Below are 104,453 nucleotides of genomic sequence, written 5' to 3'. Positions count from 1 at the left end.
GAGCCACTGCACCTGGCCTACATTTTGATATCTTTAAGTCAATGGTCTGTAGGCCTTGTCTGTCTTCAAAATGATCCAATTTATGGAAACTCCTTTCCCTGGGGGAAACTGGAATAAATTTAGACTTGGAGACTGCCACAAAAATTACAGGTTTGTGACAGATCATATTTGCTGTGTAGACGTGGTTATATTTTAACTTTTTTGAAAAATTTAAAATTCCACTTCCATTCTGCCACCTGATTTTTTTTTTTTTTTGAGTTGGAGTCTTGCTCTGTTGCCAGGCTGGAGTGTAGTGGTGCGATCTCCGCTAACTGCAACCTCCACTTCCCAGGTTCAAGCAATTCTCCTGCCTCAGCCTCCCAAATAGCAGGGACTACAGGTATGAGCCACCACGCCCAGCTAATTTTTTTGTGTTTTTAGTAGAAATGGAGCTTCATATTGTTGGCCAGCATGATCTCCATCTCTTCACCTCGTGATCTGCCTGCTTTGGCCTCCCAAAGTGCTGGGATTACATGCGTGAGCCACCGCCCAGCCCTAATAATTTGTTTGTTAAGAGATGGGGTCTCATTATGTTGCCCAGGCTGGTCTCAAACCCTTGGGCCTCCTAAAGTATTGGGATTATAGGAGTGAGGCACTGTACCAGGCCCCTAATAATAATGTTATCTGCAAACATTAGCAATGCACTTGGTGTGATGAAGAACAGCGATTTCTCATTTTGCATCTTTCTCATTTAATCACACCATCACTCCATCGTCTCTCAGTTGCCCAGGCTGTAGTGCTGTGGTTTGATCATGGCTCACTGCAGCTTTGAACTCCTAGACTCAAGCAGTCCTCCTGCCTTAGCCTCCTGAATAGCTAGGACTTATAGGCACACACCACCATACCTGGCTAATTAAAAAAAAAAAATTTAAAGATGAGGGTCTTTGCTGTGTTGCCCAGGCTGCTCTCAAATTCCTGGCCTCAAGCTGTCCTCCAGCCTCAGTATATAGACTTGTTTGAGCAAATCATTTATCACATAGATTAGATGTCACACTGCATTTGAGCCAGAGTCAGGCTGCAGTTTTCCTAAAGTAACAAAATGACAGACCTTTGTTAAAATGAAACAAACCATCAGTGTAGTCACTCCTTTGACAGGTAATGAGATGGGTACTTTCAATTCTGCCTTGGGCACAGTGGAGGAAGAGAGCAGGCACTGCCCCAAATACATTGAAAGCTCAGCCTTACTGGCCTTTGACTCTGCCCTGAGGAGATATGACAGGAAATTTTGAAGCAAAAGAAAATCCCAATCATAACAGAGGTTTACAAAGAGGCCCAAGGGAGTGGCCTTTGTACCGGTAGCGCTGTTTTCTGAAAATAAAAAACTGAATAACACATGAGCTTCACATGAAGGGGGTCTAAGAAAGAACAGGAAGGCAGGCATTTCCCCTGAGCCAGCAGAGCAGCAATTGCCCACTTCCTCAGAGTGATCAGTGGTGACAGCTGGGAGAGAGGTGAGAGCTGGGTAAGCCAGGTGACTTCTATGTCCTTGACTTCCTGTGAATGTTGAAAGGCACTGTGTCATTTGCCTACTGAGAGTCCACTTTGGGAGGCCAAAGAGTGGAAGACACTACTGGCTTTAAAGCTCCATTTCTCTGGAGATCCCCAAACTGTGCCTTTGACCATCTCTTAAATCTTGAAGAAAAAGAGCTGGAGATGCTGTGATTTCAAGGAGAAATCTGCAAAATGAGAGATAGCTGTGCTGTATCACACCAAGTGCATCTGCAATTTTAATGTACAACAACTCAGCTGAAAAGATCCTCTGAATAAGCAAATAACATAGTTCTTCCTCAACTGAAGAAGGAATAAGTTAATGTTTTCCATTTTCTCAATTGTTTTTCTCCCAGAAAGTTTTCTTAAACTATTAGTCTTCCGCAGTTAGCAAACACTAACAGGCAGGCAGATAAATAAACAACAAATAAGTATCCGTGGAAAGCACAAACACCACCAATGCCAAAACAGCTTTCCTTTTTCAGGAGCATGTGTGACTGTGATTTTTGATTGCATAAGTTCCAGGAAAAATGGTTATTAGTGTGCATGATGGGATTAAATCTGGCAATCACTCTTGGTAATATATACAGAGAGAACCATAACTTTCAAGTAAGTGCTCTGATATCCAACCAAAGTGAAGAGCCTCTAAGTCCCAGAGGACAACGGTTGAGGGACTTTGCAAACTAAGGCCAGGGGAGATGGAACAGGGATGAACTGAGGAGAAGAAAAACAAAGTGGGCTTAGGATGGAGAACTTGGGCAGCATGCCAGTGGCTGAGCATCCTCTGCTGGGGGATGCTGTGAGTTGGCTGCCCTGGTGGGAAGAATGTCCACATCTAGCTTCAGAAAACGTCCAGAGACACAGGATCCCCCCTTGCCTCTCCAGGGCATCTTCTCCTATCAACAAAAGGAAGTAGGAAGAAAGAAATAGCAAGAAGAGGCCTTCAAAGAAAGTATTTTGAAAGTTTTATCTATGGCAGCCCTGCAATCTTCCCTCTTTCCAGTGGACAGAGAAGAGCTCAAATGTCCACACCTTCATATTAGAGGTGAATTGTTCATACATCAAATTCTTATAATATCCTAACGCAAAGGAAGAACAAGGTGAGCGGGCTCCTGAAGAAGTATTAACAACAGAATATTAAAGCTGAAAGGGGCCTTGAAAAGTTGTACTTCATGGTAATCATGTACCATATAATCTTTCGGATACAGGTATAAATAAAATAGGTTCCCCATAATGGCACAGTTCACATACTGAACTGTGCAATAGGATTACAGCACCATCTTGTGGCCAAAATCTATACAGCGCTGAACACAAAAAGCTCCACTTCGTCCCATTCTTACTTGGAATTTAGTATTAGTTTCTAGTTTACTTTCTTGTAACCACATACATTTTGAGAGTAATATTCCTCATTCTTACATATGCACATAATAAAAAGAATATGAATTTAAAAGAACAGGGGTGGCCGGGCGCGGTGGCTCATGCCTGTATCCCAGCACTTGGAGAGGCTGAGGAGGGTGGATCCCCAGGTCAGGAGATTGAGACCATCCTAAAACGGTGAAACCCTGTCTCTACTAACCAAATCAAAAAATTAGCTGGGTGTGGTGGCGCGTGCCTGTAGTCTCAGCTACTTGGGAGGCTGAGGCAGGAGAATCACTTGAACCCGGGAGGCAGAGGTTGCAGTGAGCTGCGATTGCACCACTGCCCTCCATGCTGTGTGACAGAGTGAGACTCCATCTCAAAAAATAAATAAATAAAATAAAGAATAGGGGTTATGCAGTCTGTGAACACTAATGTTACATTTTTAGCGAGGGGGCTTTTTTGGTACAATAATACTTTGGAAACAGGGAACTAGAGTGGGAAAAGGTGGAAAAGTCAGAATTTCAAAGGAAATGGCTAATGTCTTTGGAGGAAACCTGAATTAAAATGTCAGTGCTTCCTTACAATCTTATGACTGTCTTCTCAACATGAATGAGGCGTTAGTCAAAAAGCTAGTCCTTCAAATGGTCACTGAATGCTCTTGGTCACATGCACCGTTTGATGACACCCTTGCATCCACATGTTCCTTTTGCCCACATATCATACTTAGGCAGTCAGGCTCATAGGACAGATAGTTATTCAGAGACTGGTTCCACATTTCAAGCCATTTGATATGCAATTGAAAATGTATGCCGATTTTTCTACATTAAATTTTCTACATTTCTGCCCTAGTTTAGTGGGTGCTTTTAAAAAGTACAACTTAATAATTTAAGTTCTAAGAAGGCTTTAGTTAAAAAATATGTTGAAATTACATTCTATATAAGGCATATGGATCTCTACTTGCAAAGTAGTTTTATGAACTGGAGCTAGACTTGTCCCCCATGTAAATTTCAAAGCATTCAAGGTTTAGAAGCTTGAAAACCTAAAAGTTAGGATAGTTCCCCTCCAAACTTGTAGGTTAAGGTCCTGTAAACTCCCCTGAGCAGGAGAAATTTGGGAATGCACAATCAGCACTATTTAGCAGGGGGGAAACGATTACTATGTTTGCAAATGAATTCTCTAGACTTGTATAATGGTGCCCTTAAAAAAAAAAAAAATCAGAATCATACTACAGCTAGATTCTGCCATCTCACAGAAACTGGGTAAGTGGTCAAAAGACCTGTCTTTTGCTTTCCAGAAAAGTTCATTATATTATCTCTTTTCTCCTACAGTGTCAGTAAGACGTTTATCAAATCATGTTTACTTGTGGATAACACACATAAATGGCATTTTACCACTGGGTTTGGTCCTCTATCCTTCTGTTCCATTACTAGGAGTTGAAGTTAACTGTGAAAATAAGGTAAAATATAGTTGATACTTGAACAATGCAGGAATTAAGGATGTTGATCTCTCATGCAGTAGTAAATCTGTATAAAACTTTTGATGTCCCCAAAACTTAACTACTGATAGCCTATGGCTGACTGGAAGCCTTACTGACAATATATTAATAAACAACTGATTAACACATAGTTTATATATTATATATAGTATACACATTATTCTTACAACAAAGTAAGCTAAAAAAAATTAAGAAAATCAAATGGAGATAAAATATATTTACTATTAAGTGAGCGTGGATGATCAAAAAGGTCTTCATCCTTGTCTTCACGCCGAGAAGGCTGAAGAGCAGGAGGAAGAGGGGAAATTGACAAAGACAGAAGAAAATCTGCATATACATAGTGATCTGCACAGTTCAAACCCACGTGGTTCGAGGGTCAACTTTAACTTACTTTTAACCTACCAATTCAGTCAACTAGTTATTTTTCAAATTTTCCCCTGCAAAAATAGTCCCTGCTTTACCTTTGGGAGCTATAAACCTTCTAATATGACTCAAGATCCACTTTCTTAGCCAGTCTCAGAAAAGGCATTTCAAAGTTCCTTCATCTTTCTTTATAAAAAAATTTCAGGGCCAGGCATGGTGGCTCACAACTTTAATCACAGCACTTTCGGAGGCCGAGGCGGGTGGATCACCTGAGGTCAGGAGTTTGAGACCAGCCTGGCCAACATGGCGAACCCAGTCTCTACCAAAAATACAAAAATTAGCTGGGCATGGTGGTGCATGCCTGTAATCCCAGCTTTTAGCAGGGCTGAGGCAGCAGGATCGCTTGAACCTGGGATGCGGAGGTTACAGTGAGCTGAAGTCCTGCCACTACACTCCAGCCTGGGCAACAGAGGGAGACTCCATCTCCAAAAATAAATTTCAGGCTGGGGCGCGGTAGCTCACACCTGTAATCCCAACAATTTGGGAGGCTGAGGCAGGTGGATCATGAGGTCAGGAGATTGAGACCATCCTGGTCAACATGGCAAAACCCCATCTCTACTAAAATACAAAAAATTAGCTGGGTGTGGTGGCACATGCCTGTAGTCACAACTACTCAGGAGGCTGAGGCAGGGAAATCCCTTGAACCCAGGAGGAGGTTGCAGTGAGCCGAGATTGCACCACTGCACTCCAGCCTGGCAACAGAGTGAGACGTCTCAAAGAAAAAAAAATCATGGCAAAAGTACTGATGGTTTTAGCGTTTTATCTCTTTTCTATTCTCAACTCATAGGTCCTGCTATTCTTGTTAACCCTTGGGAGTGACTACTGGCAGACTGAAATTAAAAAAGTTGTAAAAAATTATAAATGAAAAGGAATTTGCAGTTGGGGGATTACTGATCTGACCACAAAGGATCAGAAAATCAAAACCTCTCTACTGAATTAAATGTGTTCAGATACTTAGAGCAGTGCTTGGTAAATAACTAGCTATTATTATGATTGGAGAATCCTAAACTGAATTGATACATACTTCATTTTTCCTTCACCATTAACATTTTAAGCTGTTTTTGAGTTTCAACTTCTTAGTAAGGGCAATTTCTTAAAAGCATAAAATTTGCCTTTTCTTCCTATTTATATTAGAAATTGAACAAGAAACATACTAGAAGTATACAGAATTTTAAACTTAGAATTTAGGGATCACGTAAATAGCTGCCTATTTATAATCTGTACTATGCATTCCCCAAAGAGTTTTAACATTACTATTTTAGTTAAAATTGTATTACAGAAGCAAAGTTCCTCAGCCTCCCACAATTACTGGGTATATCAAATTAAAATGCAATGTAATGTTTGGAGAAAAAAAAAAACTTTTTTATTGGTTTTACAGGACAAAATTCATGTAAGACACACATTTGAATTATGACACCTCAAAGCTAGAGGTAAATAAAATATAATAATAATACAAATTCTATACAATTAAATCAAGAACTTTAGGAAAACTTCTTACAAAAATGTCAAAAATATTTCATCTGGCCAGCCACAGTGGCTCACACCTGTAATCCCAGCACTTTGGGAGGCCGAGGTGGGTGGATCACTTGAGGTCAGGAGTTCAAGACCAGCCTGACCAACATGGTGAAACCCTCTCTCTATCAAAAATACAAAAATCAGCCGGGTACGGTGGCACATGCCTGTAATCCCAGCTGCAAGGAAGGCTGAGGCAAGAGAATCGCTTGAACTCAGGAGGTGGAGGTTGCAGTGAGGTGAGATCATGCCACTGTACTCCAGCCTGGGCCACAGAGCAAGACTCAGTCTCCACACACAAAAAAAATCTGATCAAACCAAGCTTTTAAAAAAACAAAACCAAAAGCACTGTGACTTGGTTAACATTTATTTAATTTTAGAAACACAGTAAAAACCAAAACACCTATTTCTTTACAATTTTGAAAATATCTAGCTTGAAACACCTTTGACATTTATCTGACTTTTGCTCTCACATTTCAGGCTCCACATCATGGCTGGCTAGCTGGCAGTGGTCTTTTGTGCTCTCAACGTTTCTCTTGGTTTGGAATAGTTCCAAGGCCGCCTGTTCTCTGCAAATCCATAAAGTTTCCTAAGGGCCACCCGAGCAGCCTCTTCTTCTGCAACCAACACTGTTTCCCCAGGTCCTTCTGCAATCAACTTTTTATCACTAGAAAGAGAACAAACAGTTGTCTTAAATCACCTGGAACATGATAAGACAGTACACAAAGCAATTATAAAGCAATTATGCTTTCTACATCTTATTTCAATAACACCCATTAGAAGTAACACAATAGCTTTGATAGATCACCTTTTGGATTTTAACGAGCTTTGTTGCAAGTTCATTACATATGGTAATTAGACAAAGATACATTTTCATTTCCTTAGAAATACATACAACTCTATTTTTAAAGTCCAAAAAAGCAAGTAGTATCTACATTTTCAATTGTTGATGAAAATTGGAAGAATATGGAAACAAATATCTCCTTCCAAAAACCTGAAACTACTAAAAATATTATCAGGAATTATGACTGTTCATATTTTTAATGTGTGATATAACTTGGGAAAATATTCCGCTGAAAAAATTATGACTTTTGAATTTGCCATCTAAACTTGAACACAAATGAGAAACCAGTTCTATATTTCAAATTAGGAACTTTAGGTCAGGTGTGATGGCTCACACCTGTAACACCAACACTTTGGGAGACCAAAGCAGGATTGCTTGAGCCCAGGAGTTCAAGACCAGACTGGGCAGCATAGTAAGACCTCTTCAAAAAATTAAAAAAAAAAAGATAAATAAATAAATTAAAATTTAAAAAAAAGAACATTAGATCTACAAAAACACTACTACCCAATAGTAATCACTGTAGTAATATGGCAAATTACTTCTTACATTTTTTTTTAGATAAAAGATCATTCTCCAAAATGTCCTGATCTCATTAAAAATTCCTTTAAAATGTCACCTATAACAGCTGTACTATAGTCATCATGTGCATATATCATTTCTCTCTTGTGGAATACCACATTTATTTCTAATTTATTTATTTATTTTTTTAGTTCGACAACTCTTTACTGACCACCATGTCCCAGCAACTGTTCAAGGTATGAAAACAACAAATGTCTTTGTTCACAAAATTTGCCTGCAAATTTACGGCAAACAACCAAAAATTGAAATACCATAATCAAAGAACATAAAAAATGTTAAGATGCTTGGCATTTTGTCAAAATTATTCACAGAAATACTGAGTACATTGTCTTTCTACCAGCAGTGAATAAACCGGTGACAAAAGATATGTTTAAAAGGTCTGCCGATCAGATAAGTAACAAGGAGTAAACTGAAAAGGAAACTTTTTACAGCACTATCAATTTTCCCCATGTGGTAACTTCTATTTCTTTTATACTTTTAGTCTTTTGTGATACAAGGATTAGAAAAATCTTTACTAAATTTTAATCTAGCTTTTTAAAAAATATTCAATATTTACACTTAACACTTTAATCTTAACATCTGAAATTAATTTGGGGCAGGTCAACTTTTTACTAACAAAACTAAAAAGCTCTCAACATGGGGTGATTTATACATTTTGATGGACACCTAAGCCCTTCCTTTTCCAGTTCTAGGCTCGGTTGAAGCTACTGACAAGAATGGATTAAGGTTAAATGCAACATGAAGTCAACATTTGTACTTTTTTTTTTTTTGAGATGGAGTCTCACTCTATCGTTCAGGCTGGAGTACAGAGAAGCAATCTCAGCTCACTGCAATCTCCGCCTCCTGGGTTCAAGTAATTCTCCTGCCTCAGCCTCCCAATTACAGGTGCACACTACCACACCCAGCAAATTTTTTGTATTTTTACTAGAGACGGGGTTTCACCATGCTGGCCAGGCTGGTCTTGAACTCCTGACCTTGTGATCCACCCACCTCAGCCTCCCAAAGTGCTGGCATTACAGGCGTGAGCCACTGTGCCTGGCCTCATTTGTAATTTTACACAGAAAAATTTAAGATAACATACTGAAAGTCTATGGTAAATAGTTGGCAGACAAAAGCTACAATTAGCAAAACTCAGATTCCTCCTAAGAATAACTAGCAGGAAAGGGAGCAGTAAATAGCCACAGGGAAGAGATTTTTAAAAAAATCTTTTAATGCAATTCAAATGAAGGAATTTTAAGAGGTTATGTTAACATTCGTTATGGAATGTGAAGAGTCTGTTTTTAAGGCTTTGTGAGGAGTCTGTTTTTAGGATTTCCTCAAAGTTATAAAGATTAAAATTTCACTAACCAGTATAAGCCAACAAAATACAAAGGCAAAGCTGTGGTGCCACCAGACTGCCTAGTCAGTCTTGATTCAGGAAGAGATATATTCCTTTTCTTCAGTTCTTCTACCAATAGCCCCATGGGATTTATTATCTTCCACATCTCAAAGAGCTCTTTTCCAGTCATTTGAGTAATTAAGAAGTCCTGCATATAAAAATATAATTTATACATTTTAATTAGTATAAAGAACACTAGGACCACAATTCAAAATACATTTTTTACACTTTTTAAATTAGAAAAGTAACAAAGTACATTGTTAACAGAAATTTAAAACAATGGGAAATGAAAGACAAAAATGTGCGATTCTCTTTCATTCCCATAGTTTTTACATAAATTTTATTACAAAAATCATAATTGGCTTAAAAAAAATTGAAAGCCCGAGAAACCTATTTCAAGCAGTATGATCCACCAAAATGCCACAGCAGGAAGACTCCTTTTTTCTTGTTTGAGACAGGGCTTCACTCTGTTGCCTAGGCTAGACTGCAGAAGCCTGATCTCACGTGCACTGAAGCCTCAACCTCCTGGGCTCAAGCAATCACCATACCCGGCTAGTTTTTAAACTTTCTATAGAGATGAGGTCTCCGTAAGTTGCTGGGGCTGGTCTCGACTCCTGGCATCAAAGGATCCTCCTGCCTTGGCTTCTCAAAGCACTGGAATTACAGGGATTAGTCACCGCGCCCTGCCCTATCTTGTAAATTAGAATTATATTCCTACAGGTAAGAAAAAAATACTTAAAGAATCGAGTTAACAAATAAAAAGTAATAACTTTTGATAGAAACTCATGTAAAATGGCACTCAAATAAAAATACCTCCTCCATTAATAATGTTTTTAAAAACTCAGCCAGGCACAGTAGCTCACACCTGTAATCTTGGCACTTTGGCAGGCCAAGGCAGGCAGATCACTTGAGGCCAGGAGACTAGCCTGGCCAACATGGTGAAACTCTCTCACTACTAAAATTACAAAAATTAGCTGGGCATGATGGTGCATGCCTGTAAACCCAGCTATAAGGGAGACTGAGGCAGGAGAATCACTTGAACCAGGGAGGTGGAGGCTGCAGTGAGCCAAGATCGTGCCACCACTGCACTCCAGCCTGGGCAATATAGCAAGACTCTGTCTCAAAAAACAATAATAAAAAATAATTTTTAAAAAATCATTTAATAATTTCACATAAACTATCTTTTAAAACCACGACATACTATTAATTATTTAGATGACTAAGATAACTGAGAAATTATGAACATTCAAAGCAGAATTGATTTTGCCAGTAAAAAACATAATGTTGTATAGAAATTATGGAAGCAAATGTTAATTTTCACAGCAATTTACATATTCCAATTAACTTGTATCAACAAACATTAGCAATATGATAACAAGATGGATGGAGGCAGGAGAAAAGAAATTTAAAAAGATCCTTTAGTTCATGAAATGAAGTCGATTCATTACAACACTCCTCCATGCACATTAAGTGGATGAACACTTTCAGCTTCATTAATAAAAAATATTAGGCCAGACATGGTGGCTGATACCTATAATCCCAGTACTTTGGGAGGCTGAGGTGGGAGGATCACTTGAGCTCAGGAGTTCAAGACCAGCCTGAACAACATAATGAAACCCCATCTCTAAAAAAAAAAAAAAAAAAAATTAGTGGACATGGTGGTGCATGCCTGTGGTCCCAGCTACGAGGGAGGCTGACATGGGAGGATGGCTTGAGCCCAGGAAGTCGAGGCTGCAGTGAGCTGTGATTGCATCACTGCACTCCAGCCTGGACACACTAAACAGAGTGAGATGCTATCTCAAATAAAAAATGTATAAATCCACTCTCATAGGGGATTTTGAAACTTTTAAAGTACAGAGGTAGATATGCCTTATGGGCTATGTATGTATACAAACATATATAAAAATCACTGACCTGCTATCTGTCAAATGGAATAACCACTTGTAAGGTAAGAAAACACAATTCTTTCCCATCACCTAAGGTATCAGTAGGAATATAGAAAGAAAGCTCGATTTTTCTTAAGTGATTACCTTCTATTACTTCCTTCTCTTTTTTGCTATTTGCTCCCGGTCTTATTAATTTATTATTAAAACTTTCTAGTAGGGTGTAAGTAGAATACTCCAATCTCATCTCCCCAGAATAGGGAAACAGTATGAAGAAATGGTGTTTCTAAAATGCACATTTGATCATTAAAAACCTCTCACCTCCAGCTGTCTCGACACAAGAGTATCAAATACTTACTCATGGCTAAGAGTGCTATTCTAGTTTCCAGATGCAGACATCACCTGAAGAGCTAGATAAAATACAGATTCCTAGGCCCTACTCTCAGAGATTATGTACTCTGAGGGGGCACCTGAGAATCTGCATTTCTATCAAGTTCTCCAGTGATGCTGATACTGACACCCAAACCACTTTCTGAGTAACACTGTCAGCTCTTCTGCACACTGGCTCTTAAAGGTCCAGAATCATCTCTGATCACTTCTCCAAATGTAGTATGATCCAGCCACAAAAAATTAACTATAGTTCCCAAGAAGAAGCTCATTCTTGACACTGTCTTCCCAAAACATCCTTTTTAGGGGCAAAAATAGCTTCTATAAAGCCTTTCCTAGCCTTACTAAAGTTGGTTGTTGTGTCCTCTGAGTTCACTATGCACCTTAATACCTCTCCGAAAGCACTTCCACAATCCACTCCATCTGACTAAGGAGCTGTGAGCAGGATCAAATCCTATTTAGACTGTGGCTCCAGAGATCAGCAGAGTGCCTGGCCCATAGAAAGGCACTCAACATTAAGTGGAAGAACAAATGAAATAGGGCAATCCAAACCTGTCAATTCTGCTATGGGAGACATCAAAGCTTGACTTAGAAATAGCTATTTGAATTATAAATATCTATGTTTCATAAGATCTTTACTTGGAACTGTTAAGAGACATTAAAATATGGGCTGGGCGCAGTGGCTCACGCCTGTAATCCCAGCACTTTGGGAGGCCGAGGTGGGTGGATCACGAGGTCAAGAGATCGAGACCATCCTGGTCAACATGGTGAAACCCTGTCTCTACTAAAAATACAAAAAATTAGCTGGGCATGGTGGCGCGTACCTGTAATCCCAGCTACTCAGGAGGCTGAGGCAGGAGAATTGCCTGAACCCAGGAGGCGGAGGTGCAGTGAGCCAAGATCGCGCCATTGCACTCCAGCCTGGGTAACAAGAGTGAAACTCCGTCTCAAAAAAAAAAAAAAGAAAAAGAAAGAGACATTAAAATATGGTAAATATTTCCAACATAGTTTCATGTTGGAAATATTGTAGAATTTCAAAACGGTGACCAAAATTGCTTAGTTTTAAAACTTCACAAAGGTTATAATAAAGGGACCAGAAACCAAAGAGAACTTTGTCAGAATTTCTATAGAAAAAAAAATATCTTAACTGAGGGGAGGGAAGGAGAAAGGTCTTACCTGAGTCTGAAGTGTCAGTAAACACAGATATTCTCTAACAAAATTATCAAACTTGGTATCAAAACTAAACAAACAAGATTCCAACAGCATGTGATGCTGGTTTAAAGACTGAATGTCAGTGTGATAGATGCTTGAATCAAGACTGTTTTTATGACTTAAAGTGATTGTGTAGGGCCAGGTGCAGTGGCTCATGCCTGTAATCCAAGGACTTTGGGAGGCTGAGGCAGGCAGATCACATGAGGTCAGGAGTTTGAGACCAGCCTGACCAACATGGAGAAACACCATCTCTAATAAAAATGCAAAATTAGCCAGGCATGATGGTGCATTCCTGTAATCCCAGCTACTCGGGTGGCTGAGGCAGGAGAATCACTTGAACACAGGAGGTGGAGACTGTGGTGAGCCGAGACTGCACCATGGCACTCCAGCCTGGGCAACAAGAGGGAAACACCATCTCAAAAAAAAAAAAGGTGGTTGTGTGGAATCTCTATTATCAAAAAGTGAACAAAAACCTCATGTTTTCATCCAACAGCAGAGGATAAAACTTCTCCCAGTTAATAAATTATAAAAGGACAGTGGGAGTCAAGCTGTACCAATTACATAAGAATCTGAATTAGCTAAGCTACTAGCTAACAAAGAATTATACATGAGAGGGACTCGAAATCCAAGATTTCAACACTTGGAAGAGCAGAACAGCAGCTGGTACTGAAGCACAGGCCTCGGCATAGCGTCCTTTGACTTCATGCATTCACCAAACATCTACTGAGTATCTCTCATGCAGGCAGCATCCTTGGCCCTAAGGATGTAAACCTAAAGACAACATGGCTTGCAGTCCTTCAGAAATCACAACTCAATTTAATACTCACTTCTGATGATTTCTACAATTTAAGAGACACCTGGAATAATTAAGGCCCTTCCATAAAAAAGCTGTAGGTCTTAGTTTTTCTTGGGAGAAATACTCACTTCCAAGGTGATATATCAAAGAAACAAATTACAAAAGAAAATTTTCCCTTCTGTCTAACTCAAGCATGTCCAATTAATAATTACGTACCCTGATGAAAAGTGCAGTCCTCTCAGGTCCACTGCTCTGTAGCAGGGCTCCAACAACCGCAAAGAAGGTCTGCTGTAATACAGTCGGGGGCACTGGGAATTCCTCACTCAGTGTTAACTGCTCCACAGCCAAGTTTCTAGCCACGTGACACACAACTTCCTCACCAGTGAGAAAGTCAACAAGACTTCTGATGCCTTCTGTGGGCAAGTCTGGGAACTCGTCTTCAAGAAATTGTGTGAGGCAAGTCTTTGAAAAAGATGTCCCTTGTTCAGATAGTTCTTGATTACTTTTAAGATTCAGAAGAACAGCTTCTTTCTCTATCCCAAGCTGTTGGCGTTTGGCCTCCTCACTTCTAATGTAGCAGCTATTAACAAATGCAGTTTTGAGAAGATCTAAGGAAAAGTTTTCATGTAACCGATGTCCAAAAGCTTGTATTTCTGCATGGTAATCCCAGTTGGGCTTCTCTGAACTGAAAATGTAAAGACAGTAAGAGACGGTAAAGAGAAAACCTGTTACTGTGATATACAAATTTTTCACTGTGTTGTAATGTTATTAATTATACAAAGGAAATGAAAAAAGGTTATACTTCTTTTTAATGCCAGGCTGATATTCTAAATGTTAATACTGAAGTCAGATAAATACTTGCAGTTCTTTGCTATATTCTACATAAACGGTTGGATTAATTTTCCCTTTGATCAAACTGTCACATGAAATTGGTTCTTCAATATAAAAGAATAAGCCATCAGCCTAACTTTTAGGTTCCTTATTTCTACTCTAACCACGAAACTATGTTTTGTACGTAAGTACAACACATAAATGATAATTTCAGATTCAAGCAATAAACACTAGGTAGTAAGTTATATTTACAGTCATCCCTCAATATCTGCGGGGGATTGTTTCCAAGGACTCTCCTGGATACCGAAATTCATGGATGCTCAACTCTCATATAAATGGTGTAGTAGAGGCAAACTTCACTTCCTTGCACTTCGGTCTATTGTGCTTCGCAGATTTGTTGTATATTCTTTTTACAAATTGAAGGTTTGTAGCAATTCTGCATGTGCTCACTTTGTGTCTCTGTGTCAGCATTTTTTAGCAATAAAGTATTTTAAATTAAGGTACATATATTGCTTTTAGACAATACTACTGTACACCTTAAATAAACTACAGAATAGTATAAACATAAGTATGCACTGGGACACTTAAAAAGTCATGTGACTCATTTTATTACCATGGTCTAGAACCAGCCCTGCAATACGTCTGAGGTACACCTGTATTTGCATATAACCTATGCACATCCCCTGTATACTTAAGTCATCTCTGGATTACTTATACATAACACAATGTAAGTGCTACATAAATAGCTGTTATCCTGTATTGGTTAGGGAATAGCGACAAGAAAAAAAAGTCCGCACAACTTCAATACAGAGAAATCATTCTCCCTTACTCCCAATATTTTTGATCTGCCATTGGGTGAATCCTTGGATGTGGAACACACAGATATGAAGGGCCACCTATATTCTTTATTTTATTGGTTTATGTTTTGGAAATATTCACTTAAATTAGCAATTAATCTATCAATATTACAAGTAGGTTAAAGGTTCATCATCATTTCCAAGAATGAACTAAAAAGTCTTAAAAAAAAAAAAAAAGAAAAGAAAACCCCTTTAAGAAACAAAGGGAAGCAAAGTATAAAAAGCTGGGTTGAAAGTCATAAGATCGATCCAATAGATCCATAAAGTTTCTTCCAACTTTGAGAGTCTAAAATACTTAACATTATAATAAATAGAGGAATGTGAATTAAGAGATTTTATTTTTGCCATTATCTCTGTTAGAAGACCATTCCTGCTGGTAGGGGTACAAAGTGGATTAACATTTTTTGAAGGACAATGTTAAAGTACTAATAGCTTTCAAAATTTCATACTATATATGCGTCCCCAAAGGTGAAATAAAGATACACACTGTTACATAGGTTATGATGGCGATAATATGGAGCTCATAGGCCCAAAAACAGAGCCATAAAAAAGAGGTACATATCTTTGTAATGCCATGACAACATGACGAAGACACATTATTAAAGAGAAAAAGCAAGATGCAAGAATTTAAATTATGTAAAGTCTGATCTGATTTGGAGCTATAAAAACCTCTCTCTCTGTGCCAAACCTGCTACCAGAACAAGGCTAATTAGGGCTATGAGAGCCCTCACTTCACTGCACTGTACTCCTGGGTCCCTCTCTTTGAGGGGAAAGCATTTCCCCGTCTCCAGCACCACTCTGGTCTCGCCTATTCTAGAAATAAGGGACAGGTGCCTGACCTTCTAGAAATAAGGGACAGGGAGAGGCGAGAAGCGAGGGAAAGAGAACCTGGAGTCTGTGCCAGGAGTCTGTGCCAGGGCTTTTGGGATTAAGTTCTTCGTTCACTAAGGAAGGGATTGGGAACACAAAGGATGGGGGTAGGAAAGTTTGGGGCAACTGGTTGGAGGGAAAGAAGTTCAACTATGCTCTAGATGTTAAACCCCACATGTATCACTTTTTTTCTTAAATAAAGAAGCCTGGGACATAGTAGGAAAAAAAAGACTAGGGCAAAAATCTAAAGCTAACTGTTTCTCCTTTTACTCTAGACAGACTTCAGGTTGTAGATTCTTTTCTTTTCTCCTTAATTTACCCCGTTGTGGACTGCTTTCTTCCCTCTTGTCAGAATTCGCAGGCATTACAGATGGGGGCTTCAACACCCAAGTCCACATAAGGAAGAACCACCAGCCAGCCCCATTTCTCCCAATTTTCAGTAGATAAAATCCTAACTGGGAATTTCAAAACGTAGGGAGCAGCCCGGGGCTCTACCGCCCGCGACACAAATCCATTTTCTTTGCCTCAGGCCACGCGCCCAGCTCACGGGTGTCTCTATCGCAAACTTCCTAAGGCTCAACCCAGGGGCGCATCAGCCGCAGGCACGACACCGCGGAAAGGAAACCCAGTGTGTGTCACCCTAACCCCTTTCCAAGGCGGCTCCTACCGGCGCACGGGCGGCGGCGGGCACCGCAGCAGGCGCCGCCGCTCTAACTCCTTCTGGAAACGGAAGGCGGCGCGGAATCCCTTCTTCACTCCCCGAACCGGAGGGATCAGCTTGGGGGCGGCTGGAGACAGGAGGGAGCGAGGCCCCTGCTGAAGCAGTCTTATCAGCCCTGACGCCATTGCAGGGAAGAAAGTGATGGAAGACGAAACGAAAGTAGGCGGGGCAGTGTAGCCGTAACACACTTCCCCCGGAACTGGGTACGCGGTGAGAGGGCAGAGAAGAACAGCTCCCAGGGCGGGGCAACTGAGAGAGGGCGGGGCGACTGAGAGAGGGCGGAGCGACAGAGAGAGGGCGGGGCGTAGACAGCCCCCAGCTGGGGGGCGACTGAGGAGGGGGGCGGAGACAGCTCCCGGGGCTGAGTGACGGGGGCCGCGTTGACACTGCGCGTGCGCTCGTTCTCGCGTCCTTCGAGTTACTTTCCAAAGATCGGGGCATGAGGGCGTTGGGGTCTCAAAGTTTCTGGGAGAAGTTGCGTCATCCTGTCAGTTATTCTCTTGTTCCTTCTTCTCTCGTTACAGCAAAGCAAACAATCTGTTTCACTTTCAGCTTAAGGAAACATTTAAATCTTCAAAAAAGAAAAATTCTTAATTTCTATTTAGGGTTCCAGACCATCAGTCCGGCCACGATTGAGCAAGTATTTACCGAGCTTCTATTTTTGACCCAGCATGTCTCCAAAAGCCTTAGTTTTGGAAACCCTAGGCTCAGAAATGTTGGCTTATCCAAAATTAAAATGTGCCTTTAAAAACAATTTAATAGTACATATTTTTGAACATCCGGAAAATGACTGGAAAAAAGAAATGTAAAAACGGTAACAGTGGAATTACAGTTTCTTTCTTCTTTATCTTAACACTCTTTAACAATGCAGTTCTGCTTTCCTATCAAACTGTTTATACAGTTTTTTTGTTTTGTTTTGTTTTGTTTTGTTTTTTTGAGACAGAGTTTCGCCCTTGTTACCCAGACTGGAGTGCAATGGCACGATCTCGGCTCACCGCAACCTCCACCTCCTGGGTTCAGGCAATTCTCCTGCCTAATACAGTACAATTTTTAAAAGAACATATTAAGTCACAAAGGGAGGCTTGTCTGAATTCCCAGTTTTGAGTTGCCTGCTGAACATCTAGACTTTCAAGGGGGCAATGCTTTCTGTGATCTCTCTGTTTTTTAAAGGCGTGTTCCCAGCAGTCATTCAGGTTGAACTCCTATGTCTTTGATTGTTCTTGTTTCCACAAACCTCCTATTCTGTCCAGTTACCGAGTGCTTTTTCAATGTATTTCCATTGCAGGTACCTGATGGCTCTCGTCACCTCTTTCCGTGGTTATTGGAATTGGCCTAGTAACTTCCTCACTTCCTCAGACACAGCTCACCTACATTCATCTCCCTGAAGCACAGACCACAAAGCATGTTATGACCTCGCTTGAGAATCTTCAATACCAGGATCATACAATTCAGTTTGGGTTTCTTAGCTTGACCATTTCAAAAGGGAGAATCTAACGGGTTCATCCCAGCTTATAAAAGGGTTCCCTTTGGGAAGGAAGAGAGCAAAAGAGGAGCTGGGCACAGACCGAAAAACAAGCTGATGGATTTCTGGTTGAAGTAAATTCTTCAAGTAGGGGTGAAAGGAGGTTACGATTGACCTTCATGTTACAATGCATGCAAAGTACTGAAAATTCATGGAACATCAATCCAGTAACTGGAATAGGAGAAAACACAGGGAACTGTCGTTTCTGTAGAATTTAATTTATTAGGAAAAATAATCTAAAGCCAGTTGTAGCACAATCTTGTTAAGTTAAAATGAGGTGTGTCTGTGTTGAGAGTTTCTCAGTAATACAATGAGAGCATCATTTGCAGATTTTTTAAAAAATGTGGGTCCTGATGAGATTTCTTCTAATAATGCCCTTCACAGAACTCAGGAATTAACCAGTTTTTAAAAATTTACTTATACATGTTAAAATTTATTCAATAAACACATAATAGGAGAAGTACTTGGTTCCAGGATCCAGGCTCAGAAAACTTTAAGGAAGAAAAAAGCCAGTGTGTTTTCTGGCCCTCAAAAACCTGATTTTCCTTTCAGCTGATGTTAGCTCTAATTTGATCAATGCTCACAGACACCGACAACTTTCCAGTTTTCAGTGGGTTAAGGTCAGGTGGAAGGGTGGGAAAAAGTCGCATGTAGGAAGACAAGAAGGTGAGGCGATTGACAGTTGATTTTAACCCGTGGGGAACACTTTAATGTTTTGTGTTTTGATGCCAGGGATATTGTTGATATATTCCTTCAATTATGGTGAGAACAGCTGGAATATAGGACACAGAAAGATGGAGAACAAAGTCAGTGAGCTCTACTATAGGACCTTCCTGGACAGTCAAGCAATTCTGAAACATCTGAGATTACTCACCACTACTTCATAGATTAGCTAAGAAATAGCTACCTAATAGTGACCTTTAATCCAACTCATAAGGAAAATTACATACAGAAATAATTACCATAGAATAAAAATTACTATAGTTAAAACTGTTCAAATTACAAAATTGGAGTTACTGATACATAGTGATATAGAATCACTCTTCACCAAAGTTATATCTGTTCAACTTAGCTTTGGAAAATTTGACTTGATGGAAAATTTAACTTGATAGATCTAAAAGCCACAACAGGAAACTAACGATAGTAAAACTAACTAGCAAAAAGCCTTAGTAAGCATGAGCAACAAATAACATCTTAGGAAATCAATGTGGAAAAAATGTTCATGAAAATACATTAAGTAAGCAATACAAACATGAAAATACAATTAGAAACAGGATACTTGTGCTGTATAGAAAAGTGGTCAAGAAATTTAATTGGTTTCATGGAGCTTATTCCAGAAAACATTTTCTCAAAAAAAAAAAAAAAGCACAAATGTTAGTATAACTCTGTTATAAACACTTTAATTCATAATTATGGAAGTAAAAACATTTTTGGTGTGTTACAGCTAGCAAGATGGCTCTCAACAATTCCCACCTCCTGTTATTTACACCCTTGTATATTCCCCTCTCACGTTGTGCCAGGATTAGTCTGTGTAACCAATAGACTATGGATTTTTTTTTAATCAATTCTGGAGTTAGGTGATAAAATACATCATAGCTTCCATTTTGGTCAAATACCTTGTATTTCTTGGATTAGTCTTCTATCAGGAAGTCAGCTGCTATGTTATGATGATGCCTAAGAAACCATGTGGAAAGGCTCATGTGGTGAGCAGCTGAGGCCTCCTGCCAACAGCCATGTGAATGAATGAGTGGTCTTAGAAATGGATCCTCCACTTCCAGTCAGACTTTCAGATGACTGCCTACTGGCCAGTAGTCAGACTTTCAGATGACTGCCTACTGGCCAATAGTCAGACTTTCAGATGACTGCCTACTGGCCAATGCCTTGACTGCATCTTAATGAGAAATCCTCAGCCAGAGTCACCCAGCTAAGCTGCTCCCAAACTCCTGACCCTCAGGAAATATGTGAGAGAATAAACGTTTGTTGCTTTATGCCACTAAGTTTTGAAGTAATTTGTTACATAGCAACCAATAATTAATACATTTAGGGTCACATCAACTGGATGAAAATGGCAAAATAAAAAATGCTCTATATTCATGAGACTTAAGGGATGGCCTCAGAGAGCGGGGTCTAGATGGAAGCGTGGATTTTGCTAGATGCAGAAGAGATGGAAAGAAGGAACAACAGTCCATAGCATGCACAAAGTCATCAGGAATGATGATGACTTGGTAAATTCCCCTTCAGAAAGTGAAAGCTGCCTGACCCTTTAACCCCTGTAGGAACAGGTCCCCTTTCCTGTCATTAGAGATATTTTTCAGAAACAAGTTCAGGAAATACCAGGGAAGATGCTGAGCAGTGTTTCCATTTTACCCCTGTTCCCTGATGTTTCTGCTAAACTGAGCCAAGCTTGGATCTGAGAGAGAGGGATGCCTGTTGCAGGGAAAGGAGTATTTTAAAGGCTTATAAAAATAAGTAAAAACTGGTGATGAGAGGGAAAGTAGAGACATCAGACCACTATGACTATAATATTGAAACTTCACACTTTTGTTTGGCTTTTTGAATAAATAAAGCGTTGTAAAAGTGGTTTGAGATTTCTGCAATGTGATTACTATGCTGGCCTGCAGTGTAAACCTTGGGTAAAATCCTGAGAATGACTTAAAAGAACTCCTGGCAAAACTACTGAAGGAGATTACCAAATCTTCTTTCCTCTCTGGGATGATACAGTGTCTCCAGATCTTTTGGCAAGGCCCAAGGAGAGGAAGCATGTCCAAAAACAATAAATCACTGTAGACTTCATTTTCAGTCTATTCCACAGATTTAATGTGTATTTAACAGATAAACACTAATTAGGTATACATTGTAGCAATTGCTGAAAGACACTGATAATTTTTTTCATCATTTCCTCTTGATTAGAGTTAACCAGATTATAGCCATTAAAAATTATAAATTTAAGAATCTGGGCCCGGCAAGGTGGCTCATGCCTGTAATCCCAGCACTTTGGCAGGGTGAGATGGGTGGGTCACGAGGTCAGGAGTTCGAGGCCAGCCTGACCAACATGGTGAAACCTGGTCTTTACTAAAAATACAAAAACTATCTGGGCATGGTGGCATGTGCCTGTAGTCCCAGCTACTAGGGAGGCTGAGATATGAGAATCGCTTGAATCAGGAGATGGAGGTCGCAGTGAGATTGGGCCACTGCATTCCAGCCTGGGTGACAGAGCAAGACTCTGCCTGGGGGTGGGTGGGGGGGAGAATCTGGATAATCTGGAGACTGCATATGAATAAATTATTCTTTATGAGACTATCATTTATATCATGATATTGTTTATATCTATTTTATAAAATAGTGAAATATTGCATTATAATTTACATATGTAATGTCATATTCTCTGTGGAGTTCTGTAATACAGTCTTCATGATAGCATTAAAAGAAAAACTTTAGACAAATTAAATTTAAGAGTTTAATTGAGCAAACAACGATGAATCAGGCAATCCCCAGAACCAGAACACGTTCAGAAAGACTCCAGGACTACCACATGGTCAGATAACATTTATGGATCGTAAAAGGAAAAAGTATGTACAGAAAATGCAAATGAGGAACAGAAACTGCTGCTGTCTGCTTATTTGAATAGGGCAGCCTGTGGTTGGCTAAGACTCAGCTACTTTTACAAGAGCTGGTGACAAGTCTTTTAGACATCAAGTTAGGTTACTGTTCACTATATACTGAGAAACCTTCAGGCCAGAATTAAAATATGTTCAGTGGCTTTAGTCCAAACTTAATTTAACGGTACTATAAGTTAAGTATCAATATCGCTATAATTGTATCAGTCAGGGTCTTATCAAGAGAACAAAGGCATACCAGATGGTTCCAAGCAGGAAATTTAATACAAGGAACTAGTTACAAAGGTGTCAGAAGAACTGAAAAGCTTAAGAGATTAGCAGCAGCAAGACTAACCAGACAAAGGGAACAAATGGTATAGAGCACAGGAGTTAGGTGAGCCTAATGGGACCGAGAACCCCAGCAGAGACTGCCCGTTGAGGGCTGGGACAAAAGAGGGAAGCTATATATAGCCAGTGGGCACTGAAGCCAGAGAGAAAGCATGCTCCTAAGCAGAAAGAGTGGAGGAGAAATACCCTGCTTTCTTCTTTCCTCCTCCTACCGTCCAGTGTCCCACCACTACTTCCATCATACAAACTTTTCAGGAAGCAAGTCGGTTATGGAGTCTGGGATATGTAGTTTGCAGAAGTCAGCCCCCTGCAATATAGACCAAGCAAGGCACAGATAGAGTGGATCTGATAGCAACAGGCAAATGGCTAGCCTGTGATTACACTTAAAGTGTCCGAAATGTGTAGAGTAGAAAGTCAAGGCCACATTAGAATGCTGACCCATTAAGCTAACATACCTTAGTTCATCCTCATGTTAAAGGTAGGAACTTCTTATTACAAGAAATAGCATTGACATTTATTATTATCATCCTTATTCTTCTAACAGTACAACTATAAAATACTCCCTCAAGGAAGTCTAGCATGACACAGGTATTTAGAGTCAGAGGAGGTGATGGCAGGACAGACATTTAGAGATCAAGGTCCAAGGCAAGGGAACAGGCACGGTGGCTCAAGTCTAATCCCAGCACTTTGGGAGGTCGAGGCAGGTGGATCACTTGAGGTCAGGAGTTCAATACCAGCCTTGCCTACATGGTGAAACCCCATCTCTACTACAAATACAAAGCTTAGCTGGGTGTGGTGATATGCAACTGTAATCCCAGCTATTCTGGAGGCCGAGGCAGGAGAGTCATTGAAACCAGGTAGGCAGAGGTTGCAGTGCGTCCACAACATGCCGGGCCACAGAGTGAGACTCCGTCTCAAAAAAAAAAAAAAAAAAATCCAAGGTAAGAAACATGAGTTAATAATAAACACCACACATTATCTCTGCTTCCTACAACACCACTAAAAGGTAACATCATTGTTCTCACTTTAGAAATGCACACTTGGTAAAGACACTAGCTTGCCAAAGATATCATTGGTAGTTAACCGCAAATCTCTGACTATGAAGACCATGTTCTTCCTAGTGTTAGGGTAAAGGGACTTGTCCAAGATCACATAGCTGGCAGTGGATGGTAGAACTTTATTAATTGATTCCACCTTCTAGCTCAGCAGGGCAACTCAGAAATCAATTATTTCTATGTCTGGGAGCTAAGCTATGAGGTCGCAAAGGCCTAAGAATGATACAGTGGACTCTAGGGACATAAAGAGAAAGGTGGGAGGGGGATGAGGGATAAAAGACCACACACTGGGCCAGGTGCGATGGCTCACGCCTGTAATCCCAGCACTTTGGGAAGCTGAGGCAGGTGGATCATGAAGTCAGGAGTTCAAGACCAGCCTGGCCAAGATGTTGAAAGCCCATCTCTAATAAAAATACAAAAATTAGCCAGGCACGGTGGCAGGCACCTGTAAGCCTAGCTACTTGGGAGGCTGAGACAGGAGAATCGCTTGAACCTGGGGGTTGGAGGTTTCCATGAGGCATGATCGTGCCATTGCACACTCCAGCCTGGGTGACAGAGTGAGACTCTGTCTCAAAAAAGAAAAAAAATGACCACATTCCGGGTACAGTATACACTGCTCAGGGTGCACCAACATCTCAGAAATCACCACTAAAGATCTTATCCATGTAGCCAAACACCAGCTGCTCCCCAAAAACCATTGACATGAAAAAAATTTTCTCTGTGTACCTAGAGTCTATTAATTCCAAGAGGCTGTGCTAATGCTCTTCTGTGACCACTTGCACCCACTCCAGTCAGGTTTTGTCCCTACCAGTCACGGAAACTTCCGGTCATTTCATTTGGCTGATCTGCAGCATTTTCACTTCCTCCGCTTCAGAACACCTTCTTCCTTTGTCTTCAGGACAACACACACAATATCCATTTTCCTCCTACCTCATGGAGTCCGGGAAAAGGGAGCAGGGGAGTGGGGGCTCCTCTCCAGTCTTTTTTCTAGCTCCTCCTTCTCTTTTAAACCTCTTAATGTTTCCAAGACTTCTGTCCTTATACCTCTTGGTTATTTATACACATACTCCGTCTTGGATGCAATGTATCTTATGGCTGTAAATACTATACACGTATTTCACAAAAGTTCTGCTATAAAGGTAAACCAGGCCAGGTGCAGTGGCTTTCAGCTATACCAGCACTTTGGGAGGCCGAGACAGATGAATCACTTGAGTTCAGGAGTTCAGCACCAGCCTGGGCAACGTGACAAACCAGCGTCTCTACTAAAAATACAAAAATTAGTCAGACATGGTGGTGCATGCCCTATTCCCAGCTACTCTGGTGGCTGAGGCAGGAGAATCGCTTGAACCTGGGAGGCAGAGGCTGCAGTGAGCTGAGATTCTGCCACCGCCCTCCAACCTGGGTGACAGAATGAGACTCTGTCTCAAAAAAAAAAGAGGTCTGGGCACAGCAGCTCACACCTGTAATCCTCACAGTTTGTGATGCTGAGGATGATGGATCACTTGAGACCAGGAGTTTGAGACCAGCCTGGCCAACATGGGAAAACCCCATCTCTACTAAAAATACAAAAATTAGGGGGTCATGGAGGCACATGCCTGTAGTTCCAGCTTCTCAGGAGGCTGAGGAACAAGAATCACTTGAACCCAGGAGGCGGAGGTTGCAGTAAGCTGAGATCCCAGCAGTATACTCCAGCCTGGGTGATGGAGCAAGACTCTGCCCCCCCAAAAAAGATAAACCAAGGCACAAGAACATTTTAAAGGGCTTATTTGTGCAAACAGCAATTCATGAATTGGCAGCTCTAAACCAGAAGTGTTTCCAGGGCTCTGTTGGAGAAGCATAAGGAACAAGCTTGGAAGAATGAATGCCAAAATAATACAAAGAAAATAATTGATTACAGTTATAAAGTGACCTCATTTGGTGTATCCTGTGGGAATATCCCTAGCTATATGGGTCTGTTGACTGCTTCTGATTTGTTGAGCTTAAGTTTTGTTTTCTTTAATGTAGGCATGTACAAGGAATAGCTCAAGTTAAGTTTCACTCGTGTTTACAATTCAAGCAAGGTTAAGATCACTTAGGAGGCCTGATTGGCTTTTCAGGGATTCTTCAGCAGTGGTTTCCATTTTAATTTACTTTAACAGGCAAAGCCCTGATGAAAGTTTTGAACAATTATTTGTAGAGGGCTTTTCTCTCAATTTCGTCTATCCTGCTGCCTTAAGATCAAGCATAAACTTGGCTCCTCTACTCTGCTACCAACCAGTGAGCATCTGCTGACCCTGCAGAGGGTGGCCCAGCAATTCCATCCCTGTGCATTTAACTCCCAAAGTAATGGCTGCAGTCCAGACCTCTCTACTATTCGGTAGAGTACAGCAAACTCCTGTATTCAGGCTGGGCGCAGTGGCGCATACCTTTTAATCCCAGCACTTTGGGAGGTTGAGGCAAGCAGATTACCTGAGATTAGGAGTTCGAGCCCAGCCTGGCCAACATGGCAAGACCCCGTCTGTACTAAAAATACAAAAATTAACCAGGCATGGTGGCACACGCCTGTAATCCCGGATACTAGGGAGGCTGAGACAGGAGAATTGCTGCAGTGAGCCAAGATTGAACCACTGCTCTCCATCCTGGGCAACAGGGCAAGAATCTGTCTCAGAAAAACAAAACAAAACAAAAACAAACAAAAACCTGTATTCAGCTGCCTACTCAGCCCCTTCATGTGGAGACCTGATACTTGTCTCAAGCTTCCTATATCCAAAACTGAATTCTCCTTCTTCTCTTCCAAACCTGCTCCCCTTACATCTTCCACAGATCAATAAATGGCAGCTCCACTGGAAAGCTGCTTAGCCATGGATATTGAATATGGAATATGAAAGAGTTAAGAATGACACAAATCTTGGTGTCATTCTTAACTCTTTCATATTCCATATTCCACAGATCTCACTGACACCACCTTCTGGTTATGTCTAGAACATGATGTCCTCAACACCAGCACCCTTAGAATGCCACATCATTCCTCCAATATTGTTAATTTCTCGGTTAACTTCTTGACTGACACCTTGCTTCTACTCTTGCCTTTTAAAATTGAAGACAGAGTAGGCCGGATATGGTGGCTCATGCCTGTAATCCTAGCAATTTGGGAGCTGAAGTGAATGGATCACCTGAAGTTGGGAGTTCGAAACCAGCTTGGCCAACATGGTGAAACCCTGTCTCTACTAAAAGCACAAAAATTAGCTAAGTGTGGTGGCATCCGCCTGTAGTCCCAGCTACTTGGGAGGCTGAAGCACTAGAATCACTTGAACCCAGGAGATGGAAGTTTCAGTGAGCAAGGATCATGCCACTACACTCCAGCTAGGTGACAGAGACTTCGTCTCAAAAAATAAACGAAGATAAAATGAAAAAAAAAAAAAACTGAAGGCAGGTTAAACCAGCTTTCTGTTCAAAACTCTCCAATGGCTTTCTGTCTCATTTAAAGTAAAAACCAAAGCCCTTATCAATGGTGTCTCGGCTCACCATGGTCTGTCTGGTGACCTGTCTATATTGTCTTTCTCTGTGCACTCCCTCACTCACTCTGCTCCAGCCTCATGGGCTACCTGGCTCTCTCTACAAAACCCCTGCCATGTGCTCACCTTAAGGACTTAACACATACTGTTTTCTTTTCCAGAACAGTACTTGGCCCACATTTCCACATGGCTTACTTTCTCCTCTCCTTGTTGGCTCAAAATGTAACTTTGATTAGGCGGATTTGAGGTCCGGAGTTTGAGACCAGCCTGGCCAACATGGTGAAACCCAGTCTCTAGTAAAAATATGAAATTAGCCTGGTATGGTGGCAGGTGCTTGTAATCCCAGCTACTCAGGAGGCTGAGATAGGAGAATCCTTTAACCTGGCAGGCAGAGGTTGCAGTGGGCTGAGATTGCACAACTGCATTCCAGCTTGAGTGACAGAGTAAGTCCATTTCAAAAAAAGGAAAAAGAAAGTTCTAGTACATCACTGTACATGGAAGTAAACATGTGATTCACATCTGCAATTTAAAATTTTATTAGGCACCTTAAAAAAATAAGAACAGGTCCTATTAATTTTAATAGTATCTAACTTGATATATCAAAATAGTATCATTTCAACATGCAATCACTGTAAAAATTATTGATGAACTCTATTACATCCTTTTTGTTTTGTACTCAGTCTCTAAAATCCAGTAGTATTTTACACTCATAATACATCTCAATTTGGACAAGCCACATTTCAAGTGCTCTATAGTCATGTGGATAGCACGGTTCTAATGCAATTCTGCAATTCAGGTGTCAGAATAATACAGTGGGGGCAGAGGTTTGGAGGGGGAGTCTTTGCAGTCATTGACTTCCTCAGTTCCAGTGTTGGCTCTTGAACTTACTAGTTGTCAATGACATCTAGCGAAAACCCACCAGGAACAAGTCGGCTTGATTGCTTCTGGAGAGAGAAGACACACCGTTGGGAATGGGGAGATGTCTGGGTAAAGGAATGTTAGGATGGTTTTATTATAGGATTTGTGTTTGTGTTAGGTGACCTGGGAGGGCTTAAGGAAGAGAGGCTCTCTTCTGGACTGGATGTTGTCAGGAAATGGGTATAATTCTAAGGTTTTATATATTAATAAATCTTATCAAATGGAGAAAGACTAGATAGAGGTTAAGACTATAATTAACAAAGAAGAGTCATTCATATTAGCCAGGATAGGGGGATGTTTGGTAATTTTTGTGGTGTGTACAATACTCGTATTTTGGTGGTGTTTAGACATGATTATGCAGTGGCCTTGTCTGATGTTCTGATGCTTATTTTCCACAGGAAGGAAACACCTCCTAGCAACACCAAAGCTCAGCTGATATTACCAGGCAGCTCCTGGAGATGAAGAGCTGCTTCTCTCCTTCTCATAGCTATACAGTCTTAAGGTAGTGATCAAACTTCTCTGATTGTTTTCTCATTTCTAAAATGGGAATACAAAAGCATCTATTTCTTCATCTCTTAAGATTATCAGTATTAAATGAGATGCAAAGACAATGAGTTAATGCCTGGTATATCTTCACCACTCAGTGAGTGCCATCTATTGTAGTTCAAAGATTCTAAGATGTACTGTATTTTTTTCACATTTTAATATTTCTGAAAGTAGGGTGTGTCTTTCAAACAATGGCTTCTTCGAATAGATAAAAGGTAGTATTGTTATTTCTGAAATCTCTGGTTTGGGGGACAATTCCTTGTCCCCTCCAGTTGCTTAATCCATTTCTGGGTGAATTATTTTACTTTTTAACCTTCCTTACTTTCACTATTTCTCCGCAGGCGCCCTCTGGGGTCCTCTCCCAGCCAGAGACTTTTAGTATGCGCGGCATTCCCAGGCAATACGGGCAGTGCGGCGGCAGCACTCGAGGGCTTACGGCGGCGCGGCCCCCGAGCGGCCCAGCAGCTGAGTGGAAACCCGCGCGTCCCCGCCCGCCGGGCTGTCAGCTGATGGGCCGCCAGCCGAGGAGGCAGCCGCCGTCGCTGCGCGAACATGGCGGCCGAGATCCACGCCAGGCCGCAGAGCAGCCGCCCGGTGCTACTGAGCAAGATCGAGGGGCACCAGGACGCCGTCACGGCCGCGCTGCTCATTCCCAAGGAGGACGGCGTGATCACTGCCAGCGAGGACAGGTAGGCCTAGGCTCAGCCGGGGCGGCCCGAACTCCGCGTCGACGGGGTGTGGGAGCGGTGGGGTCCGGGGGCCCGGCCCTTCCTGCGTGAGGGCCCACCCCTGGCAGCGCGGCCCCGCACTCACGCCGCGCCCCTTTGATCTGCTGGGTTCTAGGTTCCCTCCCGCCGGTCCTCCAGTTGCACCTTTCCAGCCTGGGGCCCCGGTGCCGCCGCGCCCCTCCAGCCGGCTCCCCTGTCCCACTGCGCGCCTCCAGCCCGGGAACTCTCACTGCGCCACTCAAGCCTGGGACTCCTGTTCCAACGCGTCTTTGCAGCCCAGGACCCCTGTTCCAGTGAGCCCTACCGCTCTCCTCCCAGCCCACCGCGCTCCTCGATCCCGGGACCCTTGTCTCACTGCGCCGCTCCAGCCCGGGACCCCTGCCCCACCGCGCCTCTCCAGCCCAGGACCCCTGTTCCAGTGCGCCCTACCGCGCCCCTCTCAGCCCACCGCACCTCTCCAGGCCAGGATCCCTGTCCCACCACGCCTGTCCGGCTCAGTACCCCTGTACCACTGCGCCTCTCCAGCCCAAGACCCCTGTCGCACCGCGCCTGTCCAGCTCGGGACCCCTGACCCGCCGCGCCTCTCCAGCCCAGGACCCCTGTCCCACCGCGCCTCTCCAGCCCAGGACCCCTGTTCCAGTGCGCCCTACCGCGCCCCTCCCAGCCCACTGCGCCTCTCCAGCGCAAGACCCCTGTCCCACCGCGCCCCTCCAGCCTGCGACTTCTGCCCCACCGCGCCCCTCAAGCCTGGGACCCCTGTCCCACCGCGTCCCCTAGACCGGTACCTCTGTCCCACCGCGCTCCTCCAACCCGGGAGCTCTGTTCCACCGCGCCCCTCCAGCCTCGGACCCCGTCCCACAGCGCCCCTCCAGCCTGGGAACGCTGTCCCATCGCGTCCCTCCAACCCGGGACCCCTGTCCCATCGCGCCTTTCCAGCTCAGGACCCCTGTCCCATCGTGCCCCTCCAGCCCAGGACCTCTGTCCCACCGCGCCTCTCCAGCCCGGGACTCCTGTTGCACAGCGCCACTCCAGCCCAGATCCCCTGTCCCACTGCGTCTCTCTAGCCCAGGAACTACGTCTCACAGCGCCGCTGCAGCCTGGGACTCCAGTTCCAGTGCGCACCAACGCGCCCCTCCTAGCCCATTGCGCCCCTCCAACCGGGGAATCCCGACCCGTGGTGTCGCACTAGCCTGGGAACTTCGTCTCAGTCTCTGTCTCTTGCGGGGTTTGGCCTGGTGCCCAGAAGGTGTTTCCGGGCCCTCCCAGGTCAGTTCCAAATCGTCTCCTCTGGAAGCCTGGAGGACCCGCGGCTGGTCACCGAAGGCCCTGGTGCCCGGGTTTGCCTCTTGGCAAGGAACCTCCTGCGGCTTTCGCTCTCTTCTCCTGTACTCTGGGGTTTCACACCACGCCAGGCCTATAGACCAATTATTTTTGCCCCGGCTGCTAGAAGCACCTGAATTCTTACTTAACTAAATAGGTTTTCGTGAAAGTGACTCATTTTAAAAAATATTTAGGTACATTTATTTATTTATTTATTTTTGAGACGGAGTTTCGCTCTTGTTATCCAGGCTGGAGTGCAATGGCACGATCTCGGGTCACCGCAACCTCCACCTCCTGGATTCAGGCAATTCTCCTACCTCAGCCTCCTGAGTAGCTGGGATTACAGGCACGCGCCACCATGCCCAGCTAATTTTTTTGTGTTTTTAGTAGAGACTGGGTTTCACCATGTTGACCAGGATGATCTCGATCTCTTGACCTTGTGATCCACCCGCCTCGGCCTCCCAAAGTGCTGGGATTACAGGCGTGAGCCACTGCGCCCGGCCCTGCATTTATTTTAAAAGGAAATTTTATTTATATTATTAGGAAAACTAACATTACTCATCAGACAGAATAAACTAATAATTAAAACGTGTTCATTGGTGTGCACACAGAGTCCTCTCTTGTACTGTGACATCTTGCATTGGATACTCACCACATTTTGGGACACACTGATTTGGTCCTGTTTTCTTATTTCTCCTTAGAGGAAGCCAAGGCCTGTGGAGGCGTAGCTTGTTACTAAATCACCAGATAGTGGTGAAGCCAGAACTGCAACCCAGGACTCCCACCAGCTCTCTGGTCTTCTGGGGCTGAGTGATTGGCTTGGAGCAATATTTACGATTTGACTTAAAACTTCAGCGTCTTTAAAGTCCTAAAGGTTTACAATGTCGGTAGCTTTCCGGTGGGAATTTGAAGGAAATGACTGATGTTTATTGAATGAAGCTGTGCTTCTTTGATGCAATGAGCCATCTTAAATAGAGTCCACAAGTCCAGAGGCTTTCTGGAGGACGGAAGGTACTGCTGTTCTCTTAAAGCTAAAGGCATAGTCTCTAGCCTTTTGTAATTATACTGTTAAGTGACATTGACACCTGTCTTGAATGGGAAGAGAAAGCCTGAAGCCCCCAGCGCCTCTTGATCCTTTGGATATTGTTTTTGAGTAAGCTTGTGCCTTTTTCCTCAATTAAATAATGAGCTGTTTGTGAGCAGGCAGTGGCCTCTCACTGCTGGTTCACGGGTAGCTGACTTCAAACAAGGAGGGGAGTGATTGGTAGGACCTGGGTGTGGGCGTGTAAAGCAGGAAGGAGTGAGAGAGGTCTGGTGCTTGAGACATGGGGAGAAGATGGGGACCTGAAAAAGGCAAGGACAGAATAATGACTCTTGCATGATGTGAACGTAGATGCAGACAACACTTTTTAAAAGGTAGCAGACTTGACTAGGCGTGGTGGCTCACACCTGTAATCCCAGCACTTTGGGAGGCCAAGGCAGGCGTATCATCTGAGGTTGGGAGTTTGAGACCAGCCTGACAAACATGGAGGCTGCGGTGAGCAGAGGTAGCGCCACTACAGTCCAACCTGGGCAACAGCAGTGAAACTCCATTTCAAGAAAAAAACAGTTAGCAGCCTTTATGCAGTCAAATATTTTATTCATGACTCATGCATGTCGGGTTAATTGCTGAATATTTGAGATTGCTGGTCAGGAGCAGTGCTGATAAATGTTTTTGGAAAGTGATTACTAAGCTGCTCTGGGACTGAAATGTTCTGGGGGAGTTTGCATCTGCTCACATTTTTACTCGCTCATCACTGTTTTTGCAGCTCGCAGGTAGATGACTGGACCAGCAGGGGGTTGACGTTTGAGGTTTCTTATATGTTCAGGCCCTTGTAACTTCCTTGAAGGGAGAACAACCTTTTTAGTAAGGGCTGCACTTCACGAGATTTAATGAAAGCACATGGATGTGGGTTTTTTGTTGGTGTTGGCTATGGTGGTTTGTTTTCACGTGGTCATAAATATATGTCATGCTCTTCACCCATTTACTCATTCATTTACAAATAGCTTTTTTGGCTGGGCACAGTGGCTCATGCCTGTAATCCCAGCACTTTGGGAGGCTGAGATGGGTGGATCACCTGAGGTTGGGAGTACCAGACCAGCCTGACCAACATGGAGAAACCCTGTCTCAACTAAAAACACAAAATTAGCTGGGCATGGGTGCATGCCTATAATCCCAGCTACTTGAACCCAGGAGGCGGAGGTTGCAGTGAGCTGAGATCACACCATTGCACTCCAGACCTGGCGACAAGAGCAAAACTCCATCTCAAAAAAAAAAAAAAAAAAGAAAGAAAGAAAAGAAGAAATAGCTTTTTTATTGAGTGCCAGGCCCTGAGGATACAACAAGGGTCAAAAGCCACAGTACCTTGACCAGGCAAAGTGTCTCATGCCTGTAATCCCAGCACATGTGTGGGTTCCATGCTAGACCTATAGGGGAGAAAGACAGCTAACAGCTAAGTTGCTCTTTTCCAAGGGCTGAACAGTCTAGTGAAGAGATGGCCCCTTAGTAGTCAGCATCTAGTGCTGAGAAGCCACAGGAAGAAGTGTGTATGTGTGTGTGTAAATTGGACCTGAACACTCATTTGGTGCTAAAATTTGGCATGAACGAATGAGACTATTTGTAATCTTTATTTACTGCATGCAGTGTGAATATTCATCTGTTTTACTATAGAATTAGCAGTGCATTCAATTGCAAGTGCTGTGCCAGATCTTATTGAATGTATGGTGTATGCATCCTATTGTAATGGCCGTTTGGCCGGTCAGAAAACTGAGGTACAGATGTTGAAGTAACTGCCCAGAATCATATAGTTATGAAGTGATAGGACTGAGATTTGAACCCAGATCTAACTCCGAGGCCCTAGTTCTTTCTGCCATGCACCTGGTTTTTCTATATGTATGGAGAAACTGAATCCAGGCAGTATCAATCAATAGTTGAGTATACCGGCAACAAGTGTAAAATGCTAGGATTTTACCTTTTGCCATGATTCTATTAACCTACTAGTTTCAGAGTTGTTTTTTTTTTTTAAGTTGGCTTGTACCTTCTCTATACAGCTTTTGCTTTAATATATAGAAAACTGGCTTTTTTTTTTTGGAGATGGAGTTCTGCTCTGTCGCCCACCCTGGAGCGCATTGGCGTGATCTTGGCTCACTGCAACCTCTGCCTCCCAGGTTCAAGCGATTCTCCTGCCTCAGCTGGGATTATAGGCACCGGCCACCACACCTGGCTAATTTTTGTTTTTTTAGTAGAGACAGGGTTTCATTGTCTTGGCCAGGCTGGTCTTGAACTTCTACGTTGTGATCTACCCAACTTGGCCTCCCAAAGTGCTGGGGTTATAGGCATGAGCCAGTAGCTTTTTACATTTAAAGTAGGGCCCAGCTGAAGTGAATTCATTTTAGAAATGCTAAAAGCAGTGAGAACTAACAGAGCATTTTAAGAGGAAACATGAAAGGAATGAAGGTCTTCCTGAAGTTAATGTCCACTTTTGTAAAGTCTAGGCCAGTGGTTCTGGACCAGGCGTGGTTTTGCCCCTCGGGACATTTAGCAATATCTGGAGACATTTTTGGTTGTCATGAAGTGGGGGAGGTGATATGGTTTGGCTGTGTCCCCATCCAAATCTGATTTTGAATTGTATCTCCCATAATTCCCATGTGTTGTGGGAGGGACCCAGTGGGAGATAATTGAATCATGGGGGCAGTTTCCACCATACTGTTCTTGTGGTGGTAAGTCTCAGGAATCTGATGGTTTTATAAGGGGAAACCCCTTTCACTTGGTTCCCATTTTGCTGTTGTCTGCTGCCATGTAATACGTGCCTTGTGCCTTCTGCCATGATTGTGAGGCCTCCCTAGTCACATGGAACTGTGAGTCCATTAAACCTCTTTTTGTTTATAATTACCCAGTTTCTAGTATGTCTTTATCAGCCATGTGAAAACGGACTAATACAAAAGGGTAATATTGGCATCCAGGTAGAGGCTAGAGATGCATCTCAGTATCCTGATATGCCCCACACCGAAGGATTATTGGGCCCCGAATGTCAATAGTGCTGATGTTGAGAAACCCAGGTTCATGTACTTATCTGGCCTCTCTAGAACACTTGTTCTTTAACTTGAGTGTGCATCAGAATCACCTGGAGGTCCTGTTGAAACCTAGGTTGCTGGACCCCACACCCAGAGTTTCTGATTTGGAAAGTCAGGTGAGGCCTGAGAGTTGGCATTTCTGCCAACTTCCCAGGTGATGCTGATGCTGCTAGTTCAGGGACCACACTTAGAACCACAGCTCTACGAGAAAGAAGTGTTATTTGTCACTGTGCCTGCCTATGTACAATCACCAAGAAAGAACACTGAACACAAAAATTAGCCGGGCATGGTAGCGCACACCTATAATCCCAGCTACTCGGGAGACTGAGACAGGAGGATAACTTGAGCCCGGTAGGGGGAGGTTGAGGTGAGCTGAGATTGCGTCACTGCACTCCAACCTGGGTGACAGAGCAAAACCCTGTCTCAAAAAAAAAAAAATAAAAATAAAAGAATACTGCTTACATTTTATCCTCTTTCTTGTCAGCTTCTGGGATATATTTGGCTGGGGTCATTCTCATGTACCCACCTGGTTCACTGTAATCAAACTGCATATGGCAAAGCTAGATACAGGCAGCCCTTTAAAGAGTATTAAGCCAATGTGGAATATCAAAGTTTGATTCCATGACACCTGGGAGTCACAGGTAATTACTAGTTTGGGTGGTCAGCTCAGAGTTTTGCTTAGAAACCTTTATGGATTAACGTGTCATGAATGGTTAGTAGAAAATGGTACTACTCCTACTTGTATGAAGTTATTTGTATTTTGCTGAAGTAATAATTACCTTAAGCTCTTTAAATTACATTCTTTTGCTAAAACTAAATTACTATTTTTAATTTTAAATTTCTTAACTTTGGAACTGAGAATTTTTGTAAAGAATTATTATTATTATTATTATTAGGAGATGGGGTCTTACTCTTCTGCCCAGGCTGGATTTGAACTGGGCTCAAGTGATCCTCCTGCCTCAGAGTCCTGAGTAGCAGGGATTACATGTCTATGCCACCATACCCAGCTAACATTCTTTTTGTTGTTATTGGTTTTTGTTTGTTTTGAGACAGGGTCTCACTCTGTTACCAAGGCTGGAGTGAAATGGCATGATGCCTGGCTCACTGTAGCCTTAATCTTTTGGTCACAGCTGATCCTTCCATCTCAGCCTCCCCAGTAGCTGGGACTATAGGCATTTGCCACCATGTCCAGCTAGTTTTTGTAATTTTATTTTTTGAGACAAAGTCTCGCTCTATTACCAGGCTGGAGTGCAATGGCGTGATCTTGGCTCACGGCAACCTCTGCCTCCCGGATTCAAGTGATTCTCCTACCACAGCCTCGCGGGTAGCTGAAATTACAGGCATGTGCCACCATGCCCAGCTAATTTTTTTTTTTTTTTTTTGATACGAAGTCTCGCTCTATTGCCAAGCTGTAGTGCAGTGGCATGATCTGGGCTCACTGCAACCTCCGCCTCCTGGATTCAAGTGATTGTCCTGCCTCAGTCTCCTGAGTAGCTGGAATTATAGGCACACACTACCATACTCAGCTAATGTTTGTATCTTTAGTATTGAGTGGGCTTCACCATGTTGGCCAGGATGGTCTCAATCTCCTGACCTTGTGATCCGCCCGCCTCGGCCTCCCAAAGTGCTGGGATTACAGGCGTGAGTCACCACACCTGGCCTAATTTTTGTATTTTTAGTAGAGACAGAGTTTTACCATGTCGTCCAGGTTTGTCTCAAACTCCTGGACTCAAGCAATGTGCCCACCTCAACCTCCCAAAGTGTTGGGATTATAGGCATGAGCCACTATGCCCAGCATTGGCTAAAGACTAGGACCTTCTTTCTATCCAGAAATTGTATTAAAAAACACAATAACAAGATAACTTCAGTAGTAAGTTTAAGAATTTGAACTGCAGTGGTGACTTTTCTGGTAGGGGAAACAGAAAATAAGACTCTGCTTTCAGAACAGAACTAAAATGGTGAGACAGTAGGGAACACTATGTTTGCTTTTTGGACTTTTTTGCTGTGGACTGAGCCAAAAATGTAGACAGTCAGTTGACTGAATGATAGGATTTTTTTTTTTCAAGACAGAATCTTGCTCTGTCACCCAGGCTGGAGTGCAGTGGCAGGATTTTGGCTCACTGCAACCTCCGCCTCCTGAGTTCAAGGGATTCTCCTGCCTCAGCCTCCCAAGTAGCTGGGATTACAGGCACCCTCCACCACGCCCTTCTAACTTTTTGTAGTTTTAATAGAGATGGGGGTTTCACCATTTTGGCCAGGCTGGTCTCGAACTCCTGACCTTGTGATCCACCTGCTTCAGCCTCCCAAAGTGCTAGGACTATAGGCATGAGCCACCGTGCCTGGTTGAATGATATAATTTTTAAAAGGTAAAAGCTTTATAAAGTATTACAAATAAGTTAAGGCTATAGGCCTACTGTCTTCATTTTTGAGAAATAGAATTTGTGGATGAACATGCTTATACTGTTGCTTCAGGGGTGGCCAAGATTGGTTTCTGCAGGAAACTCAGTTTTGTTTGTCCCAAGTCAAAGATGAATCTCATGTGATTTAAAATACACTTAGGGTGGGAAAGAGTAAAGAATACAGAAAGCCAACTCTTAGATGTTTTTTTTTAGCATTTTCCTTTTTTTAAAATTATACAAAATATTTAATATATTTGTTTCCACTTAGATATTTCTAAGTTTATTAAGATGGTTTGGGGGAAAATTTGTATATTTATTAATTGTTCACATAGAAACAATCTTAAATAAACAACTTGATTTTTAAGTGTTATGCCTGGGAGGAAGCTTGGCACAGCTGGAATTCATTAGTTAATATGGAAAACCAGGATGTTAACTGCTGTATTTTCATTGTCATGCAGTGCCTAAAAGTAGACTTTAATTTGTGTTCTAGAATAAACTGAAGACCTGAGAAGGCAGGAAGCCTGGGTGGCCACACATTTACTCCTGAGTTGTTAGAGTGAGCCTTCATTGTTACCATCATTTTCTTTTTATAACATAGTTAAGAACAGAGGCTTGGGAGCCAGAATGCCTCTGTTTGAATCCCAGCCCTGTGATCTTAGACAAGTTATTCAACCTCACTATATCACAGTTTTCTGCTTTACAGAGTTTTGTGAGGATTAGGTGAATTAAACCACGTGGAAGAGTGCCTGACAGAGAAATCGTTATACAAGTGTTAGCTGTTATTGTTTTCATTCCCATTTATTTTCCATTTAATTACTTTAATCTTATCAAAGACTAAACTGGCACGGAGAAAGCACTATACAAGTGTTTGCTACTATTATTTTCATTCCCATTTATTTTGCATTTTATGACTTTAATCTTATGAAAGGCTAAATATGTTTCTCCTTTGTATGTATGTGTATGTGTATGTACATGCGTGTGTAAAGATGAAAACAATTTTCCTGCTTGAATAGGACAGTACCATTAGAGGAGTTATTTACAATCTCCAATTCTTAGAACTGTCTTTGGGTCATGGCTTTTCTTTATTTCCATATTTGGTTACTTGCACGTCATGTCAGTGATTAGTTTCCCATAGACATCTTTCCCTGCTGTATTTGTGAACCTCAAGATCGGGTTCATTGATTCACTAGAAAGACTGACACATTATAGTCATATGCATGGCTGTGATTTATCATAGCCAAAAGACGCAAAACAAAATCAGCACATGGGGGGAAATCCAGAGGAAACCACACACAAGGCCTCCAAGGGTCAAGACATGCTTGATTCAGATTGAATTAAGACAGCATGTGTCAAATATTGTTTATCAGGGAAGTTCATTAGAGACTTTATTCAGTGTTAGAGGCTGGTCGTATAGGCGCTCTTGGCCTAACATGTACCAAAATTCCAGACTCCCGGAAGGAAGGTAGGTGGTCAACATAAACCACATGTCTTATATGGCATGAAGCACAGTGAGCCATTCGTAGGAGTTAGGGAGTAGTCAGGCCCCCTCCGGATAAACCGGGTCCCAGACACCTGCCAAGGGCCAACCTTGCAAGCAAGCCTTTCTAAGGACAGCAGCATCAGGCCTGCTGTGGGCACTCTTTTCTGCCCACCTGCACATAAGTACCCTAGTGTTTGTCCTCATCATCTTTTAAACCTCATCTTTCAAAGCCTATTAACTGGCTCCCCTGAGTTCCAGTATACTGTACTTGGATCCTTCCCACCAATCTTGCATCTGCAGCCAGGCTTTTGTTGTGTCTTTTTCCTGCTCATGACCTTTCATTAGCTCCTTACTTAATCATGGCTGTAAAAGGACTTTGGGGGCCAGGTGGAGTGGATCATGCCTGTAATCACAGAACTTTGGGAGGCTGAGGCAGGCAGATTGCTTGAAGCCAGGAGTTCTAAATGAGTCTGGCCAACATCGTGAAACCCCATCTCTACTAAAAAATACAAAAATAAGCCGGCATGGTGTCCTGTAACCCCAGCTTCTTGGGAGGCTGGGGCTAAAAATTGCTTGAAACTAAGAGGCAGGAGTTGCAGTGCACCTAGATCGTGCTACTGCCCTCCAGCCTGGGCAATAAAGCAAGACTCTGTCTCAAAAAAAAAAAAAAAAAAAAAAGGACTTTGGGAACCCTGTAGCTAGTCCCTGCTAAGCTTTATTTCCACCGTTTATCTCTCATTTATTATGGTTCTTTTGTGTCCAGTTAAGTGAATGTGTGTTCTGCCCCACTCACATCCGGTACATTTCCCACCTGCGTGCCTTTTCCTCCCTCACCAGGAACCTCTCTTGCCCTTTCTCCTGTATTCGCATCCTCCTTTGCCTCCTAGGTCCACTTCAAGTTCCACTTCCTATCCATTTCAAGTTTTACCTCCTCCATGGAATAATTCTTCCTAGCATCATTCTCTGTCCATTCTGAGCTTCTTGCAACACTCCTAGTATCTTACTGACTATGCCTAGTTAATTGCAATCCCTAAGAATGACCAGAAAAATCAGATTTTTCTCAGAATTACTGTTTGCCCAGAATTTAAAAGAAATCAGGATGTTGGGCTTAATTTGCAACATATAATATACTTTTTTTTCCGAGATGGAGTTTCATTCTTGTTGCCTAGGTTGGAGTGCAATGGTGCAATCTTGGCTCACTGCAACCTCTGCCTCTCAGGTTCAAGTGATTCTCCTGCCTCAGCCTCCCGCACCCAGCTAATTTTGTATTTTTAGTGGAGATGGGGGTTTCACCATGTTGTTCAGGCTGGTCTCGAACTCCCAACCTCAGGTGATCTGCCCGCCTCAGCCTCCCAATAAGTTACTCTTTTTAAATGATTAATTGAATGCTCTCTTTATATCAGTTTAAAATTTAAAGATGGTTAAATTGCCTTAGTTCAGCTGTTTTTGAAGTGATTATGGTGTTTCTTTGAGAAAGTTTTAAAAAGATACTCAATTTTAGAGACGTTGATGTTTCAGGCCAGGTAGAACTTGGCCTTGTGATTTTATAGAAATAATTATGTGCTAGTTGAGTTTGCTTATCAAAGTGTGGGCATAATTTTCGCATAATTTTCAAGGTAATCATACTGATAATAATCCTAGAAAATATGTATTGAACCCAAATATATATCCTTATGGAATTACAGGTTTAAAAATGTTTCCAGTGCATTTTCTGGTACAAGAAGAAAAAAAAACAGAAAAAAATATTAGACCAGGTGCAGTGGCTCATGCCTGTAATCGCAGCACTTTGGGAGGCCGAGGTGGTCAGATCACTTGAGGCCAAGAGTTCAGGACCAGCCTGGCCAACATGGCAAAAGCCTGTCTCTACTAAAAATACAAAAATTAGCTGGGTGTGGTAGCGCATGCCTGTAGTCCCAGCTATTGGGGAAGCCGAGGCAGGAGAATTGCTTGAATCTGTGAGGCAGAGGCTGCAGTGAGCTGAGATCATGCCACTGCCTCCAGCCTGGGCAACAGATTGAGACTCTGTCTCAAAAAAACAAAAGAAAAAAAAATGTTAATGACTCCTGCAGGATGCCTCCTTGTTTGTGAGTCAGTGCTTTTCACAGGAAAAGTGATACCTGAATCTATCTTTGTTCCTACTGTATCGTGGCTTAAATAGATGAGGCTTTTGAGACTTAGTGATTCCCTTAAGTGTATTTTAACCTTGCTTTTAATTAGCTCTTTGATCCTTCTACCTATTCTGACCATCAGGCATGTCTTTCAGCAGATCAAAGACTAATCTCCCTGGAATAAACACTTTATTCTTAATCAAACTGTGGTTGGAACTCCAGTTTTCATAGATCTCCATAGAAAGGTAAAGCATACCGAATTTTTATCCTTGGTAGACAGGATAACAAACATTATTACATGATATTTAAGAGTAATAACTTTACTTTGTACTTCCAGTGACTGCTTCCATTTTTAAGGATTCAAATTAGCACTTGTGCAAAATGGGAATCCTATATTTCAATTAAGAGTTGAAATGGAGTTATTTGTGCTATCTACTTTGAAATCCTTGGCATTCAGTAAATCCCAAATGCTTTTTATTTTAAATTTTAACCTCAGATTCCTAAGTATTCTTAAAGGTGTACTATTTATTTGGAGCAGAAAGCCTTGTATTAGCTCGTGCTACATAGCAAACCATCTCAAAGCTCAGTGGCTTAAAACAGCAGGTATTTGTCTATCTTATTTTTTTCTTACTTTTTCAAAAAATGCTCTTTTCTTTTTTTACTTTAAAATTTTTTTATTGCTAACTATCACAGAACAGCGGGTATTTGTCATTGCTCACGAGCCCACACGTCACCTAGGCAGTGCTGCTGGCCTCAGCCGTGCCCACTCATGCTTGTGGCCAGCTGTGGGCCAGCTCTGCTGAGCTCAGCTAGACTTTTCTCATGCCTGGGAGCAAGCTCGCTACAGGCAGGCTGAGGGGCTTCAGCTGGGACAGTTGGGCTCTCTCCCTTGTCATTTGTTTTCTGGTAGGCTGGCCCCTGTGGTTCATGTGATGTGGCAGTCTTCCAAGACAGGGAGTGAGAACAAACCAGGCCTCTGGACCTAGTACTAGCGCCCCATTCAGCCACATTCTTTTGGACATAGCCTCACCAGCCAACCCATATTCAAGGCTCAGAGAAATAGGCCAGGTGCGGTAGTTCATGCCTGTAAGCCTGGGAGGCCAAGGAGGATGGACCACATGAAGTCAGGAGTTCAAGACCAGTCTGGTCAACATGGTGAAACGACGTCTCTACTAAAAATACACAAAATTAGCCTCATGTGGTGGTGCATGCCTCTAATCCCAGCTCCTCAGGAGGGTAAGGTAAGAGAATTGCTTGAACCCAGGAGGCAGAGATTGCTGTGAGCTGAGATCAAGCCACTGCACTCCAACCTGGGTGACAGAGCCAGACTCTGTCTCAAAAGAAAAAAATAAGGATCAGAGAATATATTCCATCTCTTGATGGAAAGAGCTGCAAAATGGCTGATTGTAAGGACCATGGATATAGGGAGGAGTAAAGAATTGAGCACACTGCTTTTTAAATATTTTCACCACGGGCACTTTCATACTATATCACATGCTGTAGCTAGATTTGGCTAAATCTACACCTAGAGGTTGTGAGAGACTTTGTTAGAATCACCCCTCCTATTTAGCACGAAGTCAGTATTTCTTTGAACCAAGTGAGCTTTGAAATTAAACCTAATTTATTGTTTACTTTTGTAATGTTTTGAAAGACAAATTTTCACCATCTTCTGATAAGAGAGAATGAAAGTTGGCCAGGCAGAGAACTGAAGTCAGGCTGATGCAGTGCTGCTGTTGGTTTGTGTGCTTTTCAGTTTGTACCTCTTCTTGCTTCTGCTTTTTAAAGCGTTAAGTGAAGACAGAAGCGTCTGTCATCCCTGCCATCAGGATGTGGCACCTCATTCTCAACAGACCACAAGCTTTTCATAAATTTTTTTTTTTTGAGAAGGTGGTAGAGGGAAGTGTATGGAGGTGGGAAATCACAGAGTTGCTTTTCATGAATCTTGATGTGTGTCTAGAATGCCAGAAGTAGCCTTGTGTGTGCCACAGCAGTTCAGCATCGTGAGCTTACAAAAATTAAGCAGGAGGCCAGGCGAGGTGGCTCATGCTTGTAATCCCAGCACTTTGGGAGGTCAAGGTGGGCGGATCACCTGAGGTCAGGAGTTTGAGACCAGCCTCACCAACATGGTGAAACCCCTTATCTACTAAAAATACAAAAATTCGCTGGATGTGATGGCGGGTGCCTCTAATCCCAGCTACTAGGGGGGACTGATGCAGGAGAATTGTATGAACTTGGGAGGCGGAGGTTGCAGTGAGCAGAGATCGCACCATTGCACACTAACCTGAGCATAAAGAGTGAAATTCTGTCTCAAAAAAAAAAAAAAAAGTTAAGCAGGGACACATGCTAATGAAGAGGCACAGTTTATTGCCTTGTAACTTTTAGGCCTAAGAGCTTGATGCCTTTTGGGAGAATCTTCTCCTTTATCCTTCTGCATCTGACATCTTTGCCAGCTCTGCTGGCCCTGCCTTCTGTTCATTGGTCCTTTGTGAACCATGCTGTCAAGGGCCCCAGCTACCTAGGCACCTCAAGTCTGGTGTCCAGATCCTTTTCTCCTTGTTGGTGCTGGGGCACTCTCACCCCTCTGCACTAATGTCTGAACTAACATCTGCCCCCAGCGAGTCAATCCCTTAATATCCTCATTAGTGGCTTCAGAATCTCAAGCCTGACCCAAGGCGCACGTTCATGTCGAAGGCCAGCATAGGCCAGGGTGAGCGTCTTCAGTGATGGACAGCTGAAGCCTCTGGTGTCTGCCTTATTAAAAAAAAGGAAAGTCATTCCCCTGTATTTGAAATTGCTTCTGATTCTAATGGCTTCTGTTTTTACTTTTGGTGGGGACAGCAATTTAAATGACACACTCTTAGGGAGTGGAACATTTTTACATGTAGAATTTTAGGTAGCCACTCTTGAAAATCAGACTAAATAAGTCCCTAAGTGCCTCAAGGCTCATTGCAAAGTGCTTAATTGTGGCTCACTGGGAGGTCAGCAGGTACCCTTCTTTTCTGCTGATACTCAGCCTCCACATCTTTTCTCTGAGGTTCTCACAAAGATCCCAAGACATTGTCTGCCTTGCAGGTAGTTTCTCTTCTCCTCCCCTTTGCCTGCCCCATATCGGCCTCCCTACCTGCCCTGCCCAGCCTGACATAGTGTGGATGCATAATTTAGTCATATAATTTGATACAAGCATACCTTGTTTTATTGTGCTTCTCAGATACTGCATTTTGTACAAATTGAAGGTTCATGGCAACCGTGCATCAGGCAAGTCTATCTGTGCTTTTTTTCCAATACATTGTGCTCACTTCATGTCTCTGTGTCACATTTTGGTAATTCTTACGATATTCCAAACTTTATTATTTATCTGTTATGATGTTCTGTTTTCAGTGATCTTTGATATTACTATTGTAATTGTTTTGGGGATCCACATACTGCGCCCATATAAGATGGTGAACAAAAATGATAGTATGTGTGATCTGACTACTCTGTCAACTGGCTGTTTCTCTCTCTCTCTCTCTCTCTCTCTCTCTCTCTCTCTCTCTCTCTCTCTGTCTCCCTGTCTCTATGCCCCAGGCCTCCTTATTCCCTGAGTCACAACAATATTGAAATTAGGCCAGTGAGTAACCCTACAATAGCCTCTAAGTGTTCAAGTGAAAGGAAGAGTCATATGTCTCTAACTTTAAATAAAATGTTAGAAATGATTAAGCTTAGTGAGGAAGACACATTAAAAGCTGAGACAGGCCAAAAGCTAGGCCCCTTGCACCAAACAGCCAAGTTATGTATACAAATGAAAAGTTCTTAGAGAAAATTAAAAGTACTAATTTAGTGAAAACATGAATAAGAAAGCCAAATAGCCTTATTGATGATATGGAGAAAGGTTTAGTGATCTGAATAGAAGATTAAACCAGCCGTAACATCCTCTTAACCCAAAGCCTCATCGAGAGCAAGGCCTTAATCCTCTTCGATTTTATGAAGGCTGAGAGAGGTGAGGAAGCTACAGAAGAAAAGTTTGAGGCTAGCAGAATTGGCATATGGTTTAAGGAAATAAGCAATCTATATAACATAAAAGTACAAAGTGAAGTATCAAGTGCTAATGTAGAAGCTGCAGCAAGTTATCAGAAGATCTAGCTAAGGTAATTGGTGAAGGCAGCTATATTAAACAACAGATTTTCAATGTAGACAAAACAAAATTCTATTGGAAGAAGATGCCGTCTAGGACTTTCATAGCTAGAGAGGAGAAGTCAGTGCCTGGCTTCAAAGCTCCAAAAGATAGGTTGATTTTTTTTTTCTTGGGGCTATTGTAGCTGGTAACTTTAAGTTGAATCCAGTGCTCATTAACCATTCCAAAAATCCAAGGACCATTAAGAATTATGTTAAATCTACTTTGCCATGTGCTCTATAAATGGAACAACAAAGTCTGGATGACAACATGTCTATTGACATCATGGTTTACTGAATATTTTAAGCCCATTATTGAGACCTACTGCTCAGAGAAAAAGATTCCTTTCAAAATATTACTGGCCAGGAACAGTGGCTCATGCTTGTAACCCCAGCACTTTGGGAGGCCAAAGCAGGCAGATCACTTGAGGTCAGGAATTCAAGACCAGCCTGGCCAACATGGCAAAACCTTGGCTCTACTAAAAATACAAAAGTTAGCCAGGTATGGTGTTGCACATATCTTAAGTCTAGCTGCTTGGGAGGTTGAGGCATGAGAATTGCTTGAGCTTAAGAGGTGGAGGTTGCAGTGAGCTGAGATCATGCCACTGCACTCCAGCCTGGGTGATGGAGTGAGACTCTATCTCTTTCTCTCTCTCTCTCTCTCTCTCTCTCCCTATATATATGTTTGCTTACTGAAAATGCACCAAGTCACCCAAGAACTCTGAGGATGGAGATGTACCAGGAGAGGAATGTTGTTTTCATGCCTGCTAATACAACATTCATTCTGTAGCTCATGGATCAAGGAATAACTTTGACTTTCAAGTTTTATGATTTAAAAAATACACTTTTGCTGGGCACAGTGGCTTAGGCCTATAGTCTCAGCACTTTGGAAGGCTGAGGTGGCAGGATCACCTGAGCCCAGGAGTTTGAGACCAGCATGGGCAGTAAAATGAAGGCTGATCTCTACAAAAACCTTTAAAAAGTTAGCCAGGTGTAGTGGTATGTGCCTGTAGTCCCAGTTACTGGGGAACCTGAGGTGAAAGGATCCCTTGAGCCTGGGAGGCATAGGTTGCAGTGAGCCATGATTGTGCTACTGCATTCTAGCCTGAGTGACCGAGGGAGATCCTGTCTCAAAAAAAATTTGTTTATAAGACTATAAGTACCATAAATAGTTCCTTTGATAGATCTGGACAAAATAAATTGAAAACCTTCTGGAAAGGATTCACCATTCTAGATGCCAGTAAGAACATTCATGATTCTTGGAGAAGGTTAAACTGTCAATATTGAATAATTCATTCCAGCCCTCATGGATAACTTTGAGAGGTTCAAGCCTTCAGTAACTGCAGATGTGGACATAACAAGAAAACTAGAATTAGAAGTGGAACATATAGATATGACTAAATTGTTGCAATCTCATGATAAAAGTTAAATGTATAAAGAGTTTCTTATGGATGAGCAAAGAAAGTAGTTTCTTGATATGGAATTGACATCTAATGAAGATGCTATGAATATTGCTAAAATGACAACAAAAGATTTAAAATATTTTGTAGACTTAGTTGATGAAGGAGCAGCAGGGATTGAGAGGATTGACTCCCAATTTTGGAAGAAGTTCTACTCTGGGTAGAATGCTATTAAATTGCAATGGATGCTATAGAGAAGTCTTTTGGGAAAAGAAGAGTCAATCAATACAACAGACTTCATGGTTGTCTTATTTTAAGAAGTTGCCACAGCTCTGCCAACCTTCATCAACAACCACCCTGATGGATCAGCAACATCAACACTGAGGCAGGACCCTCCACCAGCAAAAAGATTACCCCTTGCTGAAGACTCAGATAATTGTTAACTTTTTTTTTAGCAATAAAGTATTTTAAAACTAAGGTATGTACATTGATTTTTAGACATAATGCTCCTGCACACTTAATAGTTTATAGTGTAACTACAAATTTTATATGGGAAACCAAAAATTTGTATGACTCAGTTTGTTTCAACATTTAGTTTATTGGTGACAAACATGCAATATCTCTGAGGGTTATAATAATCTCTGTGTTATGCTTTTAATAGGGAAAGAAAAAGCTGACCATTTTGTAAACATTTCTTAGGGCTCCAGGACTTCATAACTACTTGTAATGACTGTATATGCTATTGAATTACTCTGTCATTAACCCATTTCATTCTTTAACATATTTTCCCCATTTTTACTTCTTGGATAATACTTGTATGAAGTTTTTTAAATTTATAGTTCTCTTTTTTATTCTATTAACTAATTTTTATAGAACCAATTTCCAAGCTTGGAATTCTTTAATCAAAGTTTATCATTAGTGTTGTCGTCATCATTATTACTATTGGGCAGGTGTATTTGTTTCTCTCTATATTGGAGCAAAATTCTTTCGAGAGAGTTAGTTCTAATTTACATTTCTGACAAACAATTATGAGAGCCCTAGAAGGAGCATTTTGCTACTGTTTTGAGTTGTTCCTTTGCTAATCCCTGGACAGTGGTACATTTTAAAAAACATTTTAATCTGAAATATGTAACATAAAAAATAGGAATCAGTTTTGGAATTTTATTTACTTGGAAAATAAATGCATCGTCTCTAGTGCTGAACAATGACGGGCAAGTAAAGTGATGGGGACAGGCGCGGTGGCTCACACCTGTAATCCCAGCACTTTGGGAGGCCCAGGTGGGTGGATCACTTAAGGCCGGGAGTTCAAGACCAGCCTGGCCAACATGTTGAAACCCTGTCTATACTAAAGATATAAAAATTAGTTAGGCATGGTGACACATGCCTGTAATCCCAGCTGCTAAGGTGGCTGAGGCATGAGAATTGCTTGAACCTGGGAGGTGGAGGTTGCAGTGAGCTGAGCTCGTGCCACTCCACTCCAGTCTAGGTGTCTCAAAAAATAATAATAAATAAATAAAGTGATGATAGGAGTGTGCATACCCTGTAAGTTATGTATGTTTAACACAGTCATATGTGGAGATACCTTTTCTCCTCTGTCCCTGGAAAATAATGTGGCTATATGCAAGTCCTTGCTTCTCTAATTAAAAGTGCAGAGGAGATAGACATTAGAAACTCTCCACAGGAATGGTAGCATGGAGAAGTTTGGAAAACATTTATTAGGCTCTAAAAGCAATGACACATTTCCTTTCTAAGGACCTTTTGGAAAAATATCAGACCATTGTTCTAAAACAACTCAAAAATAGAGCTTGGAAAAGAATAAACATGTTTCTAAGGTTGTGGTTTTAGGGAAAGATTTCTCTTCCCCAGATTGATACGGTTTTAGAATAGAAAAGAAAATCCAGCCATTAGAAAAATGGGCAGAATAAGCAACAGGAAAAATATGAGTTTTGTGGGTGTAAAGTTGTCAAAATATTAAAGGAAAATGTAAGCCGTTTTATCTTAGTGGAGAGAGTGATTTAGACATTCATCTAGACAAAAAATACTGTGATTTATACAAAAATAATACCTGATCTTGATACTTTAGTGATTAGATGGTTTATTAACATCATCCTAGACTTTTAAATAGTTTGCTCCTGTAAATGTTACTAAACTATATTATTATGTTGCTTTCAACTTACTGAATAGTAGATTTTACTTCCAGTTTACTGGATAGTAATTTTTTTAGTCTGGAATTTGTTGAATTTTAAATAAGTTACCCAACTTAAAACTATCTTAACAACAATTTATTAAATATTCTGGACACAATGCAAAATACATTCCTATATTACTCACAGAAATGAGCATCTCTGTTTAATACATAGGTTCTTGGGGTACAAGAGTGTTAAGGGTTAAACTTAACATTGCTTTGATTTAATCTTGGAAGAGGAAGGGCCTGGTTGAAAAGTGATGGAAGGGAATCCAGGTGAAGGTGTGAAGACAAAGGTAGAGCCAACCATCCAGACCAGTTGCCTCATTTGCAACCTGATTCCCACACAAGGAGGCCCTTCTCTCAGCCAAGATGTGACTGACTGTTTTCAAACAAAGCCCCTAAGAGATCATGGAAGTCTTGACAATTTCCTAGTTTATTAGTTGGGTTTTAGCATGGGTCCAATCTGTGCCAACTGAACTATATGCCAATGTTGTCTTCCAAAGGAAATAATACTGTGTTCAAAATATTGGAGTCTAAGTAGCTTCGATTTTGACTTTGGGCTGGTTTAAGTATTCTAAAGCTGTGTGAAATTAACGTCAGACTTTTCCAGGTTAAATACTTGGTTGGAAGAGACAAGTTTTAAGATTTTCTCCTCACAACACAGTTCTATGATGTCTGAATTGTGCCCTTCTTTCCAAGAGCACTGGAAGAGCACATGCAACTAGGTCCTTTGAGCCACCTACACATTCATGACCTAAGATGCTGTGATTGATCTGAAGAGTTTTAGAACGTGTCAGCATTCTGTTCTTCCTTAGACCAAAAATACCCTAATACACAGGCAGCTGGCAGGTTTACTTTGTGATTGTACGAATGAAGCCTGTAAGCATGAACTGGTGCTGTATGAAGCCTTGATCTCTGGGTGCCTTGGCCTTTGTCACCATATGTTTGGAGGTGGAAGGAAAAGTCCTTGAACAGAGTTAATGTAATGCTTAGCAGGAAGTTGGCCTCTTGTTTATTGCAATGGTTTTAGCTTCATCCTCTTTATCAGACTGTATCCATAAATATTCCAATTTAAGTAATATGAAATATAGTCAACACACTTCAATAACATATTGGTTGCTCATGTCTAAAGATCATCATTGGAAGCATCCACTGATTCTTTTAGATGAAGAAATTATGCCAAAATGGCATCTATCCTGTGATCTGCCCAGAAAACACTGTCTGGAGAGAAGAGTTCTTGGCAGGGTGGGGAGGAAGGCAGGCTTAGGGCATAACCTGAGCTAGACGTATTCAGGGAATGTGAGGATGACAGCTCACTGGGATGCAGGCTCTGGGTTGGAGAGTCATAAGCACTAATGTTGTGAGTGGAATCTGGATTTGAATTACATGGTGGGTTCTGAGCATAGGAGCACTGTGATGTGGGGGGCTCCTTGGGAGAGGTAGCAGGGGGTCAGCACACTGGAGGTGGAGTGGAGGGAGGCAAGAGTCTACTACTCCTGTGAGAACAGGCTGACTGCTGTGTGAAAGATGGGACCTAGACTGTGGTAGTCATGCTGAGGATGACAAATGAGGATGGCAAACGCGATATATAGGAATTATTGTTCACTTCTTCAAAAACAAACAGCGACATCATTAACACACCTAAAGGAATGAACAACAGCCAGGCATGGTGGTGCACATCTGTAGTCCCAGCTGCTTAGGGAGCTGAGGTGGGAGGATCACTTGAGCCCACAAGTTCGAGGCTGCAGTGAGCTGTGATCGCACCACTGCACTCCACCCTGGATGATGAAACCCTGTTTCAAAAAACAAAAAAATGAGTCTTTAAAATATTCTCAAATATCTGTACATATCTTTTAGTTTGAATTAGGATTTAAGTAAGTCTACACATTTTAATTGCTTGATAGACCTCTAACATCTCTTTAATCATAAGCTTGTCCTTCCTCTCTCTCTTTTACCCCTTGCAAATTATTTGTAGAAGAAAGTGAGTCATTTCTCTATGGAGTTTCTTGGAGTCTTGACTTTGCTGAATGGTGCTCAATATGTTCCTGTGTCCTCTGTATTTTCTGTCAATTGGTAGCTGGATCTAGAGGATTGATCCAATTGTGTTAGCCTGAAGGCTTGTTTCTGTCCAGTTCACATACAAAATAGCATTAATCTCACTGTGATGCTAGGTCATCTTATTTGTTTGGATGAATGAAGATCAACCACTAGTTTTCTTTTAATCATATATAATAGTGTGTATAAATCTTGTGTAGAGTTGGACAGGTTCTAACAAATATATATGCCTGTGGTAACCAATGCCCAGAGCCTTGCCGTTCCCCTGGAGAGTTTTCCCACTTCTGATTGCGTTCCATCCTCTTTTTACCCCAGAAGCAACCGCTATTCCGATTTTGCCTCTGGTCTCTGACCAGTTTTACTTTTTTTGTTGTTGTTATTGTGCATTTTCTGCATCAGTGATTTTAATAAAGAAAAACAGGCTTCTGAGGGGAGATAACCAAGCCCACTGGCCTGCAGTCCTATAAACAAAGCCCCGTGATGTTTAGCTGAGGGTGAGGATAGCCACTGTCGAGAGCACCTTGTGTTCCATATGGTTCAACTGCTCTCCATGTTAGGCGAAGATAGCCTTGCCTGTCTTTTTCCCTTTAGGAGGGATCTATCCACTGAGGCAAGGGCCAAACTCCATTTTTCACGAGATGGTTTTACTTTGAGCTCCATTTTCTTGTCAAGATCGTGTACCAGCCATGCCTGGTGAGACTTTGTTTACCGCAAGGTTTCCCACAGCCAGCCTGTTCACACACAACAGGGTGTTTTTCTTCCTGAAAGGAGACTGTGACTCTGGAGATGACATACAGCTGTGCAGGCTCCACCCTGTTCTTCTCTTGGGCAGTGATCCATGTCCCTTTCTTGGTTGAACTTTCATGTGCTGCTGAAGATCATCTTTCCATGTAAATGTTTTCTGGCATACTGCATGTGTCATTACTATTTCCTTCTCAGGAGTTTCTTTCAGGTTTCAGAAGCCACGTGGGCCCAGCCTGTGGCCACGCCCATGAGGGCTGCACAATATATGTCAAAGGGATAGGTGCTTTGACATATATACAGTGGGTGCTTCCTGATCCCCCTGGGCACACTTGAGCAGCGGGTCACTTGTGTGCTGGCCCTGGTAGATGTCCAGCTGCTGATGCTTCTTAAAGATCTTCTCACGGCCTTCAAGTCATATACCTGTTGTTTTTGTGCATTTTCATGTTTGTGTTGAAAATACTTCTTCAAGTTTATTTTGTGTTGAATTTTTGGTTATAGCCACCAGCAGCACAGCTTTTCTCCAGTGTGAATGAGGACATGGGGACTCAGGTGGTAGTCCCTGATGAAGTCTTTGTCACACCCTTCATTACCACAAACAAATGGTCTCCTGACTCGTGTAGGTGCTTGCATAGGTCTGGCTTGCAGGTCTTGTGGTAACTGGCACTGCATTGGGGAAGGAGCAGATGAACCTCCTGGGAAGTGCTATGGTCAGAGGGTGTGATGGTCCCCCTGGTCTCGAGGGTCAGGGAAGACACTGCCTCCAGGGCACCCTACCTATGCTTCCCACCACCCAGTTTTACTTGTTTTGACCTCAAAACTATGGAAACACATGGTATCAACATTTAGTCTTCATGTATTTTGGATTAAGGGTGTGAAGATTTATTTAGCACCTACTGTATGCCAGAATTTACATTGCCATTAAAAATATAAAAATGGGTCAGGTGCAGTGGCTCATGCCTGTAGTACCAGCACCTTGGGGTGCTGAGGTAGGAAGATCACTTGAGCCTGGGAAGTCGAGGCTACTATGAGCCATGATTGCACCACTGCACTCCAGCCTGGGCCACAGAGTGAGACCATGTCTTAAAAAAATAATAAATAAGGCCAGGTGTGGTGGCTCACACCCGTAATCCCAGCACTTTGGGAGGCCAAGGCAGGCATATCACTTGAGGTCAGGAGTTCGAGACCAGCCTGGCCAACATGATGAAACCTTGTCTCTAATAAAAATACAAAAATTAGCCAGGCATGGTGGTGTGTGCCTGTAATACCAGGTACTTGAGAGGCTGAGACAGGAGAATTGCCTGAACCTGGGAGGTGGAGGTTGCGGTGAGTTGAAGTCGTGCTACTGCATTCCCACCTGGGTGACAGAGTGAGACTCCGCCTCAGAAATAAATAAGAAATATAAAAATGATTGTCACAGAGTTGGAAGTAGGGAAAATAAGCTGGTCATGAGTAAACTACAGAGACAGCGCAGGGTGATCACCCGCGGAGTTCCCAGGCATCCTAGGGACACAGGAGATGGAGAGTCCTGGCACCCAGAGGCCATGAGAGTGCAGGAGCGGGAGCCGTAGTGCTCCCATTGTTTTTCTGTGGTCATAACCCAAATATTAAACTTTGGCTATTTTGGTCGTTTGTCATTTTCCTGCATGTGCACAGGATTTCCTCATCGCCCTGTGCATGTTCTAATGAAAGAGGGCCCCAGAGACATGGTGTGGGCTGATTTCCTCCTGGGGCAGAAGACAGAATTGCCATGCCGTGCTCCCTGGGTGCACAGCACCCCTCCCCATGCCACTCCTCTATGAGCCTCTTCCCACTCACAGCCACCACCTTTTTCTTGGCCCAGACAATCAACCACCAAGTGCACACAATTTGTTTTTACCAAGAAACATAGTTAACAGTTCTGTTTTCTTTCTATGTCATTATGTAATGAACATTTTCATATTATTAAAATGATTTGAAATCCTGACTCCTAGGTGCTGCATAACTTACCTTATACCATCATACTATATGTGACTCTATATAGTATGTATATGATGTGCATGTATGATATGCTATATAATGTGTATCTGTATGAAATATACACACATGTTATCTACTATATACCTATGTGTACATATATGTATATATTTGTCCAGTTTTTCCAGTTAATTTTATAAGGTCAGTTAGGAAATAGTGTTAAATTTAAAAAATTAAGTTCTCATTGAACACAAAAGATAAAATTACTGAAATGACTCTATTTTTTTCTTTTCGTTTTTCCACAGAACCATCCGGGTATGGCTGAAAAGAGACAGTGGTCAATACTGGCCCAGCATTTACCACACAATGGCCTGTAAGTAGCTGAACTGTCCCATTTGAGAGAAATGTCTCTAACGTTTTTGATCATTTAAATTTTAAAATGTAGGCTGGGCATGGTGGCTCACACCTGTAATCCCAGCACTTTGGGAGGCCAAGGTGGGTGGATCACCTGAGGTCAGGAGTTCAAGACCAGCCTGGCCAACATGCCGAAAGCCTGTCTCTACTAAAAATACAGAATTAGCTGGGTGTGGTGGTGGGTGCCTGTAATCCTGGCTACTTGGGAGGCTGAGGCAGGAGAATCACTTAAACCTGGAGGCAGAGGTTGCAGTGAGCTGAGGTCATGCCACTGCACTCCAGCCTGAGTGATAGAACGAGACTCCATTTCAAAAAAAAATAAAAATAACTAACTAAATAAATATATTTCAAAATGTCTGATAAAATATTGCTGTTAGTTTTCAACCTGAGTTTCTTAGTTGCCTAATACCTCCAACAGGCTGTAATAAACTACAGGAAAAGTCCTTTCCTTTTGCAAAGGAAGTTGAGTGTATGTATGGCTTAACTGAAGTCAACTTTAACAAAACTGACAAACAAAAATAGGAAAATGAACATGTTCTCCTTTTTTTTTTGTCTTAATTTGGCCAACTTATATTAATGTTAGTAGCAACTTTGTCCTGTGTAGTAGCTGATATCTGTACCCTTTAGGGCTTCATGACTGCCTTTGCCCAACCTTTCCACAAACTCTGGACATACTGAGAGATATGGTCCAAGGTACAACACATTCTAAATAGAGAATTTTCTCAGCAGTCAGGTATGTTCTATAAATAATTCTGGAAGATGGGTCAGACATGGTGGCTCATGCCTATAATCCCAGCACTTTGGGAGGCTGAGGCGGGCAGATCACAGGGTTGGGAGTTTGAGACCAGCTTGATCAACATGGCAAAACCCTGTCTCTACTAAAAATACAAAAATTAGCCAGGCATGGTGACACGTGGCTATAGTCCCAGCTACTTGGGAGGCTGAAGCAGGAGAATCGCTTGAACCCGGGAGGTGGAGGTTGCAGTGAGCTGAGATCATGCTGCTGCACTCCAGCCTGGGCAACAGAGCCAGATTCCATCTTAAAAAAAAAAAAAAAAAAAAAAATTCTGGAAGATGAAGCGTCTGCTTTGAGACTTTAAAGCCCCCCTGGGATGTAGTGACATAAGAAGACACATAAACTTTAGCCCTTCATGTGAATCTAAGCAGCATCACCATCCTTGTCTCCCACTTCTTTCCTTCAACCTTTCTGAAAAAGAAAGCCCTGCAGAGAATGCCTGGATGTCACCACAGTTCAGACGGCGAGTCAACTCCCGCCATGCCGAGTAGCCAGCGAGACAGAAGGCCTCGGTAGCGGCTAATTTCCTTTAGGCTTGGTTCTTAATGAGTGATTTTCCTCAGTTAAGGGTTTTAACACACAGAGGACCCCCTAAGAAAAAAAAAAGGCTTTAGTGCATGTTTGATAGTTTGTTACTGAAGACTGTTATAAAGTTTTCCAAAGAAGAGCACTTGACAGTGGTCGCAGATGCTGTTGATGCTGTTCACCACTTTCTTAAGAGGTATTCCAGGGCTGTGGAGTTTGTTATAAAGACAGCAGCCCGTTATTCAGCAAACTATATCTCATCAGCTTGATTCATTCTTTCGGGCAACTCTCTCCTCTGGTAGCACTTTCTCCTTTGCACATAAATTCCATTGTGCATGCAGCATTAAGATTCTGTAATAATTTTCACAAAAAGTTAGTTGTTTATTAGGGTTTTTAAAAAATTTTTCTGTCTTCTACCTATGCCTGGGCAGGCTGGCCAGCTTCTCTATCTTGGTAATCATTCAGTGAAATTGAGAGGTTGGGAACCCTGGTACGAAGATAACTATTATGAAAGAAATAGTAAAGCTTTACAATACATAGGACATTTGAAGACTTCTTGAACACCTGATCATAATTTATTATGCCAAGCAGAGGCATCTCTTCTGTGGCCTATGTCTGCATGTACTGTGGATGCATAGCCTTGGTTCTCACACTAAATTCTCACCTTGAGATATGAAGTGACTGATGTCTTAGTGAAGATGCTTGTGGAGCCTGTCTGATAAATTTACTTTGGGAATTTTGGCAGCAGGGCAGAGGTGGGTGGGACATCCTGGGCCTCTGAGCCCAGCTGTTACCCAACTCATCCCAGTCTCCCAAAAAGACTTCTGTTAGCCTAATTCTTTGCTTTCCAGTGACCCAGAGATAGATCTGCTAGATGGAAAGAGCAATAGTGAATGCATGTCAGTGCTGGGAAATGTTTTGCCATCATTGTGGAAAATTTTGTTAATACTATGGCTCTTATGCTTCCCACCCTTCCTTTCCTCCATCATTAGTATTTTGGTCATAGCATAATCTCCCCAAGTCCTTAACCTCGAAGTTCATGCTCATTGGAATAGAGACAGAGACTGAGATGGATTTTGCCCTGTACTTATTTCAGTTACTCCTTGGCTTGCATTTCCCCCAAATATTTAGTACAACTTTGTAGTTAATTTCCCTCACAGGGCACCAAAACCTTAGCAGTAGAAATGTGCGTCCTCTCTTGGCTGTTAGCTCTTGGGCAAGTGGCAGTGGATCTCTGTGTCCCCAGCCCTTTCTAACTTGGCTTAACTGTCACCTCCTCAAGGAGCTTCTAGCTCAGGAAGGAGGAACTTGAAAGAACCAACACAGCTTCTCCACAGTGGATAGTCAACACCTGCATGTTTGTATCTACACATGTTCAGTGTGTTACTTCTAGATGCTTCTTTATTGCTACTATTTGGACCTGTATCTACTGATAAAACTGCAGATACACCACAAGAAGAAAACAGAGGGAATGAATTATGAGAAATAACTGCTTGTCTGTTTTAGAATGACTTTTTATGTCAAAATTAAGTTCAGAATACAAAGAGAAGAATGCCATTTTGGTTCTAAAAGCTATCTGCAGGATGTCTTAGTGGTTATCCACTAATTTAAACATTTTCTTGTGACTTGACAAGAGTGATTAATAAGCCAAGCCTTAGTATATTGCCATATGCAGTCCAGTTTTGTTCTATAACATTACCTCAGATAAAAAAATAACTTTCAGAATCTGTTTAGCTGAAGAAAAATGGTAACTCTTGGCTTCTGTCTCTACTGTGTACTTCATGCCTTTTTTTTGTAATATAATTTTATGAAACCATCATAACAGCTATGCAAGGCAGATAATGTTCTTACCATTTTGTGAACAAGCAAGCTGAGGTCAGAAGGGTTAAGTTGATTGCTTGTCATTGGAATTCCAATCCATGCTCGTCGATGACTCCAAACCTATGCTTTCCACCACAGTGATGGGGTAGGTCTTCAAACTTTTTATGCAAAGGGCCAGACAATAAACATTTGGACTGTGTGGGCCAATCTCTATGGCAGTTACTCAAGTCTCCCTTCCTAGCATGCAAGCAGTCATAAGCAAGACATAAATATGGCATGTGAGCAATCCTAAGTTACACATAAATGTAGCATGCAAGCAATCATAAATGAAAGGTTCTGACTATGTTCCAAAGGGGGGAAAATATTAACAAAATATGCAGCTGGATTTAGTGTGATCCACAGTTTTAAACATTTGATTTTGGACTGCAGTGATGCCTTTTTAAAAGTGCACTGATGTGGCTGGGCATAGTCACTCGTGCCTGTAATCCCAGCACTCTGGGAAACCAAGGTGGGCTGATCACTTGAGGTCAGAGTTCAAGACTGGCCTGGCCAACATCGTGATACCCTGTCTCTATTAAAAATACAAGAATTAACCAGGTGCCTATAATCTCAGCTGCTTGGAAGGCTGAGGCAGAACAATCACTTGAACCCAGGAGGCAGAGGTTGCAGTGAGCTAAGATCGCGTCACTGCACTCCAGCCTGGCTGACAAAGCGAGACACCATCTCAAAAAAAAAAAAAAAAAAGTTAACTGATTTGAAAGATGACTTCTGTTTTACTTTATATCCAACCCCTCTCCTTCTACATTACATTTATAGTGCTTATCTCAATTAGAAACCCTCTTTCTAGAGAGAGAGCTCGCATATCACTGTATCATAACAAACAAAGGAAGCCTTTTTTTTTCTTTTTTCAAGTGTAAAAATTGTCTAGCTTGATAAATTTACCTAGCACTTTGTAATTTTTACACAAAAGAGGGATTTTATATATTTATGTCATTTGTTATAGGGTTGGGCGTTAAAAACCTTGAAAAAAACTTAAAACTAATGCATTTAGTATCAGCTGAAAAGCAAGCAAAATGATGGCAATGAATCTCTGAACTCATCAAAGCATGATTTGATTTGTCAAAGATAAGCATATGCATGGTTACTAAAGAGCATTTTGATTGTATACAGATATATAATATATATCTTTGGGGTCATAATTCTTAAACATGATCACTCTTCTAATCTTAAACATCAATATGGTGGATAAAGGTATACAGTCTCATAGTCAATTCTAATTGTTTTGTACACAATTCCAGTACCTACCTTTCAGAGCCAACTACATAGTTCTTGGATGCAACTGTAAGAGTCTCTATGGTCTGCCTATGGGGTTAACTATGTTTTACTTTGGGGTAAATTCCAGTATTATAGTTTACTTTTTTCCTTTGGCAAGGATATCAGCCTACTAGAGAGAGAGAGAAAACTTTAAACTATATTCAAATGGTGACTTCATTTAGAAGACATTTTTTTTCTTTTACCTTTGTTTTTTGAGATGGGAGTCTTGCTGTGTTGCCCAGGCTGGTCTCAACTCCTGGCTTCAAGCAGTCCTCCTGCCTCAGCCTCCCAAAGTGCTGAGATTACAGGCATAAACCACCGCATCCAGACACCTTTTGCAAGAAGTTTTATTCCAAAGTAAATTCAAATTTGTTTTGTTTTGTTTTTCGCTGGCATACGTTTTCTTGTTTCAGTTCTTCCATTGCTAACTAAAATTCCTTAGTTAGGCTGAAACAAACCCAAACATTTTTTTCCAAATGTTCCAATTTATAAATCACTTTAATTCTAATTTTTGGTAAAAGAAAACAATTTAAAGTTTCTCCTTTCTGAAACTCATTCTTTAGCCTGTGATTTCTGAAAGAGGGTAGGTAGAACATGGAAGGAGTGTTTACATGAGGAGAGGCAGCTGTTCTCCCAGTCACATAAGACTGCTATGGACAAGAAAATCTGTCTGTATTTCACAACTCCATTTACTACAAACATGGTTTGTGTGTATCATTGCAAAAGGGAGCATTTTTTTGACCATTGGGGGGAGAAAGTAATCCCAAGGTGGCTTTCCCCGCTTGCTCACATATGCCATAGAATGGGAATTTTGATGCTGGGAACCCATCTTTGCACAGATTCTAGCTACTCTTTGACATTTGATGGGAAGGTTGGCAGGGGTGGGATGACCTCCTGAGCATTTGGGCAGCAGATCACGTACTGTAAGTGCTTGTCCCCAAGGCTTGCCAAGCTACAGGTAGGCCTTTCAGTCAGATGAAACTTCATGCTGGCTTGCTTCACCCCACATTATTGAAATAACTGAGAAGACTTGTGAAATTAAGATTTTAAACTAAGACAAGAGAGAACTTTAATAACATTTTCTATTTACGTACTTTTTATATAACATTTTAACCCTCTTTCTGTGAACCTAAATTGTATCGTTCTTAGTCATAATGTACTTTGAAGAATGACTTAAAGTGCTTAGTTTTGCTTGTAATATGGTCTTTGTGTTTCTGGCAGCTCCTTGCTCTGCTATGGCTTACCATCATGACAGCAGACAGATATTTGTGGGCCAGGATAATGGAGCCGTAATGGTAGGTAACTTTTAGAACGCATTTATTATATATATATTTGTTGTTGTAAGACAATATGTTTATTTAAATATTTCCCACAACAGGCATGGTACCATGTTTCTCACATTTTTAGCATTTGGTGAATGTTGACTGAGGTCTGTATTGTGCAGTGCTACCCAAAGTTTGAGGAGAGTGAAGACTGAAAAGACCATTTGTCTTTATGATCAGGAGATCTTTTTTTTTTTTTAGACGGAGTTTCGCTCTTGTTACCCAGGCTGGAGTGCAATGGCACGATCTCGGCTCACCGCAACCTCTGCCTCCTGGGTTCAGGCAATTCTCCTGCCTCAGCCTCTTGAGTAGCTGGGATTACAGGCACGTGCCACCATGCCCAGCTAATTTTTTGTATTTTTAGTAGAGACGGGGTTTCACCATGTTGACCAGGATGGTCTCGATCTGTTGACCTCGTGATCCACCCGCTTCGGCCTTCCAAAGTGCTGGGATTACAGGCTTGAGCCACTGCACCCAGCCTGATCAGGAGATCTTTGGCCATTGATTATGTATTGTGATTTTCCAGCCTTTCTGTTTTTTTTTTTTTAATTGCATTTTAGGTTTTGGGGTACATGTGCAGAACATGCAAGATAGTTGCGTAGGTACACACATGGCAGTGTGTTTTGCTGCCTTCCTCCCCTTCACCCACATTTGGCATTTCTCCCCAGGCTATTCCTCCCCAGCTCCCCGCCCTCACTGTCCCTCCCCTATTACCCCCAATAGACCCCAGTGTGTAGTGCTCCCTTCCCTGTGTCCATGTGTTCTCATTGTTCATCACCCGCCTGTGAGTGAGAATATGCGGTATTTCATTTTCTGTTCTTGTGTCAGTTTGCTGAGAATGATGTTCTCCAGATTCATCCATGTCCCTACAAAAGACACGAACTCATCATTTTTGATTGCTACATAATATTCCACAGTGTATATGTGCCACATTTTCCCAGTCCAGTCTATCATCGATGGGTATTTGGGTTGGTTCCAGGTCTTTGCTATTGTAAACAGTGCTGCAGTGAACATTTATGTGCATGTGTCCTTATGGTATATTCTTTTTTTTTTTTTTTTTTTTTTTTTTGAGTCAGAGTTTCACTCTTGTTACCCAGGCTGGAGTGCAATGGCGCGATCTTGGCTCACCTCAACCTCCGCCTCCTGGGTTCAGGCAATTCTCCTGCCTCAGCCTCCTGAGAAGCTGGGTGGCATGCGCCACCATGCCCAGCTAATTTTTTGTATCTTTAGTAGAGACAGGGTTTCACCATGTTGACCAGGGTGGTCTCGATCTCTTGACCTCGTGATCCACCCGCCTCGGCCTCCCAAAGTGCTGGGATTACAGGCTTGAGCCACCGCGCCTGGCCAGTATATTCTTTATATTGACCTCTTGTGTATCATGTTGACTAGTTAACTTTGGATTAATAATGGATGCTTGATTGTTTGGCATGAAAAATGTTTAATTTAGGCCAGGCACGGTGGCTTACATCTGTTATCTCAGCATGTTGGGAGGCTGAGGCGGGCAGATCACTTGAGCCTAGGAGTTTGAGACCAGCCTGGGCAACATGGTGAGATGTTGTCTCTACAAAAAAATCAAATCAAAAAAATTAGTTGGTGGTGGTGCATACCTGTGGTCCCAGCCACTGAGGTGGGAGGATTGCTTGAGCCCAGGAGGTCAAGGCTGCAGCCAGCCGAGATTGCACCACTGTACTTCATCCTGGGCAACAGAAGGAAACCATGTTTAAAAAAGAAAAAGAAAAAAGGAAAAGTTTAATTCAGTATAGACATTAGGTCACAAATTGATTAAACTATTAATGAATTTTGAACTAGTTCCATGGAGCTCAGAATGCTGTCATAATTGATGGCTGGATGCTGTGGCTGACCCATGGATCATAGCCTTCATAGAGTGATTATGTCACCTACAGCAGCCCCATCCCTCAGCTGTGATCGTGGAGAGCCTCTGCCACTGTGTGTGTGTGTGTGTGTATGTGTGTGTGTGTATGTGTGTGTGGCCATTCAGACAGCAACTCACAGAATTCTTTAAGGCAATATTTCCCAAACTGTCTTTGGCAAAGGACCTGGTATTTAAATTTCTAGTCTATTAGAGACTGGCATTTTTGTGGGTCAAATTGTATGCATATCTTTATTTTTTCTTAATTGAAATATAACATATAACAATTATATTTTTCATTTAAAGTATATAATTCAATGGTTTCGTAGTGTATTCATAAGATTGTACAACCATTGCCATTCTCTTATTCCAGAATATTTTCATCACTCCTCCCTGCAAAAAAAATCCCATGCCCATTAGGAGTCATTCTCCATTGCTCCTTCCCCAGCTCCTGGAAATCACTAATTTACTGAATCCAGGGATTTGCCTACTTTAGATACTTTATATTAAATAGACTTATACAATATATGTGGCCTTTTATGTCTGTCTTTCACTTAGCCTAATGTTTTCAAGGTTCATGCTTATTTGAATTAATGAATTCATTCTTTCTGCAGTGGAATAGTATTCCATACTGCACTTGGTTTATCCATTTATTAGTTGATAGACATTTGGGTTGTTTTCACTTTTTGTCTATCATGAATAAAGTTGCTATGAAAATTCATATATATGTTTTTGTATGAACATATTTTTTTCAATTGTGTATATATACCTAAGAGATGGATTGCTGGGTCATGCAGTAACTATGTTGACCTTTTAAGCAACTACCAAACTGTTTTCCCTAGTGGCTGCCCCATTTACATTCCCACCAGCAGCAAACAAGGGTTCCGGTTTCTCCACAGCCTTGCCGACACTTGTTATTTTCTGCTTGCTTTGTTTTGCTTGGTTTATGTTATGGTCATCCTAGTGGGTGTGAAGTGGTACCAGATTGTGGTTTTGATTTGCATTTTCCTAATGACTAGCGATGTTGAGGATCTTCTTAGGTGCTCATCGGTCATTTGTGTATCTTCTTTGGAGAAATATCTATTTAAGTCCTTTGCCCACTTTTAACAGAGTATTTTTTAATTGTTGAGTTGTAGGAGTTTTTTCTGTATATTAGATACTAGACTCCTATCAGATATATGATTTGCAAATATATTCTATTCTAAAAGTTGCCTTTTTACCTTTAAGTTTAGTGAAGTCCAATTTATCTCTCTCTCTCTCTTTTTTTTTTGGTTACTTGTGCTTTAGATATCATATCTAAGAAACCATTGCCTAATCCAAGGTCATTTATACCTATGAAGATATGAAGATAAGTAGATTTACACCTATATTTACATCTGAGAGTTTTATAGTTTAGCTTTACATTTAAATCTTTGATTCACTGTAAGTTAATTCTTATATGTGGTATCAGGGAGGGGTTTCACATTCTTTTGTATGTGGACATCCAGTTATCCCATCTACAATTGTTGAAAAGATTATTTTTTTTCCATTTAATTTTCTTGGCACCTTTCTAACAGAGCCAGCCAGGCAGTGAGCCAGGGAAGCGTTTCCAGAAATGCATGTCCAGAAGACCCCAAGTGGGAAGGATCTCTGTGGCTTGATGGTGCTGGGCGATACGGAGGCACCCTAGGACAATTGGAGGAGTGGGCAGAGGCCAGGTCATGCACGGTCTTATAGGTCTGGGATAAATAAAAAAATAAAGCTTTAACTTTGATTGTAATTGCAGTGAGAAGCTGTTAAAGTGTTTTCAGCAGATAAATAGCATGATAGAATTTACATTTTTCAAAGATCCCTCCACCTGCTGGGTGGAGAACAGATTGAACGGCAGCCAGAGTGGTGGTGGGGGAATTGGGCTGTTATAGCAGTCTAGGTTTGGTGGCCATGAAGAAGGCGACAAGTGGATGGACTTGAGATGGTCTTGGAGACATCTGTGATAAGTTGGCTGTGTAGAAGAGAGGAAGAGAAGTCGGGTGCTAGCTAGGTTTTTGGCTTGAGAGCTGGGTAGGAAGCAGTATCATTTGCTGAGAAGGGCAAGGCTGGGCAGGGGAGGCAGTTGGAGGGAGAGGGAACAGTGAGAGCCAGCCATAGTTTGAGATACCAGTGAGTTTCTGAACAGCCACTTGAGGTTGGCACAAGATAAACACAACTGGAGCCCCAGAGAGGTCTGGGCCGAGGGCATCATCATCAGGTCATTTTTCAAGCCACAAGAATGACAGTGAGTAGCTGGGGAGGGAATGAAAGAAGCCAGGGCCCAGACTGAGGCCTAAACAATGACATTGTGTTACAGTGGGGTCGAAGGGGAGGTAGACAGGGAGGAGGGGGAATGATGATCCTTGAGTATGATTTTAAGGGGCCCAGACCACATCATGTAAGCTGAATTTCCTGACCTTGCATGATCATACTAATCATTGAGGGAACTTGCTGAAAATACAGATTCCCTGGCTCTACACCAGACCCAGAGCTTCCGAATCACTAGGGAGGGGCCTGGGAATCTGTATAAGTAGCAAGTCCTCTAGGTGAACCCTAGGACCAAATGCTTTAGGGAAACTACACAGTTTCCCTAAAACCATTGAGGAGCAGGAGCAGGTTTCTAGTTTTTGTCAGCTCAGTGTGACAAATGTGTAGCAGGCTTTGAGGGGACAAGGCTGAAAGTACGGGTACTAGTTTCATTGTTTTTCTTAGTGAAAGAAGACGCCTTGGACCAGGTATGGTGGCTCGTGGCATTTATTTCAGCACTTTGGGGGGCTAAGGCAGCAGGATTGAGCCCAGGAGTTGGAGATCATCCTGGGCAATATAATGAGATCTCATCTCTACAAAAACTTACACAATTAGCTTTGTGTGGTGGCATACCCATATAGCCCCAGCTACTCAGGAGGCTGAAGTGGGAGGATCACTTGAGCCTGGGAAGTGGAGGTTGCAGTGAGCAGAGATTACACCACTGCACTCCAGCCTGGATGGCAGAACAAGACTCTGTCTCAAAAGAAGGGAAAAGAAAGCCTTGATTTAAGGGCTAGGAAGAAAAAGCCGGTGGAAGGGACAGGCTCCCTGCCTGCGCAGTTCTCACAGCAGCAGGCCACAGCTGATGGTGCCGGTAATGCATGCCATGGTAGTGAATGCCAAAGCTCTCTGTTTTCCCCTTCTCCTGACAATTTTTTTTTTTTGAAATAGAGTTTTGCTCTTGTTACCCAGGCTGGAGTGCAATGGCGCGATCTTGGCTCACTGCAACCTCCGCCTCCTGGGTTCAGGCAATTCTCCTGCCTCAGCCTCCTGAGTAGCTGGGATTACAGGCACGCACCACCATGCCCAGCTAATTTTTTGTATTTTTAGTAGAGACGGGGTTTCACCATGTTGACCGGGGTGGTCTTGATCTCTTGACCTCGTGATCCACCCGCCTCGGCCTCCCAAAGTGCTGGGATTACAGGCTTGAGCCACCGCGCCTGGCCTCTCCTGACAATTTTATAGGAATATCATGACGATGTGCAGGCACATACATAACGAGAAGCCACTAAGTACAAGCTTCACATAGTGCAGTGGTGCAATATTGGTGCATTTATCTCCCTACAGACCCGTCTGGTGGCCTTTGGTTCAAGGGGAGACTCTCATTATAGGATGGCACATAAAAACTGTTAGAGTTGTTCAATGGAAAGGGGCAATGCAAATCCAGTTTAGCATTAGTTAGCAGTTGATCAATTGCTCTTCCACTGAATACAGTTTAATATGTAACAGTGCTGATACCTATTTCTACTTTGCAAAAACAAGATGAAGAACAAGAAAGCTGTATTCTTTTGTGTGCTTATTTTTCCCTCACTCTGGTCTGTCAGCAATTTATAATATCAATGTCAATTCAGCATTGATCAATAATAGTATTCTTGGCTGGGTGCAGTGGCTCATGCCTGTAATCCCAGCACTTTGGGAGGCCGAGGTGGGTGGATCACTTGAGGCCAGGAGTTAGAGACCAGCCTGGCCAACATGGTGAAATGCTGTCTGTACTAAGAATGCAAAAATATTAGCTGGGCATGGTGGCATGCACCTTTATACCCAGTTACTCAGGACGCTGAAGCACAAGAATCACTTGAATTCGGGAGGTGGAGATTGCACCACTGCACTCCAGCCTGGGTAACAGAGCGAGACTCTGTCTCAAAATAATAATATGAATTAGTGATTTTTCTTTAAAGTTTTATCTTCACAATTTTATGTTGAGGTTATTTTTTTTTCAATAAAAATTATGTACTTTAAATTTCTTTTCCAAGTTATAAAGTATTACATCTATAGAAAATTTGAGGCCAGGTGGCTCACGCCTGTAATCCCAGCACTTTAAAAGGCCAAGGTGGATGGATCATCTGAGATTGGAAGTTTGAGACGAGCTTGGCCAACATGGTGAAACCCCATCTCAACTAAAAATAAAAAAATTAGCTGGGAGTGGTGGTGCATGCCTGTAATCTCAACTACTTGGAAGGCTGAGGCAGGAGAATCACTAGAACCCGGAGGTGGAGGTTACAGTGAACCAAGATGATGCCACTGCGCTCCAGCCTGGGCAACAAGAGCGAAACTCCATCTCAAAATAAGTTAAATAAATAAATAAATAAATAATACAAGAAAATTTTGAAAATACGGGAGTATAAAAATAAGATGAAAACTGCCCACAATCTCTAAATTTCTTGGTTGTTGTTTGTATATTAAATAGGTGTACTTTCTCCCACTAAATTGCTGAGCTACCCAGTGCCCTGTTTTTACTGTAGCTGAGAGCTCTTTAGTGAGGGATCTTTGCAGTTTTGCTTCAATATGCAGTGTCTTGAGGGATTTTTCATGTAATGAAGAGAACAAAATTGTGTAGTAGGAGGGGGAAGGAATGCAGAGTGCTGATTTGGGGAGGAAGAAGTGGATAGAAAAGGCACGCTGATCAGCAGCACTTACTTCATTCAGTTTGGTCTGTTCTCCCAAAGCAATGATGGCCTGAGGACAGGTCTGATGAAAGAAGCAATTCATATCCTTCCTGAAGAACTCATCTTAAGTCCCAGGTCTTGCAATAATCTTTTTTGGATTTTACTTCATTTTTGAAAGTTAAGTTTCAGTTGTTTTGTAAAACCATAACTCTTTTAATTTTTTATTTTGTTCATTTACTTTTAGGAATTTCACGTTTCTGAAGATTTTAATAAAATGAACTTTATCAAGACCTACCCAGGTAATTATAATGCACATTATCTTGGGTACACATACATGCAGACCTACGCAAAACTAGAACATCATCTCTTATGATGAAAATTATAACTTTTTAGTTTTGTTACCCCCACTGTGTGAAAGACTGTTGTTGTCTTTTGCTGATATTTCAGCTTTTGCTTGCTCATTAACATTTAAAATTTTGTATATTGGGTACATGTATCAGATTTAATGTGTACTGCTTCCATTTTTTGATAACACAAACTACTCTTCATATGTTTGTGTGTATATATATAACTGTGAGTGTGTATACAATTTTTTATATGTGTATACACGTGTGTGTGTGTATATTCTTGAGTAAGTGTATACTCGGGTGTGTGTGTGTGTGTGTGTGCTCGACTGTTATTCTGACTCTAATCCTATAATCCATTGTTTTTGTTTTGTTTAAATACAAATGAGGTCTCACTATGTTGCCCAGGCTGCTCTTGAACTCCTGAGTTTAAGTGATCCTCCCACCTCAGCCTCCCAAAATGCTAGCATTCAGGTGTGAGCCACCACACCTGGCCAAATTCTGTAATTCTGATTACTTCTATTTAAGACAAGTCCCTAGGTGCTCAGTGAGGATTTTTTTTTTTTTAAAGATGAATTCCTACAAAGTGGAATAATTGGGTCAGACCTTAAAAAGTTTTTTAAATGCCCTGGATTTATTTTGCAAACTGCTTCACAGCAATAGTGTAAGTTTTTACAGTCCCGGGAATAGTGGCTGAGAATACCTGTTCATGAAGTCTTCACAGACTTGCTGCCTTATCATTTTTTCTTCCTGTTTAATAGTCTAGAACGTTCCCAATTTGAAAATTATTTAAGCTTTATTTAACATTGGCCATTTGTCATCTTTTCTGAATGTCTGTCTATGCTTTCAGGCATATTCCAGGGAGTCGGAGTGTTTTCTAATGGAATTGGAAGCACTTTTCACTACAAGGCTATCAATAATTTGTGACAGCTGCGACATATACCTATTTTTCAGTTTTTGCTTTACGTAAAATTGGCTAGATGAATAATAGATTTCAGGTTTTAAAACTTAACAAAAGCAAGATCCTAATGACAACTTCAGGTTGAAGTTGTAAAACTAAAGCACTTTGATTAAGTATTGGATTCCTATCAGACCAATTAGCTGATTCCCAGAAACTTCACTGGAAGACATACATTTAGTCTCATTTTATTCACTCTGTACTCTTAAAATTTTATATATCGTGCTCGCGGATTAAAGTAAAAATTAGAGTCTAGATACTTTATATATGCGTTGTTCATCTTGGTGAAATGTGGTCTAATAATAGGATACTTTAAAAGGCCAAATTGCTTTTCCCTACATACTGTTTCACCTGTTCCAAATTTAAAATAGGAGAAAAGTGTCCTGATGCAGTGGCCACGCTTGTAGTCTCAGCACTTTGGGAGACCAAGGTGGATGGATCACTTGAGGTCAGGAGTTCAAGGCCAGCCTGGCTAACATGGTGAAACCCTGTCTCTACTAAAAATAACAAAAATTAGCCGTGCATGGTGGCACACACCTGTAGTCCCAGCTACTCAGAAGGCTGAGGCAGGAGAATCGCTTGAACCCATGAGGCAGAGATCGCAGTGAGCCAAGTTCACACCACTGCACTCCCACCTGGGTGACAGAGTGAGACTCCATCTAAAAAATAAAGAAATAAATAAAATAGAAGAAAAGTGATGCAACAATGACTATACATTTGCACTTGGAGTATGTTGGTCAGGGAAACTGTTTTGTAACATTGAACAATGACACTTTCCAGTCTTGCGTTGTTGAATGATGCACTAGCATTACGGTGTTGTTATAATACCAGAAACAGCTTTGAATTATCAACTATCATGTGTAGGTTTATCTTTAAAATAATCAAGAATCTGTAAGTTCCTTTATGAAGTATATACCTACGAGTTTGGAGACCTTTACTTAAATGCCTGGTCGATGTTTTTGTCAAAAGGCAAATTCCTTTATAAATTATTTCATCTAGCCTGGTGCGTTAGCTCACACCTGTAATCCCAGCACTTTGAGAAGACAAGGTGGGAGGATCCCTTGAAGCCAGGAGTTTGAGACCAGCCTGGGCAACTTAGAGCCCACTTCTTTAAAAAATTAGCCAGCCATGGTGGCACACACTGTAGTCTCAGCTACTTGGGAGGCTGAGGTAGGAGGGTCACTTGAGCCCAGGAATTAGAGATTACAGTGAGCCATCATAACCCCACCGTACCCTAGCTTGGGTAACAGATCGAGACCCTGTCTCTTTAAAAAAAAAAAATCATAACATGTCTCTCTGTGAGTGTACTTTTTCATCTGTCATTAAGTTCTTGATCAAATTATTTTGCATTCACATCTCATGTTATTTTTATCTGTATTTTGGTTGTCAATCTTTTTTTTTTTTTTTGAGGCAGAGTCTTGCACTGTTGCCCACGCTGGGGTGCACTGGAGCGAACTCAGCTCACTGCAGCCTCTGCCTCCCAGGTTCAGTCGATTCTCCTGCCTCAGCCTCCCTGCTAGCTGGGATTACAGGCTCGAGCCACCATGCCCAGCTAGTTTTTTTTTTTGTATTTTTAGTAGAGACAGTGTTTCACCATGTTGGCCAGGCTTGCCTCAAGTGAACCGCCTGCCTTGGCCTCCCAGAATGCTAAGGTTATAGGCATGAGCCACCATGCCCCACTGGTTGTCAAAGTTCTTTATGGGATATCAGGCAGCATAGCTTTCTTTTGCAGTGGTTCCTGGACCTTTATATTTCATTGACTAATTTTAGAAAATATTTGGAGGACTAATATAGGGATTGCTATATTCTTTATTTTGCCAGGTGAGAGTTTAAAAACTGAAAATGAAGCAAAATAAGCATGACCATATCTCACCATACTTTCATAAAAGAAAGGATACCTAGCCAGGTGCAGTGGCTCATGCCTGTAATCCCAGCACTTTGGGAGGCCAAGGTGGGCAGATCACGAGGTCAGGAGTTCAAGACCAGCCTGACCAACATGATGAAACCCCATCTCTACTAAAAATACAAAAATTAGCTGAGTGTGGTGGCACAAGCCTGTAATCCCAGTTACTCAGGAGGCTGAGGCAGGAGAATTGTTTGAACCCTGGAAGCGGAGGTTGCAGTGAGCCAAGATAGTGCCACTGCACTCCAGCCTGGGCGACAGAGCTAGAATCTGTCTTAAAAAAAGGGGGGGCGGGGGGAAAGGATACCTGGAAAAAACAACAACAACAACAGCAGCAGCAGAAAGGATATGATCTTAGAAATAGGATGGCTCTTCCCGGGAAAAAATAGTTGACTATTCACTACAAAATCTTTACCACAAACTAGTTTAAACCTTATGACTCTTTGGCCTGAGTTTAACTACAGGTTTAGTAAAAAAAGCATTTTGAGTCAGACAGCCCAAATTAATCTATCCCTTATTAGACTTTCAGCATATACTAATATTTAATATTTGCTTCTGAGTTTTCTTATCTGAAAATGGGTATAATAATACACACCCTGTAAGTATTTATGCAAATTAAATATCATTAAAGCAGAAAAAGCATTAGGCTCCACGTCAGACACTGAGCTAGATCTTGCGAGACATAGTTGACTCAAATTCAGTATGTTTTTCAGTTTTAAATTTTTATTTTTTAAGTAGAGATAGGGTCTTGCTGCCTTACCCAGGCTGGAGTGCAGTGGTGCAATTATAGCTCAATGTAACCTTCAACTCCTGGGCTCAAGAAATCCTCCCCACTCAGCCTGCTGAGTAGCTAGGACTACAGGCAAGTGCCACCATGCCCAGCTGATTTTTTAAAATTTTTTTGTGGAGATGGGATCTTGCTTTGTTGCCCAGGCTGGTCTCCAACTCCTGGCCTCAAACAGTCCTCCTGCCTCGGCTTCCCAAAGTGCTGGGTTTATAGGTGGGAGCCACTTGGCCCAGCTGAATTTAAGATTAATAGATGTCATAGCATCCTTTAAGTTTCAGAATCCTTCATGAGTATTTAGTTGTTCAATGTAACCTTTTAGCAGTGGGTGAATCTGACCTTCACGGAGACTTTTGGGGAGAGTCCTTCCGTTCTTCCTAAGCAGTCTGTACAGCTGAAGGCAGTGTCAGCAGTTTCTCTGTCTGGCCTTTGACTTCATTCATTAAACGTCTACTGCATGCAAAGTCTACCAGATGAAGTAGAAGGCAGGTTACGCTGCCCTGGTGTGGCTTATAATTGACCTGGAAATATTTCCAGAGTTGGGTAATAGAATACCTTCCTCATTCTCAGCTGTTATTTTGGAACGGAGAACTTTACAAATGCTTTGTCTTTATGAATAATAAAAGGTTAACACTGATAAAAAGTATTCCAGAAACAAAACACAAAACATCATTTTTTAATTTTAGAAAACTGCAGTTGCTCTTATTTAGAACGCCATTGTTTTCCAAGGGTTCAAAACAAACGATTAAAAAAAATGGAACTGTTACAACTGCTGCTTCCGACATGGTTCTCATTCATAATTACAGTTTTTGGAGCAAGGTAAAAATGTTCTCTTGAGCATAGCAAAAAAAAATTTACTCTCTAATCTTTGTTCAATTCCTAGCTTTTGGTGGCCACGCCTAGCAGGGGCAGAGGGCAAGGCCACGGAGAGAGCCTGTTCTAGTGAGTTGTTGAGCTGGGGCGGGTTGTTTGAAATCTACTCAGAGGACAGGTATTTCCGATACACTCTTGTACACAGCTCTGTCCCAGCTGAGCAGATTGAGAGGTTGAACCTCAGTTCTTCCCCATGGAGTGCTGTTTCTAGAGATGACATCTCTTCACCTTTCTGTTCCTGCAGCTCATCAGAATCGGGTGTCTGCGATTATCTTCAGCTTGGCCACAGAGTGGGTGATCAGTACTGGCCATGACAAGTGTGTGAGCTGGATGTGCACACGGAGCGGGAACATGCTCGGGAGGCATTTCTTCACCTCCTGGGCTTCGTGTTTGCAGTATCCTTCAGAGCCATGGACCTCTCCTTCCCCTGGCCTCTGCTTCTCGGTGTTTGGTTCTGAATCTCATCCCAAATTGCTAACCAAGATCTAAAGACCAAATGAAACCTATTTAAGTTTGTGCAAAAAGTAATTGTGTTTTTTGCCATTGAAAGTAATTGCCAAAATTGCAATTACTTTTGTACCAACCTAATACATATTTCACTGGAAATACAAGAACTTCCTTATTTGCTCTTCTTTGCTGTAAATTGGGTTTATTAAAAATAATAATGAAATGAATTATTCTCTGCTGGGAGGTGCTATAGTTTTGTTTTGTTTTTGAGACAGAGTCTCACTCTGTTACCAGGCTGGAGTGCAGTGGTATGATCTCTGCTCACTACAACCTCCGCCTCCTGGATTCAAGGGATTCTCCTGCCTCAGCCTCCCGAGTAGCTGGGATTACAGGCACGCACCACCACGCCCAGCTAATTTTTGTATTTTTTGTAGAGACGGGGTTTCACCATGTTGGCCAGGATGCTCTCGTTCTCTTGACCTCGTGATCCACCCGCCTGGGCCTCCCAAAGTGCTGGGATTATAGGTGTGAGCCACCGCACCTGGCCGCTATAGGTTTTTAATACAAAATTGTGGGAAACTCAAGTTCATTAATGCAAACCCCTCCTCTCATGTCTTTGTGTTTCTAATGGAAAGACTTTTTATTGTGTGAAGAAGGAAAAAAAAGGAATTTGTGTTCTAGTAATTGGTTATCTGCAGACCCTGTAAGCATATATACCAAATATTAAGGGTTTATAGCCCTGGGGTTTGTTCCTGAATGATCTATAAGGAGTTTTACACAAAACTTTTGCCTAATGCTTTTTCTTAATGTGGAGAGGGCCCATAATCCTTATAATACTCTCAAAAATGCCTCAGGATCCCCCAAAATGCTAAAAATCACTGCCTAAAAAAATTCCTGCTACTACATGGAATTTGCTTCATGTAGAGCTCACCCTTCCCTAAGGCTCCCTCTGCCTGCTGTGTATCTTAGTGATGGCAAGATCAAGGTTGTCAACAACAGGCAAACACCCCTCGGTAGTTTCTCTCTCAGAGTTAAATGTCTGGCATAGTAAAATTCCGTCCATTGAAAGCCTTTCTCTAAAATGTTTGCTGCAAATGAATGCACAGCGTGAGATATTTAAAATAGTACCATATACTTTAGAATCAAACAAGTAAAAAAAAAAACAACTCAGATATAGTGTGTGCCACGTAAGCATTTCTGTTGTGTGCCAGGCCTTTCATAATGGATTTGTAGAAAATGAGACAGAATCACAGTCATGCCCTAGTTTACGGTGCTCCTTTTGACCAGTGATTTGCAAGAGTGATAGTTATCCTGTTGTAAATAGCTTTCCTATTATAAATAGTAGTTAACCTGTTGTGTATAAATTTCTGGTTTTCCACAAATATCTGTGGCCACAAATTGAGTAAGTCATGAGTTGTGACCAATAGCTAATATATTTTCTAACTTTAAATGTCCTACTGCCACGAATAACTGTGTTTTGGATTATTAAACTACCACAGTAATTTAAAGTGAATCATCCTCTTCATTATAGCTAAATTCTCTAGGCCAAAAGAAACATGGATTCATTTCTTATATTTGCTGTCAGATTTTTACATTGTTTTCAGGGATATCTCATAAATAACTATTATGTTTCAGAGCATTCTTGCGTTTTCAGTAGTTAGCACTTTTTTTTTTTTTTTGAGACAGTCTTGCTCTGTCACCCAGGCTGCAGTGGTGCAATGATGTCATCTCGGTTCACTACAACCTCTGCCTTCTGGGTTCAAGCTGTTCTCTTGCTTCAGCCTCCCAAGTAACTGGGATTACAGGCATGTGCTACCACACCCAGCTAATTTTTTGTATTTTTAGTAGAGATGGGGTTTCACCATGTTTGCCAGGCTGGTCTTGAACTCCTGACCTCAAGTGATCTGCCTGCCTCAGCCTCCCAAAGTGCTGGGATTACGGGCCTGAGCCACCACATCTGGGCCGATTAGTTACAAATTTTACCCTTTGACACTTTATTGTACTTGATTATATCTACTTGTTTTCATGTGTGTCTGCCCTACCAGCTCTTATCTTTATTGCCAGTTCCTGGGATCTTGTTTGATATAGTAACAGGCACTCAGTGAATTCTTGTTGAATGAATGAATATAAACTTTCCCAGCTGTTTTAAATTTTTCCTTCAATATTTACATACTGCATGATTTTTAGTTGGGTATTTCCTTTCTTGTTATAGTTTTAGGTGTATGCTTATTCTCTTTAAAATGCATGTTTTCTAACTTTGAAAACTGACTTTGACTAATGCTGGCATCTCTCTTATGAGAGGATTTTCAGGTGATTTCTGTTCTACATCCTTGACTCGTCTCCTCAGATACGACTTTGACACTCAGTATGCTTTCGTTGGTGATTATTCTGGACAGATCACCCTGCTGAAGCTTGAACAGAACACGTGTTCAGTCATCACAACCCTCAAAGGACACGAAGGTAGGCTATATTATCACCCAACAGTTTTTTTTTGCCTGACTTGAGTATCCAAATTCAGTCTCCACTCTGTGGATTCATGAATGCTGTGTTCCTCATGATATGTCAGATTTCATTTTGATTGGCCAGATACAGATTTACAGTGAAAATCCACTGAAGGTAGGGTGATGAGTTCATTACATATTGTTGAAATCCCTTCTAAATTGCTTGTGTGGATAATAGTTTCTATGTTGCTTACTTTTTTAAATTAAGTTATGGCCAGTGTGTTGGCTCACACCTGTAATCCCAGCACTTTGGGGACTGAATTAGGTGCATCACTTGAGACTAGGGGTTTGAGACCAGCCTGGCCAACACAGCCAAACCCCATCTCTACTAATAATACAAAAGTTAGCCTAGCATGGTGGCGCATGCCTATAATCCCACCCCCAACTACTCGAGAGGCTGAGGCAGGAGAATCCCTTGAACCTGGGAGGTGGAGGTTGCAGTGAGCCAAGATTACACCACTAAACTCTTGCCTGGGTGACAGAGTGAGACTTTGTTTCAAAAAAATAAAAATAAATTAGGTTACTGTGTTTGGAAGACCTTTAAAATTACTTCTAAATGGTAAGACCTTTGGAAGGATTGTTATTACTTTAAAAAATTTATCAGTTTCTAATCCCCTGAGCAAGATCTGATAAATACAATTAGAAGAAAGGTACGGGCTGGTTCAGCCACTGTTGGGGAAACATACCCTGGGTAGGGACTGAGGAAAAAGAATGACTGGGTGGAATTTAATTTCTGTAGTGCAGTGAGTAGGTGAAGCTCTATGGAGGGGTTTTAAAAGTCCATTGATTGTATTGAGTGACTTGCCACATACACATGTGTAGAAAAGAGGTTTCATTGGATGCTGTATAGGCCATTCTTGCATTGCAATAAAGGAATATCTAAGACTGGGTAATTTATAAAGAAAAGAGGTTTAATTAGCTTGTGAATCTACAGGCTGTACAGGAGGCATGTTACCGGCATGCTTCTGGTGAGGGCCTCAGGAAGCTTATAGTCACGGCAGACGGTGGGGCATGAACAGATATATCACATGGCAAAAGCAGGAGTGGGGATGTAGCAGTGCTACACACTTTTAAACAACCAGCTCTCAAGGGAGCTCATTTACTATCTCAAGGAGAGCACCAAGGGGATGGCACTAAACCATTCGTAAGAAATCAACCCCCATGAGCCAAGTACCAGGCCCCACCTGCAACATTGAGGATTACAGTTTAACATGAAATTTAGAAACCGGGCCCAGTGGCTCACACCTGTAATCCCAGCACTTTGGGAGGCTGAGGTGGGCAGATCACTTGAGGTCAGGAGTTTGAAACTAGCTTAGCAACATGGTGAAACCCTGTCTCTACTAAAAATACAAAAAAAAAATTAGCTGGGCATGGTGGCAGGCACCTATAGTTTCAGCTGCTCTGGGAGGCTGAGGCAGGAGAATTGTTTGAACCTGGGAGGTGGAGATTACAGTGAACCAAGATGACACCACTGCACTGTAGCCTGGACAACAGAGGGAATCTCTGTCTCAAAAAAAAAAAAAAAAAAATCAACGAAATTGAGAGGGGACACATGTCTAAACTATATCAGATGCTAAGCTGTAATGGATTGCAGTTTTCATACAGATTACAGGATCAAATTCTGATAACGTGTCACAAAGTATAAACTTTGAGGCCATCTGGTTTATGGAGAACTGGAGAATTGCTGAATTAATGATGGACTTATGACTACAGTTACTGTTTTAGTTTTAACAAGTTATAATAAATGTCCACTATGCTTTCTATGTAATCTATTTAGGTGAAATAGAGTATATCAGATCAAGGACCCTATAGGGGAAAAAGAATAAAAGAGATCAGCAAGTTAGAATAGATTTGGGCGGGAAAGCAGAGGCCCGTGAAGAAACCACTTTCCGTTTATGACTAAGTCTCTCATGACCCCCACGCTCTTCAGTTTTTTCAGGGTTGCTAAGGGCAGAATGTGTTCCGGTAACTACTTAGCAGTTTTCATGTTGAAAGACTGTATTTATCTGCCCTTAGGCCTCTAACTGAAATGGGTGGCACATAGATTACACAGGGTCAAAAGTCATGTGAAACTAACCCCTGAAGTCTTTGCAGAGTATTTCTTTGTTTTTCCTTTGTTCTGTTTTTGGAAAGTGTATGTGAGAAAGTAGTGTGTGTTTGCTTTTGAATATGGCATCATTAACTTTCTATATACCTACCAGAATTATTAGCTTGTGTGGCTGGTTCCGTTTTACTAAGCTGATTAATAATGTTTTTTCTAGACAAACAGTAGTCGATGAACACGGAAAGGATCTACTGAAAGATAAACCTGTAGAGAGAAAGAGTTCCCCAAGGGTTTCAAATTGAAGTTAGCCAGTATAAAGTATGAACTGTGAGGTTCAGATTTTTCACTTATATTACTTGACATAATTGTGTGGTGTCCAACAGACTTTTTCTGTGGTACTTAATTCTCTTAGACATAGACATCTTGGGGCAAAATGCCTGCAAGGTCCCAGAGACCCAGAATAATCTGGATTTTTTATCTTGTGTAGGATGGACACCATAAACTTCACTGGTTTTTCTCATTAAATATTAGTAGCATTTTTTTTCTTCAGAAACTTTTTCTGAACATTTCATATGTAGCTACTTTATAATTTTTTTGCCAGAGAACAAGGAAAAACTTCTTTAAAAATCTTTGTATTCAAAACAGGTTTTTTGTTTTTTCGGAGACAGAGTCTCACTCTGTCACCCAGGCTGGAGTGCAGTGGTGTGATCTTGGCTCACTGCAGCCTCCACCTCTTGGGTTCAACCAGTTCTCCCACCTTAGCTTCCTGAGTAGCTGGGATTACAGGCACCTGCCACCATGCCTGGCTAATTTTTTTATTTTTTTGTTTGTTTGTTTGTAGAGATGAGGTTTCACCATGTTAGCCAAGCTAGTCTTGAACTCCTAGCCTTAAGTGACTCGTCTGCCTTGGCCTCCCAAAGTGCTGGGATTACAGGCATGAGCCACCATGCCTGGCCCCAACTAGTTTGATGCACAATTGAAAATTCTAATCTTACAACTATGGATAATGGTGCTGTGTCTGCTGTATGACTCATGATAGCATGGTTGAATGACCCATCATACACCATGAAGGTGGTACCTTTCGGATAAAGACTCAGCTGGTCCTTGTTTGGTCTTCAGCTATCAAATGTATACATCCTGACGTAGAGTTATTTTTTACCTCTTCTCTCTTCCCTCTCCCCTGCCTCTCTTTCTCTCTCACAAATCCCTAGGTAGTGTCACCTGCCTCTGGTGGGACCCTATTCAGCGGTTACTGTTCTCAGGAGCATCTGACAACAGCATCATCATGTGGGACATCGGAGGAAGAAAAGGCCGGACGCTCTTACTTCAGGGCCATCAGTGCGTGACCCCTTGTGGGGCTGGGGAAAGAATCCGAGTTGGTGGAGAGCCAGGGAAAGGCATTAGTAGTCTGATTGACATCACTCTTTGCAAACTTTCTTCTAAGATGGCAATTTGTAGGGCTCAGTTTACTTTGAATGCTGTCTGTCAACCCTGAGTGTCTGATGTTTAGTAGCAAAAAAAAAAAACAAAACACAAAACAGAGGGCTTTCTTCCTTCTTAGTCCAAAGAGCACTTACCACTTTATCTTTCAGGGAGTCACCCTGCTGAAACATCTGAGGAAGGCAGGTATAGGATAGAGATGATGCAGTGAAGCCTTTGACCTTGGAAGGTTGCATGTAACGTGATACTATTACTGAGCTGGGAACCTCTTTTTTTTTTTAATTCTAAAAGATACTAATTTAAGAAATAGTGTCTAGTTTGACAGTGGAATTCACCATTGTATATTTAGGATCTTGCCCTCTAGCCCTGAAAGAAAAAGAAAGACCATTTCACTCCATTTTCCTTTCTTTCCCTTTTGGCTAGGCTGCAGCTGTTACTGTAATCACAGTCAAACTGAAAATTAGCTGAGGAGGCATATTGTACATGAGTATAACAGGCTGAGAGCTTGTTTCCTGGGCATCCTAAGGGGTAGTCTGACAGGCATGCAGGAGAGGACAGAGGTTTTCACCCCATCTATGTGTGTGTGTGTGTGTGTGTTCACACTAGTGATCTCTGTGGTATTTGACTACTTGTTCATATGAATTGTGTTCAGTAAGGGAATTATACCTCCTTTGTTCTTTTTTGTTTCTGAACAAGTAGGTAAACCTTATGCATCTGAAAGAGAAATCATGGTGATTGGTCCAAAAAACCATGCCCCCTCATCAAATTTCTGGCCTACAATTCTTAATGATTGATTTCAAAGTAGTCTAGGATTTTATAGAAAGTATCGTTCTGTACTATGAGTTATAAAATGCCAAGCAAAGTTTACACTAGAATTCGCGTTACCATACTAAATAGTCGGTGGTAAACTGCCACTTGCTGATTTTAATCAGGAAAGCGATGTGAGCCTAAATGAAGACAGTTTCTGTGTTTTTCTGCGTGGAGATAAGTAACTGTTGTGTGTGCTTTTGCAGTGACAAGGTACAGTCGCTGTGCTACCTTCAGCTCACCAGGCAGCTCGTCTCCTGTTCCTCGGATGGTGGAATTGCAGTGTGGAACATGGATGTTAGCAGAGAAGAGGTAAGAGGCAAGGGCAAGTCCAGGCTGATCAGGAGAGACCCCCAAGAACCTGGCTTCTTGGTTTTTCACCCCACAAGCTATAAATGCTGGTCCAGGCGCAGACAGTCCCAGCTTCTCCTTCTCCTGCTAATGGGTTATTTCTGATAAGGTCCTGTGTGTCATTTCATACTGCTTCCTCTACTCATTTGAGTTTCTACCAATGACATGCAGTATCTACAAACAGCATTTAGGCTGGTTGTCAACCTTGAGCAATACACTGAGAAAACACTTTGAGACAGATTTCTGGCATATCCAGGGATTTGGATTGCATAGAGGTCCTCCGAAGCACCATTGTGGTCCCGTATCATTCCTGTAGAAAACCCTAAGAGGCGAGTCAGTGACTGCTATCAGGAATGTAGCTAGATACTTGACATGTTTCTGGGAAAATATATTTTCTTTTCTCTGCTTTTACTTCCTGTTGAGTTCTAGTTCACTGAGTCCATGTTGATATAGTGGGTTTTTTTCAGGTGACCTAATTTCTAACTTGGTTGGGCTACTAACTAGTTGTGAGACCTTATTTGGTTAAGTGCCTTAATTTCTCTAAGTATCTGTTTCTTCCTAAAGTGGAATTATAGAATGAAATGACTTCTCAGTTCTCTTCCAGTTCTTAGACAGTCTAATTGTCTAAACAATCTCTCTTTCTCTCTCTTTTTTTGTTTAGACAGGGTCTTGCTTTGTCACCCAGACTGGAGTGCAGTGGCATGATCGTGGCTCCCTGTAGCCTCAACCTTCCAGGCTTGAGCAATCTTCCCACTTCAGCTTCCTGAGTAGCTGGGGCTACAGGCATATGCTACCATGCACAGTTTATTTTTCAATTTTTTTTTTTTTTATTGAGACGATCTCGCTATATTCTCTAGGCTTATCTCAAACTCCTGGGCTCAAGCGATCGTCCTGCCTCAGTCTCCCAACGTGCTGGGATTCTAGGTATGAGCTACTGTGTATATCCTCTTTTTTAAATATTTTGAATAATGCTGCAGTGAATATTCTTGACCTTGTCATTGTGTGATTGATCAATTATTTATCTCAGATGAATTTCTGAAAATAGACCTTCTGGGTCCAAGGATATATACATTCTTAAGGCTTTTTATAGATGTCAAATGATTTCCAATCAAGGTTTCCATTCTCATCTCTGCCTGCACTGGCATTATCTTTCTTTTCTAAGTGACATCTACAGCTTATGATGTTGTTAGCAAAAAGCAAAAAAGTTGATGCCAGAGAAGATTTTAGACCATGAGGGATGTTCATGACTTACAGTTTAACTTCAAAAAAATGTGTTGGGCACCTACAGGGTGTTTTTACAGCCAGGAAACTTAAGTGAATGTATATAATAAATGGCTTATTGATACTGCATTGCAGTACCATACATGATGTCATATATGTTACATGACATCACATGATCTGTTCAGTGTCCTGTGCCTTATGGCAGTATGTTGTTCAGTGTGCTGTGCACCACTGCAACAGACATTATGCGTCGATGCAGAATTCCCACCAGTCCCTGCATGTGTCCTGCTTTGTGTTGTCTCTAATTGTGAGTCTGATTCTTACTTATTAAACCTTCAGTTTTAGTGTATCCCAGTGGAAGTAATCAAGGGGCTTTCATCTATTTTTTTTCACATGGTGACATTACTCATTTCCAGACTTTATAGCTACTGTATACAAAGATTCTTGCCCCCAAGAAATTTGTAATCTAGTGAAAGAAATAGACTACCCTATAAATAATAAAATGTAGTCCATAACAGAGATGTACTCATTGTGAGATTTTTTTGTAAGTTTGTAAGACAAGTCAAATAGAAGAAATTTGGATTTTGTGTCTGCTTGTTAATTTCTCTTCTTGAATTTTCTAAAAATTATTTGGTAAGACTTAGAATATTTTATTATTAAATACGATAACATTGGCTCAATACTATAGGATGTAGCCAGGTGCGGTGGCTCATGCTTGTAATCCCAGCACTTTGGGAGGCTGAGGCGGGTGGATCACCTGAGGTCAGGAGTTCGAGACCAGCTTGGCCAACGTGGTGAAACCCAGTCCCTACTTAAAAAATATAAAAATTAACCAGGCATGGTGGTGGTCACTTGTAATCCCAGCTGCTTGGGAGGCTGAGGCAGGAGGGTCACTTGAACCCAGCAGGTGGAGGTTGCAGTGAGCTGAGACCACACCATGCACCCCAGCCTGGACGATGAGCAAAAATCCATCTAAATATATGTGTTTGTGTGTGTGTGTGTGTGTGTGTGTGTGTGTGTGTGTGTATTATAGGATATTTAATACTATATTTGCAAAGATTTCTTTGAACTGTGTTTTATATTTATCAGCTACTAGTTATATGCACCAAGAACAGCTAGTATACTGTTCTGTTTCCTGGCTCTTGGCCTATTGTTTTTCAGTCTTACTCTGAGAGAGCAGAAAATTCAGAGGGAGGCTGTATTCCCTGGGTGATGAGGGGAGGAGACCATTGGTGCCTAGCACTGCTGGTGGCTTTCCCAAGGGTTTCACAACTTAGATTTTAACCTGCTGTTTTTATCGTTGGTAAATTCTTACAGAAAAAGTATTTAGAAAGTAGTAGTGGGATTCCTACCTTTAAATTATGAGGTATCATTATGGAGTATATTTATATATCTAGAGAGAGAAAAAATAGTCCCATCAACCAAGGTGTTTCCTGTGTACACAAACTGCATCTGTAGAAGAGAAGGCAAATTGTGTCAAAAAGATGCATTATTTTTAGTAGGTTTTTTTTTTGTTTGTTTTTTAATAACTGAGAAAATGTACTGTAAGGATAAGCAGCCTGTGATCTGCAAGGCTCTGACCCTGCCTTAGGATTTTTGGGCTGGTGTGCAGTGGCGCAATCCCGGCTCACTGCAACCTTCTTGTCCTAGTTTCAACTGATTCTCCCACCTCAGCTTCCCAGGTGTCTGGGACAACAGGCTCACGCCACCATACCTGGCTAATATTTTGTATTTTTAGTAGAGATGGGGTTTCACCATCTTGGCCAGGCTGGTCATGAGCTCCTGACCTCAAGTGATCTGCCCGCTTCTGCCTCCCAAAGTGCTGGGATTACAGGTATGAGCCACTGTGCCTGACCTTTAGGGTTTTATAGGACTTTGTTAGGCTATGGCACGGAGGATTGATCCCAGATTCTCTAGCTCTGCAATGCATGCCTGGAATTTCTTCTCTCCAAGGCCTCTGTCCATACTAATTGGACCATTTCCTACCCACGGTGGCTTCAACCACTATGCTGTCATGTTGGAGCAGATTTGCCTCCCTACCAGATGATAATTAGAAGGGCTCCTTCTTTGGAAGGAGGCACAAAATATAAATGAGCAAGTAACAATTATTAGAATGAATCTTCTTGAAAAGAGAACTGGTAGGTTATAGAATGTATAGTATTGTGTGTACTAGTGCAGTATCGACAAGTACAGCAATTAGTGGTAGTAGAGCAATGGAATTGATTCTTGTCATCTTTGTTCAGATTTGGCAGGTGGAAAAAGATGTAGAAACAAGAGTGAAGCCATTGTATACCTAATTACTATTCTCTCTTGTTCTTCTCAGCACAAAAGTTTCTCCTTAGATAGTAAGTATATGTTAGGATGGTTCATGTTAGTTTAAAGTATAATGCTATATTTTGAGTATTAAGTGAAATCAAGTTAGGGGTATCTCTTATATTAAAATGTGTTCTAAAAAGCTATTTGTTTCTGATTTTTATTTTAGTTTGTTATCTCAAATTATTTTAAGCATATATTTTCATCACTGCAGCCTCTGCCTCCTGGGCTTAAGTGATTCTCATGCCCCAGCCACCCGAGTAGTTGGGACTACAAGGCATGTGCCACCAAGCCTGGCAAATTTCTGCATTTTTAGTAGAGACAGGGTTGCAGTGAGCCAAGATCGCATTACTGCACTCCAGCCTGGGTGACAGAGCAAGACTCTGTCTCAAAAAAAAAAAAAAAAAAAATTGAGAATTTAGATTGGGCACAGTGACTCACACTTGTAATCTTAGAACTTTGGGAGGCCAAGGTGGGCAGATCACTTGAGGTCATGAGTTCAAGATTACGCTGGCCAATATGGCGACCCCTGTCTCTACTAAAAATACAAAAAATAGCTGGGCGTGGTGGTGGGCACCTCTAATCTCAGCTATTGGGGAGACTAAGGCAGGAGACTTGCTTGAACCCAGGAGGTGGAGGTTTCAGTGAGCTGAGATTGCGCCAACGCACTCCACCCTGGGTGACAAAGTGAGACTGTCTCAAAAAAAAAATACACACACACACACACGCAACTGAGAATTTAAAACTGGCTTATCTGTATATATATTTTTAAATCCTTGTTTGAAATTGAGTCACTTGAAAACTAAAATGTTAGGAAATCCATTGATGTACTGCTTCAGACATTGCTGAAGATAGAGGCCTTTTGTGTTAAAAGAATGCTCTGGGTAATTGAAACGTAACTCAAATGCCAGCCCCTTCTAAAGACAATCACCTTGATGAAAATATATAGCTGGGCACAGTGACTCACGCCTATAATCCCAGCACTTTGGAAAGCTGAGGCAGGCGTATCACTTGAGCCCAAGAGTTCAAGACCAGCTTGATGAAACCCTGTTTCACAAAAAGTACAAAAAATTTGCTTGGCATGGTGGTGCATGCCTATAGTCCCAACTACTAGGGTGGCTGAGAGGAGGGAGGATCACATGAGCCAGAGACTGAGGCTGCAGTAAGGCCATGATTGTACCCCTGCAGTCCAGCTTGGGTGACAAAACAAGACCCTGTCTTAAAAAAAAATGGTCTAAATTTGATATAATTTGCTCATTTCTTGATGCAGTTTCATCATTCTGACCACAAATGTTGCATGTGTGTTTCATGGTAATACAATTTCGTATCTCTATAGAAAACTATTTCATATAGGACTGACAGAGTTTTTCCTGAAACTATCTTCTTGCCTTCAATTCTGCCCACCTTAGTTCCTTTACTCTGTTATGTCCTAGGAAACAAATTTTTAGGACTGGGTGCAGTGGCTCATGCCTGTAATCCCAGCACTTTGGGAAGCTGAGGTGGGCAGATCACAAGGTCAGGAGTTCGAGACCAACCTGGCCAACATGGTGAAATCCAGACTCTACTAAAAATACAAAAATTACCCAGGCACCTGTACTCCCAGCTACTCGGGAGGCTGAGGCAGGAGAACACTTGAAAGTGGATAGTGGAGTTTGCAGTGAGCTGAGATCGTACCACTGTATTCCAGCCTGGGTGAAAGAGCAAAACTTCATCTCAAAAAAAAAAAAAAATTAAAATTTGTGGATCAAACCAAGCCAATAGTGTCATAAATGAGAAGCTAAGGGGGGAAAATGCAGACATTTCATTTAGGGATTTTTTTCTTTTCTTTTTTTAACCAAATTTTAACTCAAGAAAAATAGAAAGTTTAAGCCCCCCTCTGTTTTGGTTGAGAGCCAGATTTCTGAATTCCAGACCAGTAAAGTTTGCTTTAAGATTTTTATTTTAAGTAATACCTAATAGACGCTATGTGGTCAAGTGAAATAGAAAATTAATCCATTAACTGTAGACAAAGAAGTAAATTTCTAAAGCACTGAGCAATAATGGGCAAGTTTGCAAATCAGTTCTTTTTTACACTTAACATTTTTGTGCATTAAATTAAATGTCGAATTCTCTGCTGCTAAGTATGGGAAGTGTAAACTGGAATGAATGTTCATTTATTATTCTGTTTCCATTAAAGCCTTCATTGTAGCATCTCTAAAGCACATTAGCCCTTACTGGAGTTGTTTGGAAATGGCTTAGTGAATACATTTTTGTGCTGTTTTTTGGTCCACATGGCTGTGGTTTTGCAAGAGTTACAGTTGGGCATGTCCCAGACATAAGACTAGGAAGCTGTACTTAGTTTCCTTCCTCCTGCAATTAAATATCCCGTGCCATTGGCAGCTCGGCCTGCTGCATCTCTCTTAGGGACAGTGTCCCCAGGTAGTATCCTCACATATCAACAGCCTCTATCACCACCTGTCTTCCATTGATCAGAGAAACAAAGTAATTCTACATCAAGAAAATCATTTTTCTCACGTAGATACACATCTCTATTCTTCTTTCATCCCTTCTCATCTCCAACATTCTCCAGTTACTTAAAGAAACCTTTCTTGGGCTGGGCGCCATGGCTCACACCTATAATCCCAGCACTTTGGGAGGCCAAGGTGGCCGAATCACGAGGTCAGGAGTTTGAGACCAGCCTGACCAAGGTGGTGAAACCCCATCTCTACTAAAAACACAAAAAGTAGCTGGGCGTGGTTGCGCCTGTAATCCCAGCTACTTAGAAGGCTGAGGCAAGAGAATCACTTGAACCTAGCAGGTGGAGGTTGCAAGTGAACCAACACTGCACCACTGTACTCCAGTCTGGGTGTCAGACTGAGACTCCGTCTCAAAAAAACAAAATGGAAACCTTTCTTCTATCTCGGCCTATTTCAGTCTATTGTGAGTGCCTTCTGCACCCCCCTCAACCAAAGACCTTTCTAATGTCTGTTATATGTGGAGATATTTCTAGTGACAGGTCCAAAATAAGAAATAGGAAGGCCAAAAGTTGTGATGCAATAGGAGACAAAATGGAGAACTAGGGGCACCCATCCTTCAAACCACCAAATATGTTAATATATATTTAGAAAAAATGTTTTCTACTATTTTCGTTGCACCTATATAACAAGTGATTGGGGTTAAACAGGCTTTGCGTTTTTTTGTTTGTTGTTTGTTTTGAGACAGAGTTTCGCTGTTGTCCCCTAGGCTGGAATGCAGTGACGTGATCTCTGTTCACTGCAACCTCTGCCTTCCAGTTTCAAGCCATTTTCCCACCTCAGCCTCCTGAGTAGCTGGGATTTTGGCATGTGCCACCATGCCTGGCTAATTTTGTATTTTTAGTAAAGACGGGGTTTCATCATGTTGGCCAAGTTGGTCCCGAACTCCTGACCTCAGGTGAACCTCTCACCTTGGCCTCCCAAAGTGCTGAGATTGCAGGTGCAAGCCACCACCACGCCTGGCCTAAACAGGCTTTTAACAGGTTTGTCTTAGAATTGTATAGTTTTAAATTTTTTGTTTAGAGAAATATTTTCTAAGTGTTTTTTTGTTTTGTTTTGTTTCGTTTTTTTTTTTTTTTTTGAGACGGAGTTTCGCTCTTGTTACCCAGGCTGGAGTGCAATGGTGCGATCTCGGCTTACTGCAACCTCTGCGTCCTGGGTTCAGGCAATTCTCCTGTCTCAGCCTCCTGAGTAGCTGGGATTACAGGCACGCGCCACCATGCCCAGCTAATTTTTTGTATTTTTAGTAGAGACGGGGTTTCACCATGTTGACCAGGATGGTCTTGATCTCTTGACCTCGTGATCCACCCACCTCGGCCTCCCAAAGTGCTGGGATTACAGGCTTGAGCCACCGCGCCCGGCAATGTTTTTGTTTTTTTTGATACAGAGTCTCACTCTTGTCGCTCAGGCTAGAGTACAATGGCATGATCTTGGCTCACTGCAACCTCCACCTCGCAGGTTCAAGTGATTCTCCTGCCTCAGCCTCCCAAGTAGCTGGGATTACAGGGCGTGCCACTATGCCTGGCTAATTTTTGTATTTTTAGTAGAGATGGGATTTCACCATATTGGCCAGGCTGGTCCCGAACTCCTGACCTCAGGTGATCTGCCTGCCTTGGCCTCCCAAAGTGCTGGGATTACAGGTGTGAGCCACCACGCCCGGCCTATTTTCTGAGTTTTTAACCTATTAATGTTGACACTTATTCCTCTGTTTCAACAAAAATGTGAAAAGAACCTACTGTGTGACAGGCTGTGGATATATCAAGTGCACCAAGATTTACAATACCAGAGCTTGCTGCTCAGTGGAGGCTGAAGGATGCCCGTGTGGCCCCAAGAGGGAGGGACCTGCTGCTGTGGCTGGGAAGGAAAGCAGAGCAAATCTGCCGGCATGGTCCCTACCCAGAGCAACTAGTGATGTGATTTTGTCAGATCTCTTCTGTTAGTCACCCGTGACCCTGCAAACCTTTCCAAGCAGTAGGTCACCAGATTCTGCTGCATGCATTGGGTTTTTACTCAACTAGATTTAGAGTTCAAATATCTTTGGCATAAAAAAGAAATACATAAAGACAACCCTTAAGGGTGCACGATAAAAACGGATTTACTTCCTCTTATCTGTAGATTACAAATTGAACAATCCTGTAACCATGGCTAAAACTGTTATAATTACTCAACACACAATTAATGGCTCATGCCTGTAATCCCAGCACTCTGTGGGGCTGAGGCAGAAGGATTGCTTGAAGCCAGGAGTTCAAAACAAGCCTGGGAAACATAGACCCTGTCTCTAAAAAAATTAACAAAAATTAGCTGGGCGTGATGACATACACCTGTGGTCCCAGCTATTGGGGAGGCTGAGGCAGGAGGATCATTTGAGCTTGAGTGGTCAAGGTTGCAGTGAGCCATGTTCATAACACTGCACTCCAGCATGGGTGACAGGGTGAGACCCTGTCTCAAAAAAGACTCTGTCCCCCACACACAATTAAACATAATATTAAATATGACAGCTAGCTAAAATATTCTGTGGAATTAAAAAGAAATACTAACTGGCTGGGTGTGGTTGCTCATGCCTTTAATCCCAGCACTTCTGGGAGGTTAGGAGTTTGAGACCAGACTGGCCAACACGATGAAACCTCATCTCTACTAAAAATACAAAAATTATCCTGGCATGGTAGTGCATACCTGTAGTCTCACCCACTCGGGAGGCTGAGGCAGAAGAGTCATTGAACCCAGGAGGCGGAGGTTGCAGTGAGCCAAGATCACACACTGCACTCTAGCCTGGGCGACAGATTGAGACTCCTTTCCTTCTCAGAAAAAAATAAATGCTAACCCCAGCGAAGTCTAGAACTGTCATATTAATTTTGAAACATGGAAGTAAACATATAGACACACTGATATCGGCTTTTTCTGCTCCCCCAGGCTCCTCAGTGGTTGGAAAGTGATTCTTGTCAGAAATGTGAGCAGCCTTTTTTCTGGAACATAAAGCAGATGTGGGACACAAAGACGCTGGGGCTGAGACAAGTGAGTAGACACTGTCGAGTCTCACTGGCTTGATTGTGTATTTCACTATTTGCATGGTTAATCTGGGTTTTTTGAATCACACTTGGTTTTCGCAAATGCTATTAATTCCTACATTTTCTGTCTTTATCATTGTGTGACTAAAAATGAGGAAGACCTTTCCTGGGGCCAATGAGACTATTACCTCACTTTTCCAATACTTGTCCTGTATTGGAAAGGCAGGGGTGTGTAGAAAATCCTGAGGGCCTGTTTTTAAATAGGTCCAAGATCTTTCAGTTTAAGACTATTACTTATTAAAGTCAGTGTTTTATACTAGCCAAGAACAGAATTAGGATAAATTAGGTTATACAGCTGTATACCTTATGCTGTCACCAACAGATAAAAAGTGATAATTTAGTCCTCACTTGAATGCCTGACCGTATGAGTTGTAGATTATTTTAAATTGCTCCATTGTAAGCATTCCTGGAATATTTTTAGTAAGCATGTTTTGAGTACTCTTTTTAATTTTTTTAATTAAAGAAATATGTTCCAAATAGCCTGTAGATTTCAAAGATGCTCTTAACTCCCAGGATTCTTGTAATACTAAAGTTCTCAAAAAAAAAAAAAATACGTTTTCACAACAGCCTTGAAGGTAGTTACTTAGGGCAAATATGAATTTGTGTAGGTAAGTAAAAAAGAATGATGATTTTATTTCTTTTATTATTGGTTGCACCTCTATGAGAGATTAGCCTAAAGTTAGTATGTGTTATTAAACTTTTTTGGTCTGGCCTGGTGGCTCAGGCCTGTAATCCCAGTACTTTGGGAGGCCAAGGTTGGTGTATCACCCAAGGTCAGGAGTCCAAGACCAGCCTGGCCAACATGGTGAAACACTGTTTCTACTAAAAATACAAAAATTAGCTGGGTATGGTGACGGACACTTGTAATCTCAGCTACTTGGGAGGCTGAGGCAGGAGAATCACTTGAACCCAGGAGGCGGAGGTGGTGGTGAGCCAAGATCGTACTTGTTATAAGTAAAATTTTGATGCCGCAAAAGAAATAGCACTTGCAGATAAATCCTCTCAGCAAGGCAGTTTACTTCTATAGAATGGTGCTGCTCATGGATGGAGCAACGGTGGCCACACACTTGGACAAGTTGTGGGAGGGGTACTTAGGCCTGACGGGGGTCTTTCCTACTGCTGTGCCATTCCCCTCTTGGCTAGGGTTAGACTGCACAAGCTAGACTAATCCTGACTGGCTATTTTAAAGAGAGCAGGGGTCTGAACTGGAGTGGCAGAGTGGGTGTTTTGGCAGGAAGGACAGTTATGGGTGGGTCAGAGCAGGTAGCCAGGGGTGACCTAGGTCAAAGAAGGTGACCAGAGCAGGTGACTGGGATGAGTCAGGATGGAGCTGGAGGCCAGGAAACAAATGTGAACTACTGATTAGAACCGGTGGAGAAGGTTGTTTGCTGGAATTACAAGGAAGTTAACTTTAAAATAGAGAATTAAAGAATAAGAGAGTTGCACATAGTGACATACTGATTCTTTAAAGAGAAACTTGGGGTTCACTGTAACACGCCATTGCACTCCAGCCTGGGCGACAGAGCAAGACTCCATCTCAAACAAACTTTTTAGAAAATTTTAAGTTAATTATTTATTTAGTTTAAGTCTAGTCAAGTGAAGCAGTGGGAGTGGAGAAGGAACAAAGAAATTCGTAACTGGTTGTGATCAATTAGTTGTAAACACCACTGCACTCGGACCAGCCAATAAATCAACTTTTAAAAATTTTACTCACAGAGCTACTCTATGGTAAGGTCTCATGTGAGACTGGCAGGCAAGGCAGGACTTATTTTAGTTCTCAGACCATTATAAAGCTCTGAAATAGAGTTCTGTCTGTCATTAGCCAAGTTCTCACAGGGCATGGCTGGTGGTAATTAGTGCAATATAACTAATAGGGGAAGTATACCATACTTCTAAAGGAAGCACAGAGAAACGGATTTTACTTCCATGTATTGACAGTTAATACAAGAGGGAAGAGGTGCTGGGCACTAAACTTTTGGTGGTAATAGAATATGTCAAAATCAGTCATAATAATTGGTCTCTTTTGTAATGTTCTTGAGGCTTATTTCCAGAATCACAGTTTGAGAGATTAAAAAAAATAGCAAAACATATGATTATGGATATTAGTTTCTTAGTGAGAGCATAGTGCATTTAAAACTTATTTTAGGCCAGGCATGATGGCTTAAGGCCTGTAATCCCAGCACTTTGGCAGGCTGATATGGAAGGATGGCTTAAGTCCAGGAGTTTGAGACCAGCCTGAGCAGCATGGTGAGACCCTGTCTCTATAAAAATGAATAAACCTTATCTTAAAACCTTTTAGACTGGACTTGGTGGCTCACACCTGTAATCCCAGCACTTTGGGAGACCAAGGCAGGAGGATCACTTGAGCCTAGGTGTTCAAGACCAGCCTGGACAACATAGCAAGACCCCATCTCTACAAACAAATCAAAAAATTAGCCAGACATAGTGGCACACACCTGTAGTCCCAGCTACTTGGAAGGCTGAGGTGGGAAGATCGCTGGAGTCTGGGAGGTCAAGGCTGCAGTGAGTTGTGCTTGCATCTGCGCATTCCACCTAGGTGACAGAATGAGACCCTGTCTCTAAACAGAAAAACCCTTTTTTTGTTGGAGGAATAGATTTTTCCTTCCCAAAATCTGCAGTGATTAGGCTCCTAAGTGAACCAAACTTAGTGTTAATAATATTGTTTATTAACATGTAGGCAGATAATATGAATGAATAAAAAGCAAAACATTTGATCAGTGCACCAAGATTTTTGGGAAATCCTTGACTAGCGTCGAAATTGTCTATCTTGTGAGTGTTGATTGATACATTGATTTGGGGTGATTATAATTCAAGGCATATCCTCCCTACTCTAGAGGGAAACCATGTGCTTTAAAGCGAAAGCTAACACCCTGTTTTCCTCCTCCCGATCACCCGTGAAGCATCACTGCAGGAAATGCGGGCAGGCTGTCTGCGGGAAGTGTAGCAGCAAGCGCTCAAGCTACCCCATCATGGGCTTCGAGTTCCAAGTCCGGGTTTGTGATTCTTGTTATGACTCCATCAAAGACGAAGAGTGAGTGTTTGCATATTTTTGTCTCGTTGTCTCTTAAAATCTGTCCAATGGTTCTCTGAAATGTGAAGAGCCTGAGAAGTGATACAGATATATGTTTAACCATATGTTTGTTTCTCCTGAATTTCTTAAGCCATTTTGTTGTTTGTTTGTTTTTTGAGACAGAGTCTCGCTCTGTTGTCTAGGCTGGAGTACAGTGGCATGATCTCGGCTCACTGCAGACTCCACCTTCCGGGTTCAAGTGATTCTCCTGACTTAGCACCTGAATAGCTGGGATTACAGGAGCCTGCCACCACACCTGGCTAATTTTTGTATTTTTAATAAAGATGGGGTTTCACCGTGTTGGCCAGGCTATTCTTGAACTCCTGACCTCAAGTGATCCACCTACCTCAGCCTCCCAAAGTGCTGGGATTACAAGCCTGAGCCATAGCTTACGGCCCCCAAGCCATTTTTGAAGAGAAGACCTGCCTTAGCTTTGTGACTTAAGACAAGCACTGTGCATCTCGATCTGCCCCTCTGACTGGACAGCTTTCTCCTTTGCATGGTGAGGAATGCTAAGTTACATGGTCCAGTAACTGAGTAGACACCCTGAGCCTCCACATCCCACTGGCTGCTGTGCAGGGAAAAGTCCATGCACATGTGGATGCCAGTGGTTGAGCTGGTTCTCTAAAAAGTATCCAGTGCCCAGACCTTTGCTCACACATGCATGTGAATTTAACTACTGGAAAAACTCTAGAGACCAATGTTCTTTCTTTCACACAAACCTGGCCTAACAGTCTATTCTTTAATTGCTCTTTGTATGTGAGACACATCTGTCTGTATACCCCATTCTACCCTGACGTTTAGGCAAATCTGTTAGAACAGAACCACCATTTTCTTTCTTTCCCTTTGAATCAGCTTTTAAAGCAGGAGAGGCAAACGTTGGCAGAGGACCAAATCGGAAAGCTAGTGCATCACCACTGGTGTTGGTAAATGAACCAGTGATGGGATTGGAGCAGCTGGGCTTGGGGGCAGAGTTGAAGCCAGTGCTGTAAGAGGCACTGCTCCCGTGCAAGGCAGAGGTTTCAGGGAAAACTGCAGCTCTGATGAATGTTTTGCCCATGCTGTGTGATTTTATTCAGTGCAGTTCCTCTTTTATATTGAAGATTCTTGTTTTTATATCTGGGAATGTGTCAGCCTTTCCAGTAAAAAAAAAAAAAATCAGTTATTTTGGGAGTTTTATAAAACAGTCTTGTTTAAGCAATTATCCTGCCTCCGCCTCCCTAGTAGCTGGATTACAGGCATCCACCACTATTCCTGGCTAATTTTTTTATCTTTTGTAGAGACAGGGTTTCACCATGTTGGTCAGGCCGGTCTTGCGCCTGACCTCATGTGATTGCCCGCCTTGGCCTCCTAAAGTGCTGGGATTACAAGTGTGAGCCACTGTACCAGGCCACATTTATTTATTTTATGTTGCTAAAAAAACTTACCCCATTAGCTCTAGGTACAGTAAAGTGAGTTTTCAGTGATCTCTTTTCTCTTTGTTAGTCGGACTTCTCTAGCAACCTTTCATGAAGGAAAGCATAACATTTCCCACATGTCTATGGACGTTGCCAGGGGACTGATGGTGACCTGTGGGACCGACCGCATTGTAAAGGTAAGCTGGCTAATTGTCTGTCAGCATTTCAGTTGAGATTGCCTGTTACCATGCTGTGAATGGGCAGGAGACAGTCACTCTTTCTGATTGGCAAGCATTTATAAGCAACTGATTGCCAGTTTAAAACCTTGAGTAACGGCTGGGCATGGTGGTTCACGCCTATAATCCCAGCACTTTGGGAGGCCGAGGGGTGGATCACCTGAGGTGGGGAGTTTGAGACCAGCCTAACATGGAGAAACCCCGTCTCTACTAAAAATACAAAATTAGCCAGGTGAGGTGGTGAATGCCTGTAATCCTAGCTACTCAGGAGGCTGAGACAGGAGAATTGCTTGAACCTGGGAGAGGTGGACGTTGTGGTGAGCCAAGATTGTACCATTGCACTCTAGCCTGGGCAACAAGAGCAAGACTCTGTCTCAAAAAAGAAAAACCTTGAGTAATAAATTGCTTGCCTGTGAGTTTCCATGCACTCGGTGGTGGTCGATCCCAGTGGTGCCTCCCTCTGCAGTGTCTGACAGAGTGAGTCGGGCACACTGTGTATCCCTGTTTGTGGAGCTGACCTCAGGGTTCTCCTCGATTGCTGGCCTCGGCCCTCACCCTTGACCCATCTCAAGACCTTCCTTCCCTTGCCAATGTTCCTTTCATCCTGGGCAGAATACATCCTCATTATAAGAAATAACCACACCTTTTAAAAATTAAATCCCCGGGTCTCTAACACATAAATTGAAATGAAGTCTTTTATACTTAGTACTCCTCTTTTTTTTTTTTTGAGATGGGTCTTGCTCTGTTGTCCAGGCTGGAGTGCAGTGGCACCATCACTACTCACTGCAGCCTTCACCTTCCAGGCTTAAACAATCCTCCTACCTCAGCCTCCCAAGTAGCTGGAACTACAGGTGCCTGCCACCAGGCTTGGCTAATTTTGGGGGATTTTTTGTAGAGATTCGGTCCTACTATATTGCCTAGGCTGGTCTCAAACTCCTAGGCTCAAGTGATCCTTCCACCTCAGGCTCCCAAAGTGCTGGGATTACAGGCATGAGCTACCATGCCTGGCCTAAGTACCACTTTTTTTTTTTTTTTTTTGAGACAGAGTTTCACTCTGTCACCCAGGCTGGAGTGCAGTGGCATGATCTCGGCTCACTGCAATCTCCACCCTCACTGGGTTCAAGCAATTCTCTTGCCTCAGTCTCCTGAGTAGCTGGGATTATAGGTGCCTGCCACTGCGCCCAGCTGATTTTTTGTATTTTCAGTAGAGACGGGGTTTTAACATCTTGGCCAGGCTGGTCTTGGCCACTCCTGACCCTCATGAACCACCTGTCTTGGTCTCCCAAAGTGCTGGGATTACAGGTGTGAACCACTGCACCCGGCCCGCCTAAGTACCACTCTTGAGTGCTAAAACTCTGAGATACTTTATATTCCTGATAGGCTTTTCTAAAAAAAAATTGAATTTATACCAAAACATTATTATGATATAATTTTTATGTCTAAAGACACTATTTAAATGCTTCGTTCACATTTTAGTGGAACTACATTGTTTTATTTTTCTAAAAATCTTTTCTTTTCAGATAAGGTCTCGCTCTGTCACCCAGGTTGTAGTGTAGTGGTGTGATCTGGACTGGGTGCAACCCCTGCGTCTGGGCTCAGGTGATCCTTCCACCAGCCTCCTAAGTAGGTGGGACCACAGGGATGTGCCACCATGCCAGGCTAATTTCTGTATATATATATTTTTTTGGTAGAGACAGAGTTTTGCCATGTTGACTAGGCAGGTCTCGAACTCCTGTGCTCAAGCAATATACCTGCTTAGGCCTCCCAAAGTACTGGGATTCCAGGCATGAGCCACTGCACCCAGCCATCCAGCCTCTCTCTATATATCTTAAGGAGGTGTTATGAAAGAAGAGAAGAGAGAATTCATTATTGTGACACCTTTTCAGTTTTCACAGTCATTTGTTTCTGTTGACTCTTGCCGTTAGACCTGGTCATCACTGCTGTCTTTTCTGCGTATCTTCCTTCCTCGTAGATCTGGGACATGACGCCTGTGGTGGGCTGCAGTCTAGCAACTGGGTTTTCTCCACACTGATCTGAGAGCTGGGCAACATCCACACCTAAGAACAGCAACTCCACCAAATGAAGTCCTTCCTACGCAGCTCCACAGCGCTGTCCCGTGAATGGACAGTAGCCACTTACAAACAAATCAACGTTTTTAAAAAGAAAATGTAAAGGTGTGTTTTGGGGCACTCGTGGAACTTACCTGTGGGGACTGATACGGAAAAGGTCTATCTGTAGTGGTTCCCTGAAGCCTGGAATTACTTCAGCGAAACTTCCCCATGAACAGTGACCTAATGTGTAATGAAAGAATAATCTAGCAAATGAGTTTTAGCAGGGAAAAAAATCAAATGAAAAAGTGAATGCTTAGAACTTTCTCAAAGCGGTGAAAGTACAGACACTTCACTTAGCCTAGGGGGCCTTCCAGGGTGGCTGTTGTCAGAGCACAAACTGGGGGAAGAAAGACTTGTTCTCTCTTTCTTGAAGGGAGGCATTAGGAACTTACAAAACCAGCCATCTTTCCCTATGAGCTGGCAGTATGTGAATATCTTCTATACTTAGTTATTGATATACTTCTTAAAGAGATCTGTTATTTTTCTGTAGTGCCATAACTTGTACTTAACATTGGCTTGCTTCAGTTGTCTCTCTTCCCAGCCAGTATGCCGTGGGTGAACTTTTGAGGTTGTCATTAAGTTGTGAAATTTTTGTAACCCTTTCCCCCAAATTCCGAGGACAAAACTTTTTTATGGTGCTGTTAACATGGGAGTGACACAAGCCACCTGACTTCTTCTCATTGCCGTTAGCAATGACTGATGGAAAACCCAGCCACCATTGTGATGTGAAATGATCAGTGTTGCATGGAACAGCCCAGTCCTCTTCACTAAACCAACCTTCTATTTGTTGTTCTAAGACGAGCCTCTGCAATATTCTTGCAATTTAATATACCCCCCCACAAAAGCATTCCACAGCTTTTACACTATGTTGACTCTGAGTTATAACTAGTATTATTCATGTTTTCATAAAAGGAAGGTAGCGACCCAGAGCTGTCATCATCAGTCAGGTCTTGCACAATAATTCCCAACTCGTAAATTGCCTTCCTAACAACTAGCAAAAGCTATTGCTCATAATGGCATTTCTAAAGCTTTTGGGCACTGTGTACCAGGATGAGGAAGAGAGGAAATGGGCCTGTCTTTTAATGCTCCAGTATTTCTATGTTTGACTTTTTTTTTTTAAACAACAGTACATATATCTGTTCTCTAGGGATATGGAAGTAAGTGGAGAAGGGCCTACCTTTTTAAAGGACAAATACAAAAATAGATAGGAACAGTATCTTTGCTAATCTTACTAATGGATATTGATTTTAAAATAAACCACCTCATTACTGCATCACTGTGTTGGCATCATACCCGGACAATAGGGTCATTCCATACGATAAAACTAAAGGACTGAATCTGTTCCATAACGACGTCTTAGAGGGACTAAAAAGTTTAAGGAGGCAATTAAACTAAGATGTGTTATTGGCTGTGTGACACACGTAAGGAAAGGAGAGGGGTTAGGTACATCGTGTTCTGGAATGATCTGCATTAAACGTTGACTTGTGTTCCGAAATAAGACTGAAGGGTTTTGTTGTTCCTTAGAGTTTTTGTGTTACATCACCTAGAGAGATTCTTTTAAAAACTTCCTGGACTCTTTGCAAGATGTATATTACTAACATAGTTTGGAAGAAAAATTGAGTAGTGGTAAGTTTTGTTCAAGCACAATGTTGAATGTTAAGCTTCCTGTATTAATTTTAGTTCAGTTAATGGTTCAGCCCATACAAAGGTGCTATCCTAGGGATTTTACGAAGTCCTGAAAGGAAAATAGAATATGATAATTCCTTGCCCTGTGGAAGGTGCAGAACTGTGGTTTTGTTTTCCTTCAACTTCTGTAAAATGTGACCGTTTGTTTGACATCTGTGGTAGACTGAACGGAATATCACAGCTGCTGAGTTTACTCCATAGCTTTCAAACCTTTTTTATTTTAAAAAATTCTTGAAAAACCCTATGTTCCGTAGGAACATAAAGTTATTATAGTGCCTCCTAAGGGGTTAATATAAATCAAGGAGGAAATGTATATTTAAGGAAGAATTGCAGTGACGTATCTCAGAAAAGGAAAGGTGGATGTTTCCATATAGCTTGCTCTGCACCAGGCCTATCATCATTTTTCTTTTTAGACACAAACATGACCGACTTGTCTTGTCTCTCTCACATGCTAGGTAGCAAATGGGGTAATATTTTTATAGAGGTGGGCAAAAATTATTTTCTCAATTTTACTGAATAGGCTCAGAAGGAAAGTTCAGATAGGCTGATAGTTATTGCCTTATTTTGACTGCATTTCTCTTAAATGGGTCATTTAAATTAGTTCCTCAAGTAACAGTTTACTGGTCTTTCCATTCATGACTATGCAGGCTAATTTGTAGAGATAAGGATCATGGAATACAGATAGTAGAGAAAATCCTTATATTTAGATCTAGTATGTATGTGATAAGGAAATGCCAATTCTTCATTATGAACAAGTTGTGAAACTGCTCTTTCTTAGTCCAAATGATAGCAATACCTTATAGGATTAGGTAGAAACAAATGATTCATGACATTTTAAATCTCTACTTCATCCTAGCTGTGTCATGCTACCTAAAGGAGATGAAGAAATAATATTGCTCTAGAATGTATCACTTTGTTCTCCCATGAAAGAATTCAGTTTGTTAGTACCTCTATTTTTAAACTAGTAAAACGGAACCAAATATGTGATAAATACCGCTCGGACCCAAGGAGATATTTTTCTAAAATCAGTTTTCATTAAAGTACTTTCTACTTCCGTTACTGGATATAGTATCTCCTAAAATGTAAAAAACCCTGTAACTATGATGATAAACCATCTGCTCATCATAAACATGAGGCTTAACAAATAAGTAATACATGCTATATTTATTCAAGTGTCTATTGCTTAATTGTTAATTGTGAGCAGATTTATTGAATGCTTATTCTATTTTCTGCAGTTTACAATACAATAAACTCTTTGAGTAAGTTGAAGTTTAATTGTGCAACAAATTTGTATTAGAGTACAATTTAAAGTGTTTTTCTCTATAGCCTTTTTTGACTGGGGAAGCAAAGGGTAACATTAATTAGTACACTTTGTTCTTGTACTAGCTATGTTTCTATAAGATATGGTGCCCTGTGTATCCCAGAGATGCTAGAAAACTTTGTTCTTTGCTCCTATTTGTGGGTTCTGTTTTGTGTTTTTTGTTCTGTTTTGTTTTTTAGAAAATGCACACAATAAAACATTCCTTGCTTGTTACTATGTTTGCCTAATATCACTTTTGTTGTATCAGCCTGGACATCGGGCAATAACAGTAGCAACTATTTTTCTTTTTTCCCCGCCCCCCCAGTAGCAACTATTTCTTCAGCACCCTCTGTGTGCTGGGTGCTTTCACTGCCTTATCTTAATCTTAATCCTTGCAACACTTGCGAAACACATTAGTCCTCCCATTTTACAGATGAGAAAACCAAGAGAATATGTGTTATGAAGTCTGTCTGTCTGACTTGAAAGCACAGGCCTCCTTCCTCCCTCTGGCCTTAATGTGCTAGCATGTCATTTGTGTTGTCTGTAAGGCTCTGCTGCTTGAGGTAGCAGTCAGCATAGTGCAGGCTATTTAGGCTCTCTGACTACACAGTTCTGTCGAGTGATACCAAGATCAAGTTCTGCTTCTCAGCAGCTCAGTTTCGTGAGTGAACATGTGTGGTTCAGACTTAGGAGAACTGATACCTCAACTAAACCAATAAGAGATTGATTTAAAAAACCAAAAAGGCAGTGAATTGTGTGTTTTTTAAAATAGATACAGTTTTTTTTTTCTCTCATCATCAAAATAATATAATAAAAAATGGAAGAGAAAAAGATACAACCAAAAAGTATAAAGCAAGCTGTTTTTTTGTGTTTGTTTTGTTTTGTTTTTTGAGATGTTTTTTGAGTCTCGCTCTGTCACCCAGGCTGGAGTGCAGTGGTGAGATCTCGGCTCACTGCAACCTCCACCTCCGGAATTCAAGTGAGTCTCCTGCCTCAGCCTCCTGAGTAGCTGGGATTACAGTTGCTTGTCACTATGCCCGACTAATTTTTGTATTTTTAGTAGAGACAGGTTTTCACCATGTTGATCAGGCTGGTCTCGAGCTCCTGACCTCGTGATCTGCCTGCCTCAGCCTCCCAAAGTGCTGGGATTACAGGCATGAGCCACTGCGTCTGGCCCACAAATTGTTTTTCAAATCATATAATCCTACTACCCGGAGAAAACAATATTAAACTTATCATGTATGTCTTCCCAAGGTTTTTTTAAATGTCTCCATACATCTGTAACACACACTTAGATTTTTAAAAAATGGGACCATACTTGTTTTTCCACTTGATAGATTATGGATAGTTTGCCCATGTCAAAAAGTAGAGCTTCATGTTAGTATTTTTTATGGCTGCGTGGTTGCAGTAGACATTTGCTCTTGACATCATCTGGGCACATATTGGAATCACGTCTCTAGTCAAGGTCAAGAAAGGCTCTTGTAACTTGCTTTAGCAAATGAAATGTGGGCAGAAGCCCTTTACTGCAGGTGAGAGGGTATGGTACTATGACACTTTCTTCCATGCCCATGAAGCATGTGTTGGTGAAGTGTCACACTAAGCCATTCCACAGAGTGCAGCTGCTTTGGGCCTGCAGCGGATTTCACATCATTGAGAAATAAGTCTTCATTGTTTTAGTTCACTGAGGTCAGGGTGTGTGGTGTGTGTGTCAGGGGTGGGAGAGTAGCTAAGGATTTGTGTGTGTCTTCACTACAGCATAATCCCAGCATGTATACCAGAGTTCCATTGTCCTACTATGTGGCTGAATCAGTTATTTCACTAATCTCATGATAAAATGAGATTATATATGTTTAGATTATCATTTTAATTAAAACACTAAATATTAAAAAAATTTTTTTTTATTTAAAAACATATAAGCTTAACATGCCTGTATGTTATCTTGCCCACCTTTCCAATTATTTTCTGAGGATAAAGCCTAAAAAGTGGGAATTGCCAGGTCAGAATATGCGTGTTACTAAGTTTTTATTGTTATTGCTAATATCCTCACACTATTGCCAAGAATGGAATTTATGTCTTTGGATAGGCAATAAAAAGATATCTCTTAGTGTCTTAATATATGGAATGGGAATTAATTTACAGTGAAAATTATATCAATTTCCCAAGTGGAAAACTGGAGATTCTGAGGTCGTCAAAGTCCAACCTCATTTTCTAGTAACCCTGTATTGCAAACCAATTACTCACTTCCTATATTCTCTAAAGAGCAGTGATTCTTAATTGGTGTTTTATAATACCCTATTTTCTTTATTTTGAAAAAAAATTTTTTTAAATTATACTTTTAAGTTCTGGGGTACAAGTGCAGAACATGCAGGTTTGTTACATAGGTATACACGTGCCATGGTGGTTTGCTGCACCTATTACCCCATCATCTACATTAGGCATTTCTCCCAATGCTATCCCTCCCCTAGCCCCCACCTCCCCAGCAGGCCCTGGTGTGAGATGTTCCCCTCCCTGTGTCCATGTGTTCTCATTGTCCAACTCCCACTTATAAGTGAGAACATGTGGTGTTTGGTTTTCTATTCTTGTGTCAGTTTGCTGAGAATGATGGTTTCCAGCTTCATCCATGTCCCTGCAAAGGACAAGAACTCATCCTTTTTTATGACTGCATAGTATTCCATGGTGTATATGTGCCACATTTTCTTTATCCAGTCTATCATTGATGGGCATTTGGGTTGGTTCTGAGTCTTTGCTATTGTGAATAGTGCTGTAATAAACATATGTGTGTATTTGTTTTAATTTCTTCTAGAAAGCAAATTTTATTTTATTTTTGGAGATGAAGTCTGGCTCTGTCACCCAGGCTAGAGTGCAGTAACATGCTCTCGGCTCACTTCAACTTCCGCCTCCCAGGTTTAAGAGATTCTCCTGCTTCAACTTCCTGAGTAGCTGGGACTACAGGTACCCACCACCACGCCTGACTAATTTTTGTATTTTTAATAGAGACAAGGTTTTACCATGTTGGCCAGGCTGGTCTTGAACTCCTAACCTCAAGTGATCTGCCTGCCTCAGCCTCCCAAAGTGCTGGGACTATAGGTATGAGCCACCACCCCTGGCCTGAGTTTTATCCAAAATAGATTAACATTAATGCACAGCAAAGAATGGAGGGGTATCCAAAAATCGAGCTAATAAATTTGAAAGAACTTGGGAATCAGTCTTCTAGAGTACGGCTGTTAAACCTATGATGCTCTTAAAGGACTTTGACTTAAATCCTCCCTTGTAACAGGGATTATCATCTGCACCTGTAATATTGAGAATAGCCAATAGCTTTGCAGACTCTATCGTGAAAATCAAACATAACTAATAAAAGTCACAAAACAATCACATGATTTTAGTTTTTCAAAATTCCAGGTATCATTACTTTATTTAAAAAATGTGATACTGAGTTTTGGCAAGATAATAGTAAACAACCAGATATTGTAATAGTTGTAGATTTCTTTGGTTAATTCTGTGATACCGAGATTTACAGGCTTTCATAATTTGTTGAATTCAGAATACCTTGGCCAGGCACAGTGGTTCATGCCCATAATTCCAGCACTTTGGAAGGCCAAGGCAGGTAGATCACCTGAGGTCAGGAGTTCAAGACCAACTTGACCAACATTGAAACCCTGTCTCTACAAAAATTAGCTAGGCATGATAACGGGTGCCTGTAATCCTAGCTACTTGGAAGGGTGGGGTGGGAGAATCACTTGAACTTGGGAGGCATAGGTTGCAGTGAGCTGAGATTGCACCGCCGCACTTCAGCCTGGGTGACAGAGTGAGACTCCATTTCAAAAAAGAAAAAAAGGCTGGGCAAGGTGGCTCACGCCTGTAATCCCAGCACTCTGGGAGGCCGAGGCGGCTGGATCACGAGGTCAGGAGTTCCAGACCCACCTGGCTAACATGGTGAAATCCTGTCTCTACTAAAAATATTAAAATTAGCCAGGCATGATGGTGGGTGCCTGTAATCCCAGCTACTTGGGAGGCTGAGGCAGGAGAATAGCTTGAACCTGGGAGGTGGAAGTGGCGGTCAGCCGAGATCGTGCCACCGTATTCCAGCCTGGGTGACAGAGTGAGACTCGGTCTCAAAACGAAACAAAAAAACCCTCAACTCAGAGAAAGGAAAATTATTTTTTAACAATTTCACATTTATTTAAATGGTCTAGATCCACCGCATGCTTTTAACTCTTTGTCGTGAGACCCATGCATGATAATGGCCTGTAATCTATGTTTCTGCTCTAACTTGGAAGCCTCTGGACGATAGGGGCTGGTCTTTGTATGCTCAGTGTCCATCACACAAGACCTGCTTAGTCCCTGATCTTTAGACCTTTGATTTAGATCTTGTTTGCTTCATTTATTCAACATTGGAGAGCAAAACTGGATACATTTCTTTCCATGCTTTGAAAACGCCACATTAGACTGAATGTGAGGAAAATTCTGCTGTGAGCTTTTCCTCCAGCTGTTGGTGTTGGAGGAACTCATTAACAAGCGACTTTTATAAGTAGAAACATCTGGATGAATGAACCCACTGTGGTATTAAAAAGAGGAAGAAAGGGAGAGGTAAAAGAAAACAAACGGTCAGGCAGAAATTTGTTCATTTCTGGATTTACCTGTTTAAAAACAATTCTTTGCTCAGGTGATTTGAAGACTTTATATCTGAGTTATTCAGGTACTTTTTTTTTTGAGACAAAGTCTTGCTCTGTCACCCAGGCTGGAGTGCAGTGGCATGATCTTGGCTCATTGCAACCTCGCTTCCTGGGTTCAAATGATTCTCCAGCCTTGGCCTCCCAGGTAGCTGGGATTAGAGATATGTGCCACCACGCCTGGCTAATTTTTAATATTTTTAGTAGAGATGGAGTTTCACCATACTGGCCAAGCTGGTCTTGAACTGACCTCAAGTGATCCACCTGCCTTGGCCTCCCGAGAGCCCCTGGCAAATCACTGGTTAAGTCCAAGAGTTCAAAAGCTGAACTTGGAGTCTGTTGTTTGAGGGAAGGAGGCATCTGGCATGGGAGAAAGATGGAGGCTGGAAGGTTCAGGCAGTCTAGTTCTTCTGTGTTCTCTGCCCACTTTTTTTTTCTAGCCACGCTGGCAGCTGATTAGATGGCCCCCTCCTATATTGAAGGTGGGTCTACCTCTCCCAGTTCACTGACTCAAAGTTACTCTCCTTTGACAACACCCTCACAGACACACCCAGGAACAGTAATTTGCATCCTTCAATCTAATCAAGTTGACACTCAATGTTAACCATCACACCCCTAACCAGTCTCCCTGTCCCTGCCCCTGCCACTCTCAGCTTGTTTTCAATGCAGCTATCAAAACATGACTCAAATCATGCCATTCCTGTACAAAAAAACCTTCACAGCTCCCATCCCATTCATAGAAGTTCAAGTCCAAAATATCCGTCATTCTCTCCCTGACATCTCCCACTACGGTCTCCCTGCTGACTCCTGTTCAGCCACACAGTTCTTCGTGTTATCCTCCCTCTAACTTCAATGTCAGGGAATTTGTGCATACAACAGCATGAGAACAGTGGCAGCCACATAGTAGGTACTTAGTACATAGTGATGCTTGTGTGTGTATAATTTGGGTGCTATATGCATAAATGACAAGGAAATTATGTGGATTTGCTTAGGGAGTGAGCCTGTAGTGAAAGTTTTCAATGGCTGTTCCCCACCTCAGGCTCTCAAAGTGCTGGGGTTGCAGGTGTGAGCGACCACATCCAGCCTGATTCTGCTTTTATAGATACAACACAATTCTGTTGTTGTTATAGAGACAGAGTCTCCTTATATTGCCCAGGCTGGTCTCGAACTCCTGGATTCACGTGATCCTCCCAAAGTGCTGGGATTACAGGTGTGAGCCACCACACCTGGCCAACACAATTTATTCGCCGAAAAAATATTGAGGCCCAGTGCAGTGGCTCACCCCTGTAATCCCTGCACTTAGGAAGGCCAAGGCAGATCACCTGAAGTCAGGAGTTCAAGACCATCCTGGCCAACATGGTGAAACTCTGTCTCTACTAAAAATACAAAAATTAGCCAGATGTGGTGGTGCATGCCTATAGTCAGTCCCAGCTGCTTGGGAGGCTGAGTCAGGAGAATCGCTTGAAACTGGGTGGCAGAGGTTGCACTGAGCTGAGATTATGCCACTGCACTACAGCCTGGGCGACAGAACAAGACTCCATCTCAAAAAAAAAAAAAAAATTAGATCCTGCTCTTGTGGACTTTACATTCTTTCAGACAGACAGTAAACAATAAGCCTAACAAATAGATACATTATACAGTATGCTAGGAGGTAGCACATGTTATGGAGAAAAGATAAAGAGCAGATAACCAGAGATGGCGGTGGCTGGAGGGCAACTTGCCTAAATAAACCTAGCGATCAGGGTGATACATACACAGGAATTGGAAGGAGGGGCGGGAGATAGCTAAGCTGAAACGCAGAAAGACATCCCAGGCAGAGAAAATAACAAGAACTAGGGCTCCAAAACATCAGTGAGCTTGATGCATCTGGGGGAGAGCAAGGAGACGAGTGGCCGCCGTGGAGTGAGTGATGGGGAACACCTGAGCAAAGAAGGTCAGCACTCAATAGCGGGCTGGGATGTGTAGGGTGAGCCCTTGTAAAGATGATGGCTTTCACTAAAGAGAGAGATGGGAGCCACCAAAAGACCTTGAGTACAGGTGTGATGTGGTCCGTCCTGTGTATTCTTAGGGTCATTCTGTTTGCTGGGCTGTATGTTGTCTTCAGGGGCTCGTGTACATGGGCAGGGTGTGGGGCTGGGCCACAGAATAGGCTGTGGAGTAATCCTAGGGGCTCAGTCAAGGGCAGTGGTGGTAGAGGCAGAGAGGTAGTCATGTTTGGGATGCTTTTTGATGGAAGAGCCAGCATGATTTCCTGATGTCCTGGATGTGAGGTGCAGGAGAAATCGATGAATCAAAGAAGATGCCAAGCTTTGGCCTGAACAACTGGAAAGGCGGGGCTGCCATCAGCTCAGAATTATGGTGATGATCAGCTGATAAGCTGAAAGGCGATGTTGTGCAACCCTAGTCAATATTTGTGCTAGGAAAAAAACCCAACTTATTCAGAACTGACCGGATGCCCAGCCTATATACTCTGTATGCACGTTTTTCTTTGTCTCATAAAACATTCATGTATGAGCATGGATCTCTGTTTTCCAGACAAGGAAACTAAAGTTCAGTAAGGCTAAGGAACCTGCCCAACCTAGTCAGTGTAGAGCCAGGATTCAGTTCCAGCCCTTGCTGGC

General features: G+C 41.9%; 2 protein-coding genes across 2 annotated transcripts; one reads left to right on the top strand and one right to left on the bottom strand.

Annotated features, from left to right (window-relative positions):
- Positions 1-6,144: 6,144 nt before the first annotated feature.
- MRPL44 (mitochondrial ribosomal protein L44) lies at positions 6,145-16,829 on the bottom strand. The gene is made up of 4 exons (XM_002749838.7): positions 16,621-16,829; positions 13,612-14,080; positions 9,087-9,265; positions 6,145-6,983 (listed from the first exon to the last, which is right to left on the bottom strand). Exons 1-4 carry the CDS (start codon positions 16,797-16,799, stop codon positions 6,815-6,817), a joined length of 996 nt encoding a protein of 331 aa, XP_002749884.4. The 5' UTR covers positions 16,800-16,829; the 3' UTR covers positions 6,145-6,814.
- An 11,825-nt stretch (positions 16,830-28,654) lies between these two features.
- Positions 28,655-97,396, top strand: WDFY1 (WD repeat and FYVE domain containing 1). The gene is made up of 12 exons (XM_002749836.6): positions 28,655-28,842; positions 53,096-53,163; positions 58,882-58,955; positions 66,019-66,073; positions 70,881-71,031; positions 73,431-73,543; positions 76,840-76,966; positions 78,082-78,187; positions 87,184-87,285; positions 90,260-90,390; positions 91,915-92,023; positions 94,035-97,396. Exons 1-12 carry the CDS (start codon positions 28,706-28,708, stop codon positions 94,092-94,094), a joined length of 1,233 nt encoding a protein of 410 aa, XP_002749882.1. The 5' UTR covers positions 28,655-28,705; the 3' UTR covers positions 94,095-97,396.
- Positions 97,397-104,453: the final 7,057 nt, after the last annotated feature.

The sequence above is a fragment of the Callithrix jacchus genome, chromosome 6 (genome assembly GCF_049354715.1).
Source record: "Callithrix jacchus isolate 240 chromosome 6, calJac240_pri, whole genome shotgun sequence".
Lineage (NCBI taxonomy): Eukaryota > Metazoa > Chordata > Mammalia > Primates > Cebidae > Callithrix > Callithrix jacchus.
Note: the sequence above shows the minus strand (reverse complement) of the source record. Positions and strands in the feature narration are given on the sequence as shown.

Coding starts and splice junctions, on each gene's coding strand:
- MRPL44 (XM_002749838.7), bottom strand. CDS start 16,799: ATGGCGTCAGGGCTGATAAGACTGCTTCAGCAGGGGCCTCGCTCCCTC. Junction 14,081..16,620: donor CCGCCGCCGCCCGTGCGCCG/GTAGGAGCCGCC, acceptor TTACATTTTCAG/TTCAGAGAAGCCCAACTGGG. Junction 9,266..13,611: donor GGACTGCACTTTTCATCAGG/GTACGTAATTAT, acceptor TTTTATATGCAG/GACTTCTTAATTACTCAAAT.
- WDFY1 (XM_002749836.6), top strand. CDS start 28,706: ATGGCGGCCGAGATCCACGCCAGGCCGCAGAGCAGCCGCCCGGTGCTA. Junction 76,967..78,081: donor CTCTTACTTCAGGGCCATCA/GTGCGTGACCCC, acceptor GTGCTTTTGCAG/TGACAAGGTACAGTCGCTGT. Junction 87,286..90,259: donor AGACGCTGGGGCTGAGACAA/GTGAGTAGACAC, acceptor TCACCCGTGAAG/CATCACTGCAGGAAATGCGG.